Here is a 141,325-nt window from a genome sequence, read left to right on the forward strand (position 1 = left end):
CGCCGCGTCCTCCAACCTCCCTTTGAACAGCATCTGCCACCCTGAACCATTGCTGTCTGATGACTCAGTGCCCAGTGCAGAGGGTCTGTGGATGCGCCTGGTGTCACAGGTTACCTCTTCACGCCCCCCATCCTTGTCCTCAGTTTGATTCAACATTCGCTGAGCTCCTATGAGGGTGGGCTGGAGGTGGTGCTAGCTTCCAGTAATGAGGTTGGCGGGGGCTTTTCTTTCCTGTTGTCCCCTGCCCAGCACAGATGGACCAGATGACGGAGCTGCATCTCCAGAGCAGGGCTTGGCGAGGGTCCCACTGGTGGGATGAGGTCAGAAGCACCCACCCTTCCCCGGGGGATGGCGCACGTGGTTCTGGCTGGGAAACGTGGGCTCAGAGCCTGGATTGCATCTGAGGGAAGAACTGGACCATAAATGTATCCCAGGATGCGGGAGGTGGGGAAAGCAGGGAACTGCCCCAGTTAAATGCCTTGTAGGTGCTGGCACTTGTCTGAGTCAAGCCCATTCTCTCCTGTCCCTGCAGGAGGGTAGGACGGTTAAGAGTGTGGACTCTGGAGTTAAAGCAATCTGGTCCCAGCTCTGACTACCTGCGTGACCTCTAAGCCTCAGTTTCCATATCTGTAAAAGGGGGACTGGGAATTCCCTGGCAGTCCAGTGGTTAAGACTCAGTGCTTTCACTGCCACAGGCCCGGGTTTGATCCCTGGTCGGGGAACTAAGCTCCTGCAAGCCATGCGGAGCGGCCAAAAATATAAATAAAAAAGGCGGCGGCAGTACTCCACAGTTATAAGGATTAAATGATGATGCCTATAAAATACTGAACGGAGCGCCAGGCACGTGCTCAACCTGGAGATATGACTGTCGGATGAGGAAACGGAGGCTCAGAGAGGGGAGTTGTCCAACACGATCTGAAAAATCAGGGGATGCCGGGAGCAGACATGTGCCAGGGGCACCCAGGTCAGTGGCATCAGGCAGGCCGAGGCAGGAAAATATTATGACTTTATTTGCTACACTGACAGCGGCTCTGAGTGCGGGTAGTGGCCGCTGTCTCTACATGGGGCGTCCGAAGTGGGGGACAAGGATAGTTAGCATCTCCCCAGGCGGGGGCAGGGAAGGCTGGGCCGGGCAGACGTGGGACATGAGTGTGACAACCGCCAACCTCAGGGCTGCAGGAGCAATGGCAGTGGTGTCTCTGGAGACGGGTCCTGGGCGGTGGCTCAGAAGCAGGGAGATCCAGTGTTTAGGGTGCTGGCCGGTGGGCCTGCGCTACCTCCCGGGCGCAGCGGCTGGTGGCCAGGGCTGCTCGGCCAGCTCCCGCTCCAGTTGCTTGAAGCGCTTCTTGGAGGCCCGCTTGGGCCGGAGCCACCGCAGGCAGCCTGGGAGGCACTGGTCCAGCACGCTCTGCCGGGGACAGGGAGGGCGCAGGGGGGCAGCTGTGGCTGAGCCCCACCCCCAGAGCCCCCTCGCACCCCAACGCGGGGCAGGCCCCACCTCCAGCATGAAGGCCCCCACAAAGTTGAAGGCGACCAGACCCAGCAGCAGCAGCTTGAAGTAGGTGTTGGCGATGCTCCTCAGCGCCAGCAGCCCCTGCAGGAAGCCAGGGTCCAGGAGGAGGCCCACCAGGACGGAGCCCAAGAGCACCAGGGCCACCAGGAAGGGCACTGGGGGTGGGGGAGTCCGTCAGCCAGGGAGCCCCACACACTGACACCCATGCCCGACGGGACCCCACAGGCACCAGCCCCACAGCCCTTCCCTCCATCACATCCCCCCGCCCTCCATTGCATCCCCCCATCTCATCCCCCCTCCCTCCATCTCATCCCCCTCCCTCCACCTCATCCCCCCTCCCTCCACCTCATCCCCCCTCCCTCCATCGCATCCCCCATCTCATCCCCCCTCCCTCCACCTCATCCCCCCTCCACCTCATCCCCCCTCCACCTCATCCCCCCTCCCTCCACCTCATCCCCCTTCCCTCTATCGCATCCCCCCTCCCTCCACCTCATCCCCCTCCCTCCACCTCATCCCCCTTCCATCTCATCCCCCCTCCCTCCATCGCATCCCCCGTCCCTCCATCGCATCCCCCCTCCCTCCACCGCATCCCCCCTCCCTCCATCTCATCCCCCCTCCCTCCACCTCATCCCCCTCCCTCCATCTCATCCCCCCTCCCTCCATCACATCCCCCTCCCTCCATCACATCCCCCCTCCCTCCATCACATCCCCCTCCCTCCACCTCATCCCCCTCCCTCCATCTCATCCCCCTCCCTCCACCTCATCCCCTCCCTCCATCACATCCCCCCTCCATCTCATCCCCCCTCCCTCTCTCTCCTCCCTCCTCCCTCCATTTCATCCCCCTTCCCTCCACCTCATCCCCCGTCCCCTCACTCTCATCCCCCTTCCCTCCATCACAGCTCCCCTCCCTCCATCACATCCCCCCTCCCTCCATCACATCCCCCACTCCCTCCATTACCCCCACCCAGCACATCCCACCCCCAGCACAGCAGCACCATTGGTGTAGAGCGGCCGGCGGAAGGGCGCCCCCTTGGACACGGCCATGGCCAGGATGAGGTACTGGAAGCTGGACAGACAGAAGACCACGGTGTTCTCATAGTTGGGCAGGTTGTCTGGCGCGGGTACCGTCCTGTTCAGAGGCACGAACCTGGGGGCACAGGGACTGGGAGTCAGGGAGCGAGGGCGAGGAGGACGGGGCATGGGTGGGATCTGGGGCGAGCTCCCCGCTACTCACCAGGGCTGGGCCACGGTCAGGAAGTAGCCCCCCAGCTGCACGCTGGCCACCAGGGCCACCTGTAGCAGCAGGCTGCTGAGCACGGGCACGCTGAGCAGGGCCCCTGGTGGCCGCGCCTGACCCAGGGCCAGCGCTGGCCCCGTGCGGCTCATGAGCACCGCCACCGTGGTGGTGATGACCAGGTCGATGACCAGGAACTGCACATCGCCCAGGTTGGTGTTGACCTAGCGGCAGGGAGGGAGGCCGGAGGGGAGAATAGCTCCTAGTCTGATGGGGCAGGCACCAGCCCTGCCCTTAAGGAGTCTGATGGGGAAGGTGTTTTCTTGCCCTGCAACTTGATGGGCAGACAGCACCCTCCTGCCTCTGGGAACTCCCAATCTGATGAAGGAGACACGGCCCTGCCTTCAGGAAGCCCCTCTCCCCGTCTGAGGGAGAAGGCATCCCCGCTGACCTGGGGAGGCCTAAATCTGATGAGAACTACCAGCCTGAGAGGGAGGCTGAGGTCTGCCTTGTGGAGCCCCAAGGTTTCTGGAGGATACGCAGTTCCTGCCCTTAGGTTTAAGGTGGACACAGGGACAAAAGCTGGCACAAGGCCTGCAGTGCCCCATGGCGTCACGTGCTTCCAGTGGGGGCGAGCAACGCGTGCTCTGAGCAGAGGAGTGGGTGATACTCTTTGGACAGGAGGCCGGAGGCACAGTCGAGGTCTGAGTTAGGGCGAGCGGGGAGTGGGCGGATTCATGGGAAAAGGGCAGAGGCCTCGGGGGTCCCGCTCCTGCCTCTGCCTCCTTCACCCCTGCCCGGGCTCTGCCTCAGGCCCCCCTGCAGATGGGGAACTCCCAGAGGACAGGGGTGAAACGCTAGCACAGGACAGCTGCTCCCGTCTCTGAGGACCTACTGTGCACCAGGTGCTCAGTGCTCTCATCATCTCAGACAAGCCTCACTGCCGAGGCTCCAGAGCGCCTAAGCCACGCGGCTGGAGCAGGACTTGAGGCCACGCTGTCGACTCCAGAGCCTGCCGGGCTCCTTACCACGCTGCTGAGGTCCTCGCCCCGGGCCCGGCACGGGGCCTGCAGATACTCACCGTGTAGAGGATCAGGACAGAGATGAACTGGGTCAGGCTGTACAGGGCCATGTACTTGAAGACGCTGAACGACGTGTCCAGGGAACAACGACCTTCCCTGGGGAGTGGGTATGGGCATGAGGGGGCCCAGGCCGGCTGACAGGCCCTGCCGAGACCCCGCCCCCCACCAGGCCCCTGCCCGCCTCACCTGATGACCATGGGCACACACTCAATGCTGGCCACGCTTGAGGTGAAGGGCGAGACCACTGAGGCCTCGGCCTGGGACAGCGAGATGCCCACGTCAGCCGCCTTCAGGGCCCCGCAGTCGTTGGCGCCATCCCCACACATGCCCACACAGTACCTGTCGGAGAGGGGAGGGCAGGCGTGGCCTGGACTCACGTGCTGGCTCTGAGCCCAGGAGGGCCCTCCTCAGCTGCGAAATGGCCCACCCACCTCCTGGGCTGGCTGGCAGGACACGGGGACGGCTGCATCCCGACTGCCCGCTGGGTGCCTGGGAAATGCTCAGTAAGTGGTACGCAGTAAGTGCTCAGTAAATAGGTGCAATTACAGTAGCCACAGGGTCTGTATCCACAGGTTCCATATCTACGGGGTCTGTTTCCGTGGATACAGAGAGCCGACTGTATGACGTCATTTTACATAAGGGACTCGGGCACCTGTGGACGTTGGCATCTGCAGGGACTCTCAGAACGAGTCCCCTGCAGCTACTGAGGGCGGTGTCATGTCAGCATGACAGACCCGGGGGTGCCTGCTGGGCTCTCTGAGGCTGATGGCTCCTGAACGCCTGGGGTGGGAAGCAGGGACATAGGGGCCAGCCAGGCCCCCGCAGGCCCCCCCCACATAGGCACTCACTGAAGCTTCTGCAGTTCACACACCAGCTCTATCTTCTGCTCGGGAGCCATGCGGGCAAAGACGGTGCCCTGGACCAGGACCTGGGAGCACAGGGAGACAGGGGAGGGGCTGAGGCAGCCAAGAGGAGGGAGAAGAGCATGGCGAGGTGTGGGGCGACCAGGGAGGCCCGGGGGCAGCCCTACCTTGGGCAGCAGCTTGGGGAAGTGCTTCATAAGGACACCGAAGGTGGACCCGCTGAGGGCCAGGTGGCTGGATCGGGGGTCTGGCTCCATGGTGTAGCTTGCGGCCTGGTCAGGATCCTGGGGGCCCGGGAAGCTCCGCTGAGCTCCCCCTGCCCACCCTGAGAGCTGGGGCCCGGGACAGCTGACACAGGGGTGGGGTCCTGGGTGGGGTCTGTGGCGGAACTCAGGGTCAGCCTCACCTGAGCCCCGTTCACGGCTGCAGAGGACTCCACCGGCAGAAGCTCGAGGGAGGCAGGCTGGCCCCGCTCAGGGGGGTTGGCGTGGATGATGACCAGGCGCTCCTGGGGGCCCACCATGCCGCAGCCCTGGGCCACGGTGACCGCCGTCTGCAGGTTGTCCCCTGGGGGTATGGGACAAGGTCAGGGTCCAGCTGCTACTGAGTGGGGCCATCCTCACCCTGACACGTATAGATGGGAAAATTGAGGCCGGACAGAGTCTGTCTGCCATGACTGGCTGAGTGAGCTCAGGCAGGGTATCAGTGTCTCTGAACCTGGGTTTCCTTGTCTATAAAACTAGGGATCAAAGGTCTTAGGAGAAACTGGGAGTCTGGGTTTGAGTTCTACATATACCTCTTTTTTTTTTTTTTTGGCCATGCCATGTGGCGTGTGGGATCTTAGTCCCCTGACCAGGGATTGAACCCATGCCCCCTGCACTGGAAGTGAGGAGTCTTTACCACTGGACCACAGGAAAGTCCCCTGAATCTTTCTTTTCTTGCTCCATGAAATTGTCACAACCTTTGAGGCTGACCTAACTTCCCCCATTGGAAACTGCAACTTGGGGAGAGGTCACCAGCAGCTGAGCTGGAACCCAGGCTGTCCAACACCAGCCCCAGACTCTTTGGAAGTCACTCTACGCCTCTGAGCCTCACTTTCCTCATCTGTCAACTGGGGTGACAATTATCACTCAGGAGGGAGACTGTGAAGGTACCTGAAATGTCTGAAAAGGACCAGGCCTGAGGCAGGGGCCCAAAGAGATGCCCCGGGAAGGGATGCCAGGTACCCCTATCTCTGCCTGGGATGAGGTAGATTCTGCCCTCCTAACCCAGGCCCTGCTGGTACCTGTCACCATGACGGTGCGGATGCAGGTCCTCCGCAGAGCCTGGATGACAGGTGTCGTCTGTGGCTTTAGCAGATTCTGCATGACCAGCAGCCCCAGGAGGCTCAGCTTCCACTCCACTGTGTCCCTGGAGGGTGGGCAGAGCCGGCTCAGAGGTCATGCAGTGGCCACGACCCGTCCCCCAGCCACTGGGCAGGGGCATCGGCCCTGGGCTCTGCCCCCCTCTGCCCACATGAGGCCGGAGGCTCAGTGCCCAGGGTCCACCTCGTCAGTTGCTGAGCTGCTTCCGTGTTGGGTGCGATGGGCAGTGGCTTGCTGGCGAGGGCCACCACGCGGTAGCCAGCAGCTGTGTAGCTCTGCAGCATCTGGGTGAAGTCGGTGGGCACTGCCAGGGAGAGGCAGGTGTCACTGGGACGGGGAGGTGCAGGCAGCGACACGGGCTGGGCGCCCACCCAGTTCCGTGCCAGTGCCGACCTGCAGACTCTGGGGCCCTCCCCCTTCACCTGTCTTGGGGTCGCAGAGGCCTGCCACCAGCTCGGGGGAGCCCTTGACGCAGGCCTCGGGCCGAGCCGCCCCCGGCCACGCCACCACCACGCTCATGCGCTGCAGAGCCGATGAGAAGGGGAAGTGGCTGAGGATGCTGACCGGCACCAGGGGCTCCTCCTGTAGGGTTGGAGGGGCAGCTGAGGGGTTGGCCTGTGGAGCCCACCCCTCCCAGCCCACGGCCCACAGGCACCCCCCTCAGCTCACCACGCCCTGCAGGTGGAGCTCCTGAAGCGGGGGTTTCATCACTGCCAAGACCTGCGTCCCAAAGGTCGAGTCTGCAGCTGGTCCCTCCTCCAGGACCTGGGAGGCAGGCAGAGAACACTGGCATCAAGGGGCCGGGTGCAGGCTTGGCCTGGGCCAGCCAATCCTTGGCCCTTGGAGAGAGGCAGTGGGAGAGACTCAAGTTAAACTCATGGAGGACTTCCTTCATGGGAGACTGGATAGAACAGAAGTCAAGAACGTGCGCTTTGGAGTTGGGAGGACCCAAGTTCAAACTCTGGCTTTGCCATTTACAAGCCGCTGGGTGACCTTGGACAAGTTATTCCAAATCTCCCTCAGCCTCAGTTTCCTTCGTGAAGCAGGTTTTAAGCTACCTCCCTGGGGCTATGGGGAGCAGTACATGAGATGAGGCCCGTGCAGCAGAGCGCTGGCACAGGGTAGGTGCTCAGCACTAGGCCGTGGCCATTGTTATTCTCGGTGGTGGGCATGATAGAGACGCCCCCTGGAAGTCCTAGAATGAAGACTGGGTGGGCTTAGTTAGGGCTCGGCTGCCCAGAGGCAGGGGGCGGACCTGCTTGGCCTCCTCACCCAGCCAGTAGATTCCACCATCTTGAGGTCCATGGGGTCACCCATTGGGGTGTCCCGGATCCGGCTGAGGGTGTGGCAGGTGGCCAGTGCCCGGAGCAGGGGCCCCATGGGAAGGCGGCGGGGCTCTGGGACCAGCGGCAGGAACTCCTGCCCCTTCAGGGGCACCACACCCATCACGTCCAAGCCGTCCTCTGTGAGTGTGCCTGTCTGCAGGGGGCAAGCGGGCGGGCCAGTGATGAGTCCTGGGGTGAGCTGTGCCCCGCTGCGGTGGGCGCCCACACCCCTGGCCAGGCGGGGCCCATGGGAACCCCAGGAGCCAGAGCTGGACCTTTGCTCAAGCAGGTCCCTCTGCCAGGCTGTCCTCCCCAACCCGCAGTGTTTCTTGGTCTGGCATCATTTCCCCCAGGAAGTCTTCTTCTTTAACCCTACAGTTGGGTCAGGTAGCGCTGGCTCGGGGCTCCCACCCATGGCCTCTTTACTACTCCATCATTTGTTCACTGTGGTACCAGGAAGAAGGCCTGGCCATGTACAGCTCTCAGTGTAATGAATGAATGAATGAGTGAATGAATGAGTGAACGGATGCCTGCCTTTCCCATAACACATTCCAATGGCTCAGTTACACATCTGGCCCCTTCGCTAGCCTGGGAGCTCTTCGAAGATGGTCATGCTCCACCCTTTCAGTTTAAATAACTGAAGCGGTGAGTGATGGTGGTGGTTGGAATTTGTAGAGCAGCCCCAGGCGGGGTGAGGGCCTGGGCTGGGGTGGGTGGGGGAGATCAGAGGATCAGAGCTTTCTTTTTCTTAAGTGCAATAAATCTATCAGGGAGCTGGGGTGGGGAGCAGCCAGGGCTTGGAGACCCTGCTGTCCCGGCCACTCGAGGCGGCGCCCTGAGAGGCACTACAGCCCAGGGTGGGGGAGGCGCGGGTGTGGGGCGGGGGGCGGGGGGGGGGTAGGGCTGCTCCTATCGGTGCAGGTGTGCTCACACCTTTTCTAATAAACCAGAGCTGGGTTCCCCCCCAAAAAAACAAAACTCACGAGGGCCCGCCAGCCTCTGATGGATCAGGGCTCTGCCCGCTTCATCTTGCCCCCCACCCCTACTGTTCCCCGAGCCCCAGGCACACTGGTCTGTTCCTCCAAGGAGCCAGGAGCCACTCTACTTCTCCCCCTCCACCTTGCCAGCCCTGCTCTCCTCTCAGTGTGGTCCACCCCTCAGAGGTCACCAAGGACCTTCCCTGACTGCCCTCTAAGGGAGTGACCCCCCTGTACCACCCATCACGTACCCCATTTGTTTCCTCCCTAGAACCCATCACCATGTGCAGCTCTGTGGTCCCTGGTTCACTCATTATGGTGGTGGGGACATCTCTGTGTGGGTCACTGCTGGATCCCCAGTGTTGACAGCAGCCCTGGGTACCCAGTAGGCCCTCAATGGTTCTCAAACAAACAAATTAAATGATTTTAGACATTTCATGCTCCAGACTGTGAGCTTGATGCAGGTGGGAGCTGGGGGTAGAGGGTGCCTCTGAGTGTTTCCATCCCAGGACAGGACCTGGCGGTGGCCAGTGTTCACAGCAGGGGTGCACGGGCAGGCGGCGGGGCTCTGGGCTCAGCAAGCCCTCAGTCAACATTGCTGAATGAGGGATGTGGGTGTGGGGGGCCTGGCCGTGTCCCCCACCCCACGGCCCCCACCTTGTCGAAACACACCAGCCGGAGCTTGCCCCCCAGGTTGATGCGCATCGGGTGGATGCAGAAGACGCCCCGGCTCCGCAGCCGGTTCTGGGCGTAGAGCGTGCACACAGTCATGGCAGCAGGCAGGGCGGGCGGCACTGCCACCGTCACCAGGTCCAGAGCCCGGATCACGATCTCGTCCAGAGGCACCTGGCAGGGGGCACTGTGAATGCCAAGGGCCAGGCCGGGTGGGCCCTGGGCCCCCAGTGGCAGCCCCCGCCCGGCCCCCAAGGCTTACCTGGTTGCGGTGGAGGATGAAGATGCTGTAGATGGTGCCGAGGAGAGCTGAGGAGACAGCAAGGGGCTCAGCGGGACTGGGCACGGGGCTCCGGGGGCCACTGGCACAGTGGGGTGCAGGGGGCCACTCACCCAGGACAGAGAGGGCAGCCACAAACTTCACGCTGTGTTTATAGAACTTGAAGTTGATGGGCCGGGGATGCAGGATGGAGCTCACCAGGGCCCCTTTAGCCGTGCAGAACCCTGGGAGGAGATGGGGAGACCGAGGCAGGGGAAGCTGAGGGTCAGGATGACTCCACCCCTCCCCCACAGCATCCACACCTCTGGGGTTGCAAGGCATGATGCTCCTGGGGTCAGCAATCACCCAGTCTGGCGGTCACACGGGATGACCACAGGCCTTGCCCAGCCTTCATAAGCTTAGTAAATAAGGAATTAGTAGTACCATATACAAACTGGGTGGTTTCACTTAAAATCCAGATGTGTGGCTTTCGCTGAAAAATGTCAAATCTGGTGACACACTGGGTCCCTTTCACAAGTGGCAGGGGCCTGCTGGAGATGTACAGCACTGCTCTCTTCCTAAGGGGTGGGCTCCTTCCTTCTTACCACGTCCCTGCCCACTCCAGCCAATCCTAAGTAGGGGTGGGACGTGCCTGAGCCGCACAGCAGGGCAGTGGTAGAGATGGGTCCTGCCGGGCTATGTGTCACCTCTCCTCTAGGTGCTGGGCCCAGCATCCCTCCCCGCTTCCCAGACTCGTTACCTGTCTGGGTCACCACTGCCAGGACATGGGGTCCTACAAAGGCCCGGGCCTGCAAGATGAGGGTCCCACAGAAGAGCGTGTGCCGCGGGTGGGTCTCTGGGAAGTAGGGCACTGGTCCCTCCGGCAGGGCCGTCTTCAGCACTGGAACGCTCTCCCCTGGGAGGGATGTGGTATGAGGCCCATGCTGGTCCCTCCCACGAACAAGATCAAGCCTTATACCTAGAACTGTTAGGGAAGCCCCAGGTCTCATTTAACGCTTGTAACTATGTGTGAAGAAATCACTGCCCCCATTTTACAGAGAGGTACACTGAGGCTCAGAGAGGGCAAAAGACACAGACACAGTGAGACAATCCTGGGATGTGTGCAGCCAGTTCCCAGGAACCATCTCTCAGGGGAGCCAGAAAGAGTTGTGAGCGTACAGCATGGGCAGAGTCGGGGGCCAGGGTGGGGGGCCGGTGTTCTCCTTCTGTTGGAATTATTTTGTAACAAGCTGCGTTACTTTTATAGTTCAAATAAGATATTGACACGAGAGGGCTTAACCTTTGTAAAGCCCTGAGCTCACTGCCTGGCAAAGAGTAGCAGTGCCTCACCCAGCATCTGCAGGGGTAGGACCCACTGAGGCTGGGACTGTTACCTGAGCAAAGGGAAAAGAGAATTCCATCTAACAGTTCTGACACAAGGCAGAGAGGCTCGGTGGCCCGGCAGGGGGGATGGGAGGCTGCTGGCCAGGGGCAGGCACTGACCTGTCAGAGAGCTCTCATTGACCACGCACTCGCCAGCCACCAGGGCAGCATCGCAGGGCATCAGCCCACCCTCCTGGGGAAGCACCAGGCAGTCTCCCGGCACGAGCTCACTGGAGTCGACCCATTCCTCCTCTTCGGGCAAGCAGGGGCCTCAGTATAGCCTGGAGGGGACTCCCCCACTGCCTCCCCCAGCCTTCGTCTCTCCCCTAGCCTCTCTCCCTCCCCCAGCCTCTCTTCCTTCCCCAGCCTCCCTCCATCACCCAGCCTCTCACCTCCCCCACCCAGCCTCTCACCTCCCCCAGCCTCCCTTCCACCCCGTTTCTTACCTCCCCCAGCCTCCCTCCCTCCCCCAGCTCTCACCTCCCCCAGCCTCCCTCCCTCCCCCAGCCTCTCACCTCCCCCAGGCCGGCACACGCACACCCGTACAGACAGCTGGACCATGTCCCTCAGAGTCTGGCTTTGCTGTGGGCAGGGGGACAAGCAGGGAGTGGGTGGGTGGAGGTCCCCTCGGACACCGCCTGCCCTGTCCCATCCACCTCACACCGCACACCTTTCTGGTCTTGTATATCGACACGCAGATGGAGACGATGGAGATGAGGAAGATGCACAGGGCATACCAGTAGTAGTAGTCAGCCAGCCACAGCCCGATGCTGAAGGCCTGGAACCCATAGTAGGGGTTCAGTGCCTGGGGGAGGGGCGGGGAGGCAGCGTCAGGGCCCAGGTCCCCCAGGGCAGCCCAGCCACAGGCTGGGCCTCCTGTGCCCACGGAAGCAGAGGGCCTGGCAGTTGCCAAAGGACTAAAGCCAGGCCTGTCTCCTGGTCAGTCCTGTCCAGATGTCCCTTGAGCCACCAGCTTCTTTGCTCTAAAGAGGACACACGGGTGTTTACACGCCAGGCCCCTGCTAAGCACATCATCTAAATGTCATACGATGGTGAGGACAACTCCACAAGGCAGATGCTACCATCAGCTTCATTTTACAGCTGAGGAAACTGAGGCACAGAAGGGTTAAGTCACTTGCCTAAAACCACACAGCTCCCAAGTGGCTGACTAGAGTTTACATCATGCCAGACTCCAAGGCCTCCTCTCTGTCTCACAGGTGTCTGCCCCTGGCTCAGAGGGCTGGGATGTGAGCAGTGTACTCTCGGTGTGTCCAGGTCACTGGCTTCCCTGTCCCCATGTGACCCTGGCCATGCCACGTCCCCCGCCTGTAGCTCCGGTTCATGTGTGAACGGAATGTCCCTACCATGAGGCTGTTGGAGCGTGAAAGTGGGTAATACACGGAAAGGACCCAGACTCTGGAGCCTGGCGCTTGGCACACAGCAGGAGCCCAGGCTGTGTGGGTTTGTCTCTTGGCCTCTAATCCCCAGCCCCAGCCTGGACCAGAACTTCCAGTTCCTCTCCCTGAGATGACTGGGTCTGGTTCTGAGACAGCTCTCCACCACGGAGAAGAGGACAGCTGGTAGAATCTGCCTCTGTAAGGGTGGCCCAGAGAGGGCAAGCCCCTGGCCCAGGTCACACAGCCAGCTCAGGCCAGAGCTGGGGCGGGGCCCAGGGACAGCCCTACCTCGTCCACCAGCAGCTGGGGATAGGACTTGACTGGTACACTGATCACGTTGGGGCCATAGATGGTCTTCCTGTAAGAGGAAAAGCGGCAGGGCCATCAGATGGAGGGGCTGTGGCAGCTGGACGCTCTAGCGGTGACGGAGCTCCCTACTTTCCAGCTGGGGAAACTGAGGCCCAGAGAAGGCAGGTGACTGGAAGAAGGCCACACCCAGGGGGGCAAGAGAGGGGACCCCAGCTCTCAGGGCAGCACCCACCTCACGGTTTGGTCCTGGAGGCTGAGGCCGGTGCTGGAGCAGTGGAGGTCGTCACAGGTGCGGCCATGGTCCAACAGGCTGGGAGGACAGGGTGGGCACTCATGTGGGTGGTGGGGTCTGAGCTCCGCACCCCCCACCCCTCCTGGCCCACCTCTGCCACACCGAGCTCCCGGGAGAAAGCTGGTCCCTCACGAACTCTGGGCCTAACTTTTTCCTTCTGTTCCTCTGATCGGGCCCCAAACCATCTCACCCAGGAAAAACGATGAGAGATAATGATAATACTTAACAATGACAACAGCTGCTATTTTTTAGTGACATTTAGAGCTTTCTTTACAATGATGCCTTCTTAGGTAAGTCACTTAACCTCTCTGGGCCTCAGACTTCTCATCTGCAAGATGGAGACGCTGACAGCATCTCCCTCACAGGGCTACGGGTGGATTAAATGAGATGTTTTGCAAAGTGCTTGGATGGCTCCTGGCACTTACTAGGTGACAAAGGTCAGCGATTTTTTTTTTTTTTTGGCTGCGTTGGGTCTTCGATGCTGTGTGTGGGCTTTTCTATAGTTGCAGCGAGTGGGGGCTACTCTTCGTTGCAGTGCATGGGCTTCTCATTGCAGTGGCTTCTCTTGTTGCGGAGCACGGGCTCTAGGCATGCGGGGCTTCAGTAGTTGTGGCTCACGGGCTCTAGAGCGCAGGCTCAGTAGTTGTGGCGCACAGGCTTAGCTGCTCTGCAGCATGTGGGATCTTCCCGGACCAGGGATCGAACCTGTGTCCCCTCCATTGGCAGGCGGATTCTTAACCACTGTGCCACCAGGGAAGTCCCACGTCAGTGAGTTTTGCTATTCCTCTCATGTAGCAGAGGCTGTTGGTGCCCTCCCCACACCCCCTTGGAATTCACGTTTGCGCGGTGCAGCCTCTTACTGGAAACACCTGTCCTGGCTTGAGGGCTTCTCCTGGCTGCATAAGCATGGTCTGCCCGTGAGCTAGGAAGGCCGAAGTTGTGCAAGAGTTCATGTATTCCGCAACTGGTAACAGTAGGAAGGTGATGGGTACGTACCCCCTGGTTTCCTCACTCCTTGGGAGAGGGCACCCTGAGGTGCGTGCTCTACACTGGCTCAAAGGGATCCCCAAGGGACCGTGCTCCAGGTGCCCACGTCAAGCCCCCTCCACCGGCTGCCTTCTCTTCCCGGCCTCACTTCCCCTACGTCTCCTGGCATCACCTTGCAAACAGATTCCCTGCACTTGAATCCTCGTCTTGAGGTCTGCTTCTCGGGGCTCAAACTAAGACATAAACTGAGCTCGTATTTATCAAGCACTTAGTAGGTGGCAGAGCCGGTACAAGATGCCAAACGGAAGGTCCAAGTCCAGAGCTTACGGTCTGATTCACAGCCGTGTTGCCACCTCAGGCCAGGGGCCGTGCCAAGCCTTACATGACAGTAATATATTTTACCCTCGAAACAACCCTAGGAGGCCGGGATTCCCTTCATGAGCTATTTACAGACAGGCTCAGCAATTTGAGGGGGCCAAGGCACAGAGCTGAGAGGGGAGTCCAGGCTGGGCCACCTCATGCCACCTTCCCTGCCCAATGCAGCACCCACTGTGGGCGTGGTGTAGCGGCGCCGGCCCTGACCCCTACCTGACTCGGCAGAAGGCCTGCTGGGTCTCGATCCAGACATAGCGCTGGCCCCGGAAGAGGTAGTAACGCAGCGTCCGCTGCTGGGTGGGAGAGAGGAGAGGTGGGCTGGGGGCGGCTCCAGGAGGAGAGTGGGGGGGCGGCAGGGCGAGGGCACAGGGAAGAGGCGGGAGAGGCGTGGAGGGGTAAAAGGTGATCGGCCAGCATCCTGCACGATCGGGACAAGAGAACCAGAGGTGTCCGGAGGACAGCTGGAGTCCAGTCCCCATTGTACAGGGTGTGAAACTGAGGCCCAGAGACAGGCAAGGGCTTGTCCAGAACCCAGCTGTCCACTTACTGCCTCTTCGGTCCTGTGGAGCTGGGCGGTGTCCTTCCATGTCCCCTCTGGTAGTGTCCCCACAGCTGCCTGGCTCCGGCCGTCCTCCGCCTGGGTCTGTGGGGGCAGCTCCAGGCTGGGGACGGGGGTGGGGTTACCGTGGAGCCCTGGGAGCTGCCCCAGCACCTTCCCATCCCCACAGAGCCACCTTCCCTCTCTCGGATGGGAGGCCCCGGGATCAGAGCCTTCGTGGGGGGAGGGCAGGGGGAGCAGGGGCTCCTGGGAAGGGGCGATGGGGCTGCCTCACCTGTCTTTGCTGATGGCCTCAGTCTGCACCTGGACAGTATAGAGCTGCCACGAACTATCCTGGAACACGGAGGTGTGGACTCAGTCCTGGAAGAGACCCCTCCCCTCCCTGGCCCCACCCGACAGCCAGGTGGCCCCTGCTGGAGGAGGCAGGGATCAAGGACAGAGGTGACCTCCTCGGGAATCACCCACCCGGTCCCGTCTGCCCACTGCTCAGATGGGAAAGCTGAGGTCCAGGGAGGAGAAGCACCTGTGTAAGGTCCCACAGAATGTCAGCGGCCAGGTTGGGCTGAGAACCCGAGCATCCTCCACCCCGCAACCCTGAGCCACCGCCACCCCTCTCCAGCTCCAGGCTCGCCCCCTGCTCCCGTCTCTCACCTCTTTGTCTCTTATTTCGATAACGAGGGTTTCGGCGCGGGCCAGGCTGCACGGCTGGAGCCGCAGCCGCACCCGCCACACGGGCTTCCATCGGAAGAGCAGCAGAGGGATCCCCGCCATCATCCAGACCACGATGTGATAGCCGATGACCCTCCATGGACTGCCACAGTAGCCGCTGAGCCTCTGTGGACATAGGCGAGAGCAGGCCAAGGTAGTGGGGCGGGCGGGGGCTGGCGGAGGATGCCAGGGTATCTGGGTGGGCCTGGGTATCACCCCCACCTGGAGTTGCCCCTGTCCCTCCCCTGCCCACGTACCACGGATGAAACTGAGGAGCTGAGGGGATCTATAGATGTCTCTATCGTCAGGGTCCCATAACCGGCGGGCGTGTTGCCCATGAGCGGGCTGCTGTCTGTGGACAGAAGGGAGAAATGTCATTTGGGGGGGGGTTGGGGGGGCTCCTCCCTCTTTCTTTAACCACGACTTAAGCACAGTCATTTTATAAATCTGGTCTGATAAATCCAGTAACTCGAGTCTTCACGGGTCTGTTACCAGGCTGTCCTGTTGGTCCTCACCCGTAGTACCTTGTTTCCTTGCGCGTCTGGCGATTTCTGACTCCATGTGGGCCCAGAGTCGGGGGACGGGGCCTGTTGAACACTTTAAGCTTCAAGAGCACCCCCCCCACACATCCAGCTATTAGCTTCCTGGGAGCTCTGTGTCCCGCTTTCCATCTGGTCTCCACTCTGAGGGCAGGGACAGGGCTGCTCATCCTTTTTCCTTTTTTTAGACGTCATTTTTATTTATTTATTTATTTTTAATTTACTATATTTTTAAAAATTTATTTTTGGCTGCGTTGGGTCTTTGCTGCACGCGGGCTTTTTCTAGCTGCGGCAGGCGGGGGCTACTCTTCGTTGCGGTGCGCGGGCTTCTCATTGCGGTAGCTTCTCTTGTTGCAGAGCACAGGCTCTAGGCACGTGGGCTTCAGTAGTTGCAACATGCGGGCTCAGTAGTTGTGGCATGTGGTCCCTAGAGCATGTGGGCTTCAGTAGTTGTGGCATGTGGGCTCAGGAGTAGTGGCATGCGGGCTCTAGAGCGCAGGCTCAGTAGTTGTGGCATATGGGCTTAGTTGCTCCGTGGCATGTGGGATCTTCCCGGACCAGGCATTGAACCTGTGTCCCCGAATTGGCAGGCGGATTCTTAACCACTGTACCACCAGGGAAGTCCCTGCTCATCTTTTTTCAACCTTCATGCCCAGCACAGGCCTGGCAGTGAGGAGATGCTGAGAAGTCGAGTCTGGACTGATAAAATGTCAGGGCAGCCATGAAAGGGGCAGCTTCACTCTGAAGGTGAAATGGGGGGAGGAGGAAGGAAGAACCCAGTCACTGGGGGTGGGCTGGAGAGGAGGGGTGAGCTGAGCAAGCCCCCAAGGCTCAAGGAGAGAAGCTGCTATGTGCCAGGGCCCAGCTGAACAGCTGACAGGTTCCTTCTGTGAGGAAGGGCCCACTATCACCCCCATTTTACAGATGGGTAAACTGTGGCTCAGGGAAGACCAGTGGGCATCTCTACTGTAGAAACTCTTTTTTTTCTTCTGCCTCCCCTGCTGTAGTGCTGCAGTCCTAGCAGAGCAAGCAGACAGTGGGTGTTCTGGGGCCCGGGACGGGGTGGGGCTCATGGCCTCTGTCAGGGTTTCTCTAACCGTGCTCCCTGGACCTCTTGGGGAGCCTGTTAGACATGAAGATGCCTGGGCCCCTCCCAGACCTGCTGGCACAATGGCAGTGGTGCTGAGCATCTGCATGTTTCCCAGGAACCTCTGGAGAAGTTCACTAAGGGGGATGGGAAAGCAGGGAAGGTGGGGGGCCACCTGCTGGTTTTCTGGGCTCCCTACTCCTCCTCCCCAACCAGAGCCCTGCAGAGGCCTGATCTGAAAGTTCCATCCAATAAGCCCAGGGTGTCCCAAGCAGCTGCCCGTCACAACATCCCCAGCCCCTCAGCTGTTCTGTCCCCAGACACTTGGGTTTCTGCAGCTTCTCCAAGCCCCAAAGCAACCATGCTAGTCAACATTTCCCAAGGCCCCACTATGTGCGGGCTCTACTCCTGGTCCTTCTTACATGGCTAACGCAATGACCCTGCCACGTAAGCACAATAATTATCCCCTTTTTATAGAAGAAAATTAGGCTCAGAGAAAATTAGGCTCAGAGAGGTTAAGTAACTTGCCCAAGATCACACAGCCAAGTACATGGTAGTGTCAGGATGCAATCCTAGGCAGGCTGACTCCAGGGTGGGGTTTCTTCTTCTTCTTCTTTTTTTTTTTGGCTGCACTGGGTCTTCATTGCTGCGCACGGGCTTTCTCTAGTTGCGGCGAGCGGGGGCTACTCTTCGTTGTGGTACGTGGGCTTCTCATCGCGGCGGCTTCTCTTTGTTGTGGAGCACGGGCTCTAGGCGCACGGGCTTCAGTAGTTGTGGCACACGGGCTCAGTAGTTGTGGCTCGCTGGCTCTAGAGCGCAGGCTCAGTAGTTGTGGCGCGTGGGCTTAGTTGCTCCGCAGCACGTGGGATCTTCCTGGACCAGGGCTCAAACCCGTGTCCCCTGCATCGGCAGGCAGACTGTTAACCGCTGTGCCACAGGGGAAGTCCCAGGGTGGGTTTTAATTCCCATCAGACCACGCAGAGTCTGTTCTGTCCTATCGCAGCCCCCCATATCTCCACATAAGGACTGTGATAGTAATTACTATGGTAATTACCATAATAAGAACAGCCAATATCCATTAAGCACTTCCCAGGTGACAAGAGCTGCTCTAACCCTCCACGCGAATTAGCTCATTTAACCCTCTGGCAACACGATGAGGGGACTCTTATTTTTCCCATTTGTACAAATGAGGGAACCGAGGCTCAGAGTCACAAAGGCCCCTGGTAAATGGTGAAGCCAGGAAGTCAGAGCCCAGATCTTGTGTTTTGGGGGCCAATGTGGGCACTTCCAGAGAACAGGGCATATGCCCTCTGCCGCCTGAGGCCTCTTTCAAACAAGATGACTCAAAACCCAAATTAACCCAAGCCCCGCCCACGGTCAATCCCTCCCGTGTCCACTGGGTGACTCAGAAAATATATGGAGCTGCCACCAGCTCCAGAAAGGGCCTGGTCTCTGGGGAACTCACACACATACACCGCTCCCACACATACACCCGAAGCCTGTAGCTCTCAACCATCCGGGTGTCTGGCCAACGGTAAAGTCTCAAAGCCAGAGGGCAGGAGGCCTGGTCAGCCTTCTGCCCTGGGGCTCAGAGATCCCAGCCTGGGTCCCCTGGGGTGGTCCCTTTTGCTCTCTGGTCCCGGCCCAGTCCAGCTTGTGAGCGAGGCTTGTCAGGGCATGATTTCCTTCCCTTCCTGACAACAGCCCGCAGACAACAGCCGAGGCCCTTCTGCTCTCTGGTGTGTGTGTGCTGTGCAGGGGCCAGGGGAGGCTCGCCCTGGATCCTGTCTTGTGGGGCAGAACAACAGGCATTCAGGGCAACTGACCCGGTCTGGCAACCTGGGTTCTCAGGTCCTTGGCCACCGACAAGCCACAGCCCTTTTCTTGTCCCTCCTCCAAAGGCCACAGTCCCAGCTCTCCTTCTTGCCAAAGCCCCTCTCCAGCCCTGGAGACCTGCTCCTTGAGTGGGTCAGGGCGGGTAGTTTCACCCCCTTTAGGGCTCTTCTCGGGCGGTTTCTGGGGTGTAAGAAAAAGAGCACCTTAGGGGGGACTTCCCTGGTGGTCCAGTGGTTAGAACTTCGTGCTTCCACTGCAGGGAGCATGGGTTCGATCTCTGGTTGGGGAACTAAGATCCCCCACGAGCCCTCGGCGCGGCCAAACAACAACAACAACAAAAAGAGTACCTCAGGGCTATCAGGGGCTGACACAGGCCAGGCACTGTTCAAGGGCTTTACACACATCGATTCATTCATTCCTCACCACTGTGAAGTGGGGACTATTTTTATCCCTATTTTACAGATTAGGAAACTGAGGCCCAGAGAGGTGAAGTAAGCTGCCCAAAGGCCACACAGCCAGGACACGGTGGGACGTGGACCCAGGCAGTGCGGCTGTAGGGTCCACGCTCTCAACCACGGCACCGCCAGCGCCATCGCTGTCGTCCCCGTCAGTAACTGTGCTCCTGGCTCTCTCACAAATGACTCCGCCTCTCCAGGCTTCCGCTTCCCACCTCTAGGATCATAACCCCAAAGTAGCTGGCACATGGGGTGTTTGAAGTTCCTGAAGCAAGGCCTGTACAGGCGGGCACTGCTGGCTCCCCTGCCAAGGAGGTGTGGCTTCCGCTCGGACCCATTTCTCAGGCTCCCCTCTACACTCCCACTGCCCTGTCTGAAAACCCACAGCTGTGCCATTGCTCCCCTGTGTGCACTCAACAGATCTTCCCCAGGCCTTCAAACCGTCAGGCCAGCAGCTGTGCTGGGGATGTGACTGCAGCACACTGCACTGACCCAGCGTGGGCCACTTTGCTCCTGCCGATCTGCTTTCCTCCTGCAACAATCAAGCAACTTATCCCATTTTACAGATGAGAAAACCGAGCCTTGAGAGAGGCAGTGTGCCCACCAATTTGTCTCGCAGCTGGAAGGGGCCTTGCTCCAAAATCCTCTCTGCCCACCTCACCCCACCCACCGACACCAACACATCAGGCTTGCATAGGTGTCAACGCCCTCCTGCTCACAGTGCCCGGCATGTGGCTGGGACTCAGGAACCTTTTATTTTTATTTTTGTTTTTTATTTTTTGCGGTACGCGGGCCTCTCACTGTTGTGGCCTCTCCCGCTGCGGAGCACAGGCTCCGGACGCGCAGGCTCAGCGGCCATGGCTCACGGGCCCAGCCGCTCCGCGGCATGTGGCATCTTCCCGGACCGGGGCACGAACCCGTGTCCCCTGCATCGGCAGGCGGACTCTTAACCACTGCGCCACCAGGGAAGCCCAGGAACCATTTACTGAATGAATGAACCAGTGAATGAAGGTTGTACACCTCACTGACATAACAGAGCATGGAAGCAATGGTGCAGGAATCACTGTGTCCATCTCCTGCCTCCGGGTCGGCTGGGAGGCACAGAGGAACAAGCCTCTTCTTGAAGGGTCCTGCCAGAGACCATCTGGAGCTGCCCTCACTGGATCACTTCCCCCAGGACCTAAACAATGTTGCCTCTGGAAATTCTTCCTTGTGTCTCTCACACACCCATCATTTCACAAGGATGCTCTCCCCGTCAACCTGGGGAAGGGGGAAGGGAGCTTGAAGGAGGAAGTCACATCTGTGGAACACTCTAGTCTCCCAGCAACATCTTGCAGAACATCTGTCAAAACACTCAGAAGGGCTTGTTTATCTCTATTCGCATTGCAGTCTCCCCAGGGATGGCACAGGAAGGTCGGAGCAGTGTCTGATCTCTTCTGGTACCACCAGCTCAGGCCAGCTGCTTGGGATGAGAATACTTTCACAAATCACTGACTGCATTGCTCTTCTGAATAACAGCGACTGATCTTCACGTGTAACCCTCTGAGGGAGGGACTATTTTATAGTGGGGGAAACTGAGGAACACAGCTTCAAAATCCCTTGCCTGGGGTCACACAGCTTGCAAGGGGAGAAGCTGAAGATGAGTGGGTCTAAATGAACACATTCCTCTCAGTTCATCCTCACAGCCACCTCTCCAAAAGTATGGATTAGGATTCCCATTTAAAATGAGGCACAGAGGGGCTTCCCTGGTGGTGCAGTGGTTAAGAATCCGCCTGCCAATGCAGGGGACACGGGTTCAAGCCCCGGTCCGGGAAGTTCCCACATGCCGCGGAGCAACTAAGCCCGTGCGCCACAACTACTCAGCCTGTGCTCTAGAGCCTGCGAGCCACAACTACTGAGCCCACGTGCTGCAACTACTGAAGCCCGTGCGCCTAGAGCCCGTGCTCTGCAACAAGAGAAGCCACCACAATGAGAAGCCCATGCACTGCAACGAAGAGTAGCCCCCGCTCGCCACAACCAGAGAAAGCCCGTGCGCAGCAACAAAGACCCAACGCAGCCTAAATAAATAAATAAAAATAAAATAAAATAAAATAAAATAAAATAAAATGAGGCACAGAGGTTGACTAACATGTCCAAAGTCACACAGCTCTGAGTGGTCAAGATTAGACTTGAACCTAGTCTGACTCCCCGGCCCTGGGGCAATGCCACGAGCACTGCAGAGCGGAGGGGCTGGCGTCAAAGCCATTTGGGAACCTCTTGTTTCCTGCGGAAGCATCGGTTTCCTGCTGATGACCTGGCAGAGGCCCAGGGCAGCACTGCTGCCTTCTCCCTTGCTGTGCTTCTCCTGTGGCCAGAAGCTCCTCTCCTGGGCCAGGCTGAGTGTGAGGGATAATCTGCCAGGAGCTCCCTGATCTTTGGATCTGGAGTCCAGGGACCATATTTCCTCAGCCTTTCCCCTTCCTCACCCTGGGTGCACCCTAGAGTTGGGGGGTGGGGGAGTAAGGTGGGAGACCGGAGGGAGAGACCTGAATGAAGGGTCTGCAGCTGCAGAGAGGATGCTCAAGCGTTGGTGGCCCTTGGCTGAGGTCTAGGCTCTGAGTGACCCACGTGGAAATGAGACCCTTCTAAACATGAGAGGTCTACTGGCACCATTTGAAGCAGGTAGAATTAGACTCTGGAAAGGGTGGCCTCCAGGCACAGAGCCTGGGACAGGTAATATGGAGGGTGTGGTCCCTGGACCGGCGTGCTAACAGGCTTGCTCTGGGGGCCTGACTCAGGGGATCAGGAGTGCATTTGTGCCCCAGGGCACTCGGATCCAGGGACTCAGGAGCCTTGGCTTCTACAACCCCATTCATTCATTCAGCCAAGAGGAACAACCGCTCAGAGGCCCTGGATGCAGCAGCCTCCACGTCTCTTCCCCCACCTGGACATCCGTCACTGCACCGGGACACTTCCCCGCGCCCCGCCACCGCGGCCCCCGGATTATCCTTTTGCACGGCGGCGCCAGGCGCTTCGTCTCCCAGGGCTTTAGGAAGGAGCGGAGCGGACGGCTCTGCGCGGTGCCATCCCCGGTCTCCTGGCCTCTCTGGGAAGGGGGAGGGCACGGGCGCGGGGATGTCCCGGGGGCCGCTCCCTCGGCCCGCGCCCCCGGGGTGGGGGTGTCCCCCCACGACAGATGCGACGACGGGCGGTCCGGGGACCGCGCCCGGTTCCTGTCGGCTGGGGTTGCGCGCTCACCTGCGCTCATGGCGGCTCCTCGCGCTCATCGCCGGGCCCGGGCGTCGCGAGGCCCCGCGGTCGGGGCCGAGGCGGAAGGCCGGGGACGCGGGGCGCTGCGGGGCTGGGCGGCCCGGGACACCTGCAGGACCCGGCGGCTGGAGCGGCGGCGAAGATGCCGCAGTCAGGCTCTGCGCACCGCCAAGCCCCGCCCCGCCCTCTGCGGCCCCACGTCCGCCCGCGCGCCGCGGGGGCTGCCGGGACTTGTAGTCTGAGGCCGCTCCCAACGCGCACGCAGGGGCGGGGCGCCGAGAGACAACGCGACTGCCCTGGGACAGACCGACTCATAGAGAGGAGGACACTCAGGGAATCCGACAGGACAGCCCTCAGACACATGAACACATAGACACACACTCAGAGAAATAGCCCTTAGATGTACAAACACAAGTACACAACGCCCCTCCCACTCCTCACATTTGCATAAAGTGAGAGTTGTGACCCAGAGATACACAATTCTCAGACACGCACACAAAAGCAGGACACTCAGGGAAACAGGACAGCTTTGGTACACAAACACACAGGTACACAACAACCTCGGACACACACATAGATACACACACACAGAGTCTAGACTCCCAGGACACAGACACAACACACAGATTCACACACAGAGGTGATACTTAGAGACAATGCACACATACCCAGTAGTGTGACACTTAGAAACAGGTAAGACAAGCCCCCACCCACGCCGTTAAGTACAATGCATGGCTGGTTCAAGCTGGTCCGTCTCTTGTAGGCTCTGTGAACTTGGGCAAGCCACTTAACCTCTCTGGGCTTCATTTCTTAACCTATAGGAGGACGATGACATTAGCAATACCTGCTTGATAGATTGTTGTGAGTCCCACAAGAGAAAAAGCATGTAAAGCACTTGGGACAGTGCCTGGCTCTGCTGCATAAATGTCAAAGAAAGAAGACAACACCTGCCCAGAGACTCACAGGCTCAGATCCGTCTCACAGGGATATGTGTGGACACAGGGAGGCACTGCAGTGATGCACAGAAGGCCTCTAAAATGCCACAGAAACAGCCGAGGCATAACCCCCATCTCAGAAGCCTCACATGACCTCAGACAAGCCTGCACATGTGGGAACAAGGAAGCCCCTGAAGGGCCCCAAGACCTCGTGTTTGTATGCAGTGTTATCACATTACCTCATAGCGACAGGCACAGACAAGGTGTCCCCTGACCCTGGGGTTGATGGCTTCTGGACTAAGGATCTCCAAAGGATCAGAGACCCCAGGCTCTGGGGCAAACCAGGGAAGGATCACATTAGGGCCAAGGCTAGGACTGGGCTTGAGCCATCATCATGTATCCAGTATGAATTTCTGCAGTGCCGGGCACTGTTCTAGGAGCTAGGAATGGGAGGGTGAACAAACAGACATGGGGAGCAGCCAAAGGCCAGCAGAGGAAAACTCCAAAGTAACCTGTGGTGGAAAGGGCTGGAAGGAGACAGAGCTGCGATGGAGAGTAATGGTGGGGGAGAGACTCTAGAGTGGAAGCAGGGAAGGCCTTGACAGTATCTGGTCCATACCGAGAACTCAATACATACCCTTGATAAAGGGGTACATATCGGCAGGACTTACTGATGCATGGGAGGTGGAGGTATAGGAATGGAATCAAAGATGCCTCTCCTCCCTGGGTTTTGGTCTGGGCAGGTAGGGGGTGGTGGAGCTATTCGCTCAGCTGGGGCAGGCTGCTGGTGGAGCAGGTTGACCACCTGGGGGATGGGGCTGGCTTCACTCAGTTCAGATGAGAAGACCTGTTTCTTCTGCTGATGCCTCAGTGAGGGCAGCCTACTGAACTTCTCAGAGCCCCTGTTTCCTCCCCCAGGGCTTAGCTGGATGTCTGGCAGACCACTTAACCAGGGGAACCCTGATTTCCATGGCAGGCAGGATGGCTAGGTTTGCATAAATGACTTGCTCAGATGGCCTTGCCAAGAGGCAGTGTGGTACAGTGGCAAGTGGCTGGGCTCTGGCACCAGAGAGACCTGGGTTTGGATGTGCATCAGTTGCTGTCTAGCTGTGTGAGCTTTAAAAAGTCACTTTCCCTCTCTGAGCCTCTCTCCTCATCTGTGAAATGAAAGCTGCTGGAAAGATGAAATGGGGTGGCAGGAACTTGGCAGAAGCCAGTTGCTTTCTTGAGATCCTGGTGCTGGGCTAGAAGCTTCATAAAAGCAGGGGGCTTGGGGACTGCATCGCAAGATTGGTCCCTCATTCTTCATATTGCTACTTGGCATTTAAGAGACTCCATCCTCTGAGCCATCTGGGAAGGAGCTGCACCTGCCGCTTGGTCCATGGTCTTCATGAGGCAGGAGACCAGAGGAAGCTTCCTTCCAAACCACAGAGGATGTGGGAGGCCTCACCTCTGCCCAGGCCAGGGTTACCTTTGGGGAAGCGGCTCTCACTGTGGTCATCTGGGCGGTCTGTGGGCTGGGCTGCAGTCATCTGTGGGCTAGGACCCATGGAGAAGATTCCCTTCTGGGGCTGTTGCTCCCTTGGGGGCCCACAGGAAGGACATAATATGCCTGGTCCTGCAACCAGGTAGGGTAGGGAGAACCCGGAGAAAGAAAACCAGGCACGGCTTTCCTGACATAAGAGAAGCCGTCTTTTGTGATCTAAGCCTGGCCACAATGCTTGCCCTAGAAGAGGTCTCAGTAATGAATGATCTTAAGGGAACAAAAGGATAGACGACTGTTATCAGGCAAGAGAAGTAACAATAGCAAAGATATCAGTTGTAAAGACTCCCAGTTCTGTTTCAGTGGTGAAGATTAGCCTGAAATGCTCAACCACCAGATCAACCGGAACCTGAGGGATGATGATGACCTTTTCTGACCCTCATAACTTCAATCAACTAAAGCTTGGACTCTGTCGACAGCCCAAGCCCGTTCACGAATAGGTATGTACCCTTAGCTTAAAACTTCCCCAATTTTGCTGTTGGGGAGACACTGCTTTGGGAGAGATCCCGGTGTTCTCCTTACTTGCTGCAAAGAATAAATCCTTCCTTCTCCTGATCTTTGGCTTGGTTGTGTCTTTTGGCTCAACACCTACCAAGAGGTAAACCCAGTTTTCGGGTAACAGTTCGAGTGGCAAAAAGCTGGAGAATTCACTAATTTGTACTGGTTTATTCTAGAGCATTGCCAAACTTCTCAGTTTCTCTAGTTTCACTAGATTTTTGCAACAAAAGGGATTTTCTCACCTAGTGACAAACCCCATGACAAGATTATGGCTGTCTAGACACATAAGGTGCAGTTTCAGCAGTCTGTCTTGTATGTAGTTTCCTGGGCAAGGAGGAGGCTGGAAGAGAATTTGAGTGTTGGGAGTCAGCGGCACACCCTCTGGCACCCAGCAGTCAGTGTGATGTGGGAGACGAGAAATGAGCATTTTTAGTCTTGCACAGATAATCCATCCTCTGAAGAGGAGGTCTCTAACTCTAGCCAGCCGTGTTGGAAATACACCAATTTTCAAGTCCAGAGAGCTGTGAATTAATCACCTTTTTTTTTTTTCCCTGGCTGTGCTGTGTGGCTTGTGGGATCTTAGTTCCCTGACCAGGGATTGAACCCGGGCCCTCAGCAGTGAAAGCACGCAGTCTTAACCACTGGACCGCCAGCGAATTCCCAGGGAGTTTATCACCTTTGTAGTAGGATTCAGCCTTCCACACAGTAGGTATTTGAGACAAATCAGTTAAATTGAGTTTATGGAGCATTTGCTCAACTGCAAGCTAGATGTTTTTCACATTTATTATTTTTTAAACTCATATATGTTAAGAATTTATTTTTAAAGTTTTTTTTTTCAGCTTAAGTATAATTGACAACATCGTAAGATATTTAAAGGGTATGATGTGGACTTCCCTGGTGGCGAAGTGGTTAAGAATCCGCCTGCCAAAGCAGGGGACACAGGTACGAGCCCTGGTCCAGGAAGATCCCACATGCCGCGGAGCAACTAAGCCCATGTGCCACAACTACTAAGCCTGCGCTCTAGAGCTGGAGAGCCACAACTACTGAGGCCCGCATGCCTAGAGCCCGTGCTCCACAACAAGAGAAGCCACCGCAATGAGAAGCCCCCACTCACCACAACTAAAGAAAGCCCGCACACAGCAATGAAGACCCAACGCAGCCAAAAAAAAAAAAAAAAAGAAAAGTGTCTGATGTGATGATTTGATATATCTATATACATTGTGAAGGGATTTTTCCTCATCAATTAACACATCCACACCTCACATATTTACTTTTTTTTTTTCTTTTTGGCAAGAACTCACATTTATTCTTATGTAGACTTTACCCACAATTCTGAGAGGTAAATGCTCTTAATTCCCATTTTACAGATACGAAAATAGAGGCTCAGAGGTTCAACAACTTGCACAAAGGCCGGGTAAGAAGGGATGGCTGGCTTCAGCCCTAGAGAAAGTTGAATTATTCCACAGGATGATTTTTGTGAATGTAAGCACATTGTCTGGACATTATCAGAGAACAGAAGTAGCATGAAGGACAAAACAGTCTTTCTCTGCTCAAGCTTGCAGTTTTATTAGTAAAGTCTTTGTGTCTTGAAATAGAACATTTGCCTGCAATCCAATGAAAGATTAAATAAGCAGTAAGTTAAACTATCAGTTGATAACATATTCTAATTTAGCTCGGGTTTAAATGGGGTGAGTGACCTACAGTGGCACACTTGACGTCTGATGAAGCTGATTTGAAGTGGCAACTCCCCTGCCTCTCCTCAGAAGCTGCCTGGTGCAGAACTCATCTTTACAAGCCATTAAATTAGTCATGAGAAAAAAACCCATCTTTCTCCCTACAGGTCTAGTGATTAGAAGCAAAGTCAAATTACTCATGAATCCAAGGAATGCGACCTTCCTCGGGGCTGTCTGAAACCAATTAGGTGTGAACAGACCTGGAAGGCAGATTTCCCTACTGCCCTCCCAGCCCGGGTATGGAGGGCTCCCTGAGGGTTTTCCAGTTCTCACTTCCGAATCTGGAGCTTTAACATCTGAGGACTGTGTACTGTGTGGTCTTACTGAGGTGGCCAAGAATTTTGAGATGCTAACATAAGGGTAAAGACTGTGTTCTCTAAATTTCTTATAATTTAATGTTTGTTCCTTTTTTCTTGGTGAACTTGGCTCCTAGGTGGGAGGGGACAAATCTTGTTCATCTTTACCCCCAGCACCTCACCTCTCACAATGCCAGACACTAGTGCTTTTGAAACATCTTTTTTTTTTTGCGGTACGTGGGCCTCTCACTGCTGTGGGCTCTCCCGTCGCGGAGCACAGGCTCCGGACGTGCAGGCTCAGCGGCCATGGCTCACGGGCCCTGCCACTCCATGGCATGCAGGATCTTCCCGGACCGGGGCACGAACCCGTGTCCCCTGCATCGGCAGGCAGACTCCCAACCACTGTGCCACCAGGGAAGCCCGAACCATCCCCTTTTAAAGCCAGAAATGCTCATTAAGATTCATTCTTGGTGAGTCAGATGTTTTTCTTGGCCTCCTGATACAAGAAGCCTTTGCTTCCAGGATGCTACAACTTAAAAACAGCCTTGGAGTATTCCTAAGAGTGAAAATAGGGTCCACCCGAATGTGCGTTAGCAGGGGAAATGGGTAAATAAGTAATGGTGCATCTATGCCACCGAGCAAGAAACCAGTGGTTAAAAAAGCTAAGGTTGAAAATAAATTTCACATACACACAGGTAGATCTTTAGTAGCACCAGAGGCCCTTGTATATCGTGGGGTAAAAGTAGAAAGCTGCTGTTATTCACAAGAGCTAAAACATGGAAGCAACCGAAATGTCCATTAATGGATCAATGGATAAACAAAATATGACACATACATACAATGGAACATTATTCAGCCTTAAAAAGGAAGGGAATTCTCTGACACGTGCTGCAACAGGGATGAACCTTGAGAACTTTGCGCCAAGTGAAATATGTTACAAAAAAGACAAATACCATATAATTCCACTTATATGAGATAGAGTAGTCAAAGTCACAGAAATAGAAAGTGGAAGTATGGTGGCTAGAGGCTAGAGGAGGAGAAATGGGGAGTTAGTGTTTAATGGGCAGAGTTTGAGTTTCACAAGATGAAAAGAGCTCTGGAGATAGACTGGAGTGAGGGTTGTACCAAAACGTGAATGTACTTAATACCATCGAATTCTCCATTGAAAAATGGCTGAGGTGGTAAATTCTGTGTGTATTTAACCACAATGAAAAAAAAAAGACAAAATGGAAAGTTGCTAATATCAATATTTTGTACCTTATTTTTGAAGGGAAAAAAAACTTTACATATGCTGCGCATTGTAATGACATAAAGGTCTGGAGGAAATGTGTGAACTGTCAACAGGGGATGTGAAACTTGGGGAGTTTAAGGGGTTTCCATTTTTAACTTGACAAAACTTTTACACTGTGCTTTTTCAGTGTTACCGCTTTTGTAGTAAGCGTCAGAGCCAAGGCAGCAGTGGTGGGAATTCATGCTTTCCGTGCGAGGTCTCTGGAGGACACTTGTGGAACTAACTGGAGTTTATAGCTGTGCTGGAAGTATCTGTAACCTGGCCTCAACGAGACAGAAAAAGACTTACCAAGATTTGGTTTGAAGTAATTCTAATACTGAAAGCTGTAGAAACTGGGCTGCCATATAATGACGAGCCACTGTTTACTGAGCACCCAGAGTAAGTGCAGGCATCCTCACACCAGGTGGCTGAGGGTGGCACAGCTAGGAATTCCATTTTACAGATGGGCAAATGGAGTAGCAAAGAGAAGGGACTTGCCCAGTGTCATCAGCTGGTGAATGGCAAAGCTGGGAACAAGCCCAGGTCCTGCGTGACACCAATTCTATGCTTGTCCCCATCGTAGCCACCCCCAATGGTGGCTCAGTTCTGGAGGCCTGGCCCCCTCTTCAAGGACAAGGACTCCTCCTTCTGGCACCTTCACATCCCACTGCAGCAAGTACAAGGAACAGGCTTGCTTTTTTGTTAATAAAGTAGAATAACATTTATTTATTAAAATTTTTATTATACATGCTGTATTTGTGGGAAATCGAGACCTCTGAAGGAACTCAGATTAGATACAAATTACATTCAGCTGAGCTGGTTACAGTCATGTTTAGCACGGGAACACTTAAGCTGAAGCTTTCTTTTCCTTATAGGTTGCCATCATTTTCTTGATTTCAGCAATAGCTTTCCCTGGATTCAGCCCCTTGAAAAAAGAGAAGAGAATCAATACCAAATGGTAAGTGAAACTGAATGGAAAAACCCCATGACCTTGGGCGACCCAGGACCTCCTGACCTAGCTGGTCAAAGCACGGTGATTACAAACCAAGTCCTTTAATACCCAGGGGTTTGGGCTTAGTGCTCTCTTCTGTTTCCACTCTTAGACGTTTGAAAACAGCCAGCTCTCTCCGGCAGGAGCCCTGTCTCACTGAGTTCCTGCTGGTGAGGCTCACTGTGGCAGGTCAATGAGCCCAAGGAAGAGTCGTCTCTTCTATGACTACAGTGTCAAAATTAGCCAGTTATCTCTAAAGGTTTCCACATCATTACCATTATCATTCAGTCATCATCACCAGAAATCTGCATCTGCAAGCCCTCAAAGGTATGTGGGAGAAAGGAGCCTCTGTTAACCTTCCTAAGCACCACTGGTTAAGTGGCCCACAACACTGGATTAGCTGCAGTTGGCCTCACAGCTGTAACATCTGTCCTGCACGAGGTATAGCAATTAAACCCAGTGGGGCCAGTCTCGTAGAAGCAGGAAGTGAGATCACCAAATAGTTGGTAAAATTAGACAAGCACTCATCTGAGGCTAGTGAAGGGTCTCCTCGTTCAATTTAATTAAGTTATTTTATGTGGCTCTGCGCTGAGCAGCATGCGGAATCTTAGTTCCCGTGACACGTGGAAGCGTGTTGTCTTAACCACTGGACCACCAGGGAAGTCCTGGGTCCCCTCATTTTAGAAGGACAACTTTAACTCTGAAATTAAAGCGTGGAAAAAAAGAAAAAGAAAAAAGATCTTCAGAGAGACAGAAAGGGAAAGAGAAGACACTCTTTAAAAGACTGATATGGGGGGCTTCCCTGGTGGTGCAGTGGTTGAGAGTCCACCTGCCGATGCAGGGGACACGGGTTCGTGCCCCGGTCTGGGAGGATCCCACATGCCGCGTAGCGGCAGGGCCCGTGAGCCATGGCCGCTGAGCCTGCGCGTCCGGAGCCTGTGCTCCGCAACGGGAGAGGCCACAACAGTGAGAGGCCCGCATACCGCAAAAAAAAAAAAAAAAAAAAAAAGACTGATATGGAAGGATCCCTGAAATGTGTTAAGTGAGAAAGGTAGACACTGTGACAAAGGACACGTGGAACATTTGCGTGTAGCACAAACTATCCCTGGAAGGACACACAGGAAGCTGCTAACACCACCGGGGAGGGGGCTGGGGCTGGGGAAGGAGGAAGGCCCTCCACAGTATTTCCTTTTGAACGCTGAGCCGTGTACATACCTGCCCCATCAAAAGGAATTTAGAGTCAGTAAACAGACTGTACCCAGTCCCAGCGCAGGAAGGAGGCACTGGGAGGCAGGTGGCCTGCTTCTAGGCCTGCCCTGCCCCCAACCTGAGACTGACCTTGGCAAGATGCCCCCACCCCCAACTCCCGCTCATGGGCTCAGCTTCCCCACCTGTAAAAGGGGCTGCACTTGACGATTTTTGAGGTCCCTTCTAGTTCAAACAATCTGTGCCTATGTCTAGCCTCACAGCCCCAGTGTCCACCCCTCCTTTACTGAAGGGGAGGGCAGGACACAGAGAAGTCTGTCCTTGGTTGTCTGGTCTGTCTGCTGTCCTCTGCGATGCAAACATTCATGCCTAGGAGCGCACCGCAGGATCCTCTGCGGAGATTTTGAAGAAATACACAAGCCAGGCCCCAGCCTTGGAGAGGCTGTCTTCTGACTGACCGGCTCAAACAAACAGAAGGTCCCACTAAGTGCTTACTATGTGCCAGGCACTGTCCTAAGCACTTCAGTGGCATGACTTGCCTCAGAAGCCACAAGGCTCGCTGAGCAGAGCCTGGGTAGAGACGCAGGCAGCAGGATGTGGAGCCTGAGCTCTCCCGCACTGTTCGGGACCCCACCAGTCCCCGTGGCCCACCCCAATGCCGATGTCACATGAGAAGCACTCTGGCAGAGGAAGGGGGGGCCCTTGAAACACTGTGGAATTACCCAGTCTGGATTTCATGTTTGGTAAGATGTGCTGCCTTTTCTTTCTTTTTTAAGCTGCTAACTGGTCGTGCTAGCGTTTTCCATCTCGCTGCACCTTTAAAATGAAATTGCTCTGCCCACAGTCTCTGCTCGAAGGGCAGCCCTGGCTGCTCCCCGCCCACTGACGGACCAGGGCTGGCACCTGACAGTAGCTGGCCGGCCAGCTCTGACGTGGGCTGCGCCGTGTAAAGCTAAGCTGGGCCAAGGAGACTCCCTCTGAGGAATGTGAGCTGAGAAATGCTGAGAGAAGCCAGGCAGATGCTGAAGCCGCAGGCAGGGTGAGTATGAACAGGAAGCAGGAAGTATGAACAGGAAGAGGGAGTGAAAGCTAAGTAAGCAGGAGCTCCGAGACTGAGGAAAGACACGCAGAGGAGAAAGCACAGGCTGGCTGCCAGGGAGCCGAGCGGACCGGCAGCCATGTTGCCACACAGAGACCTTGGGGCCCGGAGAGGGAATGTAGCCCTCACAGCTGCCTGTGCTCAGACTGCTTTCCTCCCGTGGTTCCCACAAAGTCAGGGCAAACCCAGGTTCCTGTTCATGGGTCCTCGTGGCATCCTTGACTCCCACCAGGCCCGTGTGAACCCGACTTGAAAACCCTTCCCAAGGGGGCCTGAGTGAGCCTGTGCCCCGCAACTAAGCGCCAACAGCCCCAGGCTCACACGGAGGGGAGAGCGCTCTCTGCTCCCCGCCGGCTGCCTCCTCACGAGCGCACGTCAGTGCTGGGCCGCGCGGGGGGCCGCAGCCGCGTACCTTGGGACAGGAATTCGTGCAGTTCATGATGGTGTGGCAGCGGTACAGAGAGAACGGGTCCTGCAGCTTGGCCAGGCGCTCCTCTGTGAACTCGTCTCTGGAGTCGATCATCCAGCGATAGGCCTGGGGGAACCAGGGACTGGTGGGCTGAGCTGTCACCTTAACTGGCCAGAGCAGCCCTCTGGTTCACCTCAAAGCCCCAGGCGTGCAGAGGAACAGGAATTCTCAGCCTGGAAGCCATCTCCACACGTTACTTCTTGCCATCTTCCAAGGAAAGGCTCCCAACTCTTTTGTAACATCTCTTAGTCACCTTGACTAATGAGCCCCACCAACCTTTAAACCACATGCACCGGGTCGCTGGTGCTTAATTATATACCATCAGGCATCGTCTTCTACTGATTTCATGTTGCTCATTAGCTTCCTCCCTAGAACATGAATGAGTGAAGGCAGGGACGGTATCCTTGACTCTCTTTAACTGCCTTCAGAGCACCTACCCACTACCTTGGAGTGAACTGATAACTGAACAGACCTGCACAGAGAGAATATCTGTTCTACTTATTGATCCTTGCGATTAGCATATCCACCCCAGAAGCCTGAGATCAGCCAGCTGAGAACTGACTAAGCTCCTGATCACCGGGCCGGCTCCAGCAGTGTTGCCGACACCACTTTTAAGTTTCCCAACAACTCAGATCACTGGTACAAGCGCCAGCTACAAATGTACCTCATACTCAATCTTTAATTTGGCCAGGAATCAATCAGTACTGCTAACTGGTCACACAACCACAGAGCTTCTCTTTTTGTGGGAAAATGAGAAACAAGAAGTTGTTTTTTCTGAGTTGCTTCAGAGTCTATGGAGAGCACTGACCACAAATCTAAAAAGTATGAGCTTTCTGGGAACAAAGACAGTGACTCTGTCTGCAGTGAACTACACATATAGTGAAAGACAATGAAAACCAATACTACTTTCTTTCCAAGCAACCCCTAAGCCCAGTACTACAGGCTTTCACTAGCCTGGAAACAAGTTCCACCCTTGCAGCTGGGTAACTGCTCCTCAACGAAATTTCTCTCTCCCCTGCTTCCACGTTAAAAACCCCGTGAGAGGGAGATGGGGAGCCTTCTGACAGACGCAGTCCGGGGAAAGTGGGCAAGTGGGCAGGGAAGAGCCAGCTGCACAGGGAAACATCTGAAACATCTGCAAGGCATGGTGTGCCAACCCGCAGCCACCATCCCTTGGCGTGACCCTCACCACACTAAATGAAGGCATTCTGCAGATGAAGCCCCAGCTTTACTGAAAGCCAAGCGAAGGTGATGCAACCAATTACCGTTTGTAATGGATGCCAAAGAGGGAAGCCATCGCCCCTCAGAACATCGGTTTCCATTTCTCTTTCAGTAATGAAGGAGCGCCTTACCTGCATAAGAACCGCGGGTCCCAAGTACTTGTCCCCATTCCACCAGTAGCTCGGGCAGCTGGTGCTGCAGCAGGCGCAGAGAATGCACTCATAGAGCCCGTCCTGTGCGGGGAGAAAGGGCAATCAGGAGCCCACCATGGAAGAGATGGTCGTGTCCTGAGCTGATTAAATGTGAGGTCTGGGGTCAGTGCACGAGCAAAGTGCCTACTCGCACGTGAGTTTTCTTGGCAAAATCCTAGGAGTGGTTTGCAGAGATTTTTCAGATTCATAAAAAAGATCTTGGAATTGAAATTTAGACATTTGCTGGATTAGAGCCCAGAGTTCTTAAGTCTAAGTACAGTGTACTCATCCTTTAATAAATAACCCCTCACTTATCTTAAAAAAAAAAAACCAAAAACAAAAACATGAAAAGAACTTACCACCTCGAATGCAGTCTAGCAGAAATTAAAAAGGCCCTGAGTGCTGAGGCATCTAGAGTCTACACCAGCCTCTGCCCTGGCTCAGCAGACACCTCAAGTTTTCGATAGGAACATCAACATCACCCTAAACAGCCAACCAGCACTGAGCACCATGTGCCTTACTGACGACCTCATTTGATTGTCACAATAATCCTGGGGTGAGTGCTATTAGGTTCCCATTTTACAGGTAAGGAACTGAGGCCCCGAGAAGTTAGGTCACTTCCCGAGGGTGACACAGCTGCAAACAGGTGGCCCGACTCTGGCATCCCTCCTCTAACACTGCCACACTGACTCAGCATGCCCAACCAGTTCTAACTGGACTTTCTGATTTGGGGAACAACACAAACTGATTAAAAGTGGCAAAACAGGAGGGCACGCTGACATCTGAAGTGACAGCTGAAAACAGATGACACAGAGTTGATGGTCATGATTGTAACCACGAGTCTTCAACAGAAATTATGTTCTGTTCAGGCAGCTGGTGAGAGTGTAAACTGGCCCCACTGTCTAGAAAGCATAAGGTCACAGGATTAAGAGCCTTCACGACAGTCATATTCTTTACTTATAAAAGGGTAGCTGTCGACAGAGATTACCTTTGGGTGGTGGAATTATAGATTATTTGAAAATTAGTTCCCTTTTCCAATTACCTATAATGAGCATTATGGCTTTTAAAATCATGAAAAAAAGTTAGGTTCAGGGCCTCCCTGGTGGCGCAGTGGTTGAGAGTCCGCCTGCCGATGCAGGGGATACGGGTTCGTGCCCCGGTCTGGGAGGATCCCATATGCCGCGGAGCGGCTGGGCCCGTGAGCCATGGCCGCTGGGCCTGCGCATCCGGAGCCTGTGCTCCGCAACGGGAGAGGCCACAACAGTGAGAGGCCCACATACCGCAAAAAGAAAAAAAGAAAAAAAGAAAAAAAAAAAAAAAAGTTAGGTTCAGCAATATTAATTTGAAGAAGTGAAAAATGCTAAATAAGCAAATGTTTGGTATTTAAATGAGTGAATTTTGACTACCTAGAAAACATGTTCAGGGGAACCCTCTAATCCCTAAAAATAGTACATCAAGGAGATGTTTATAAGCTACAAGCTTTCCTACCTGAGGACTGTGAGATGACAAGCTGGGCCAGGGTGGCCAGTTCCAACCTGGACCCTGGGATGCGTCAGACTCCCTGGAGTTAGAAACTGGGGCAGAGCTATGTCCCGAGAACAAGAAACTCTTGCAAGAGAAGGCAGCTGCTCGCTCTGAATTACAACATCACCATGCTGACCCTCAACATCTCGATGACGACAGAGCTGGGCATTACCAGGACCTTCCTTTCTTAATATTTTATGGGGAAGAGGAGAGGGGCTAAATGTTCCCCCAGACCTAAAAGGCAGAATTCATTTATTCATTCACACAACTCATATTTGTTGATAAGATAGCACATGCCAGGATCCTGGGATCCAGAAAGGGGTATAAGACACAGCCCCTGCCCTTGAGGAGCACTCAGTCTGCTCACAGCCTGTCATGTGAACGAATGAAGTGGTGACCCTGAGACAGCATGAGCCCTTCCCTCGTGTAGGCATGACGTTGGGACCTACCTCCATCTGGCCCCCTTCCCACTTCTTCCTCTCCAAAGGACACCAAGTGTGCAGGGAGTGAGTGTGCGTGCCTCCTTCTTAGAGGAGGTAGAAGTGTACGCGAGAAAGAGACTACAAGCTTGCTAATAACCCCTTCACTTTCAGAGACTTCATAGCCTGTGCCCAGGGGTAGCAACTCCAAGAGTGAGTGGGCCTGTCACAAGCCCACACCGCGTCATTAGACGTGTGGTGTCAGGAAAGCACCAAGTTCTAGTTCCAGTTTCGCTGTTGGCTTCTCTCACTCCCATCTGCAAACAGGGTGGCGGCCGCAGGACCGCAAACAGCCGGCATGTGTTTCATTTGCCCACCGGCTTGAAGAGTAACCCCGATTTAGCTGTCAACGTTTCAAGACCTGGCGACCTACAGACTGGTTTCTTTTGAAAAAGACGAGTGGCTAGCAACACGGTAGCAGTGAGCCCCTCTAGGCCGAGCGCTCCAGGGCCTTGGTCCCCTCTGGGCCCTTCATAGGTTCTCACTACCCACCCGGCCCCGATAGGATGGGTGTCCAACCCTTGGACAGATGGTTCTGAAGTTCCTTTCCAGAAGACGCTGAATGTTCTGCATCACCTCATGCTGTGCCCCCCCATCCCCTCTGCCCCTAAGCCCCACTTCCTGGCAAACATCTTTGCAACAAAATTCCTCAAGTCAAGACAATGAACAGGGACTAATAATGACCAGTTTCTCACGATCTTCTATGGACTGCAGATACTGCTTCTTGCCTTCCTGGGATTCATCCTTCTTCTTTAAATAAGGCTCAATGGACTTGTACTGGGCATAGAAGTTGCTCAAATCCTGAGGTTAAGAGGAAGAAGAAGAAATGGGTCAGATTCCACCACCACTCCTTAGCTTTCCTGCTTATCCCATTTTTGGGACACTGCCCACTTTTCTGCCCCGTGACAGGCAATAGTCAGACTCTCTTCCTTTGGCATGGATACGTGCAAAGATCACGAAAGGAGAAATGGTCACATGTCAGCGTGGTTAGGGAATTTCTCCTTCACCCACCTGGGAAGCTTTCCAATCCCACAGTCCTTTTTCCCCAGATGCCCTTGAAAACACCCAGTCAGGGAAAGGGATGGTGGTCAAATACAGGGAGGTAGAAATTAAAACACATAAGAACGGCTGCATTCCCAACTGATATTTGCCACATGAATTCTTTGTTGTTATGGCCAAATTCTTCATTTCTGAAATTGTTCAAGTCTAAAATTCTGTGCCCTGTTATTCCCAAACAATCCTCACCAAATGAGCTGCTGGATGATCTTCTAGGCCATTTATCTTCTGCCATTCAAATTCCTTAACTAAACTCAAGACAGGAAAAAACCCTGCCCTGAAGAACTATAGCACAACACACATACCTCCTGCCCCCCTTAAAAAAAAAAAAAGCAGGTGGGAGGTGCTGGGGAGGTGGGGAGACACACACACACACACAGAGGCAGGAACTCACAGGAACAAGATCCTTTATCACATACATATGTGGAAGAGGGTAGATTTTTGAAACTTTGTTGAGGTTGATGTCAATCCTTCGGGTACAAGCGAGAGTGTTGCCTCCATTGATGTTCATGGCACAGGAGCCGCAGATGCCTGAGACACAGCACAGTTAACACTCCCCTACCCAGCTGCAGGCAGTCCAGCTGCAATTCTCCCTTCCGGACTGTCCTTACTCTACCAGCAGGAGCAGCACTGACATGGAATACACCTGTGCAGAGGTGCCCACTGCCTTTTCTCCTTCCCATTCTTCTTAGAATGTAGATCTAACGGCTGTAGTTCCAAAAACCATGTTGTGAAACCAGGAGGCAACCCTGAGGTTGGAAGCTATCTGCTCAGGATGGCACTGGAGCACAGACGAGCCTGGGTTGCTGCAGGCATCACGGAGGGCCCACGCCAGTCCTAGTTCCTTGCGTCATGTATTTTGAGAGAAAAACCAGCCTTTTTTTTTTTTTTTTTTAAAGTCACTGTTATTTGAACTCAAATTCTATTTTTCTTAAACTTTTTTTTTTTTTTTGGCCGCACCACAAGGCTAGTGGGATCTTAGTTCCCCGACCAGGGACTGAATCCAGGCCCGCGGCAGTGAAAGCGCAGAGTCCTAACCACTGACCGCCAGGGAATTCCCTGGACTCAAACTCTTAACAGATATAACATCCCAAAATAAATCAACACTGTCTTGGTCAACTTAAAGTTGAGGCCTGGATACAGATTATCCAGAGACAGACCTCATTCTATTGTCTCCACAAAGCTACACTGGGGACATGAAACCCACAAAAGCCGCCTTGGCACTGACTTTTCAAGGAGAATGAGGTAATGTGAAACCAAACCAAAGTAAGCAAAATAAGGTGCTGACCAAGGACACTGAAAGGAGAATTTTCTTAGCCTGGACTCGTTTCCTGTGTATGGAATTTCCGAGGTATTTCAGAATTACAGATGACTATGCACGCTAAGCCCCTGCTACCACTTCTTCAGAAGCTCTTTTTTGAAGGTAGTTAGGCCGGAGAAATGTGGTTACTTGTGAAACTTGGACTGGGTTATCACTTTCTCTCCCTCTCCCGTTAATCTTAATAAAAGTATAATAGGACACAAATATCCATCTTAAGCAAATACTCCTACAGTTCCCCAAGAGATCGAATATTATCAGCACATTTATGTGAGCCTGGCATCCAACAGAGCAGTATGCTTTTATAAGAAATGGTATACAATAATAATAAAAATCCAAGGAAACTTCTCTTAAAAAGCCTCCCCTGGAAATTCTCTTCACAAACTACAAGGGAAACAAAAGTAGCCACAATTAATATCATTCTGCCTCATTTTTTTTTTTGGCCAACATGGGCCACACCTTGTGTTCTTGGCTCTGAAAGAGTTTTATGGGGAAGCTTACTGAAAAGCGTCTATTTCCTGTGTTGTCAGGACTTATGTGGGAAGGCTGGTACTTAATTACAGCAGAATGTTCCCTAAACAGCAGGATTCAGACAAACTCTCATACCCGTTAGCATCTGCTACATTGAATCCAATCCTGTAAGATTAGCTGAATCAAAACAGATGTCTTGGGCTTCCCTGGTGGCGCAGTGGTTGAGAGTCCGCCTGCCGATGCAGGGGACACAGGTTCGTGCCCTGGTCTGGGAGGATCCCACATGCCGTGGAGAGGCTGGGCCCGTGAGCCATGGCCGCTGGACTTGCGCGTCCGGAGCCTGTGCTCCACAGTGGAAGAGGCCACAGCAGTGAGAGGCCCGCGTACCGCAAAAACCAAACCAAACCAAACCAAAAAACACCCCCCCCGCCAAAAACAGATGTCTTAGAAGTAGGCTTTTAAATGCTTGAGATGTACAGCAGAACACAGCTGCCCTGTTTTGGTTTTATCCCAGGTTTTCCAGGCCTGGCAAGTGATTGTATCTATCACCTGAGAGTGCAATTCTGGAATCTGACAACTTTGGCTGAGTCCTGGCTCCTGACTCACCATCTCTGTGTCCTTTCAGAAGTCCCTTAACCTCCCTGGGCCTCAGTTTCTTCACATGTACGCTGAGTGTAAATGGTAACAGCACCTGTCTATCTCACGTAAAGTGCACAGAATGGAGTCTGCACAGTCTGTGTTCCACAGCCATCAGGATCAGTTAGCTGTCATAGCACCCCGTGTGATTTTTCCCACACCTGAGAACCATCTGAATGATTACTTAGGAATTTACTTTAAATCAACTCATTTTACCTTAAATTTATATTTAAAAATCATTTCTATCACTGTTACACTGTCATTAGTAATTATATTTTTCTAGTACATAAAATCAATACATAGCTATTAAAGAATGTCGGTATGCACACTGCCTGGAATCAGCAGCACACTGTAGGAATCGCTGTTTCCATCCAGAACATTCCTACTGACCACCTGCTCTGTGCACGTGTAATGCTGGGAGCTGGAAGGGGACACATGTCCCTCTTGTTGGACAAGTGTTAAGTGTGCACAAGCACCAGCTAGAAATTCCCTACTACCCCCCTAAAGAAGAGCTCCGCGGTGACCAGCTAGCATATCTGGGCTGGTCCTTGAAGGGTGCAGCAGCTCACAGGGACCGCCAGAAGCAGTAACCATGCAAGTGAAAGCTCCTGAAGGGAAGCCAACTTAGAAACCAGAACTTATACCACAGTTCAAATTTCCAACACTTCTGCCTAAGAAAAGGAAGTGTGACTTGTGGCAAGGTCACCTGGCAGAGAGCTGCAGCCATCCTCCGGGTATCCCCTGGTATCAGTTCTGGCCAGCCCAGGCTTCTTTTGGGAAACAGAACAAAAGTGTCCAAGCCTAACAACAGGGAAGGAAATCCTTACCTTCTCTGCACGATCTTCGGAAGGTCAAGGTAGAATCAATTTCATTCTTAATCTTGATTAAAGCATCCAACACCATAGGACCACAGCTGCCAAAAAAAAAAAAAAAAAAAAAAAAACAACAAAAAAAAAACCTCACAAAAATAAAAGACCCAGTTGTACTTATGTGAAGTTCAATCTCCCTACACTTTATCATAATATGATTTGAGACAGCTACATATATTAGCTGCTCTTCTTATCCATGGCCTTCTTAGGTCACATTCAGAATTTTTTCCATAGTTTTATTTTTGCACATTCTTATACATTTTAAGTACAGCAGAATTCTGACACATTTTAAGTGCCACACTGCCTAAACATTTCTAGGAAATGGAAAGCTAAAGAAGAGGAGAAATATTTAGGTTAGGAGACAACTTCCATATACTGGCAGTTTTTATTTTTTCTTCTAAAGCTCCCTGAAAAGTTTTCTCAAATAATTTATTTCAAATTTTAGTTTTATTTTTTTGGACAAAAATAGTAAGTAGCTTTATATGGTTAGTTAACAGCTTCCCATCTACAAAGCAGAGAGAGCAACGCCCACATCTCACAGGACTGCTGCAGGTGAATTAACATACAGGAAAATGAAACACTCAGAGCAGTGTCTGCCACATACACTCGGTCTCACTATGATTATCATCATGCAGAGACTGTGACTCTATGGAAATGGCTTATTCTCTCTGAGCCTCAGTCTCTTTATCTGTAAAATGGAATTATTATTTGTATCACAGGATTATTATGAAGATTAAATAAAAACATGCAACAACAAGGTCCTACTGTATAGCACAGTAAACTATATTCAATATCCTGTGATAAACTATAACGAAAAAGAATATGAAAAAGAATATATGTATGTATAACAGAATATATGTATAACTGAGTCACTTTGCTGTATAGCAGAAATTAACACAACATTGTAAATCAACTATACTTCAATAAAATTAAAAAACAAAACAAAACATGCAATTGTCATAGCACCTGGCACAGAGAAGCGCTCAGCACATCTACTTCCTGGTTGCCACCCTTACCTGCGCTCCTCTAATTTTCTATGAATGGGATGTAAAAAAATATGCGTCCCCCCCAATTTCCTTTCTTTGTCTCTATTTCTTTTTTCCCCTCAGCTTTGAGATTATTAACAAATAATAGTGTGTAAATTTAAGGTGTATAACATGGTAATTTGATATATAGTGAAACGATTACCATAATAAGGTTGGTTAACATACCTGCATTATCTGTACGTATTTCTACCAACAATATGCTATACCCTTTTCACTGTACCTCTGCTAACATTGGGAATTGTAACCTTTAAAAACCTCTGCTATTCTGAGAATGGAGAAGTGTTATAACTGTCAGTGTTTTAATTTGAGATCTCTGAATACTACAGTGGTTGAATATTTGTCATAAATTCACTGAGCTTTCCTCACTTACCAGTTATTTACTGAAAGCCTGCTCTGTACCAGGTTCTGTTCTAGGTGCTAGAGATACACCAGAGGACAAAACAGATGCAAACTCCTGCCCGCACAGAGCGTTCATTCTAGTGGACTAATTCTATAGACTCAGTCTGTCCATGTTCTTTGCCTCTTTGTTTACTGAAGTCCGGGATTTTTTTTTTTTTTTTTCTTTTAAAGGTCTGAGCCTACCTTATTCTAAAACAAAAACTCTTCTGTTTTTCTGTACTACTAACTCCCAATACTTCACTTCTGGTCACCAAACGTCTGGGTGTCTTTCCCATGCCAAGCAATTCTGCAACACCAAGTGGGTGTCCCACAGTGTAACTCAATTCTGCCACTATCAATTGGAGTGGCTCACAGAATTAAAAAAAAAAAAGTTTACTGACTAGATTACTGGTTTATTATAAAAGGATCAACCCTGCAACAGCCAAATGGAAGAGACACACAGGGCAAGGTATATGGGAAGGGGAGGAGAGCTTCCATACCCTCTCCTGCAGTCCACTCTCCCAGCACCTCCTGGAGTTTACCAACCCAAGCTCTCTGAACCATGTACTTCAAGGATTTTTATGAAGGCTTAATTACGTAGGGATGATTGACTATACCATTGGTCTCTGGTAACTGATTCAACCTCTACCCCGTCTCCTCTCCCCTCCCGGGAGGTCAGGGGTTGGGGCTGAAAGTTCCAGCCCTCTAATCACATGGTTGGATTCCCTAGCAACCAGCCCCCATCCAGTGGTTATCTAGGGGCTTTTAAGAAATCATCGCATTAATGTAAACTCAGGTGTGGTTGAAAGGGGCTTGTTATGAATAACAAAAGATACCCATTTCACCTTTATTATTTTCTGAAGCTATTCAGGAACTGGGAACGAAAACAAAACATAACAAAAGATGACCCTATAGTTCTTATTCTTTAGGATTACAAGGGTTTTAGAAGACAGAAACCCAAGACCAAATATATATCACAGTATCACACATCTAATACATCTGTTGCTAATCTTGCTCCCACCCTCAACCAGCAATCGGCTATCTGACTCCTGATTTTGGTAATCAAAAATTTTTTTTCACTTTTATTTTTTTTTAAAGGCCGCTCCACGCAGCATGTGGGATCCTAGTTCCCCGACCAGGGATCAAACCCACGCTGCCTGCACTGGCAGCGCAGTCTTAACCACTGGCCCCCCAGGTAAACCCCCAGTAATCAAAATTTTCAAACACATAAAATTTAAATGTTTACACTGTTAAAAGCTGACCACTTTTCCCCTTATGATACTATCCTCTTTTAAGTCTAAAAGACCACACTCCTTCCTGAGGTTTGACGAATATTTTGAATTTTCTTCCATTATAAAATTATTTCCCCCAAGTTGCAAAAACTGCTAATCAACTGCCCCAAATCACTGACTGACTAAACCCTCTTTTGCTTCTGATTTGTGATACTCCCCCTCCAACCGCCCCATTCTATACTAGAATCTTATACATAATGTAGTCTATTTTGGAACTCTTTTTTTTGGCCACGCCGTGTGGCTTGTGGGATCTTAGTTCCCTGACCAGGGATTGAACATGGGCCCTGGGCAGTGAAATCATGGAGTCCTAACCACTGGACTGGCAGGGAATTCCCTAGAACTTCTTTTATTCTAATGATCTGTCTATTCTTGTCCTGGCATGTTTTAAATTATGTACATCAATTCTATTTATTCATTTTCTTTAAGTTACAAAAGCTAGTATTTGCATTTTATAAAAATTTCAAATATAAATAGCTAAAAAGCTAAAGCTCTTCCTTTAAACTGTCTCATGCTAAGTTTCGTAATAGGTAGGCAATATTAAGTTTGCTACAAATTTTCTCAGACTTAAAAAAATGCAATATATATATGATAGTATCTTACTTTTTTCATTCAAAACAACTCTGCCAAGGGACTGTAATTACATAACCATTTTCCTATGGAAGAACACTCAGGTTGCTTAAAATCCTTCCCTATTACACACAATGCTGCAAATAACATTTTGGTACACAGAAATCGATTGTTTTGGCTCCTCTTTGTCCCTTGCATTTCCATATGAATTTTAGGATCAGCTTGTCAATTTCTGCAAAAAAAAGGCTGCTGGGGTTTGAGAGTGATTACAATGAATCTGTATATAAACTTGGGGGTGCACTGCCACCTTAAAAATATTGTCTTCCAACCCAGAAACATGAAATATCTTTCCATTTATTTAGGTCTTTGTTAGTTTCTTTCAACAATGTTCTATAGTTTTCAGTCTTGCATTCCTTTTGCCAAGTTTGTTCCTAAGTATTTTATTCTTTTTGATGTTACTGTAAATGGAATCATTTTCTTATTGTAGAATTGTTCATTGCTGGTGTACAGAAATACAATTGATTTTTATATACTTATCTTGTATCCTACAACTTTGATGAACGAATTTATTGATTCTAATAATTTTTTGGTGTGAATTTGTTAGGATTTTCTATATACAAGGTCATGTGATCTGTGAAAAGAGAGAGTTTCCTTCTTACTTTCCAATTTCCTTTTCTTCCTTTTTGTTGCCTAATTTCCCTGGTTAAAACCTTAAAATTCTGAATGGTTGATGCTAGTATAAAAAAATTATTTTTGCATATTGACCTTGTATCCTGCAACCTTGCTAAATTTACTTAGTATGTTCTTGTAGTTTTGTAGATTCCTTGGATCCTTGGAATTTTATACGTAAACAATCAAGTTATTTGTGACTACAGACAATTCCCTCCTTTTCGATTTTCATGTCTTTTATTTCTTTCATTTGCCTTTAATGCACTAGCTAGAATGTACAGTAAAATGCTGAATAGAAGTGGAGAGTGGACATCTTTGTTTTGTTCCAGGTCTTATGGATAAAGCATTCAATATTTAACAATTAAGCATGTTGTTAGCTGTAGCTTTTTCCATAACATACTCTTTTTTTAAAAAAAAGATTTATTTTTATTTATTTATTTACCTGTCTATCTGTCTATCTTGGCTGTGCTGGGTCTTAGCTGCGACATGCATGCAGGATCTAGTTCCTTGACCAGGGATTGAACCTGGGCCCCCTGCATTGGGAGCGTGGAGTCTTACCCACTGGACCACCAGGTAAGTCCCTAGGTACTCTTTATCTGGTTGAGGAAGTTTCCTTCTTTTTCAAATTTGTAGAGTTATGGCTTTTCTCCTTTATCCTTTATATGATGAATTACAATGATTGATTTTTCAGTGTTAAGCCAACTTCATATTCCTGAGGTAAACTGAAACTTGGTCATTAAGGCATTATCCCTTTTTATAGATTGCTAGATTTGAACTGCTAAAATTTCTTGAGGATTTTTGTGTCTATGTTCATGAATGATACCAATTTGTAATTTTCATTTTTGTAATGTCTTTGTTAGATTTTGGTATCAGGTTATGATGGCCTCATAAAATGAACTAGGAAATGAATATTCCTTGTTTATTTTCTGAAAGAATATTTGTGTTAGGTTTTTCTTAAATGTGTGACATGATTCACCAGTGAAGCCACCTGGGCCTGGAGTTTTCCGTGTGAAAATGTTTTTGATAACACATTTAATTTCTGTAACATAGAACTATTCATATTTTCTATTTCATCTTATGTCAATCTGGTAAGTTGTATTTTTTCAAGGAATTTGTCCATTTCATCAATTATTGAATTTGTCATAAGTTATTCATAATACTCTCTTGGTATCATTTTAATATCCATAGGCTCTCTTTCCATCTTGATATTGGGATTTTGTTTTCTCTTATTTTTCTCCAGTCTGGCTAGGAGATGATCAAATTTGTTGTTTCCAAAAAAACCAACTTTTGATTTTATTTTTTTCTACCAGCTGTCTTACCCCCAGCCCCCATCCTATTTGCTCTTATTTTTATTATTTCATTTTTCTACTTGCTTTTGGTTTACCTTGCTCTTCTTTTTCTACCTTCTTAGGGTAGAATCTTAGATCACTGATTCTAAACCTTTTCTCTTTTAATGTATGCATTTGAAGTTATAAATTTCCCTCTAAGCACTGCTTTAGATGCATCTTGCATATTTTGAAATTATATTTTCATTATCATTTAGTTCAACATCTTCTCTAATTTCCCTTGTGATTTCTGCTTTGATACCTAAAATATCTTGCTGTTACTGCTTTAAATTTTAATTCCACTGTGGTCAGAGATTATACCCTGTAAGATTCCAACTTTTTGAAATTTATTGAAATTTGTTTTACGGCCCACTATCTTAGTGAATGTAGCATGTGCACTTAAAAAGAATGTGTATTTCATAATCACATTTATGATTGTTATGTCTTCCTGATAAAATGATCCCCTTATCATTATGAAATGTCCCCTCTTATTTCCAGTAGTGTTCTTTGCCTTGTAGTATACTTTATCTGATATTACCATAGCCACTCTTTTTTATGTTTAATGCAGATTGCATGTATATTGTTTTCCACTCTTTCACTTTCAACCTATCTGTGTCTTTATATTTATTTATTTATTTATTTTTAATTTTTAAAATTTTTTTATATATATTTTTTTGTGGTATGCGGGCCTCTCACTGTTGTGGCCTCTCCCGTTGTGGAGCACAGGCTCCGGACGCGCAGGCCCAGCGGCCATGGCTCACGGGCCCAGCCGCTCCACGGCATATGGGATCCTCCCAGACGGGGGCACGAACCCGTATCCCCTGCATCGGCAGGCGGACTCCCAACCACTGCGCCACCAGGGAGGCCCTGTGTCTTTATATTTAAAGTGCATTTTTGGGGACTTCCCTGGCAGTACAGTGGTTAATACTCCACACTTCCTGCTGGGGGTGAGGGTTCGCCCCCTGGTCGGGGAACTAAGATCCTGCATGCCCCACAGTGTGGCCAAGAATTTTTTAAAGTGCATTTTTTTGTAGATAGCATGTGGTTGGGCTTTGCTTCTTTACTTATTCTGACAATCTTTGCCGTTTAATTGGAGTGTTTAGTCTCTTTTCATTTGATGTACTTACTTATTCTGACAATCTCGGCCATTTAATTGGAGTGTTTAGTCTCTTTTCATTTGATGTACTTATTGATATGGTTGGATCTGGGTCTATCATTTTACTATCTGTCCCAACACTTTTGCCCTGTTTTCTCTTTTCTGCCTTCTTTTAAGTAGTATTTTTAGATTAAGTAAATGTTTTCAGAATTCCATTTTAGTATATATAATTTATATATTCCAATTCCAGTTTAGCTATATATCTCTCTGCATTAAAAAAATGGTTACTCTAGAATTATATGTCCTTAAATTTTCAGTCTATTTAGAGTTAATATTGTACCACTTCATGTAACAACATTCCAACCTCTATGTAAGTTATATTTTATGTAAGACAATGTTATAGTTTTGTTCTGTTTTTTAAAAATGTTATTATTTATTTATTTAGGCTGCGCTGGGTCTTTTAGTTGTGGCATGTGGACTTCTTACTTGTGGCAGGCAAACTCTTAGTTGCGGCATGCCACCTCTTAGTTGCAGCATGCATGCGGGACCTAGTTCCCCGACCAGGGATCAAACTCGGGCCCTCCAGACTGGGAGCATGGAGTCTTACCCAATGGACCATCAGGGAACTCCCTATGATTTTGTTTTAAACAGTCATATCTATTTTAATAAAGTTAAGACAAAAAATGGTTTTTATTTATCATATATGGTGCCTTTTATTACTTTTCTAAGAGTTGAGTTTCCACCTGGCATTATTTTTCTTCAGCCTGAAAAACTTCCTCTTTCACACAGTACAGGAAGCTATGACTCCTTTTACTTTTTGTTATCTGAAAATGTCTTAATTTCATCTTCATCTTGAAGGATCTTTTTGCTGAATAAAGAATTTCAGTTGACAGAGCTTTCCTTTTAGTAACTTAGAGAAGACATTCCACTGTCTTTTGGCTTCTGTAATTTCTGATGAGTAGTAAACAATCATTCATATCCCTGTATGTAATGTGTTTTTTTCTCATAGTTTTCAAGATTTTGTTTATTTTTATCTTCAGTAATTTGATTATGATGTGCTTGGGTGGTTTTCTGTGTATCTACCCTGCTTGGAGTTCACTAAGATTCTATTCTTTCTTTCTTTTCTTTTTCTTTCTTTGTTTTCTCTTTCTTTCTTTCTTTCTCTCTCTCTCTCTCTCTTTTCTTTCCTTCCTTCCTTCCTTTCTTCTTTCTTTCTCTCTCTCTCTCTTTTCTTTCCTTCCTTCCTTCCTTCCTTCCTTTCTTTCTTTATGTTGGGCTTTGAGTTCACCAAGATTTTAAAAAAATCTATCTATCTATCTATCTATTTACTTATTTATAGCTGCATTAGGTCTTCGTTGCTCTGTGAGGGCTTTCTCTAGTTGCAGCGAGTGGGGCAACTCTTCGTTGTGGTGCATGGGCTTCTCATTGTGGTGACTTCTCTTGTAGCAGAGCACAGGCTCTAGGCGTGCAGGCTTCGGTAGTTGTGGCACATGGGCTTAGTTGCTCTGCAGCACGTGGGATCTTCCTGGACCAGGGCTCGAACCCATGTCCCCTGCATTGGCAGGTGGATTCCTAACCACTGCACCACCAGGGAAGCCCTCACTAAGATTCTTGAATATGTAAATTATGTTTTTCACAAGCTTGAGAAATTCTTGGCCATTACCTTTTCAAATATATTTTTTGCCCATTCTCCCACTCCACTCCTTCTGGGACTCCCAATTACACGTGTGTTAGACCTTCTGATACTGTTTCATGGATCAATGAGGTTCTTTTTTAAAAATCTTTTTTTCCGGACTTCCCTGGTGGTGCAGTGGTTAAGAATCCGCCTGCCCTGATCCGGCAAGATCCCACATACCATGGAGCAACTAAGCCCGTGCACCACAACTACTGAGCCTGCACTCTAGAGCCCACATGCCACAGCTACTGAAGCCTGTGTGCCTAGAGCCCACGCTCCGCAACAAGAGAAGCCACCGCAATGAAAAGCCTGCACACCGCAACAAAGAGTAGCCCCCACTCACCGAAACTAGAGAAAGCCCACGCACAGCAACGAAGACCCAATGCAGCCAAAAAATAAAGTAATTTAAAAAAAAAGATTAAAAAAAAATAATAAAAAAGTTTTAAAAAAATCTTTTTTTCCTTTTTGTCTTAAGAATAGACACTTCCTAGTAATTTACTTTCAGGTTCACCAAATCTTCCTACTGTCATTTCCAATCTGCTGTTAAGCCTATCCAGTGAATTTTCTATTTCAGATATTGTATTTTTCAGTTCCAGATTTTCCATTGGTTCTTTTTAATTATCAATAGTTTCTAACTCTCTGCTGAGATTTCCTATCCCATCATGAGCGTATCTTCCTTTATCTATAAACACAATTATAATTGCTTAAAATCCTTTCTGCTAGTTCCCACAACTGGGTTGCTTCAAGGCTGGTCTCCAGATTGTCTTTTCACTTTTCACTGTTTCTTTGTATGATTAGTAATTTTGGGTTGTATGCCGGACCTTATGAATAACATGCTGTAGTAACCCTGGACTGTATCATGCTTCTCAGAAGAGTGATTTCTTTTTTTTTTTTTTACACCTTCAGAGAATGTTTCACTAGAGAATTTCAAAGCACTCCCCAGCGCCTCACTTTCTGTAACTGGACAAACACAACACAATTATGAAACGGGATGGCAACAAATCTCAAGTGGGCTGAACCAAAGGTGGAAACTCAGGATTATTAGTGCTTCTAAGACCCACAATTTATCCTCATTGGAAAACACGCCCTATGCAACGTGAAAAGTAAAAAGAAAGTTTCCTATAACACATGATTTTAAACCAGGCAGTCTCAGTGGTTAAAGATAAATTCATTAATATCTATCTTAGCATTTAATATACTCGAAAATGTGAATTATTTAATAAACAAGCTAAAACATGCTCACTGTTTTTGGATTTGAAAATGTGTTCGATCTGTATCAGGAGACAAACCATCCTGCCTTATCAGGCCTGCGTGTGGCAGAGTGAGCCCTGCCCCCTCACCACTCCACCCCGCCCCACAAAGAAGAGTCCAACCACAGCACAGCCAATATAATGATTAGACGTATCAAATGTAAACATTATTTTCCCTTTAAAGTATTCTCTAAATTTGGCCGAACTCAGTATTTAATACGAAAACCCGGCCTCACAGCAGTGATGCGTGTGGGACTATTTCTGGCATTCTCTTGCCTTATCAGATCACCCATAACAAAGACAGTCTAGAAAGAGGCCCGTTCCCTCTTTCAATTCAAAAGTTAGAACTGAAGTAAAGGCAGAGCAAAAGGAAACACACAAACACATCCTCAAACACACCCACACAAACTGGGGCAACTTTCACATCTGACATGACTGAATTTCATTCCAAGCAGGTTTTAATGATAGCTTTGCTATTTAAAAAATTCAAGTAAAATGCTCAAGTAAGGGTGTTTCAATGCAAGAGGAAAACAGCGGCTACTATCTTAAAATTTTACTCCAAAATGGAATCAAGACCGACTCTGGCTGGTGGAGACCAGGTGGCAGGGACAGGCAGGTCCCATCCTCCCAAACCTGCACTGCTGAGAACCACAAGCTCCAGGCACTGCTAAGGGTATTTGATCTCTACCATAAACTTAAGGTGTAATGATTTTCCCTTTTCCTCTGAGAGATCAGTTGGAGAGGACATGATGCAGGAGTAACAGTTTTACGTTCTGGGTGAGAAAGTGATATGCCGCACAGATTTGCTTAAAAATTTTGATTCTGGCAAGCTTCAGGTAAAAATCATTTTTAAAGGGTCAATTTTTCAGTTACATATAACCAATACATCTTATTTACATATACATGACCCAATTTTCATTCAGCTTTCTTCATATGAAGTCTACATTTTAACTGGTATGTAACCGTTATACACTGTCTTTATAGAAAGACTAAATATCCTCTTATTCACAAGCAGTTCTGATGATAACAGTTTGTCTCCACATTGAGAACCGAATATAGTTAAAACCTCAATGAATAACAAAGATGAAGACCTAGTCTTAAATCTGTGGAGGGCCGCATCAGCTCTTCAAGGAGTCAGCAGCTGCATCTAAACACAAAGCAAGGATAACTGAAGACATGGATGACTGCTTAACGCTGCTACAGACATGAAATTCTTAAACTGGATTCATATTTTCTTTTCAAAAAACACTGATCTTTCTAGTGATGTTTAAATTTAAAAAGTTATCTTAGTTCTTTAACCCTCAAAGAACTGCTATATTTAGGCTGCTAACCAAAAAAATAATCAAGAGCATGTACCTTTCTTTGTCCATAGTCTCCAAGGGTTAAAGTGCAGGAACTGTCTATAACCTGGTATATAACGCACCCTATTCCACTTTTTTCTTAAAAGAAGCCTTTCCTTTGGTTTCTTGCAGTTTTTCACTGAGCCTGTCCTTTGTCTCCTCCAGCTTCTCTGTGAGGAGCTCCTTTGTCTCCTCCATCCTGTCTTGCAGATACTCCTTCACAGGAGGTGGCGTCGACATGTAGCTGCGGCTGCGCAGATACTTCACAGTGAAGGAGGTCCCCCCCAGGGTCACAGTGTACCGCGTAGGCATTGCAATCTTCAACAGGGCATATGCTGTTAGTGCATTTCCACTCTGGGAATTTTTCAGAATGTTTACTGTGCTGTCTGGTAACCCAGTAAGTTCTAGAAAAGGAATGACATTCACTCCTTTTATGGCTGCATAATAAAACATTCCAAACCAAACACCGGAAGTTATTAGATGTACTGGAATCAAAACTTTCCCATATTATCTAAATGTTTTTTTTAAATAATAAATTTATTTATTTTTATTTATTTTATTTTTGGCTGTGTTGGGTCTTTGTTGCTGTGCACGGGCTTTCTCTAGTTGCAGCGAGAGGGAGCTACTCTTTGTTGCGGTGTGCGGGCTTCTCATTGTGGTGGCTTCTCTTTGTTGAGGAGCACGGGCTCTAGGCGCATAGGCTTCATTGTTGTGGCACGTGGGCTCAGTAGTTATGGCTCGCGGGCTCTAGAGCGCAGGCTCAGTAGTTGTGGCGCACAGGCTTAGTTGCTCCGCAGCATGTGGGATCTTCCCGAACCAGGGCTTGAACCTGTGTCCCCTGCGTTGGCAGGCGAATTCTTAACCACTGCGCCACCAGGGAAGCCCTAAATGTTTTCTTAAATCGTTGGTAAGGACTAACTGATCTGTCTTGTAAAGGATCAGGTTCTTCCTTTTTTTGGAGAGAGTTCTGGGGATGCAGCACTGGATGACAGAACCCTCTTGGATAAGATATCCTGCTCCCACTGTTTATGGTGAAGGACCCCTGGTTGGGGTGTATGAGCAATGAATGGCTTCCTTTCCTTTGCAGCACACTGGGCAGCGGGCCTGGTACCCAAACCACTCTGGATTCGGACGTATATAAAAGTAATGGTGCCTTTATGTTTTGACAGTGTCCCCAAAGACCAGCTTTATCTGGTTCCATGCATGTCCTACATGCCAGTCGGAATACAGTCTTTGGTACATTTCATTGCATTTTGAAGAACGGAGATTGATGGATTTCAGCTTCTATAGAGACTCAGGACCTGAGGCCGCCGCCGCTCCCCGCTGTGCGGCCGCTCCGAGCCCCGCCACCGTCCCTCCAGAGTGAGGGGCCGACCGTGGGTCAGGGTGCTGGAAGCCGCGGGCTCAGGCGACCCAGCTTCCGGCCCACCCACCCACCCGACACACCAGCCCCACCAGAAACCCGCTCGCACCTGCTCTTGCCGGTGCCCTCAGTACGGCCTGATTGCTTCTTAAAGCAACAATTAGTATGGCTGAACTCAAGATCTGGGCACAGTTCATAAACAGCATTTGGGGCTCCCCTTCTGTACTCCTTTCCAGGATTTCCCCCTCATTTTCTGGTGCTATGGTAGCTTCCAAATATATCACCTGGTTATTCAAGCTAGTGACCACACTAAGACTGGGGTTTTTTTGTTTTTGTTTTCAATAAATTTATTTATTTTAGTTTGCATTGGGTCTTCGTTGCTTCGCGTGGGCTTTCTGTAGTTGCGGTGAGCGGGGGCTACTCTTTTGTTGCGGTGCGCGGGTTACTCTTTGTTGCGGTGCGCAGGCTTCTCACTGCGGTGGCTTCTCTTGTTGTGGAGCATGGGCTCTAGGTGTGTGGGCTTCAGTAGGTGTGGCTCGCAGGCTCTAGAGCGCAGGCTCAGTAGTAGTGGCGCACAGGCTTCGTTGCTCTGCGGCATGTGGGATCTTCCCAGAACAGGGCTCGAACCCATGTCCCTTGCATTGGCAGGCGGATTCTTAACCACTGCACCACCAGGAAGTCCCTAGACTGTGATTTTTTTTTAAATCGAGTTTTAGCCCTTGCACTTCCACATCAACCGGGGCTTGCCCTCAGGTAAAAAAAACATGCAAAAACAGTTTATTTATCCAAGCAACACTCTATACTTCCAAGTGTCAACTCCCTTCCAGTGTCTGCCTGCTTTGGTCACTCTCCTGTGCCTTCAGGTCATTGCTTCTTATATTTATCTTATAAACCAGAGTGTACAGTTATTATTTGTTGAAAGGTTAGTATGAGGGAAACTATTCTGCCATTACTGGAAGTAAACGCAATCACTCTTTAAATTTTATCGTTAAGAGCAGAGTTATGAATTTAACTCGTCCAGTTTTAATCACATTCTGTAGTTTTAATTTGCAATGTTTTTATTTTCTAAGTATCTGATAATAATATTTTTATTATTCCTTAATCAAGTAGTTATTTAAAAGAGTGCTTTAAATTTCCAAGTAATTAAGTTTTTTTTGTTCTTAATATGAATTTTTAGTTTTATTGTATTATGGTCAGAAAATGTGGCCTGTACAATTTCCCTTTCTTTGAATTTTATTAATAATTTTTGGTTGCTGAATATTTGATAATTTTGTCTGAGAAGAAGATTATATATTAATTAACTCTATCTTATTAAAAGAGTTTGCGTGTGGGCTTCCCTGGTGGCGCAGTGGTTGAGAGTCCGCCTGCCGATGCAGGGGACACGGGTTTGTGCCCCGGTCTGGGAAGATCCCACATGCCGCGGAGCGGCTGGGCCCCTGAGCCATGGCCGCTGAGCCTGTGCGTCTGGAGCCTGTGCTCCGCAACGGGAGAGGCCACAACAGTGAGAGGCCCGCGTACACGAAAAAAAAAAAAAAAAAAAAGTTTGTGTGTTGATAAGAGTTTTAAAAAAGCATTTAAAGTACCTGTGGTTTTCAAAAATTTTTTTGGTGCCATGGAAGCTTTTGTTCAAAAGAAATACTTAATTCGTTTACAAATAAAACAGATCATAAAACAGAACAGCGCTGGTTCTACTTGGGAGGTGGAGGTGTGGAGTGGTGGGAAGCTAGAGCCCAGCCCACTAGATTCTTCTTTCCTTTTGGCTACCTGTGGAGATTCTTTAAAGATGGAAGAGGAGTGGGTCAGGAGTGGTAATGTGAAGGACTAAACGTGCTGCTGCTGGCTTTGAAGATGTGGACTATGAGCCAAGGAATGCAGTTTCTCTAAAAACTGGGAATGGCTCTCAGCTTTTAGCCAACAAGAAAACAGGGACCTCGGTCTTACAACCATAAGGAACTGAATTCTGCCAACAGCTCAAAGGAGCAGAAAACGGATTCTCTAGTCTCCAGAAAGGAACACAGCCTGCTGACACCTTGATTTTAGTCACGAAACCGTTACCAGACTTCTAACCTACAGAACTGTAAGATAATAAATCTATGTTGTTTTAAGCCACTAAGTTTGAGGCAATTATTACGACAGAAACAGAAAGCTAATACATAGGTAAGGATCATTTTTCATATTTAAACTACACCCCTATCTTGGCCTATCTCCATTCCAGCCAAGTTTACAGTGCTTATCATTATTATAGAATACATAGGTCCATATACATAAATTAACATAAAAACACTGAGTATTTTTAAATTGCTAATGTGTTAATGACTTCAGATACTATGCATAATGCCATCTCTGTCAGTATTCCTAGAAACTATTATACTTTGATTTGCAGGAAGGAAACGAATTTTGTAAAAGTTGTTCTTCTTGGTATTGTTTTTGAATCAGGTATCTACCTTGTTGTTTTAAAAATAGATGATAAATTCCAGAGCCATTGGATAATCTGTTTTTAAACCTTCCAAGGATAGGAAAACCATGTCCCTGAAATAGATCAAGAGCTCACCTTCATTTATCAAATACCTAGCTTTCACAGAGATACTCACTTATTCAAATCAATTTCGTAAGTTTGCATATGAGGTTTATCTCCAGTCTTGTCTGGGTCCCATCGATAGATGGCAAATTTCTTGATTCGGGGAGCTGTAGCTGCAGCTGTCTGGACCCCACGGCAGGCCTGAAATTTAAAAAGTTCATAAGAAGGAAAAAAAAAATCATTAAAAATGCAAGATAAATCCTTCTATTTAGTTGCCACTATAAATTGCAATACTGGATACAAACCCACACATTACTGACACAGTCTTCTTGGGATAGGCAGTCATCCAATATCCAACACACAATACTAAGTACCTGTAATATGCCAGACATGGTGCTGGGGGCTGGTGAAATGGTGCTTAACAAAACAGACATAGCCTTTGCCCTTATAGAATCTACTTTGTAATGAGCAAGAAGAGAAATGAAATATTCACAATAAAGAGAGGGAAGAATGCAGCAGACTTGCACTAGTCTAAGTGGGCGGGGAAGGCTCTATAAATGATATTTAAGCTGAGGCTTGATGTATAGGGATGAAGGGGAAGGAGAACAGGGTGTTATAAACCTAGGAACAACACATGTAGAGGCCCGGGTGGGGGAGAGCACAGGCACCTGTGAGGACCGAGAGAAGTCCACTGTAAAGCAGGGTGACTTGACAAGGGATGGAAGAGTGGCAGACTCAAGGAAGTTAAGAAAGACTTGTAAGTTTTGATTTTATCCTAAGAGCAATAGGAAGCTAATAAAAATTTATCAGGTGGGTGACACAATCATTTTTATTTTTGAGAAGAACATCACTGGCTTACAAAGGAAGAATTGTCACATGACATCTGGGGAAACCAGTTAGAAAGCCACTGCAGTTGTCAAAATGAGATGCTGGTGTTTTTAGATTAGGTGTCTTAGTCTGGGCCATTGTAAAAAAAAAATACCAAAGACTGGGTGGCTTAAACAACAATCATTTACTTCTCACAGTTCTGGAGGCTGGGAAGCCCAAGATCAAGGTGTCAGCAGATTTGATGTCTAGTGAGGACCTTCTTGGTTTGCAGAGAGCTACATTCCTGCCTATCTTCACATGTTGGAAAGAGATCTCATGTCTTTTCCTCTTTTTATAAAGGCATTAATCCCATCATACAGGTCCTACCCTCATGACCTAATTTAACCCTAATTCCCTCTCAAAGGCCCCATTTTCAAATACCACCACAGTGGGGATTAGGGCTTCCACATATGAATTTTGGAGGAACACAAACATTCCGTCCATAGCGTTATGGCAGGAAACAAGATAAAGAATATTGTATCTTAAAATAAATTTAGGGAACTAACAAACAGCTGAGACCTGCTCTCTCTGATGATTCTGTTCCATCTCCTGGGCACTTACAGTCTCTGCCAGTGGGTTTCACACAGCGAGCCAAGGAATCCCAGAGTGCCACCCAAGGGCTGCTGGGATAGGATAAGGTTAAGAGGGTGGTCACTCCTTCAACCAGAACAGCCTCCCCACAAAAACATATTTGCAAAAAGGGTGCTGTTGCTCAAAAAAAAGTTTTATATTTAAGTTTATACTCATTTAAAAAACCACTATTTATTATTGCCTGGCACCGAATTTAATGCTTTATATTAATTACTCCACTGAATCTTCATTTTAAAGACGAGAAAAATGAGGCTCAGAGATCAAGTGATGGGCCCATGATTACAGAGCTGGTGAGTGGAGCCAGGATTGGGACCCAGGTCTGTCTGTCTGTCTCCAGAACCCATGTTCCTAAACACTATACTATTCATTTGTGAATATTCTCAGGTCTCTTCTTGGTGCTGTTTTCTTCTCTTTACGTCTTAACTCCTTAAGGGCAGGTGTATTAGTTAGGGTTCTCCAGAGAAACAGAACCAATGGTGTGTACATATATATACACATATATGAAAAGAGATTTATTATAAGGAATTGGCTCACGTGATTACAGGGGATAACAAGTCTCAAGATCTGTAGTTGGCAAGCTGGAGAGCTAATGGTATAGTTCTAGTCCGAAGGCCAGCAGGCTCAAGACCCAGGAAGAGTCGTTATTTCAAGTCCAAAGGCAAGAAAAAAAATCAATGTCTTAGTTTGAAAGCAGTCAGGCAGGAGGAACTTCCTCTTATTCGAAGGAGGGTCGGCCTTTTGTTCTACTGAGGCCTTCAGTTGATTGGATAAGGCTCATCCATGTTAGGGAGGGTAACGTGCATTACTCAGTCTAACAATTTTTTAAATTTAATAAAAAAATTTTAATACAATTTTATTTTTTTTACTTTATTTTCTGGCTGCGCTGTGTGGCTTGTGGGATCTTAGTTCCCCGACTAGGGATTGAATGCCGGTCCTTGGCAGTGAAAGCGCGGAGTCCTAACCACTTACTGTATACAGTAAGTCCCCTACATAAGAACCTTCAAGTTGCGAACTTTCGAAGGTGCGAACGTGCATCTGGTTCCAGCAAGGAACCATCTCCCACTTCCTCTCCCTCCTCCCGTCAGTAATTCTTCTTGCCTGTTCACTCGATGCCAGCCCCTGTATGCCAGCTGTTATACTGTACTACTGTACTTTTAAGGTACTGTACTGTAAGATTAAAAATGTCTTCATCTTTTGTGTCTGTTTTTTATGTATTATTTGTGTGAAAAGTATTACAAACCTATTACAGTACAGTACTATATAGCCGATTGTGTTAGCTGGGTACCTAGGCTAACTTTGTTGGACTTACGAACAAACCGGACTTACGAACACACTCTCAGAACGGAACTTGTTTATATGTAGGGGACTTAACTGTAATGCTAAGCTGTCCCCATCCCATAGTCCTTGAAGCCCTTTTGCATTTAGGCAGATGAAACAAGGTCTCAACAAGTCCTGCTGAGCTTCTACTACGGTGATGCGGGATCCTGCCAGTCCAAAGAGCACTTATAAGTTGAAGATTGAAATATTCAGATGGTATTCCAGGCTAGCTAATTCTCTCTCTCTCTTTTTTTTTTTTGTGGTACGCAGGCCTCTCACTGTTGTGGCCTCTCCCGTCGCGGAGCACAGGGTCCGGACGCGCAGGCTCAGCGGCATGGCTCACGGGCCTAGCCGCTCCCCGGCATATGGGATCTTCCCGGACTGGGGCACGAACCCGTGTCCCCTGCATCGGCAGGCGGACTCTCAACCACTGCGCCACCAGGGAAGCCCCAGCTAATCCTCTTACACACTGTTAAAGAAAGTAAAAACTCTTAAGGTTAACTGAGTAATTACAAGAAATGCAATGGAGTTTATTACTTGCTGGCAAAAACTGCCCCAAATTAAATGAAGCTGAAAATATCAGCTCTCAGTATAAAAGAAAATGTATGAAGAAAATGAAAGTGAAGGTGAGGATGAAAGCTGTATTTTATCTTATCACCAAGCTGGCTAAGATCATTAATAAAAGGAGTCATTTCTACAAATGAACACTTCACTAGGGACTCCACTGTGAAATGACAGGAACATTTGGCTAATGCCACCTTGTGGTGTTTAAGAGGAAGTGGAGGAAGTGAAAAGATTCCTGAAGATACTATTATTATTATTTTCTGGTTGCGCCGCATGGCTTTCGGGATCTTAGTTGCCCAGAACCTGCAACCTCGGCAGTGAAAGCGCGGAGTCCTAACCACTGGACCACCAGGGAATTCCCTCTTGAAGATGTTAGCTCCAGCGGCCTTTTGCTTACTTAACACACCCTTTTTGGTTTTTGTTAGATTTAATGAGGTATATTCATTACAATAAAATACACTAATTTTAAGTGTATAATTTGATGAGTTTTGATAAAGTTGTATAACTTCTACCACAATTATGACAGAATATTTCCATTCAGAAAGTTCTCTAGTGTTCCTTTGCAGTCAGCACCCTCTCCCTACCCCTGGCAACTGATCGGCTTTCTATCACTACAAATTTGCCTCTTATAGAATTTCATATACATGCCATGAGATAATACAACTTGAGTCTAGCTTCTTTCGCTCAACATGATGCTCTGAGATTCATTCATGTTGTTGCATATATCCATAGATTGTTAGTTTTTTTTTCGGTATGCGGGCCTCTCACTGCTGTGGCCTCTCCCGTTGCGGAGCACAGGCTCTGGACGCGCAGGCTCAGCGGCCATGGCTCACGGGCCCAGCCGCTCCATGGCATGTGGGATCTTCCCGGACCGGGGCACGAACCCGTGTCCCCTCCATCGGCAGGCAGACTCCCAACCACTGCGCCACCAGGGAAGCCCCTAGATTGTTAGTTTTTTAAATTACACTTTTCATTTGGAAATAGCTATAGAATCACATGCATTTATAATAATACTGAGATCCCGTGTACTCTTCACTCAATTTCCCCCAGTGGTAACACTATACAAAACTACAGCACAGTATCATAACCAGAATATTACCACTGATATAGTCCAGGTACAGGACATTATTTCCACCCCCACAAAGATCCGCTCTTTTACAGCCACAGCCATGCCCCTCAGGCCTCCCATTCCTACTCCTTCACCCCTAGCAATCACTAATCTGTTACATTTCTGTAATTTTGTCATTTTAAGAATGTTATATAATGTAATCATCTCATATGTAATTTTGGGAGACTGGCTTTTTTTCCATTCAGCATAACTCTCTAGAGACTCAGCCAAGTTGTGTGCCTCAACAGTCATTTCTTTTTATTACCAAGTAGTGTTCCATGGTCTGATGCACCTCAGTTTGTTAAGCCATTCACCCACTGAAGGATATGCAGGTTGTTTCCAGGTTTGGGGCTATTATGAATAAAGTTTAATGAACGTTTGTGGACAAGTTTCTGTGTGAACATAAGTCTCCATTTCTCTAGGATAAATGTCCAGGAGTATAATTGCTGGGTTGTATGGTAGTTATATGTTTAACTTTTTAAGAAACTGCTAAACTGTTTCCCAGAGTGGGAGACTGCTATGCCTGAGACAGGTAGTAGGGAGAAAGGGATAAAATGACTTTAAAAAATATACAGGGGGGCTTCCCTGGTGGCGCAGTGATTGAGTCCGCCTGTCGATGCAGGGGACACGGGTTCGTGCCCCGGTCCAGGAGGATCCCACATGCCGCGGAGTGGCTGGGCCCGTGAGCCATGGCCGCTGAGCCTGCGCGTCCGGAGCCTGTGCTCCGCAACGGGAGAGGCCACAACAGTGAGAGGCCCTCGTAGTGCAATAAAAAATAAAAATAAAAAAATAAAAATAAAATAAAAAAATAATAATACAAGGACTTCCCTGGTGGCGCAGTGGTTAAGAATCTGCCTGCAGGGCCTCCCTGGTGGCGCAAGTGGTTGAGAGTCCGCCTGCCGATGCAGGGGATACGGGTTCGTGCCCCGGTCTGGGAGGATCCCATATGCCGCGGAGCGGCTGGGCCCGTGAGCCATGGCCGCTGGGCCTGCGCGTCCGGAGCCTGCGCGTCCGGAGCCTGTGCTCCGCAACGGGGGAGGCCACAACAGTGAGAGGCCCTCATACCGCAAAAAAAAAAAAAAAAAGAATCTGCCTGCCAATGCTGGGGACCCAGGTTCGAGCCCTGGTCTGGGACAATCCCACATGCCGCAGAACAACTAAGCCCGTGAGCCACAACTACTGAGCCCGTGCTCTAGAGCCTGCAAGCCACAACTACTGAGCCCACGAGCCACAACAAGCCCGTGCGCCTAGAGCCCGTGCTCTGCAACAAGAGAAGCCACCGCAATGAGAAGCCCTGAGAAGTCCGCACACCGCTACAAAGAGTAGCCCCCGCTTGCCACAACTAGAGGAAGCCTGCATTCAGCAACGAAGACCCAATGCAGCCAAAAAAAAAAAAAATTAAAACAAACAAAAAAACCACACAACAGAGTATCTGAAGGCGATAAAGCCCAACATAAGTTTTGGGGTACCCCAAAGTGTCACTAATTTTTTTCCAAAACAACTAATTTAAATTCATTTTGAGTTTTTTATACAACGTATTTTATACAACATTTGGTGGGGTAAGGGGGGGCTAACAGGAACGAAGAGAGAAGATACTGAAATCAAAATGGCCAGGGCAGGTTGTGGTTCTAAAAGTGATGGAACTTTGTTCATCTTGAGGGCTGAACTAAGAGTTAATCCACAGGATTATGGGAGCTGTGATTAAAAAAACATTCCCCAAACAAAGAAATCTAAAAATTTGTTCTGTAGGTTTATGTAGTAGAAGTAATAACGACAGCTTTCATCGCTCAGCCCTTACCACGTGCCAGATGTCGTACTAAATTATGTCTAATCTTTACAACATCTCTACGAGGAAAGTTTTTTATTCTTAATTAAAAAATGAGAATAAGGTCATATAACAAAAGAGCCAGGATTCAAACACAGGTCATCTGATTCCAAAGTCCAACCTTTTAGCTGCTATATAGTGGTGAAAATGCACATCCCAAACAGAACAGCACAAAAAGATAATTCCTCTCCCCCAAAAGATCCATAGAGCAAAAGTTTTTACTCTACTTATACAATCAGCAAGATTTTAGGCGGTAGTTGGTCCAGATATAGTCATTCACTTATTTGTTCAACTACTATGCTCCAGGGACTGTTCTGGGCTTTGGGGGAATCAAGGACCAAACAGACATACATCCCAGTCCTGTGCAGCTTACACAGTGATTGGAGGAGACGCACACAAATAAAACCTATAGTTTGGCAGGTGGTGATAAATGCCATGATGGGGGTGGAGGGAGGGATAGAAGGGGAATAGGGATCCTGGAGACAACTCTAAATGGGGTGGCCGGGGAAGACTTCACTGAAAAGCTGACACTTGAGCAAAGACCCGAAGGAGGTGAGTAAGCAAGCCACACATAAATCTAGGGGAAGAGCGCAGAAGGCAGAGGGAGCACGGAGCACAAAGATCTTCAGGTGGGAATGTGTTTGAGGAGAAACGAGGCGCCGGTGGTAGCTGAGAATGGCTTGAGTGAGAGGGACAGGAACAGGAGCGGAAATCAGGACGTTGATGGGAGAACCGGACCACGCAGGCCTTGGAAGGACTTTTGCTTCTACCCCGAGTAATGTGGGAAACTACTGGAAGGTTTTGAGCAGAGGAGTGACAAAGACAAGTTTTGAAAGGATCATGTTGCCTCCTGTTTTGAGAACCAACTGTAGAGGTGCAAAGATGAAAGCAAGAAAAGCAGGAAGTAACTGCGATAATCAGCTGAGATGATGATGGCTTGAACGAGGCTGGTGGCTGTGGAAATGGTGAAAAGCGGTTAGTTTTTAAATACACTTTAAGAAGGAACTGACAGATTTGCTTACAGATTGGGAGTGAGGCAAAGAACAAGGATGACTCCAAAGTGTTTGGCCCAAGCCACGTGAAGGATGAAGTTGCCATCAACTGCGATGGGAGGGAAAGTTGGTGTGTGTGGCAGGAGTTTGGTTTTAGGCAAGCAAAGTTTAGTAAATATCCATGAGGAGATTTTGAGAATATAGTTGGGTGGCCATCTGAATCTGAAGATTTGGGGTGAAGTCTGGGCTGGAGACATAAATTTAGGAGGTATCTAAAGCCCAAAGGAGTGTCTACAAAGATGAGGCCTAAGGACTGAGCCACAGCATTTAGAGTTTGGGGCAAAAAAGGAGAAATCAGCAAAGGGAGACAGAAAGAACTGCCAATGTGCAAGGGGGAAAACCTGAAGCCTGGGATGTCCTGGGAGTCAGGCCAAAAAAAGTGTTTTGAGGAGGGAGTGAACAATATGCTTCAGAGAGCAAAGTACCATGAGAACTGAGGACTGACGTTGGATTTAACAAAGCCAAGGTCACTGGTGACCCTGACCCAAGTACTTTCCGTGAAGTGCTAAGCGTGAAAAGTCTGACTGGAATAGGTTCATGGGAAGATGTGGGGAGATGAACTGTGGTCAGCGAGTTCAGACACGTCTTGAGACATTTTTCTATAAAGATGAGTGGAGAACTGGGGTGGTGGCTGGATCCGTTTTTTTTTTTTTTTTAAGACGGAAGAAATTACACCATGCTTGTGTGCTGCTGCTGCCGATCCAGCAGAGAAGGAAAACCTGATAAGGCAGGGGAAAGGGGAGACTTTCTGGAGAGCTATCTTTTTTTTTTTCCCATACGAATCTTGCGGGGTTTTAGTTCCCTAACCAGGGATTGAACCCATGACCCCTGCAATGGAAGCGTGGAGTCTTAACTGCTGGACTGCCAGGGAATTCTCATGGAGAGCTATCTTTTTTTTTTTTTTTTAAATAAATTTATTTATTTATTTATTTATTTATTTATTTTTTCATTTTTGGCTGTGTTGGGTCTTTGTTGCTGCGCGTGGGCTTTCTCCAGTTGCAGTGAGCTGGGGCTACTCTTCATTGCAGTGCACGGACTTCTCACTGTCGTGGCTTCTCTTGCTGCAGAGCATGGGCTCTAGGCGTGCAGGCTTTAGTAGTTGTGGCACGTGGGCTCAGTAGTTGTGGTGCACGGGCTTAGCTGCTCCACGGCATATGGGATCTTCCCGGGCCAGGGCTCGAACCCATGTCCCTTGCATTGGCAGGAGATTCTTAACCACTGAGCTGCCAGGGAAGCCCTGGAGAGCTATCTTTGAATAAGCAGTGGGACAGAGAGCACGAGGGAAGGGCAGCCCCTGGAGTGCTGCCGACTGTCCCACAGCAACAGGCAGAAAAGGAGGATATACAGGAGGAAGTGGGGAGGTGGGCAAAAATTTGAGGTTTTTTTTCTTTGTAGCCTGTCCAGAAATTTATACCACAAACCCATGACCAAGGTGGCGGTGTGGCGGGGGGGGGGGGTGTCCTTCAAAAGCATTTCTACCTCAATCTACAAAACTAGTGAGTATTCAAGGCTTAGCGCACCTTTGTAGGAAATCTTGGATAAGATGAAACCCAGAGTTTATAATTTATGGGAAGAAGCAAGATCATCAACAACTGGACTGAAACCGGACGGAGGATGAGAAGGGTGAATTCTGGATCATGCTGAAGGCAGCTTGTTATGTCCCTAGGAAAGCTTCCTTAAGGAGCAGGCTTGGAGCTAGATGTCTGAGTGGCATGGGTCCACATCCAAGCTCTACCACTTAGTAGCGAGATGTTCTCTGGCAAATTACTTAACCTTTGATTTTATTTCCTCTTTCGTAAGAAGGTTGGGAGTATTAAAATCTACCTCATAGGATTAACTAGAGGGCCAAGTTTCTAGCATGGCTCAGAAAGTAAGTTCTGCTTTTCAGTATTGGCAACCGTATCAGTTCTTGTATTATTCTGATTGGCAGATAGGTATCCTAAGCCCTGCCAGTGCTAGGAGCAATGATATACACAACTGAAAGTAGGTGGTAATTGCCTTCAAGGAATACAGAGTCTAGACGAAGAAATGAGGTAACAACACAAACAACAGTTCATACATTACAGTTAAATACTTACAGGCAGAACTGTGGTTCAGCGGTGCAAACTAAATAAAAGGAATTCAGAAGAAAATCCTGCTGTGTCCTAGACTCCTAGGAACCTGACTGTACCCAGAGCTAATACACCACGCTCATTACTTTTTAGGTGGCTTTTGTGGGTCTGAATGCATATTCCTACAAGGGGGTGCATGTGTGGGGGAATCTTCTATTTTCTCTGCCCTCAGGAGGCCCTACAATGGCCTCACTTGGAATTACAACACTGACCTATGAAACCAGCCTTTTCTACAATTCATGCTTGGAAGAGGGACCTGAGCTTTAGAACTCACTCTCATTGGTGCGGCTCTCACAACTAAATTGCTTGCTCAGCAGCTATAAAAGGAACTGGTAAAAATGTCATGATCAATCACCAATTTAATGTTCAGAGGGCACCAGCTTGAGGCTCTGGTAGGCAGTCCTCTTTCTCATCCCTCCTTCTCAGAAAGACTGTAAAATGACTTGTCTAAGTTCACGTATAGCATATTGGAAAGATTTAGCATTAGAAGATGGGCCATATGCACTGTGCTGTGCAGCCAGAGCAGTTACTTAAGATGAGACGTATTCTCATGGGAGTGCAAGAAGAGGAGAGGACCGAATATTTCTTGTACACCTACCACGTGCCCAGATCTGTGCTAGGAGTTTTTCACAAATTATGTTCAAAACACTGAGTTTAGGTTCTGGATCAACTGGTTCTTGGCTGTGATATTTTTGAGCAAGTAAAAAAAATCTTCTTTCTGGGCCTCAGTTTTCAAATCTCTAAAAAGGAGGTTAGAATTCCTGCTCACCCACCTTACAGGGTTTTTTCAGGAGCCCAGAGGAGGAAAAAAGATTTGAAAGGGATTTGTAATACCTCAGTCCCTGATATACACAGATTGCAATGGCAGTTTTCCTTCCCCTTCTACCTGTTCCCATTTAGAATGCAGATCAGAAGTGTGTAGTTTCCTGACAATACAAGGGGCGTGGAGGAAACGTATCAATGCACCCAGAATAATATAAATAAGAGCAGCGCCAAGCCCTGTACCTGTGATCCAAGCCCAAAATCTGGCGGTATTAACGATACGTCCTTTACAGTCAGGGATACTGAGAGAATAACGTTGCTTCAAGGAACCCAGATCCTCAGGGGGCTGAGTGGATTTTCCTCCGTTTCTCCCTTCCCCTCTTTACTGAGCCCTCAACCTTGCACCCCGGAGGAGTGCCTCGCCTCCCAGTCCCTCCTTCGCGGTTCTGTCTTTCTCAGAGGGGATGGTTTGGTGGCAGAAAAAGGGCTCGGCGTTCAAATGTTTGGACTCGAATTCTGCTTCCAAGTCAGTCGTCACTCGCTCGCCATGTGACCTTGGGCAATTCAAGTCCCCTCTCTGAACTTCTTTTTTATTCTTATGTCTAAAAAAATCCTCTCCGCCCAGACCAACTCACAGGCTGCAGGGAGGTGCAGAACGATAACCAGCAGGGATGCTCCCGTCCAAAATCAGAGCCCTGAGCAAGCGGGAGCTGGTATCCTCCTCCCTGAGGCCTGGCCCTGTGCTCCCCTCAATCTCCTCCGCCGCCCCCTCAACGGCAAGCCATCTCCGTGACTTTCATCCCTGCCCTTCCCACGCCAGAGCCGAAACTCACCTGCAGGCAGGCCCTGCCAAGGGTTGTGGCCGGGAACCGGCGCCTCAAGGAGACTGCGACGACCGCCGCCATCTTAGATCCTGACGTCGAGCCCCACCCCTTAACCCCGATGTCACTCTCCGCCGGCGTCCCGCCGAGCACCGCGGCACCGAGCCAGGATCCACCGCTAGCCGCGCAGGAGCCACCGAGTGGGAGGCGGCTTCCGGTTTTCCGAGGGGGAGGAGGGAAGGAGGAGAAAGCCAACAAGGGCGTGCGCGGTAGACTCAGCGCATGTCCACTTGGCTTCCCGCGTTGGAAGGTGACCTTCCTCAGGAAGGGGGCGGAGTCTGAGAGGGAGGGCAGTGGAAAGGGGTGGGACAAAGAGCATGATGAGGCGGAGCCATCTGATCCAAGTCTTACCCCGATTTTTTTTTTTTTTTTTTCCGGTACGCGGGCCTCTCACTGTTGTGGCCTCTCCCGTTGCGGAGCACAGGCTCCGGACGCGCAGGCTCAGTAGCCGTGGCTCACGGGCCCAGCCGCTCCGCGGCATGTGGGATCTTCCCAGACCGGGGCACGAACCCGCGTCCCCTGCATCGGCAGGCGGACTCTCAACCACTGCGCCACCAGGGAAGTCCCCAAAGAGCCTTTCTGCACATGTGTAGTTGAGGAGGTCTCCCTGATTCCAAGAATGAGGAATAGGTGGTCTTTCATCTCTTATCTGGTCAGGGCCCAACTCCTCCATCATCCTGTTTTTATGGAGTTTCTGCTATTATGGAGTTTCTGTCCACAGGGGAGAAACTGTTCAGCCTGGGGCCCATCTATCTCCTGCCTCAATTCATTGTTCGTTCCTTCGTTTGTTCAAAAATCTGCATGGAGCACCTATTATGTGCCCGGAGCTGGGGTGCTACAATGTGTAAACAAGCCAGGCATGGTTGCCGCCCTCACTGAATTTACTCTCAAATAGGCAAGCAACTGGACAATTGCAATACAGTAAGCTCTGTTCTGTAAAAGAGGGGTGAGAAGGGAACCAGTCCCTTCATGGCTTAGCCATTTAGTGTCAGAAACAATTTCTTGAACACCTGCTATGTACCAGACGTTATGATCCATCATCTTACATAATCCCCACAACAGTCCTATGAAAGTGTTGTGTGTGTGAGTGTGTGTTTTTTTAAATTACTTTTTATTGGAGTATAGTTGCTTTACAATGTTGTTAGTTTCTGCTGTGCAGCAAAGCGAATCAGTTATACGTATATATATATCCACTCCTTATTTAGATTTCCTTCCCATTTAGATCACCGCAGAGCATTGAGTAGAGTTCCCTGTGCTATACAGTAGGTTGTGTGACTGTGTTTTAAGGCTCCATTTCAGTCATCTCAGCTGCTTTTTCCAGACCCCTGCTTAGGTCATCTCAGACCTGGGACCTGAGACCCTTTTCTGCAGTGCTTGTACCTGGACAAATGGCTCCTGGAGCAAAAAAATATAAAGAAACTATAAGGGACTAAAAATAACTGCATTCATGTGCAATTTGGGCAAATGATGGACAACAAGATACAAAAAGACCAAAAACCCAACTGCCACTTCTGAAGAGCCGGGAGCAAAAGCAGGGTACCGCGCATGCCCCCTGCACACACCACCACCAAAGGGGAGGACAGACCCCCTAAACCATCCCTCCGGCCTGACCCCTGGACACACCCCTACCCAGCTCACCCTCCTCAGGGAGCCAGCAAGGGAACCTGTTACTTGTTCTCGCTCCCTCCTGCTGCAGCAGGAGCCACAATAAAGCCTTGCCTGAATTTCTTGTCTGGCCTTTTATCAATTTCTATTAAGGAGGCCAAGAACACTGATCGGTAACAACTCTGGGGGCTTGATTACCTTGGGCAGGTGTGGCCTCTGTCTTCCAAGTCACATGGTCTCCTCAATCACCTCCCACAGTTTATGAAGTTAGCTAACTTTGCAGGTACCTGTGTTTCCCAGGATGATGTTTTTCCTTCTCTGCCCACTTGTTTTTGACATATGAAAAGCAGGTTTTTATTTTTCTTTTATTTATTTATTTAATAAATTTATTTATTTATGTTTTATTTTTGGCTGCATTGGGTCTTCGTTGCTGCGTGAGGGCTTTCTCTAGTTGTGGCGAGCGGGGGCTACTCTTCGTTGTGGTGCGCGGGCTTCTTATTGCAGTGGCTTCTCTTGTTGCGGAGTATGAGCTCTAGGCACGCGGGCTTCAGGAGTTGTGGCTCGCAGGCTCTAGAGCGCAGGCTCAGTAGTTGTGGCATACGGGCTTAGTTGCTCCACGGCATGTGGGATCTTCCCAGACCAGCGCTCGAACCCGTGTCCCCTGCATTGGCAGGTGGAGTCTTAACCACTGCACCACCAGGGAAGTCCAAGAAAGGCACCTTTTAATTTTTTAATATATATTTTAAAAATATTTATTTTGATTTATTTGGCTCCGCTGGGTCTTAGTTGTGGCACATGGGATCTTCATTGCCGCATGCAGGATCTTCTTTGCCGCACGGGAGATCTTTAGTTGCGGCATGCAGGATCTAGTTCCCTGACCAGGGATCGAACCTGGGCCCCCTGCATTGGGAGCATGAAGTCTTAACCACTGGACTACCAGGGAAGTCCCTGAAAGGCACCTTTTTAAAACATTGAGGGAGTTCCCTGGTGGCCTAGTGGTTAGGATTCAGCACTTTCACTGCGGAGGCCAGGATTCAGTCCCTGATCAGGGAACTGAGATCCTTCAAGCTGCGTGGCATGGCCAAAAGAAAAAAAAACTTGAGGTTACAGTTTATGTATAATATTTTATAAGTTTCAGGTGTATGACGTGATTCACAAAATTTAAAGGTTATGCTCCATTTATAGTTATTATAAAATATTGGGTATATTCCCTGTATTGTACTATATATCCTTGTAGCTTGTTTATTTTTCTTAGTAGTTTGTAGTTCTTAATCCCCTACCCTTGTGAAAGGCACTTTTTTTTTTTTTTTTTTCTTTTTGCGGTATGCGAGCCTCTCACTGTTGTGGCCTCTCCCGTTGCGGAGCACAGGCTCCGGATGCGCAGGCCCAGCGGCCATGGCTCACGGGCCCAGCCGCTCCGCGGCATATGGGATCCTCCCAGACCGGGGCACGAACCCGTATCCCCTGCATCGGCAGGCGGACTCTCAACCACTGCGCCACCAGGGAGGCCCAAGGCACCTTTTTATATTCTTTGGCTTCCACACTCACATAATTTAGATGCTACTGGAGGAATTAAGGTGGCCAAATGAATTGGTGGATGAGGCTTAGTTTCTGGAGTCCTGGGCTAGAACTGCCATGTGGCCTCATTAGAGGAGGTGTGTAGTGAGGCCACAAGAAAGAGCCAGGACCCCTGGGTCTAACCTTGAATCTTCCCCTGGAGACTGTGTGACCTTGGACTAGTCCCTCCCCATCTCTGGCCTATAGTTCCCTTGCCTGTATCATCAGGGTGTTGTGCCAGCTGATTTAAGATTCTGTGATTCACATGGCTGCCTTGGGGGGCTGCCTTGGGCTGCTTCCCTAGGGGTAACTGGTGACAGGGCTGTGGTCACCTTGACTTTTCACTGGGGCTGACCCCGCACTGGAATAGGGCTCCTCCAAGTCTGCCTCAAGGGGCTACCCAAATTGGATGAATGCATGGGAAGATTATCACTCTCCCTTGAAATCCTCCTGGGTGCATTACCTTCTGAGATGAAGGAAGAGTGACCTCTCCTTCTGAGGGATGTGTTTCTAGAGAATTGGTCCTGTAGACATTTGCAGGGTTCTTTCTTCTCAAAGGCAGATGCCACTCTTAGGTTAGTGACTACCCTTCTACTTTGTCCAGTCACCTTGGAAAAAGCAGTCTGAGGCCAGCGGGAGTGAGACCTTGATTTATGGAGATGCTCTTGGTGTCAATGGGCCCACGCGCCCTGCAGTCACGTCATTCCTGGGCTTCATGGGGATTTGGGGAGCTCAAATTTATGGAGAAATAAATTTCTGGGCGGCTGTACCTCCGCCCTGAACTTTGGGATTCCAGAAAGGCACAGCTACAGGAGGACTTAGAGATTTTCATGGCCTGCTCCTGACATATCTTCCCAAGGTGTCTGTGATAAGACCCCACGTTATTTGGTTTGTTTCCACTTGTCTAGCTAGTGAAGTACTGCTTTTCGCCGGTTAGCTAGAGGCTTTATGTTTATTCTGAACTTCATCACTCACAAATGTGTTTACATAAGCAGTCTCCTTTAGTCCTCATAACAACTTTTTTTGTGGTTGGCATAACTAACTCCATTTTACAGACTTCAGTCTTTGGATAACGAGAAAGCTGAACAATTATGGGTGGGGATCTTGCTTCAGGACCTCCTTCTTCTCCAAGGGCTGGAAATTAAAAATTAAAACCAAAAAGCCTAGAATCAATTGGCATTTGTACACTCAACTATGTTTTGAGTGTCTTGTGAGTTAGGGCAACCAGACTGGATTCCCTCCAGGCATAGGGCTAAGGAAAGTTGAATTTAGGGGGGAAATACCTGATGATTTTATAACCTGGGAGAGTTTTGTCTCTGAGAAAAACTCACTCCACCCCAGTAGATCCCTGTGCTGGGACTCAGGGGCCTTCTCATCCAAAACTCAGAATTTTATTTGCCTTTGACTAATGGGCCATTGTCTTCCATCTCTCTGGCTGACCCTCTCTCGTTTCCAGCCGTCTTCTGAGCATTTCCACCTGGGGTCCCAGTGGCCTCCCAGCCTGGCCCCTCCTGTCTCGTCTCTCCCTGTGATAAAACCAGCTCTGTTCCCCTCCTTTTTCCTCACCTCCAAGCCTTTGCTCACTTCCATATTGGGATCTGGGGTGCCATTTCCTCCTTTTCCACATGGCCAATTCCTCACCATTTAAGATTCAGCTCCAACTTTCTCCTCCCTAGGAAATCACCTCTTGTCCACCTCCATCGAAACATCCTCTGCATCTGCCATCCATGTACATAACACCTGGTTTAACAATTACCCATTTATATGTCTGTCTCCCCAGACTGTGGGCATTTTGAGGGCATGGCCTATTCACTTTATTTTCCTTGTAGAACTTATTGCTATCTGCAAGTTTGTTTTTAATTCTTTACGAATATATTTATCATCTGAACTTCTCACACCAGAGGTCAAGAACTATGTCTATCTTGTTCACTGTTGTGTCCCCAGAGCCTGGCACAGTGACCGGGCACCCAGAAGGTGGCCAAAAAACATTTAATGAATGAACAAATTCGTCTTTGTCTCCAAAGTGCCTGGCTTGGGACCTAGCACATAGTAGGTACGTAGTCAATATTGGTTGAAGGAAGGAGTAAATAAAAACAAAGGGTGAGTGGTCCCTGTTCCTTGTAGGTGAAAAGAGAGATGGGGTTAAGGGTGGGTTGTCTGGGGAGAAGGGAGCCCAGTGGAGACCCAGGCAGCTTTAATCTCTGGGCCAGGACTAGCGCAAGGTGAGTGCATGGAATTTAAGATGGTCAAAAAACTCGGTTCATTAAGATAAGTAATATTTTAGTGCACTATTAAAAAATGCAAAAAAATTCATGACGAGCAAAACATCAACGTTTTAAGTAAAGGAAGTATTCTCCAAGAAAAACCAGAGAACTGAGTCAGTCAGGGGAACTGGGAGCAATCACCCTGGTTCCTTTTTGTCCTGGTGAAGACCAGAGACTACTCTTCCTTTACTTATTTTCAGTAACTTCTCCATCTTATCTTAGTCTTGCTAACCCCTGTTTGTTTCCCTGAAGTTAGCATTAGAGACCTTTTAGGATACGTCAAGAGGGTTGGGTGCTTTTGCAGGGATCAGAGTGAAGGAAGGAGTGAGCCTGGGTGGGCAGGAATGGTAGAGGAAACGGATGGTGGTGATCACAGCCCAGGCCTCCACCTGGTCCAGCCCTCTGATCTATGGGGGTTGGGGGGAGGTGGGGAGGTGGAGGGAGGGGGAAAGCAGGACACCCTTACAGAGATGCTGGGGGCTGAGTCACAGTAGGAGACAAAGTTAGACAGAAGGGACTCCTTCCTTCCCTTCAGCTGTGGAAAGAGTCCCTTCTGTGGATCAGTGTGAGCAGGTCCACCACCACTGTGAGATTTGCAAACATCTGGGCTCCTCCAAGTATATCTCAGCTCTCTGCCTGGGGTAGTTTGCTTCCAGGGAGCGGCGTATTTCGGCCCTGTGGGGCTCTAGGGAGAAGAGGAGGTGAAAACTGTCTCCCAGAATTGGAATAGACATAGTTGGTAAATCAAAATGCTTTCGGGCTGCCTGGCCCCGATTTCCTCCAGCCCCTGCCCCAGCCCTGCCTGTGCTTGTTCTCAGAGAAGCCCTTCTCCCTCTGCTAGATCACTCCATCGTCATCTTTACTGTTGTTCAAGATGCCAGTGACAGTGGTAATGGGGCTGTTGCTGCTACTGCCTTTGCTGGTAGGAGCTGCCACATTTGGAAGACTTACTGCGTACCAGCCCCTCTGCAGAGCAGTTTTGGTGCATTTTCTCTCTCTGATCATTACAGCAACTTCACGAGGTAGGGGTTTTTGTCCCTTACAGTTGAGGCAACTGAGCCTCAGAGAGGGTCAACAACTCACCCGAAGTCACACAGCAAGGAGGTGAGCATCTTCTGTTAGGGGGATGGCTGGGCTATGGACATACCCCCAAGGCCCATGGGAACACAGTGGTTGCAGCCCCTCTGGTTTACCTGCAGAGGGCACCCCTGCCTCGCAGAACTGCCCAGGGCTCCCTACCAGCCCTTTCCAACCTGCCCTTAGAAAGGGCTTATCTAAACCGTCTCTCTTCCACCCTCACTATATAATTAGACTTCTCAAAATATTCTGTCTGAGTGGGATGGGGACAATCATATGCTACAGACTTCTCCAATTTCAAGAGCAGTCTCTATGAACTCCTGGAGCAAAAAAGTCACAAGGCACCCCCATTCCAGATGGGGCTGCGTTTCACACAGCTGAAGTCAGCTCATCTGCTGGGACTTAGCAAGTGGCCTGAGGCCTTCTGGGGACTGTCACGTTGGTGGACCCTATAGCACCACACACACACACACACAAATCAGAGCTCACCCACACTGCTAACCTCTGTCTCGCTCTCATCTGCCTGCCACATCACCAGCATACTCTCAAATTAGCAGTTAATGTGGTCCTCTGGATGTGTGTGGGTGTGTGCTTTTTAAACACAGTATGTGATAAAACTCCCTTTCCAGCTGAATCTGAATTTTGAACACCCCTTTGTATCAGAGACAGAACCATGTAAATGAAATGCAAAAAGGGAATGGTGGTAAATTTCATTTGTAATGGCTAGATATTGGCTCAGTGAAAGCAAAAGAAGTCAGAGGGATGCAGAATATTAAAAGCAAGTTGACTTTCCAGAGAGGCAGGGAGATGGAATGGTTAAGTATGCAGTCCTTTGGGAAGTTCAGATCCTGTTGTATCAGTCATTTTTATTTATTTATTTATTTATTTATTTATTATGGAGATTTTTTTCTTTATTGAGAAACTTAAGACTTGGGTACATCAAATAAAACCAATTTCTGGGCAGAAAAAAAAAAACTCACAATAGAAAAAAAAAGTTAACACTCTCTGGGCCATATCAGAACACAGAGAATATGTTCTTTTAATTGAAAAATTCTAGGCACATCATAATTGACCTTTTGATACAAAATGACCTGTTAAATTTGCAATTTGTGGTTCTTGGCGTTGAGGTCCATAGGACAAGCTAGGACGTCTTCAAACCTTGAGCTGAATTCCATGAGGGTTCATTTGGCTTGTGAATCGCTCTGTCCTCGTCTAAGAGGTAGCAGCAGCGACAGCGCCCACCTTCTGGGCACCTTCTTTCTTGGCGTGATGCGCCTGCAGGACCGCCACAGCTTCATCCACATGGGAGCGGAGAGACTCGGGGACGCCAGCACGTGCAGCAGCTCCGAGTTGTCAATCTCCAGCAGCATCCCCGTAATCTTCCCGGCCAGGTTTGAGTGCATCGTCTGGATGAGCAGGAACAAACGTTCACTCAGCATCTGCTTCTGCTCCTGGGGGGGTGCTGCGGCCAGCATGGAGGTGGTCAGCGGCTCCTGCCCCTGCACATGGACCGCAGGCTGGGGTGCCTGCAGGGGCCGGATGGCAGGGTGAGGGCTGCGGACACTGGAGGCGTATTTGTAAGGTGCAATAGCCCGAGCAGCAATGGCAGCAACAGCAGCATGAGGCGCTAGGTTCTGCCCAGCTGTGGGAACACCTCCAGACTGGTAGCTGTCAGTCGGCCCTTGCTGGGCGGCACCAGCCCCACCAAAGTCCATAGCCAAGCGGTCCGGGCACTCAGATCCGACTCTCTGAGTGGTAGTAGGGAGGCCGCGAGAGGCCAGAACATTACCAGTTGGAGCCAGATGGCAAAGAGTTGGACAAGGCCCAGACTGGCATATAGCACTTGGCATTCCTTGGAAGCCTTGAGGTCTCCCACCTTGCTGCCAGCGTGGATTAGGCCTCATCTGTGCTAACTGGTTAGGTAATATGGAGGTCTTCCCTGGGTCTGTGGAACTGCTGGCACAAAGTAGCCCCCAGCTGCTGGAAATGATTTAAGATGGCATTGGCGGGGAGCGCTCTCATCCTGGCCACCCGCTGCATATACTGGTTGGTCAGCTGAGCCTTTCTCTCTTCCTTTCTCTGGGCCAGGGCGACATACAGTGGCTTGAAGCCCATGATGCGTCCGTTCATCTCCGTGACTGCTTTGGTTGCCTCTTCAGGGGATGAGAAGCAGACAAAGGCAAACCCTTTGCTTCTCCCATCCTCCAGCATTACCTTAGCACTGCTGATTGATCCAAAAGGTGAGAACTTTTTCCCTAACTTCTCATCATCAACGGTGTCATCCAAGTTCTTAATGTAGAGATTCACCCCCTGATAGTGACTAATTCTCTCCTGTTTCAGCTGTTCAAGTTTTTGCTTTAACTCGGCCTGCCGTTCCACTTTCTTCTGTGCATGGCCGACGAAAATGACTTTCCCACTGATTTCTTTTCCATTCATCTCTTCCACGGCCTTATTGGCATCCTCGTGTTTTTTTGTAACTCACAAAGCCAAACCCTTTGGATTTCCCACTGGGATCTCTCGTCACCTTGACACTTACCAAACTGGCTGAATAGCTCTTTCAGACTCTCATCATCCACCTCTTCCCCAAAGTTTTTGATATAAACATTGGTGAATTCCTTGGCTTTGGCTCCAAGCTCAGCTTCCCACTCTTTTTGATACTTGAATCTGCCCACAAACACTTTGTGGTCATTGAGGAGCATGCCGTTCATCCTCTCGATGACCTTGTTGGCAGCCTCCTGGGTCTGGACAAAGGCATAACTCTTAGAGCCGTTCTCATCACATACCACCTTGCAGGACAATGTTTCCAAAAGCAGAAAAAGTATCATACAGTGCCTTGTTATCTGTATGTCCAGGTTCTTGATGAAGGTATTTCCCACACCAAATTTTCTCAAAGAGGGATCCCTCTGAGCCCACATGATATGGATTGGCTTTCCCTTAATCACATCAAAGTTCATGGTATCCAAGGCCCCCTCCGCGAAAGCTGTCTGCTGGAAGTTGATGTAGGCATAACCCAGGGAGTGGCGGGTGAGCATATCGCGGCAGACCCAGATGGACAGCACAGGCCCCGCAGGACTGAACTTTTCGTTCAGCATGGCCTCGGTGACGTCCGAGTACAGGTCACCCACGTACAGGAGGGCCATGGGGTAGCTGCTGGCCGCAGCGTTCATCTCCCCACCACCCCGAGCCCCGCCAGGAGGACTCCTCAGAGGGACCACACAGGGCAAAGGGGGCTCCCCTCCGAGCCGTGGCCCGTGCCGCGGCTCACAGGTGGCAGTGAAGCTCAGAGAAGCTGGAGTCGGCTCCGAGGGGAGGGCCTGAGAGGAGTTCGGGGGACGGCACCGATGAGACTGCCAAACCGCAGACAGAAGGCTCTCAAAAACAATATGGCCCTCCCTGGGAGTTTGTAAGTTTCAGTTGTCCTGGTGTGGAAGCTCCCAATTTCAAAAAATGAAAAAAGTTAAAACGGGGACTGCCCTCCAAATTACAAAAATTCTTCCAGAGGCAACCCAGTAGTGCCCACAGCGGCCTCCGGAATGTGCGTTTCTCTATAAAATTTATTAGGCCTCGGGCTCCCGGCAGTTTAAGATTACGGCAGCCTGGGGAAGAGGGAAACCAAATACTTGTCGGTGCCCACTCGGCAAGCCCGGGGCGGCCGGAGCGCGCAGCCGCCTCCCACGCCGGGCGGGAGAAGGGCTGCGCGGACACGTGGAGCGCGGAGGCCGGCATGCCAGGGGTGAGGGCGGCAGGCGCGGGGCTGCCACGCTGCGCGGCGGGGCGGCGGGCGGAGGCGTGTGAACACGGGCGCGCGAGCGGCTCACCACTGCACCGACGGACGGGGACCGACGGACGCCTAGGTGCGGTGGCGGCGGGCAGGCCGGAAGCGTGCAAAAGTGACTGCCCCGCGGGTCCTCCGAGGAGGATTTGCTCTTTTTTTTCCTTTCTTTTCTTTTAAGGTTAAAAAATTTATTTATTAATTTAATTTATTTATTTTTGGCTGTGGTGGGTCTTCGTAGCTGCGCACGGGCTTCTCTAGTTGCGGCGCGTGGGCTTCGCATTGCAGTGGCTTCTCTTGTGGAGCACGGGCTCTAGGCGCACGGGCTTCAGTAGTTGTGGCTCGCAGGCTCAGTAGTTGTGGCACACGGGCTTAGTTGTTCCGCGGCATGTGGGATCCTCCTGGACCAGGGCTCGAACCTTGTCCCTTTCATTGGCAGGTGGATTCTTAACCACTGCGCCACCAGGGAAGTCCCTGGTGGATTTTAAAGCGTTTTGGGTTTTTTTTTTTTTTAATCCTTTTCTCTTTTTTTTTCTTCAGGCTGCTAGGCCCGAAAGCGGCGGAGGCTGCAGCGACCCGGGGCGGAGAGAGGACAGCCACTTATTACGTGACCTTCAGCAAGTTACTTAACCTCTCTGTGCCTTAGTTTCCTATTGTGTAAAATGGCGGGGGGGGGGGGGGAGTCATAGTCACCTCACAGGGAGGAGGAGAAAATGAACTAGTACCTGTAAGGAGCTATCAATTTTCAACTGGTGGTGGGAAGCCCAGCTGGGGGGAGAAAAAAGGTAAAAGAGAACTGTGAATTATTAGGAGGAAAAGATTATGCTAATCAGGATGGACAGACTTCAGCATAAATAAGATGCCAAGGGTTTCAGGCAGCTTAAAAAACTTATTCAAAAGTACATATGTAATTAAATTCTCACTGTGTAAAAATTTCAAGCAACCCAGATAAATTTTAAATCCCCTTGGTCACGCTTCTTTCCCCAGAGGTGATTACTATTGTCAGTTTCATAGGATTGCTCCCATACCTTTTTCTTTGCATATGTATACACATACATGTTTCTACAGAAATCCATGGCTTTGCTTGACTTTTTTTTTTTTTTTTTTAAATAAATTTATTTATTTATTTTTGGCTGTGTTGAGTCTTCGTTTCTGTGCGAGGGCTTTCTCCAGTTGCGGCGAGCGGGGGCCACTCCTCATCGCGGTGCGCGGGTCTCTCACTGTCACGGGCTCTCCTGTTGCGGAGCACAGGCTCCAGACGCACAGGCTCAGTAGTTGTGGCACATGGGCTTAGCTGCTCCGCGGCATGTGGGATCTTCCCAGACCAGGGCTCGAACCCGTGTCCCCTGCATTGGCAAGCAGACTCCGAACCACTGCGCCACCAGGGAAGCCCTTGACTTTTTTTTATACCAACATCAAGTGCTCTGTCTTGGAGCTCTTTCCATGTCAGTACACATAGATCTATTTCATCTTACATGCTACAAAATATATAAATGGGACGTATCATGGTTTGATCATTCCTCAGGTAGTTTCTTTTTTTAAATTTTATGTTATGTGTATTTTTAAAAAATATTTATTTACTTATTTAGTTGTGGCAGGCAGGCTCCTTAGTTGTGGCATGCGAACTCTTAGTTGCACATGCATGTGGGATCTAGTTCCCTGGCCAGGGATCAAACCTGGGCCCTCTGTATTGGGAGCACGGAGTGTAACCACTGTGCCACCAGGGAAGCCCCTTGCATTGTATTTCTATTGGAAGGTGCTTTTCTAGACGTCTCAGGGTGACTTTCAGCAATCCTGAGGTGAGTGAGTGGCCAAGATGTGAAAACACCAGCAGGATGGGTTTAACACACCAGCATCCCTTGGGGAGTCTCAGAAATAGGTGCATCAGGAAAACCCCATAGAAGATTGGCTTGGGCCACATTAGTTGGGTATAAAAGGGAAGAATGACCTCAGAGGGCTGGACCCACAGGCTAAGTCCAGGAATAAGAGAACTAGTGATTTTCATTTTTCAGTGGCCTTTGAAAATGGCTGCGTCAGAACATCTGTCCAGAAACCCAAGATGGGGCTGAGGGGTAAGAACCCCCCAGGCACATTCTAAAGTGCTTGGAAGTGGCTTCTAGGTGTAGCAACCAACTAGGTGGTTCTATTTTAGAGCCTCGGGGGTTTGTTCACAAAGACCCTGTTAGATCGTGGCTATGTTGTATGAATTTTATACCATGGGTCAAATCATAAATACCCACGTGCAACAATTCCATATTACGAGAACATGATATTACTCAGAGCGGTGGACACAGTCAGTGCTCTGACCAGATCCTTTTCTGGCCCATTCCCCAGCTCTTGTGACTCTACTGCTAAAAACTACAGCTGTGGAGAATTCCCTGGTGGTCCAGTGGTTAGGACTCTGCGCTATCACTAACGCCAAGGGCGCGGGTTCAATATTTGATCAGGGGACTAAGATTCTGCAAGCCATACGGTGTGGCAAAAACCAAACCAAAACAAAACTACAGCTGGATGATTGCCCATAGGCTACGGGTGCCCCCCTTGCCTGTTCAGAGATCCAAAGTCCCCATAGCTAATGACCGACTCGTGTAGGTACACGAAACTCGGCCTCCAGATGGAACAACTTAGCTGCCACTTATGCTCTAGAGCTCTCCTGTGACCAGGCTGAGGCTACATCTGAAATCACACTCTTGGCTTCTTCCCGTTCCTGGCCCTGCTCCCTCCACTCCCTTCCTGGTTTCTCCTGGAGGCTCTTCCTCAATAAGTCACTTGTTCCCAAATGCTCACCTCAGGGTCTGCTTTTGGGGAACCCCACCAGAAACACTGTCAGACTTTATAGTGGGTGTTGGTCTTGACCTTGGGTGGTGGCCATTTAATACACACCTACTGAATGCGTGTGGGATTCCAAACCCTTGAGAGACCCTTGCTGAGAGCCCTGACCCTGTGTGCAGAAGGGCAGGGGCTGGAGGACCAGGAGAGGGCCCGCGTATGGCCTGCCTCCTTCCAGGCCGCAGCCATGAAGCAACCATGAACATCACACCAACAGCCACAGGACTTCCCATCTGACCATTTATTTTCTTGCTGTTTACTCAAGTTCTTCCCCAAACATCTTTTGATCTCCAGCACAGCCTCTCGTCCAGAAAAGCTGAAACTGTGCCCCGCTTCTTACCATCTTCATGATACCCCCTGCTCTCTTATACAAAATGTTTCAAAATAAAGATTGAAACAGGAACTTAGCTGAGTTTTGCAACACAGAAGTGTATTCTAGGTCTACATTTATAGAAAGTGGTGGGTGGGGAAGAGTGATCAGTCCAGGGGGGACTGGGGGAGATGTCCGCGCCAAGGGTAGTCACACGAGTGGGCAAGCAAGATGCGAATGAGTGAGTCCTGGGGGCTCCAGAATCATCAGAAGTTACTGACTTACTGAAGGGGAGAGCCTTAGAAAAATCTAGAAACACACACTGTCTCCACCTGGGAAGCACTCACTTCCCTTTAAGGCAGACTAGAAAAAAAATGAAAGAAAGCCCCAAAACCCACATTAACCAAACACCCCCCCCCCCCCAAAGTCTTGTCTCCAGATAAACATCCACAAATAGGCACTTGGTGTCTTCAGCTCTGGGTTTGGAGAGATCTGGGGCTTTGGCCCCCAAAGGCAGGAGCCACTGTCCCCAAAGCGGGGGACAACAGCTTCTGAAGGCCCTGGGGTCTGATCTGTTAGGTGGTACTGGCCAAGCTGGATGGGAAGGAGGCCTGTTTAAAGAAGACCCAACCCCCTCATTTCACTGAGATAGTGACTTGCTGGAAGCTCTGTGTCCTGTGCATTTCCTGAATATAGCGAATTGGTATTTCTAAAGAGCACATCACTGAAAGGGCAAATGCTGGCCATTTAAGTGTGGGCATCTCAGGTTGGGAACTGACCGGCTCCATGAGGCAGGGGCCAGATGCAGTTTGCTACTAAGCACTGTGTCCTCGGGACCCACCACTGTGCCTGGCACTTAGGAGGCATACAATATATGTTTGTTGAATGAGTGAATAATCCAAGAAGAAAATCCCATTCTCCAAGAATACAAATTTACAACCTTTTCATTGGTTATATATCAGTTCCTCTCTAACCCTCAAAGTGGAATTATAATTCACTTATTCTCCTGAACCAGCTGGCCTTAAAGGAATTTGTTTTAGCTGAAACTGAGTCTTTTCAGTTGGAGCCAGAGAATGAATCTGATTAAGTCCAAATGAGAGGGTCTTCAGCAAATGCACTGAGAAACTTCAATGGGATAATTAATCCATCTCTAAGGCCAGCAGCTGGCCCAGAACTGGCTGTTCAGGCTGGAGGTTAGGACAGGGTCTTTATGTGTTGGATCTGAGGTCTGGAGAGGAGGGGCAGGTCTTTCTTTGTGTCCTGGGGGAAGGTCTGAGCCTGGCTGGTGGGGAAGAAGTCCTTGTCTAGCTGTCTGGAGAGACGGCATTGCAATAGGAAGTGGAGGCTGTGAGAGGAAGGAGGTCAGGAACTGGCCAGAGAATCAAGGACCCAGCAAGAGGAGATGGATATAGCTCACTCTGGGGCATCTTTATACAGTGAACTCTCAGGCCACAAGGATGCTGGTGTGGGGAGAAACCCCCAAGCATCTGGGAGAGCCTGGGTCCGTGAGAAAGAAGAAGCATAAGAATCTTGTAAACAGAGAAGGCTGCTCTGATAAAATCCACTTCCAGGGAAGGTTCTAAGCTCAATTACTGGACCCTCAGGGAGTCTGAGTCTAAGGAGGCTAGCCAATGGTGTCTACACTGCAGAGGGAAAGCCGAGAGGATTTAACAGAGGCTGTTAAGGAATGAATAATTGGGGGTGTCCAGGTGGCCAAGGGAGGTGAATTTCAAAAGATGAAGACAGTTCAAGGTACATCTGGGGTTCCAGAATCCCTTTCCATGCCATCTACCTTGACCCACAAGGCATGGCTACAGGGACAACTGGTCATCCCAGAACCTCCTTCCCTTCTCCCCTCATTCAATTTTGGACAAGAGACTAAAGACTCTTTGGGGAAGGGTTTGGGTAAAGTGGTTTTTGTTTTGTTCTGTTTTTCACGTCAGGGCTATACAGACACTGGCCAAATGTCCAGCTATTTCCAGGAAGGACAGCATGGAGGCTCAGGGGGTGACTTCGTGGACCCTGAGGCCCTTCTGAGGGAAGGCAAGGCACAGATAATCTCAAATCCCCTCCCACTGCCTGAAGGCCCCTCAATGGCGGCCTCCAGTCCACGTCAGGCAGGGGGATTCTCTGGGGGTGTGAAGGGTCTGGAGAACTCAAGGAAGGAGGGAGGTGCCCAGGCCCCTGTAGTGTGAACCCTTCTTCTAATACGAGTGCCTGACTCAGCTTTGATTGCTGAGCATCCACTTCAAACATGGCGATCTTGAGTAAACACGTTGCCAGCCACACAACTAGATGAAGAGCCAGGCCGCCTCCCCCCACTGAGACTCCTTTCTTCTAGAGATCTTGATTGCTTTTGATAACTGACCATTTGGGCCACCTGCCTTTTTCCTCTTTCCTCGCTTTAAATTCCCACTCTTATGCTTTAAATTCACCAATAAAGAGTGAGCCCTCGACATCCTAGGCCCTCACCCTCAACTCCCATAAAAGCAGAACCCCAGTTCCGTGGGTTCTCTCTCTCTCTCCCCATGACCTCACTGTGTGGCCCCAGATGTGCCAGGTAATTTCCAGGTCCTGTAAGTAAAAATAAAATGAAAAGTAATAAACGTTTCCCCCCAAGTTTCCTGATAGTTATTGCTGAAGGGCATTTTGCAATCATAATAAAAACCAGAAGGGTTGGTCCAGCCTCAACACTGGTTGTTGATGGGCTGTGACAGGCACACAACAGCCCCCTGCAGGTCAGGGTACCATGTGCCACCACTTGAAGGTGAAGGGCTTCCTGCGCACGTTGGTGCCGCAGTGCACCTCCCCCAGAAATTTGTGGTAGGCGGAGATGTCATCCACAAAGGTGCAGCAGAGGCCCAGGGGCTCCAGCAGGGAGCGCACATGTGTCTCCAGGCAGCACACCTCCTCAACCTGGGGCCCGAATGGCTTGGGGATGCCCAGGTCCTTGTTGAGCACAATCATGTTCACCTGCAACAGGGAGGCGGGGGGGGGCACAGCTCCGTTTAGTGAGCACCTACTACGCCCCGCCCTGTTCTAAGCTCACTGAACCCTCCCAACAACCCTATGAAGTAGGGATTGTGATTATCCCCATTTTACAATGATGAACTGAGGCTCAGGGGGGCTAAGCAACTCATACATGGCAGAGCTGAGTGGAAAACGAGGCAACCCACCCCTGTATTATGTGTATGTCCATGCATGTGCATGCGGCTATATATGTACGCATCAGCGTGTGCATTGCACGCATGCATGTGTGTACATGTGTGTATATATGTATCTATGTGTGTGTATGTGTGTTCTAACCTCCTTCTATCGCACAGAAGACTCTCCTCTATGATAACAAGAATCCCTCCTGTCTATAAAGGCCTTTTTAATTGACAAAACACTCTCCAATCTGTTAAAGGATCCCCCAGAACCCCAGGGGGCAGCCAGAATAAGGATATCACCCCAGAAGGGAATGAGGCCCAGAGAGGGCAAGTGCCTGGGGTAGGTGGGAGGCCACACAGCAACTCAGCCAGGACTGGGACCTGGGCCTCCTGATTGGACAGCCTCAGCCGAGGGGTCCCTCTGGATCTGGCTGCCCCTGACTGGCCTGGATGAGGTTTGGGGTCCAGAGCGCCTCACCATGTTTGGGAAGAAGGCTCTGGCCTGGCGGTTCTCGTCCATCTTGAAGAGGGCAGGCAGGTCGATGATGTCCTGCTCCGTCAGCCCCAGCTCCTTCTTGAGGATGTCGCGGTTCCAGTCCAGGCAGCGCTGGGCGACAGGGAAGAAGGGAGGGCAGGCGAGTGAAGGGACATCCCTGCCACTTTTGTCAACCTCACCCCTGCCTGCAGGGGACCCGGCACTCCAGGGAGAGTGTCAATCGCACCCCGGCACTCCAGCACGCGCCGACCTCTCTGGTGCCCCTCCCACCAGTAATGGTAGTAATAAAGAGAACGAGAGAGAAGATTACAGAAATAATACTAGAAAATCCCAGAAATAACACTAGTGAGGGCTCATTTACTGAGCACCACCTACTACAAGCCAGACCCTGTGCTAAGTGCTTGCTATGCAGTATCTCATTGAATCCTTAGGCTGTCCCGTGTGGTGAGAATAACAGTGACAATGATTTTGATTAATAATAATTAAAACTAATATGTACCAGAACCCTAAGTGTACTGTTCTAAGTGCTTTACATACATTACTTATTTAAGCCTCAACCTCATGAGGTAGACACTATTATTAGCCCCTTATTAGAGACTCTACCCAAAATGTAGAGTCCTTAGTGAGTTGCCCAAGGTTCAACTGCCAAAATGAGGGGCCATGATTTGACCTCAGATCTACCCGATGCCGAATAATGTCCACGGAGGGGAGTTACAATAAAGTCAACTTTCAAATAGCCAATGAGGCATTATGTGAACTTTGGGAAACTCTGCAGTTGCTTCTACAGCATCCACTCTACCCCTCCCCCTGAAATGTAGCAGCCAGTTATTGGGTTGGGTTGACTACACCCTCCCCTCTTGGTGACAGCTAATTAGTGGACCCTTGCCCCTGCCTCTTTGCTCCAGTGATTGGTTCAAGGATGGGCAATAAACCAGGATTAAGGGAATCAGTATATGGAATTCCCCTGGCTACAATAATTGGTTCAGGTTGGCACAATCAGAGTGAAATGCAAAGCTTTTGTTTGATTGTTGGGGGCACAGACCTCCCTCTTTGTGGGTGGTGTGCTACATGGATGTGAGACCTTGAACTGTTGCAGCTATACTCCTGTCACGAGGGCACCTGTAGAGCCCAAGAAGTGCAGAGAAATGGCGCTGGAGCCCTGATCAACCTGTGCCTGAAATCCATATCACTGCTGGACTTCCTACTCATATGAGTCAATTAAGCCATTTAAAAAAATCAGTTTGAGTTTTTAAATTTAAACTTGATACTCTAAATGTGCCCATGCAGGGCTTCCTCGATGGCACAGTGGTTGAGAATCTGCCTGCCAATGCAGGGGACATGGATTCGAGCCCTGGTCTGGGAAGATCCCCCATGCCACGGAGCAACTAAGCCCGTGCGCCACAACTACTGAGCCTAAGTGCCACAACTACTGAAGCCCGTGCACCTAGAGCCCATGCTCTGCAACAAGAGAAGCCACCGCAGTGAGAAGCCCACGCACCACAACGAAGAGTAGCCCCCGCTCGCCGCAACCAGAGAAAGCCCACATGCAGCAACAAAGACCCAAAGCAGCTAAATAAATAAATAAATATGCTCATGCAAATAAAGAGAGATCTAATTCAACTAAATATGACCCTTTTGACTGGTATCTACTTCTGGATACAATCTTTGAGATTTAGGGACTCAAAAGGTGGGATTCATCCATAGATAGAAAACTTCAGGGATCTCTGATCCCCTAAAACAAATAAAAATTCATGGCATGTGTTTACATATGAAATTTTCTGGAGAGCAGGTCTGTAGTTTTCATCATATTTTAATGAGTGTGGGTCTCCCCCAAATGCTGTGGGCTCTAGCCTTACAGAGTCTTCTTGGTTCTTTAGTACTGCCTGATACACCTTCCTTCCCAGGTCTCCTGTCTGCTTCTAGCCTCCACTGACCTGCTTTGTCACCCCATTCAGCCTCCAGTTTAGAGGCGTAAACCAGGAAGCCTAGACCGAATGCTTGTTGAGGCCCTTCCCTCTATCATGTGCCCTGAACCCTTGGCCATTCCCTACGGAAGCCCCGAGGCTGTAACAGGTGCCGTTGGTCATAGCCTTGTCCCTCCCACAGGCCCCTGCCCCGCCCTCACCTGGAAGTACTGGTTCTCCTGCACGAGGCTCTCATTGGACAGAATCTTGTTGATGGTGATTCGCTTGCTGCTCATCCCGCCCAAGCCTGTGGGGGTCAGAGGACAGGGGACAGTCTAGCTTTAGGTGTCCAGCCTGGGCGCTCCCCTTTGCCAAGGCCCCCAGCTTCTGGGCTAACTCTTAGGATGAGGGAGAGGGGCTGGGACAGGCTGGGGCACAGGAGGGCAACCCCAGGGGTAACTCCTTTCCCCAGGGTTGGCCATGTCACCTGGGCCAGGGAAGGGGTGGCAGCTGTCTTGCTCTCTCTCTGGCCAGAGGGTAGGGTGGCACAAGAAGCCTGCTTCTAAGGATGGGCAGCAGACCAGAGGGAGTGTGGCAGAAGCAGGATGCCAAGGGGTGTCACTCTTCCTGTTTTCCAGACCTGCCTCATGCTTGGCCCTTGTCCTGGTCTATGCCTGCATCTGCCTCCTATTCCATCATGATGGCCCACGTGGCTTCTGGCTTGATTAGTGATACCTAATGCTCATGGAGCGCCTGCTATGTGGCAGGTAGTCGTCTAGATATTTACATGGATTAACTCAATAATCCTCCCCACATTTCTATAAGGTAGCTTCCAGCATTAAGGATGAAGAAATAGAGGCACAGAGAAGTTACATGACTCGTCCAAGGTCTTACAGCTAGTGGCAGAGCCTGTAAGCAGACCAGGCAGTCTGATTCCAGATCCTAAGCTATTAACTCTTTTTTTCCCTGCCTGATGCTGGTCCACTGTGTTTCCTAGTCCTGTAGCTTGTTAGTGGCAAAGAGATTGGTGCTGTTGCACCCTGTACCTGAGCTGTCTCCACACCACCCCTTGGACCTATTTGTACAAAGATAATAGTTCCTATATCCTTATGGGTAGCTTTGAGGGCTTAATATAGAAAGAAGCCTCCAGAAAGTCAAGACTCATGCCTGCCAATATAAAACAAATTTCCTATCGGTGGGAATTAAAAAATGACAGTGGTCTTAAGTTGGTCTTGTCCATCCCAGGCACCAGTCACTATCAGGAACACTGCCTTTCGACATGGAGGGTGGTAATGTATGTAAGTATCGAGCAGCCTTAGGGGTGCAGACTTTTGGGAGCAGGTGGATTAGAGATGCCAACCTGAAAGGGGTCAAAAGGGAATGTAGGAAGAGCACATAAGGAATTGGCATGGCCTCTCTAACCTGGCTCACCGTCTGCGCCTGATCGGCTTTGTCTCTTTCCATGATTAATTTAAGAGCAAAGCTCATCCCAGTCTGTCTATCCCAGTTATGTGGATGTCTAAATTAAGCAGATGATTTCTCACTCCGGGACTGATGGTGATGATGTCTGACTGTACGTCAGGTCTGTCGACTTCCACTTTTCTTCCTACCCCTCAAGTGCATTATGTATATTCTTCTCTATCTCCCTTTCGAAAGCTCCTTGAACACAGATTGTGTGTCAATTTTGAGCTATTTAACTCTCCTTGGGGTCTGGTGCCATTTGAAGTATACACTAGGTCCCAAAGAAGCACTAGGCACTGTTGATGGTCATAAGGGGCAGCGGGCAGCTCGATGGTCCTGTTGGCCACAGCGAGGGTCACAGAGGCCAGGGCTGCCTCCCACCACGGGGACCTCACAGCCCCGGAGCGGGCCGGATGTCCAGGAAGTGGAGCTGGGTGTTCAGGGACAAGGCACTCATCTGCCCTGTCCTCCCAAGGGTCCCTCTGGGGGCTCAGCTCCCTGCTCCCTGCCAAGGCCCTGCGGGCACTCACCTTTGAACATGATGGCCTCCCCATGGCCCTCCTTCTGCTTCTCTCGGAAGAGCTTGTAGCAGGCCGAGGTGCTGGCCATGAGCATCCGGAATTTCTGTGAGAGACCATCCAGAGGGCCAGTGTCAGCAGAGAGGAGGTGGCCAAGAAACGTGAAGAAGCCCCCGCTCTCAGCACCCGGGGTCCCACCTGCATATTGTCTCAAGCCACTCTCTGCCAAGCAAAGGCCACCTGGCAGGGTTTTCTCTATTTTAGAGGAATATTTCTCACCCTTCCTGCTATAGAAATTCCTCCACCTTAGCAATGCCATCGAGTCAAAGCTCAGAGTCAAAGGTGACCTTGTACAGAGAGGAAGAGCTTCTCCAAGTGGCCAAGAGGCCAGGCCATTGGCACCTGATTTCCAGGATTTGAAGTTGCAGCTGTTTCTTTTCACTTCTTGGGAAATGAAAGAACCTCTTTCCAGAGCCCCAAGCCCATACCCCATTGCTCTCTAGAGCATTATGGCCAGTACAGTAGCCACCAGCCCTGTGGGATTATTGGACACTTGACTTGTGGCTGATCTGAGTTGAGATGTGCTAAGAGTAAAATACACACCAGATTCTGAACACTTAGTATAAAAAAAGAATGTAAAATCTCTCATGAATAATTTTTATAATGACTACATGCTAAGGTGCTAATATTTTGGATTTATTGGGTTAAACATTTACCTGCTACAGAAACAATGTACAAACCAGTTTTAGCCTACTTCCTTCTTCCTCTCTGTGGTAGGCTTCCTCTAGATACCCCTCTCTGTTGACAAGAGCTGGCAGTACAGGGGATCTGCACTATCCTATTCACTCCATCCTCAGGGGCCAGCTCACCTCTGTGCCTGGGATGGGGACGAATGTCATGAACTCATCTACATGGCCCACGGTCAGCCAGTCCGAGTAGAGCTCCACGGGTGCCTGCACCTGCTGGGCCTGCAGGAAGTCCCTCACCACCTTGGTCATCCTCCGACCACCAGACCTGGGGTGGGGTTGGGGAGGAGACAGTTCTTCAGAAGGTTGCCCACTGTGCCTGTCTCACCAGAGGGTCTGCAGGAGAAGTTCAGCCTCTAGAATCTAGCCTGGACCCAGAATAGCATTGGCGGAAAAGTCATGGGAAGGAGCCTGATTTGCAGGGACCCTAGCACAGGCAGAAAGGTGTTTGAGCCCAAGGGGAAAAAGGAGGAGTTAGCTGTAGCCATGGTCGGTGTGAAGAGCATAGAGCCCAGTCTTTGGCCGCTGATGGTGTCAGTAGGTGTAAGAAGCCAGCTTCTGTGCTCAGGGATCCCTCATGGACTGCTGGAGAGGGCTAGGACACAGGCATGATTCCAAAATCTTCCCTAGCCTATGTACCTCTTCGCTGTTAACTTCTCAACTTCAATCATTTCAAGTGACACCTCTTCCAGGAAGCCCTTCCTGACTTCCACACTCCCTGAGGTCTTCAATCTCCCCATTACCCTTAAAATATAACCCAAAAACCTCACAGTGGCCAACAAATGTCTCTGTGATCTGGCCCCTGCCTGTCCCTCCTACCTCATCTTCCTCCCTTCCTCCTTGTTCCGTTTGCTCTAGCCACACGCTAAACTTGTTACCAAGGTTTTGTCCTTTCTATTCCTTCTATCTGGGACGCTCCTTCCCTTTGATCTTCCCATGGCTGCTTCCTTCTCATCATCTGAGCCTCAATTCCAAAGTCACTTCCTCAAAACCACAAAAGCCAAAGTGCCCCTGCCCCATCACTCTTTATCATGTACCCTATTTTATCTTCTTCATTGCACCTATTAGCACTCAGAAGTATCTTATTTATTTGCTTGCTTCCATGTTTACTGTCTATACTGCCTCCACACCTAATGGAAAACTTCCCGAGAGCTGGGACTTTGTTTTGCTCACTGCTGTCTCCCCGCAGTCCAGAACAATAGCTGGCGCAGAGAAGACTCTCAATAGATATTTGTCTCTAAGAAGACTCCCTGTGAACTCCCCTAAGGGGGTTAGGGACCCCTCCTTGGGTTTCCCTGACCCTGTATCATTCTATCACTGTACACATCCTCTGTTTCATGTCTGTGATCTCCACCATCTCCTGGAAGGTGGGGCTGGGCTTCATGTTTGGAACTCCATGTCTGACATAGGGCTTAGTGCTTGGCTGGTGCCTGGGAAATACCTGCTGAATGGATGAATGACTGTTGAGTGGAGGGAGAAGGAGGGCAGGGTGAGCAAATGGTCACTATCTGTGTCAGTGGCCTCCCGCAGAAGGTAGAGGATCCCATGTGGCTTATAGGGACTTGGTGCCCAAATCCTGGCTGGTCCCACATGTGCAGGTTCCTGGCAGCCCTTTTGTGAAGTGAGGACCCACAGTACTCACTCTCTCCCCAGCAACCACTCTAAGGAAAAATCTGCCTTCTCATCGACTGGTGGGTGACCTGGGGAGGGAGTGAAGGTGTTGTTGATAGGCTAGGGAGCCAGGGACTCAGGCTTTGGGGCAGAGCCATGTCTTCTCATGTGTCTTTTGTGAATGGGCACCCCCGAGGATTTGTTGGTGTGCTCCCACTGATCCTCTTTCAGTACTCCTTCTCTGAACTCCTTCATCCCTTCCCCACTTTCTTTAAAATCTCATTATCTTCCCTCCCATTTGGGGAAGGGGGTTATTTATTTAGTTTTGTATTAGGTCCTAATTCATGCTAAGATGTAAAGGCTAACTTGGTTTTCTTTCCAGGAGTGTCTGTATCTTGTCAGAGAGTCATGGGAGAGGTTAATTCTCCCAGCCAATCACTCCGTGTATGAGCAACCCAGTCTGCTCCTAAAGGGAAACAATAACTCCCCTCACCACCCCCCTTCACCACCACTGCCCGCAGGCCCACCCTGGCTTCTCTTACAGAGGAAAGCTGCTCCCGATGAGGATCCGGCCCAGGGGGTATGTCTTGCCATTCACGGTCACTGGCGGACTGACCTCTAGGTTCCCAAAGGAATCAAGGCTGGTGACAGGCTCAAAGAGGGGCTCCCGGGTCACGTAGCCAAAATCTGGGCCCTGGGCAAGAGACACCCGTCATTAGTCTCTTGCAGCCAGGAGCCCTTAGCCCCAACCCAGCCACCCTCTGATGACCACTTTTCACTACCTTTGGTCTGGCTCTGTGGGCACTTAGCTTCTAGGGGGGTCACCCATGCTCTTCTTATTCCCACTGATGAGCAGGACCCTGGCATGGGGAGGCTGAGTTTGTGAGCATGTCAGTATGAGTGTGAGAATGAATGTGAATATACGAGTGTCTGTGTGTGTGTATACATCTGGGTCTCTGTGAGTGCCTCTATTTCTTAAACACGGAGACATATTGGTGATTTCTGGTTTGGTCCTCATTTTGTGCTATTGATATCCCCACTCATCTCTTAATGTGAGCAAGAAATGGACCTTTGCTGTTGTCAGCTATTGAGATATGGGGGCTGTTTGTTACTGCAGTCTTACCAAGTGAAAGCTGACCAATACATGCAGGAATGGCAGATATGTAACATATATACCATCCCAACCCATTCCCAACTAACCATATTTATTCACGGAGCCCAGATATAGCCTCAGAATCCTTCTTAGCACAGAGCTCCAAGAGACTGCAGTTACATGATATAACCCCAGTGACGCCCCCTGAATTTTTAGTTTCCATTCATGATTTTTTGGTAAAAAAGTAGGGATCTTGCTTGGGAGCTTGCACTGGGGCTGGAATTAAGCTTGTCTGACAAAAATCCTTGTTAATAAAAACCAAAGAATGAGAAGATGTGGCTTATCCTGGCCCAGCTTAGAGGCTCAAGGGACAGCTGTGCCCAGTAGGGTGAATGGCTGCAGCTTAGTGCTTTCTCGCCTATGAGGCCCAGATGGCAAGGTGAGACTCACCAGAGGCTGGGCAGCTGGGGCTTTACAGCCTCATATGGGCAGGCAGGCATGCAGCACAAAGCTGGGCTTGGCCCAGGCCTCCAGGAATAATTCAGTCCGGGGGCCTTGGTACTAGGCCAGCCTGGAACACTGAAGGCAGGTGGTGACCCGGGAAGAAGGAGTAAGAGAAGGATCTGAGAGGCCTTGGTTCTCCTGCCTGCTGGCTGGTTTGACTACCCCTCATGTTGGAGGAAGTGGACAGCCCTCACCGAGGACAGTGTCCAGGGCTGTGGAATGAGAACCAGAACAGCAGCTAATAATAGTCATTGTATCAGGAGCAGCACGGATGCCTTATATAATGCTTTCAATCTTCACAATAAGCCTGTGAGATGGATACTGTTTCTATCCCCATTTTACAGATGAGCAAACTGAGGCTTGAGGAGGCTAAGGTGCTTTCCCAAGGTCACATTGCTGCTAAGGGGTGGAACTGGGACTCAAGGCCAGATCTGTCTGGCATTCCAGAGCTTTGTGCTCACACCACTGGCTCTGCCATCTCCCTGTGATGAAGGGACTAGGTTAGTGAATGTTCTCAAGAAGCAGGTGTGGACCTGGCAAAGGGTTGCCTCTGAGCAGCCCTGATGTCTCACGGGAGGCTGCCCTGTGTGTGACCTTGGCAAAGCCACCTGATCTACCCAGTCTGTTTCGTGTTCTGTTCAAGCCTCCCCCTGCCTGTCCAGGGTGGAAGGTGAGGACAAAGACGACTGATTTTGGTTCTGTCCTCATTCAGTTGGTTGTTGAGGGCATAAAAGGAGAGTGGTAATGACCTCTAGAATCGAGGGTGGGGGTCAGATTGCTTTTTTAAAAACTCATGAACTGAAAAAAATCACAGATTTAATGAGCTTTGAAGTTGGAACCATGCTTTTCGACAATTGCTTAAGTATAATTTTCCTCTTTGAAATTTCAAAGGTGGGGCAGTGTCAGGAGTCAGGCCTATGTCTCCCATAGCTCTCATTTCCCATGAGAGAACTCTCCATGTTTTGGAAAAGCATCAGTTATCAGAGCAGGAAAGGATGTTAGAGATTACTATCCCAACGGACCCATTTTGCAGATGAGAAGATGGAGGCAACAGACTAATTTGCAGTAAACTGATTTGCCAGGGGTGCCCAAGGCCTCCCGACCACTCTGTCCTGTAAGAGTCCCAGGATTGTGCCCTCCCCCATCCCCCAAGGTGGTCCTCAGCATCTCACCAGGAGCTGCTTCACTGGGAAATCCTTCAGGTTTCCATCTCTGGGGGAGTCCAGAACCACAGGGAAGCCTTTGTGGGGGGCCTCGATGTAGCCAAACTCGATTTCATCCTGTGGGGACACCGGGAAGAACTATCAGATGAGCCCAGGGGGCCACCAGTGAATACTAGCCAGCCTCCCCAATCCTCCTCCCAAGCACATGATGGCAGTGGTTTCTTACATATCCCTCCTTAGATAGTCTCTGCACATCCCCAGCATGTTTGTACTCATACTGACACCATTTTAAAAGACATAACTGGTAACATCTGTATACATTTTCCTGCAAGTAATACCTTAACTGGAAGTGCATTCTTTATTTATAGATTGGCTTCTTTTTAGCTAATGTATAGTACTCCACAGAAAGGCTGTCCAATCATATGGTCACCCCCTTGCCCCGTGGATGAACATTTGGGTTGTTTTACAGTCTTCCGCTACCCTAAGAAGCTGCAGTGAATTACCTTGTACATTTCTGTCCCTGTGTACATGTGCAGGTGTGATCTGAGGGCAGAATTCGCATACGTGGAGCAGCTGGGCGCCAGGGCATTGACATTAAGCTGCCTCTTCTTGCCTGAGCCCTGGACCACATCCTTCCCGGCTTGGGGTTCCTTACCTGGATCCAGCGATCTCCCCGGTTCATGTACTGGAAGCAGACCTTCAGTTCACAGTTGGTTTTCTCAACCAGGTTCTTCACCTCTTTCAGGAACAGGTAATTGTCCTTCATGCTGAGAAGTGTGGGAAGAGGGGGAGGCCAAGAGGGAGGGTGAGGAGGGATGAGGGCCAGCCCACTGAGGTGGCAACAGCAGTTGGCATCTCTGGGCTGCGCTGGGCAGATGAGGCCACATCTGTGTTCAAAGGCACCTTTGCAAAGGCCACTGGAGTCAAGGGCCAAGCAAACTCATCCCCTCATGCAGTGTTTACCAAAGTCATGAACAAACAAAATGAGGAAGGGAATTCTCACCCTTACCTGCCCCAAAGCCTTACATCTCTGACTCCCCAGATTTCCAAGGAAGAGCTATGCCTAGCATGGAGGCAGGGGATGGGTCCAGGACAGCAGGGGTGTGTGGCCAGTATCACCTGCAGGCACTTCTTTCCCCTGCTTCTCATCTCACTGTAGCTGTCTAGCGCATAATAGATGCTCAGTTAAAGAATTGCTGGATGAATAAGATGAGTTGAATATCCATTGTAGAGAAAGGTTCCTGACTACATGGTATGGGCCAAGAAGATATGGGAAAGAAATGCTAGTTATTATTTTTTAGAGCACAAAAACTCTGTGCCAGGACCTTGGATGAATACTTCACCTGCTTCATCTCACTTAATCACCACAGTGACTCTGTGATGTGAGCGTCTCAGAGAAACAGAGGCACAGAGAGGCCAAGTGAGTTGTTCAAGGTCACACAGCTGGTAAGTAACAGAGCATGATCTGAACTCAGGTCTGTCTGCCCCTGAAGCCCCAGCTTTAGCCACTCTCTGTGCAGTGCCTACTGCTTACCAGCACACAAACACCGACAAGGGAGGCAGGATGTTGGGGGTCATGATCCACGGAGCAATCCGGAATGTCACGGTGTCCGTGAAGATGGGTGTCAGGGGGATCTCCTGGGCGTGGGAGAGGAGAGGAGGGGATCAAAAAGTCTTGTCAGGGTGCTTTTCACTCCTGCTTAACAAAGTGGGTGAAACCGACAACAGTAGTGCCTAAGGGAGCACTTAAGGTGCGCCAGGTCCTATTTTTACATGTGAGATTTCATTTCTGCCCTACAATAACCCCAGAGGGTAGATAGTATTATAATCCTTGTTTTAGAGATGGGGAAACCAAGTCACATAGCTGTCCAAGGTCACATGGTTAGTAAGTCGTAGAGCCTGTACATAAGCCCAGGCAGTCTGGCTGCCAAGCCCATACTCTCAACCACGGTCTGATCTCGCTGCATCAAAGTTCTCTTCCTGAAATCGGCTCACACGATGGCTGAGCCAGCCCCGGCCTTCCTCTGGTTTTGCTCTGGGCACCTTGCCCTTTTCTATGTGTGAGTGTTATCATGTTATTGGGGGAAATTTTGATATGTCCACATTGTTCTTTAAGGAAAGTTTCGGGAAGCTTGCCTGCAACTTGAAGGAAGATGAGATAGGATTCCTTTGCATGGCTGGCTTTGGAAAGCTACAGGAAACTGGCCCCTGTCCTTGGTGGGGAGGATGGAGGTGGCCTTTCCTGCATGGGTCTGCCTTTTTTTAAAATTTATTTATTTATTTATTTATTTATGGCCACACTGTATGGCAAGCGGGATCTCAGTTCCCTGACCAGGGATCGAACCTGTGCCCCCTGCAGTGGAAGCGCAGAGTCTTAACCACTGGACCTCCAGGGAAGTCCCCCGGGGTCTGCCTTTTGAGTGTCCGCTGGAGGGGGCCAATCTGAGAGACCCTGATGGCCAGGTTGCTCCAGGCACTGGGGGAGCAGGAGAAGCCCTCTCCCCATCCCCTCCTGTTAGCTCTGCTTTTCATGTCTTTCCCTTTTCCCAGCGACTTGAGGCTGCTTTGTGAATGAGATCTCACAAGCTTGTATGCTCACAGCCACCCTGGGAAGCAGCAGTATTTGTCATTTCTGTTTTCCAGGTGGGGCAACTAAGGCACAGGGAGTAAATTCACTTGCCCAATGTCTCATGGGCTCAAACCTGGGCCGCCTGACTCCAGAGCCTCTTCTCATAAATCTAAGCGAGACCTAGCTTCACCTTCGGCAGAGCCCACGGCCTCCTGCCTCAAAGCGGTCCGGGGATGAAACTGGGGAGCAAACCCTGTGTCTGAGAGGGCAGCCAGATCCCTCCCTATATCTGAACAAAGCTGGGTGGGCCTGAGGGGTAGGGGTCTGGGGCTGCAGTTTTTTTTTTTAATATTTATTTATTTGGTTGCGCCAGGTCCTAGTTGCGTCAGGCAGGCTCCTTAGTTGCAGCACGTGGGTTCCTTAGTTGTGGCTCACCTGCTCCTTAGCTGTGGCATGCAAACTCTTAGTTGTGGCATGCATGTGGGATCCAGTTCCCTGACCAGGGATCCAACCCGGGCCCCCTGCATTGGGAGCACGGAATCTTATCCACTGCGTCACCAGGGAAGTCCCTGGGGCTGCAGTTTTTGATGAGAGGTCCTTGTGGGCAGGACACATCCTAGGCTGGGGGGTGGGGGGCTTCTCCTCGGGAGGGGAAGGTGCTCTCCTTCTCGTCCAGTTTCCCAAAACCAAGAGCAAAGGTGGGTGACATGTCTGGCCACAGGGAGGGGACATGGCCTGCGACTGGGATTTGGGGTTCGGCCTGTGGTCAGAGTTGGTAGAACCCACAGCTAGGGTGTGGGACCAGGTAGGGAGGGAAGAACAGAGCACACGTGTGTGGCCTACTTTGCTTCTTGCGCTAACCATTGGCACTCTGTGCCTCAGAACTAGGCCCGCTCTCTGCAGGGAGGAGGACAGACCAGGGACAGGCATGAGGTAAGAAAAAATCACCTGGAGAGAATCCGGTGGAGTAGGTACAGTAAGGAGGACCCCCAGAGCATAGCTCAGAGGACGCTGGCAGACACATGTGGATGGTGGGGCATCCAGGCCTCCAAGCCTGGACCCTCTCCCCTTGGAGCTTTGAGGGTAGTAGAGCATACTGGGGACCCCCCTGGGAGTGGCCCTCTAGAAGGAGCCCCACCTGGTCCGCAGGGCAGCCCCTCCTGGTAGAGGCCCAGAGCCCTCACCTCGGCCATATACTCCAGCAGGCTGACGTGGATGGAGACCAGGCCCGAGAAGCCCTCGTCGGGAAAACGTAGGCCTTCCACGAAGAACAGCAGCTCAGCAGAGCCGCCCGTGTACTTGACCACGTGGTAGAGCTTCCGGCGGCCCAGGATGTGGATATAACGCTGGCCGAAAAACGGGTCTGGAGGGAGAAGGACCAAGGTCAGGCCCCACCCACAACCGTCCGTGGGGCGGGGTCACTGATGGGGGACGCGATGGCATAGTAACCTGTCCTCTAGACACAGAGAGAAAAGCACAAGCAGAAAACGCCACCAGAAGGGCCGTGACCTGGTCATCTTCCCAGCACTGTAGGGCCCTAGCCATGTGGCACTCAACCAGACACCCTTTCTGGCTTCTGGCTTCCGTGCCTATAAAGTGAGCTAACTCTCCCAGGAAGGGGACATGAAATGATAGCAGCTGAGGACCGGGCAGCCAGTGGTGTCAAGGAAGGGAATTATTGTGCCCATTTTACAGAGGAGGAAACAGTCCCAGAAATAAGAAATGGCTTGTCCGGAATCACATAGCCAGTAAGTGGCTGAGCTGGGACTCAAATCCCTGTCCAGTTCTGAACCCCGACCTCTCCTCTCCTTTATATAAATAAAACACCAAAGTGCCCATTTGTGCCCCCAATTCTCCTCCATATAATGCAAGCCACATTGGCGTGTGGGTCTCTGGCTGCACGTTTTTGTGGCTGGTTTCTCCCACGCTCCTGCCCCACTGAAACCACCCAGCTCTTCACAGCGCTGTTCCCTCTGCTTGGAAGAGTTATCTCCCTCCTTCTTTCAGGCCTTGATTTGTGTCACTTCTGGGAATCATAGCCAGATCCCCCAGAGACCAAGCCAGGGGCTCTGTCTGGAGTTTCCACAGCCCCCACCCTACCCCATCACAGCCTTTAAATGGACATGATCTCAGTGTTTAGTTGTTGGCTCTGAGAGACCGTCACCTGCATGGGGGCTGAGACAGGTCCGGTCCAGGGCAGGTTGTATTTAATAAACATCTACTGAATGAACCAATGGCTCCCACACCACTCCCCATGGGAGAATTTTCAGGCCTATTTAGAGGCACATGTATTGAATTACTACTCCATGACCACATGGACAAGGATCTCTGGGGGACACAGAGATGGGCAAGATGCAGCCCCTCTGTCTAGGAGCAGTGCTCAGCTGATGATAAGATGGCACAGATGTGGGAAGCATCATAGTAGAGCTACGGGGTGAGAGAGCCCGTGGGGTTACTGGGGTAAGGAGGGCAGGGGAAGGGAGGCGGGGTGGGAGGCGTTTGAGCAGAGAAAGGCAGCCTTTGAGATGCCCCTGGGGGCGGCAGAGGTGGGGTGCAGTGAGGAGAGGAGATACTTGCATTGCCCAAGGCATGGAGGTAGGACCCTATGCAGTTCCAGAAGGAGTTTCTTTATGCCCTGCAGAGCTGGAAGGGCAGAATCAGGCTCAGCTTAGTACTTTTGTCCACAACAATGGGTATGATTATTGACCAGTCACCTGAGGGCTAGAGCATGTAACTAGAACAGTCCTGGCATGAATAGGGTGGTTGATTAAAACTTGCAAAATGAACGGAGGAACCAGCAAAGCCCAGGCTCAGGATGGTTGCTCACTAGGACAATGTGCTCAACTAGACCCTGGTTATACATCTCATTAAGGGTGGGTTACCTTAGTGGTTATGACTTCCAGAGTCAGAGAGATGCGGGTTCAAGCACCTCTCTGGCTTACAAGCTGCAAAACCTCAGGGAATTCACTTAACCTCCCTGAGCCTCAGTTTCCTCATCTGTTAAATGGGGGATAATAACACTTATGCCACAGGGTCCTTGCAAGGTAAAATGACAGCATCAGGAATTGAGGTAAGCTCGGTAACCAACGGTAACCATCGGTAACACAGCTGGGACTTGCTGGTATTACTACTATGAGAGCCCATGCATGTGTCAGCACACCGCTTACTGCAAAATTCATGACCTTTTCATTGAACGGCTTAGGAACAGAAGGCAAAGAAAAATACCTCACCTCACCTTCCCTTAGGTGGGCCCAAGAAATGAGGCATATAGACTCAGACACTGGGTGTCCCAAGGAACAGCTCAAGACAGAAGGTGAAGTCCTTCTCACTCAGAAAAGACAACATATGCCTTGTGTCCCAATCACTAAGTAGATCCAGATGGCTCTGCATAATTAAAAACTTCTCCCCCAGGCACCCAGGCCCTCCAACGTCCGCCTGTGCCAGGCTGCACTTGAACTGGTCCTAGGAAAGAGATCCTCAGGCCTGGAAGCTGACTTGTCTTGGCAGAAAACTCCAAAACTTTCCCAGGGCTCTGGGCAGCTAGGTGGTGTGTGTGTGTGTGTGCGTGCCTGTGTGTGTGCGTGTGTGTGCGCGCGCGCGCGTGCGCACGCGCGCTCCACCTGGGCCTGGAGAGTGGGGGTCTGGCAGGGGAGCTGGGCCAGATGGAAGGATGCGTTCTTGCCCATCTGCATGCAGTTTTTTACCCCTCTATGGCCTGCAATTTACATGCGCCTCTCTTTCTAGTGTCTTGGGCCAGCTCTAGGTAGATTGATGACTTGGTGGGAACAATCCAGCCACTGTCCCAAGGAGCCTCCATCCCCCATCTCCCGTCCCAGCTGGGTGCAGTCCTGCCTGAGTGTGACCAGCTCTCCCTGCAGGAACCAACAATGACCCTCTATTGAGTAGCCCACGTGCCTCGGGCTGGGCCCTGCCAGCCACCCTGACTTCTCCTTAGCCCCCGGCATCAGCCCTGCAGGCTGGCACGTGGCATAACCCTTCTGGTCACTTTGGAGCCATCCCACCTCCCAAGGAGACTCTTTGATAGTGTGACCATCTGTCCTGGTTTGCCTGGGATTGAGGGGTTTCTTGGAATGAGGGATTTTTAGTGCTAAAACCAGGAAAATCCTGGGCAAACTGGGACAAGCTGGTCACTGCACCCTTGTAGGAAGAGGTCAGGTCCCAACTTTGGGATCCTGAGGCAGAATCTGAGGCTGGAGCACAGACACCTGGGTCTTCCTAACAGCACTGGAGACACCTGTCCACTGCAATCATTATACAGTAAGTCCCCTACATACGAACCTTCAAGTTGCGAAATTTCAAAGATGCGAACGTGCGTTCCATCAATATCAGGCGTAAGTGAAACTGCGGCTGGCCCTCGGATTGTGTTAGTTGGGTACCTAGGTTAACTTTGTTGGACTTATGAACAAATTGGACCTACGAACGCTCACTTGGAACGGAACTCGTCCGTATGTAGGGGACTTACTGTAATTAATAATCATCATAATAACCCCCCAAAAGCAACAAGTGCCATCTATAGAGAGTGTTCCACGGGCCGGCTACTGAGTGCTGACACATGTACCTTATCTAACTCTATGACCAGCGGGAACTGTCAGGCCTCTCCTTAGCCCCACCTCACATCACAGAAGAGGAATCCAAGGCCTGGGCTGGTAAGTAGACTTGCCCAGATCCAGGATTTGAACCTCCTGGGCTCTAGAGCTCCCTCTCAGGGTCCCTCAGCCTCCAGCCCAGCCCCCTGCCCTTGGGGGACACAGGTGACACATGACATTCATGTAACACAACATATTCTTGTCCACAGGTGTACATGGATTTTGACAAAACCCCAAAATGCCTGCATGGACGAAAAGGAAGAAGGGGAAACTGTACCACAGATGAATTATTTTTCATCCTGTTCTTTAGTGTGGCACTGAGTATTCACCCAGGATTCCAATTTTGTAGGAAACTGACGATTCTGGGATCATCGCTGCATCAGTAACACCGCCCCTCCCCCCACATTGCAAGATGGCAGCCCAGATAAGACAGACTGGGGAACAGCATCTCAAAGCACTCAGCAGTGGTTCCTCCTTTTCTTGTCTGCTCAGGACCCATCTCGATGGCAGTGAGGGAGAGGGATGTGATTAAGGGCCAGATCTCAATCCACTGCCATCAACAAAATGACGCTCTAGATAATGTCCAGGTGTCACTAGCAGCAACAGGTTGAGTGTCACAATATGACACCATGTGGTCGAGAAGCCGAGATCCTGCTTGTACCCTTCCTGTCCAGCCGGCAGCCCCATCCCCCGTGGCAACCCTGGCCTGGACAGGGTAAACATCAGCATCTCTGGCCCACTTAGGCTGTGGAGCCGGCCTGACTCTGGGGACATTCCAACCCGCGTGAGGTTGCTGCCCGAGCCCAGGGTGGATCAGGAGGTGGACTGGCTTCAGGTGGTAGCTGGGTCCACTGCTGTCCTGGCTAAATCCCTCCCTGAGGTGAGGGTCCAGGGCCACTGGGACCAAGTCCTCATGGTGACTGCTGTTAATGGGCCTGGTCAGAGGAGGGCCTCAGAGATGGGCTGGAGACTCTGGGCCCCCCAGAGAGCTGGGCATGCGGGGGAAGCCCCACCCTGCACCACAGCAAACGATTTTGCAGAGACAGCTTTTTAATACATAAATCAGACCTTGACAGTCACTTGCTTAAAACCTTCTAACGGCTTTCCAGTGCACTTGGAATAAAATGCAAGCCCTCTCTGCATGCGCTGGCCCCTGCCCAGTTCGCTGACCTTGACTCCAACACATACCCCTCCTCCGGTCTTCTGTCTATGCCTCCAATACTGGTTCCCTCCTCCGGGCTTTGTACGCGCTGTTCCCTCTGCTTACAGCACTCTTCCCTCAGCTCATGAACGGCTGGTTCTTTCTCATTGTTGCTTTGGTTCTCAACTCAAACGTCGCCTGCTCGGAGAGGCCTTGCTGGACCATCTAGGCTGGCGGTGCCTCGCCTCTGCCCCTGCCGTTCTCTACTGCTTGGTCTGTGTCATTTCCTCCAATTGTGCTTTCCATTATGTTTCCCTCATTAGACCGTCTCCTTCCCAAGGGCAGGGTGTGATGGCAGAGTTCACCCAGGGATCCCGGCGCTGAGACCAGCACCAGGCACTGAGGGGACTCAGCACCGAGTCACAGAAGGAACCAGACAGAGCAGGCGGCTGCGGGGATCAGCTCCACGGCGGAAGCACGTTCCTGGCTCACTGGGGACCCAGGAGGCCCTGTCCTTGGCAAGAGGAGCAAGGGGTCCGCTCCTTGAGGGTGCCCACAGCATCATCACGGGCTCTTTAAAAGTCAGGGGCAGTTCTCATGTTCAGAAAGTCTGAGATGAGCACAAAACACCTGGTGGGGGTGGGAGGGAGTGGGTACCTGCCTCCGGTCTCATGAAGGTGATGTGATTCTGGGAAAGATGGACCTCAAAAGCCCTTCCTCCCCTGGTTCACGTGGAACTCCTCTGGGTTGCACATAAATCTGTCACTGCCAACTCCTTTGAGGGAGGAGAGATCTATCCCACGGGTCCTCTTGACTTCACAGGACAACGGTGGTCCTGGTGACCATTACCAAGAAGCCAGTGCTGGACCTCTCCAGTCACCTGCACCTGTGCCTACTAAGGGGAGGGGTCTGGGGAGCCTTAGAGGGAGGAGCTGGGCCCCTGAGGGGTATCTCAGAGAGCACTGACTGGATGGGAAGTGCAGGAGGGCCAGGTTGGGGACACTCACTCTCCACGTAGAACACGCCCACTTTGTCCGAGTCCGACATGGAAATGTAGAGAACGATCTCGTATCCGGTGGGGAGGTGGTCGGGGCCTTTGGTCCGCAGGATCATCTGGGACATGTCCTTGAGGTCTGAGGGGTGGATGCATGAGGAGGTTAGAATTAAGAGAATTGCGTTGGGGCGGGGTGGGGGGGTGGGGGAACTGGATGAAGGTGGTCAAAAGGTACACACTTCCAGTTGTAAGATAAATAAGTTACCAGGGATGTAATGTACAACATGATTAATGTAATTAACATGGCTGTATGTTATATATGAAAGTTGTTGACAGTAAATCCTAAGAGTTCTTATCACAATTTTGTTTTTCTATTTCTTTAATTTTGTACCTATATGAGATGATGGATGTTTACTAAACTTATTGTAATACTCACTTCATGATATATGGAAATCAAGTCATTATGCTGTATACCTTAAACTTAGACAGTGTTGTATGTCAATTATATCTTAATTAAAAAAACAAAGGAGAATTGTGGCTGGAATGTTGGCCTGTTACTTTTATAATCAGGACAAAGCAAACCCCAAACCTGTGTATTATGAAAAAGCATAAGAAGTAGCTGTCATCCCCAACACTACAGATGACTTCCTATAACCTTTTGGGAACTTCCTTCTGCTCCTTTTTCTACGTATGTACAACTTCTTAAAAAACGTGGTTCCAGGGACTTCCCTGGTGGCGCAGTGGTTAAGAATCCGCCTGCCAATGCAGGGGACACGGGTTAGAGCCCTGGTCTGGGAAGGTACCACATACTGCAGAGCAACTAAGCCCGTGTGCCACAACTACTGAGCCTGCGCTCTAGAGCCTGTGAGCCACAGCTACTGAGCCCGCGTGCCACTACTACTGAAGCCCGCACTCCTAGAGCCCGTGCTCTACAACAAGAGAAGCCACTGCAATGAGAAGCCCGCGCACCTCAACAAAGAGTAGCCCCTGCTCACCACAACTAGAAAAAGTCCGTGCAGAGCAACAAAGACCCAATGCAGCCAAAAATAAATAAATAAAAGAATTTATAAAACAAAACAAAACAAACAAAAAAAACTTTAAAAGAAAAAAACATGGTTCCAATTGAACTATATCGATAGTTTTATTGTCTGTTTTTAGCAGGAGTGGATACCTGAGTCCACCATCCTCAGGAGACCCAAGGTCACACCTGCCTCACCCTTGGCCCAGCCCAAGACTTATCGTAAGTGCTTTCATTGCTCCTCCCTGCTCCCCACCCCAAGCTCAAGTGCAGATCCTGTGGTACCTTCCTTGCTGTAGACCTTCTCATCGCTGCAGTCCTCTTTGGGCAACCAGGGTGTGTCTCGGTCACAGTTCACCAGCAGGATGGCTCCCTGCCCCTCAGGGCCCCAGGTCCAGGATGCCTGCATTGGCGAGGAGAGAGGTCAGTGCTGTCTTCTCTATCTTCTGACAGATATTCTCAACCCCAGCGCAGACCCCATAGGACACTGGAGAGACAGCCTCAGGATAAGACTCTTGCAGCCACTACCCGGGAATGTAAATTGGTGCAGCCATTATGCAAAACAGTATGGAGACTCCTCAAAAAACTAAATATAGAGTTGCCATATGATCCAGCAATCCCACTCCTGGGCATATACCCAGACAAAACTATAATTCAAAAAGATACATGTACCTCTATGTTCACAGCAGCACAATAGCCAAGACATGGAAACAACCTAAATGTCCATTGACAGATGAATGGATAAGGAAGATGTGGTATAAATAAATAAATAAATAAACAAACATAATACATGCATGCACACACACATAAAATGGAATATTACGCAGCCATTAAAAAGAATGAAATAATGCCATTTGCAGCAACATGGATGGACCTAGAGATTAACATACTAAGAGAAGTCAGAAAGAGAAAGACAAATACAATACGATATCACTTATACGTGGAATCTAAAATATGACACAAATGAACCTATCTATGAACCAGAAACAGACTCACAGACACAGAGAACAGCCTTGTGGTTGCCAACGGGGAGGTAGGGTGGGGGAGGGAAGGACTGGGAGTTTGGGGTTAGCAGATGAGAACTATTATATATAGGATGGGTGACAATGAGGTCTTACTGTATAGCACAGGGAACTATATTCAATATCCTGAGATAAACCATAATGGAAAAAGACTATACATATATAATATATGTCAAACTGAGTCACTTTGCTATACAGCAGAAATTAAACACAACTTTGTAAATCAACTATACTTCAATAAAATAAAAAGGGAACCCTCTTACACTGTTGGTGGGAATGTAAACTGGTGCAGCCATTATGGAGACCAGTATGGAGGTTCCTCAAAAAACTAAGAATAGAGTTGCCATAAGATCCAGCAATCCCTCTCCTGGGCATATATTGGACAAAACCATAATTCAAAAAGGTACATGCTCCCCTATGTTCATAGCAGCACTAGTCACAATAGCCAAGACATGGAAATGACCTAAATGTCCGTCAACAGACGAACGGATAAAGAAGATGTGGTACATATACACAATGGAGTATTACTCAGCCATTAAAAAGAATGAAACAATGCCATTTGCAGTAACATGGATGGACCTAGAGATTATCATGCTAAGTAAGTCAGAAAGAGAAAGACAAATACCATATGATATCACTTATATGTGGAATCTAAAATATGATGCAAATGAAGATATTTATGAAACAAAAAACAGATTTACAAATATAGAGAATAGACTTGTGGTTGCCAAGGGGGAGGTGGGGTGGGGGAAGGAAGGAGTGGGAGTTTGGGGTTAGCAGATGTAAACTTGTAATAGGATGGATAAAAAACAAGGTCCTACTGTATAGCATAGGGTACTGTATTCAATATCCTGGGATAAACTATAATGGAAAGGAATATGAAAAAGAATATATACATGTATAACTGAGTTACTTTGCTGTACAGCAGAAATTAAACACAATATTGTAAATCAACTATACTTCAATAAAATTAAAAAAATATATTTATGGGATGAGTAAAGAACGTATGAAACTTCACTGGCCCAGATGGAGGAAGCCTGGGTAAGTTCAGGCCCACAGGGACTGGGTGACTCCCCAGCTCCTCAGCGGAGGTCGGATGCCTCAGAGGCCTCTGTGGTGCCTACTGGCACGCAGCTTGGCCATGGATACAGAGAACATATGTGTGTGGCTGCCTTGCCCTCAGGAAGGCAGCGCTGGTGCAGAGCCCCGTGAGAAGCCTGGGGGAAGGGGCTCCCCTATAGGCCTGAGGACATGCAGAGAGTCTCGAGCTGGCTGCTAGGCCCCAGGCTTCTCAATGGGCTGTATTTATTTAGCTTTTTAAAGTATCCATCTCCATACAATTTAAACCGGACTTTACGATGTTATTATAAAAGTAATGTATGGCCATGGCAAAAATTTAAATGCCATACAAGGGCAGAAAATGGAAAATAGAAGCCTGGACGTGCAAAGAGCAAAACCAGCAGAGCTTAAAAATGGGGTTGAGGAAAAAGTAGGAATCAGCGACTTGGAGAACACAATGCTATCTGTCTGCACAAGTTAAAAATACACACACGCAAACCACACCGCATGTTTCGCAAGAATCACAAGAACAGAAAGAGATGTGTTAAAACCATTGAAGTGCTCCTTTGTAGGGGAGCAGAATGGGAGGGGGGAATGCAGGATCAAAGAGAATAAATGAATGAATGAACAAATGAACAAAGGATGAATGAACGAATAAATGAAAAACTAAAAACAGGAGAGGGGTTGTGCATGCACCATTAAAGATGATATGCCTTGGGGCTTCCCTGGTGGCGCAGTGGTTGAGAGTCCGCCTGCTGATGCAGGGGACGCAGGCTCGTGACCTGGTCCGGGAAGATCCCACATGCCGCGGAGCGGCTGGGCCCGTGAGCCATGGCCGCTGAGGCTGCGCGTCCGGAGCCTGTGCTCCGCAACGGGAGAGGCCACAGCAGTGAGAGGGCCGCGTACCGAAAAAAAAAAACAAACAAAAAAGATGATATGCCTTGAATTGGGAATGATTGATGCAATCTTCTGCTCCTGATGGTCAAAATAAAAAAGGCAAAATAATAAGAGCAAATGCTTTCGCGGTACTTCCTCTGTGGCAGGACATTCATCCTTTCCACCAACTCTATGAACTGGGTGTCCCCATCCTGTGGATGGGGGCCACTGAAACTCGGGAACCTGCTCCATAGCTGTCCCTCTAAGGAGATTGCTCCTTGGTGGGCTCTGTCACTGGAGTGTGTGTCTGGGAACCTGTCTCCTCATCTGTAAAATGACAGTTGTTGAAGCTTGCTGGGAGGACCACGGCTGCCTGCAGGACCCAGCCTGGGGCTCTGGCCCCGGAAGCCCCCCGTTCAGTCTGCCCTGTTCAGTGAGGTACCTTTCTTGGGTTGTTCTTTTCCACCACGCCGTCCCGGTCTGCATCCACATCCAGGGAGATCTCTGGGGACAGACACATGGGTGAGTTGTTGAGCCTGCCAGACCGGGTGGGGCTGGGACAGGAGGAAGATTAGGGTGGGATTAGGGTGCAGCTCACCCATTTGCTTGGTTCCCAGAAGGAGAGTGCCTTGCCGAGGGCATCTTAGCCAACCCCCTACCTCAACACCCCACTGCGGGATGGAAACACGAGCAGATACCGTGCAGACTGCACAGCTCTTGGAGGGGCTGCCAGGTGGGTCAGGGATCTCTCACCCCTTTACTGTTCCTCAGTCAATTCTGGGTGGTGGATGGGATGAGCCTCACTGGACAGATTTGGGAACCTCAGTTCAGAGAGGCCAAGTCACATGCCCAGGGGCACACAGGTCGCGTTAGCAGAACTGAAGCACACACTGCGTCTGGTCTGAATCGAAGCTCATATTTTGAAAACTTTCATAGGATTCCCTACCTGCCTTTCCTAGTCTGCCTTAGGCGTGTGTGCACACGTGCACGTGTGTGCGTTTCTCTCCCAGAACTCCTGGTGGTCTAGGGCCCACCTCTAAGGACTGAGGGTTTTACTTTGGGTGGGAAACTGGGTCTTCAACCCCTCTTGATCTGAGGGTGCCTAAGAGTCCAGGCTGCCAGATAGAGGATCCTGCACCAGCCTCCCAGCTCATCAGCCCAATTTGCTGACAGGTGACGTCTCTGGGTGCCCTGCTGGGTGCCTGTTTATCCCCACCCAGCAGGTCCCTGTTTATCCTTTCTCTTGGGGGACGGACCTTCTCTATCCCTCGGCCTGCTGTGGGGACCGTGTGGGGTAGTGAAATGAGCCCAAGGCTTAGTACCAGATGGTGCTGGGTTTTAACCTTGGTTCTCTGCTTATAAGCTGTGTGGCTTTGGGCAGGTGAGACAGCTTCTCTGAGCCCCAGTTTCTTTAGCTGAAAAATGGGGCCCTTTCCAGTTAGATGAGTTGCCCTAATTGCAATGGGGGCACTACTGCCATTTTGAGCCGGATTTTTGTTGTCGTTGCTGTGGGAGCCGCCCTGCGTGCTGTAGGGTGTTAAGCGGCATCCCTGGCCTCTGCCCCCTGGATGCCAGTGACACCCGCCAGCTATGACAACCGAAATGTCTCCAGATATTGCCAAGTGTCCTTTGGAAGGCAATATGGCTCCCTGAGTTACAGACCGACAGGGCGGGGCAGGGGAGTTGTTGGGAAGGTGATGGGAGCGACACACAGAATGAGATAAGCTGGCTTCAGGCCCCCGAACTGCCCAGTGGGCTCGGTCTCATGCTAAGCATGACTTGGACCGAGGTAGGAGTTGGGTGGGAATGAATGGATTTCTGGGCAGTCCCCTTGGCAGGCGTGCTCTCTCCCTGAAGAGGCAGAAACATCTCCTCTCTCTCTCCTAAGTCGGGGGATTATATTCGGGGCCTCCCTTTGCCCACAGCCTGATTCCCTCTTAACCCTGATTGCGGCTCTCCTGGGTCTTGAAGGAGGTAGGAGCCGGCGGGCTTTAAGGGCGCCTGGTCCTTGGAGAGGCAGCACTCTGCAGCCCCACTCAGGCGCTATAGGAAATAGTGAAGTAAACTCTTCCCATGGATCCCATTCACGCAGCAAATCACTGTTGAGCATCTACTGTGTTCCAGGCACCACACAAGTCGTGGCGACCAGTGGTGGGCAATCAGGGCCCCGTGCCTGCTCCCAAGAAGCCCCCAGTCCTATGAGATAAATAGTTTTGTTCCCATTTTACAGGTGAGCAAACCCAGACTTGGAGACATCACCTGTCAGCAAATTGGGCTGATGAGCTGGGAGGCTGGTGCAGGGTAAGAATTCTAGGGAGAAAGCCAAGAAGGTGGCACCATCAGCTACTGTTAAAGAGGCTGAAGGCTCAGATGGAGGAACAATGTTGATTTTGGCTCCTAGACCTTCATGAACTTTCCAGCGGGACACTCCCTAGGGGACGCTGCCTTTCGGGGAGGCTGGCTTCCTGAAGCTCCTGCCTGGGGACCAGCTGCAGACCCAGCCTCCTCCAGGAATCACTCTGCTTTTCAAGATAACAATCTCTCCTGCGTGTATAGTTCTTTGTGGATGGTACAGCCCTTCCCGCGGGTGTTTTCCCTTCAATTGCCCCCCTCTCCACACAGCCACCCGTACCATACAGATGAGGAAACAGAGACACCCAGCAGGGCATTGACCATGAAGTCCCCAGAAAGTACAGAGCCAGGGGTCCCACTCGGGTCTCTGACTCCAGACTCCTGCCTTTGGCCGTTCCCTCCACCGTCTGAGGCTGACCTCTGCCCTGGGCTGTTTCCAAAACCCAAGCCTGCCTTTCAAAACCAGGACTTGCTCCCCTGAAGTTCAGGGAAGCTGGCCACCTCCCCACCCTGGCAGCCGTGTGGCTTTGGTCTCCAGGCTGCAAGATGGTTCCACATCACGGATCCTGTGGTCTGTGAAAGCAGTGGGGCACAGGAGAGAAATTATGAAGCACTTCATTGTGCTTTACTTCATTATTTACTTTTTTTTTTTGGCTGTGCAGTGCAGGTTGTGGCATCTTAGTTCCCTGACGAGGGATTAAATCCAGGCCATGCAGTGAAAGCGCCGAGCCCTAACCACTGGACTGCCAGGGAACGCCCCACTATGAATTTCTTAAACTAAAAATTTTAAATCAGTGTAATATTTGCACAGTGCAAAAAAAAAATCAAAGAGTACCAAATAGCTTCTAAAAAAAACCCAGGAGTTCCTTGTCTAGCCCGTCCCCTCACCTGCCTGAGGCAATCTCTATAATACCAAATAACATGCTTATTGCTCTTTCTTGGTTTATTAAATTCAGATAAGTTTCACTGACTTCCCTTTATGAAATTCAGGCATTGCGTAATGGGGCTCTCTTATCGCCCACCTCCCGACCTCCCATGGTGCTTGACACGTTCTCTCTTATGACCCGTGACCCAACTTCACAGTCAACTGGAATGGCTTCCTCTCCCCTCCACCCTCCCTCAGAAACCTCCTCAAGCTATAAGCCATCCCTCAAGGACTTCTCTCCTTCAAAGCTTCCCCCAGTGTCCAATTTAACTAGATTCCAAGGGATGGTCTTTGTGGGGACCGGAGCAGGGCTGGCATGGCCTGCGCAGGGCTCTGGCCTCCCGGGATGGCTCTGTCTTCCCCAGGGGAGGAGGGAGAGGACATCTGTTTCAGGGCCTCTGGTGTCCAGACGTTTCCCAGAGGCTCTGAATCCTACCTCAGCTCCCCAGAATAGCCCCAAGGTGTCAGGTGGCACCTGGGGTGTGGGGCAGATTAACTGGAAATATCACTGGGATTGGATTCAAGGCAGTCTGCCCTGAGAATCAGAACACTGCCTCGGCTTCGACACAGAGGCACAAGCGTTTTGGCGGGCTGCTGGCCCCCATGGACAGTGGCAGGGTGCCGGGCCTTCTTGCCTAAGAGGGCAGCTTGGGGAGGAAGGATTCTCTTCCCCAACAGCCAACTAAGGCAGTTATCCTCAGCTCTCCGGAGGGGATGCAAGAAATGAGGGCCTTAGGCTGATGCTAAAAATTCTCAAGGCTCCTGTACATGTACTGCTCTTATTGCCAGGACCACAGCAAGGAGGGTGAGATTATTCCTCCCTCCGAGATCCCTCCCCTCCCACTTTCCCCCTTAACCTGGAGGGCTTGGCAAATCAGCCCTAACTGGGGGCTCAGAGGCCCTCAGGGATCAATGAGCTCAAAACTCTCATTTTATAGCTGGGAAAAAGGAGGTCTAGGGAATTCCCTGGGGGTCCAGTGGTTAAGACTCTGCAGTTCCACTGCTGTGGGCCCGGGTTCAATCTCTCGTTAGGGCACTAAGATCCTGCAAGCTGTGTGGTGCAGCCAAAAAAATGAAAAATAAAAAGTGAGGTCTGGAGTGGGAGGGCATATAACAGGTTTTTGGCAGGACTGGGACCAAGACCCACAGTCTGATTTGGCCAAGGGCATTATAGTTTTGTTCTCGAATCCCAGGAGGAAGACTGAGGCACAGGAAGGTTCTTCAGCTTCACCCAGGCAGAGAGAAAATGGGCTGCCCCAAGAGGAAGGGAGAAAAGCAAAGAGCATCGACTGAGCACCTAGCCCACGCCAGGCCCTTGGGATGCACCATCCCACTGAACCCTTGTAAACAGTGTGCAAGAGTGCACCGTGAATCGCATTTTGCAGATGAGGAAACAGGCTCAGGGTGGTGGTCACAATGTGGTTGGACAAGGCAGAGCCAGAACACTGTCCACTCTGAAGTCAGGGATTTTTTTGGCTCAGCGTGGACTCAGCACACAACTAGGGTGAGACAGACTCAGATACATCCTTGGGGGGCAGCCCCACCATCCTGGGACATTCAGAGCGTTCCTGCCTCTGAGGTGTTGCCCCTGAATGATTACTCAGGGCATGGGGCTCAGGGGCTCCTGGGGTAGATGCCTGAGGGAATATGGGACCCGGAGGGGTCAGATAGACCAGTGGGTCTCAAAAGAAACCCAGTTTTCACTAGGATTGCTGGTGGAACAGGAAACGCAAGTTCAATGGGGTGAGCTTTTCATAAAGCTTTATTTCCGCAATGTAAACGGCTGTCTTTTGTTCTGAGATTATGCCCTGCCTACTCTTTAGGTGTTAAAATGTTAAAATGATGGTGATAATTGATGGTAAATTGTTTTATTCCTCTCTTTTCTTTCTGGCCAAGGGTCAAAATGGTCAGGTTTACTATTTTTTGGTGGGGGGGGGTGGGGAAGAGGGGACACTTCACTGACCCATGGAACCTAAATATCTGGAACTTGGGGCAGTTAAAGAAATAATTGTTCAGTGAGACCACAGCCTTGGAACCCCAGAAGGACGAGCCTGGTCATGCATCACGTGCGTATTTGGTACCTTCTGGACTCTCATGCCTGCAGCACCCTGAGAGGCTTGCTCCGAGCCCAAGCTTAGAGTCTTCTAGCAGAGCCTTGCCTCCTTACAGTGCACTGTTTTGCCGTCCATCCTGAGTCTGCCGTGCTTTAGGGTGGAAGTCTCGTTAGTGGTGTCGGCAGCCCCTGGGCATCTCCCTTCTCTGCCAGGCCTCTGGCCATTGCCCTTCCTGCTAATGTCCTCAGGTGTCCTTGTCTCTCTGGGGTTAGGTTTCCTCAGGGACGGTCACCTGAGACAATCTGGGGGCACTGTGTGCCCGTGAGGTGGACACACGTGCCAGCCCTCAGCTGCGACTCGGGAGGCTTGGGTTTCATCTCCTAAGGCCCTCCGAGGTTGTCCTGAGGAACCCCCCACCCCCAAGGCCAGGTACTCACTCCCTCGGTGCGGAAAGGAGGGCAGGTGGCCGGCAGTCAAGCCCATTTGGGAATAAGCTCAGAAGCAGGAGAGCACTGCTGTTGAGCCTATTTCAGTGGCTAAAGACACAGGGTTGGAGAAGGAGGGGCTGGCTTGGGAACTAGTTGTTTTGTGGGGGCAGTTCTGAGACCCCTGGAGGATGTGAGATAATTGAAATGGCGGGGTGTCCCACAAACCACTTTCAGGGTTTGTGGCCTCAGGTAAGTTTTTGTTTGTTTTATTTTTTTTAGGAGCCTTGATTTTTCTCATCTGTAAAATGGGGACAATACTAGTGTGTATTCTCAGAATAGATGTAAGAATAGATTGAGATCATGACAGTAAACCACTTAGTACTGGAGCCTGGCACACTGTAGGTGCTCAATAAATGCCACCTCTTCACCGAAGTCCCGGACACAGAGTAGGTGTTCAGAAAATAGACATTGTTATTTTTAAAGCACTCAGCACATAGTTGACTCTCAGTAACTGGTAGTTCCCTCCCCCTGACATGTGGCCACTCTATCAATGTGAAACTGAAGCTGGATGGACAAAATGACCCACTGAAATGTCGCCCTGGCTTAAACATTATCTGATTTAAAATTTAAAAAAGTAATACCTCCACTGCAGAGGAGTCAAGTGAATGAAGCTTCAGAAGACCACAACCCATGCGCCCTGGCATCCAGGGCAGGGGAGTGCATTGCAAATGGAAAGAACCCAGGAGGGGAATGATCCTGAGTTCTGGACCCAACCTGCCACTGAGTTGCTGTGTGACTTTGAACTAGTTCCCTAACTTCTCTGGGCCTCAGTGTCCTGGTGAATCAAATGAAGGGCTTGGACTAGGTGAGTTAAGGACCCAGGCTGCATCTCTGTATCCCTGGGCTGGGTCTGGGGAAGGCAAGTGTGTAGCTTGGATTGTTGAGGACAGCACAGGTTTTGTAGACAGGTCATTCCCCTCACTATGAGAGGCAAGCTCTTCTCCAGGCTGCAGGGGAGAGGCGGGAGAGGAACAGACTTTGCTCTTTCTCCTCCATGGCCCCCAGAGCCTGCGATGGGGACCCTGACATTGGGGTGAGTCGCTGGCAGACCAAGGCATGCCTCATCCTGCAGCATCCCCACCCCAGGACAGAAGGGCCTGGGCACGTGTGGCATCACTTTTCGGGCCTGCATTATTCAGAGGAAGCCCTGAGTGCCAGGTCGGCAGCACTGAAAACAGCCCAAGTGTCGCTGAGAAGAGCAGCAATGCCAGCCCCTGGGGAACGAAGGCACCCAGGCCATAGCCACGTCAACTCACCAATGGCCGTGAGGAAGAGCCCAGCCTGGTCCATGGGGGTGACCCCCTCCTCTTCATAGTAGTTGACGGTGACCTTGACAGGGAGGGGGCACATTGGGAGGGAGAGAAGAGCAGAGATCACAGATCACACGCAGGAAGATCTATAATGACCACCTCCCTCCCTCCCACCTCACAGCCTGTCAAGCTGATCCTCTCTAAACATCTGAACCCTCTCCTCCAGGAAGCACTCCTGGGTTGGTGGGCTGTTTCTCTCAGATTATCCAACTAGATAGGGGACTCCCCTTTCTCAGAGTGCATCCAGGGTGCCGACCTGCCCCCTGGTGCATTCTGCTGCTTGTGGGGGCCCCATATCTGCCTTGGTGTGTGTCTAGCTGCCGCCAAGCAATGAGGGGGTTTAGGTTGCTCTTACTGGATAATGCCCAGTGCCATCACTGACATGGGGCACACAGTGAAGTTCATAATTAGAGAACTTAGGGAAGAGAGAGTCTGGTCTCGGCTCCAGCACTTGGGCAAATCATTTTGCTGCGTGGGCGCTCAGCATCCCGTTTGACACACGATGAGACCAAGGATGTTTGTGGCTGTAACTTCCAATGATTCTAATAGTTCGTCATTCAGCAGCACATGATTTTAACCTGCCATGAAGTCATCATTCTATGATCTAACAACAGGCTGTCTAATACCATAGCCACTAGCTGCGGATGTTTATTGAGCACTTGAAATGTAGCAAGTCTGAACTGAGATGTACTACAGGTATGAAATGCACAACAGATTTAGACTTGATGTGAATGTAAGCTAGCTTGTTCATTTTTTACATTGATATCATGTTGAAATGATAATATTTTGATGATAGAGTTAAGGAAAAAATATCAAAATTAAGTCCCCCTGTTTCTTTTTGCTCTTTTAATGTGGTTGTTAGAGAACATAAAATGATGCGTGTGGCCCTCGTGCTGCTTCAATCAATAGCGCTGGTCAGCCTGTCTTGATGCCAGCACCATGGGTCCCCAGTTCCCATGGCCCTCACAGGGGCGCCTCCCCGGCCATGGTACCTTGTCGCTGCTGGCCTCGGCGCTCGCCTGGCTCATGGTGAGCCGCAGCGTGGTGCTGGGCGAGAGACGCCAGCGCTGCTTGCCGTCAGCGGCCACCTCCTCAGGCTGCCTGTTGCACACCACCTCCACCTGCACGCGCTCCGAGTGCTTCAGGCTGAAGGTCTGGGCCCCGGCTGGGGCCGCACTGTAGGGAGAGAGGAGGGCGGTCACGGGGATCCCTGGGCAGGTGGGACAAGGGGCTTCAGGAGAAGACTCCTGGAGGGACGAGGCTGCAAGGACACTCCCAGGCTGCCTGGTCTCCCTAGGGACCCAGCTGTACTGTAATTACCTGGTAGTGAAGAGGGCACTTGTTAAAAATACAGATTCCTTAAGTGGGGGAAGGGATAAATTAGGAATTTGGGATTAACCATTACACAGTACTATATGTAAAATAAATAAACAACAAGGACTTACTGTATAGCACAGGGAACTATATTCAATATCTTGCAATAAGCTACAATGGAAAAGAATCTGAAAAAGACTATATATACACATATATGTGTATATATAACTGATATAACTGAATCACTTTGCTGTACACCTGAAACATAGTAAATTGAGTATACTTTAATTTTTTAAAAATCACTGTATTCTAATTAAAACATCTTTTGGCCTAAAAAAAAAATTACCGATTCCTTGGGCCAATCTTGTACCCACTGAGTCAGAATATTCCAGGGTGGGGCCTGGGGATCTGAATTCTTAACACGCTTCCTCGTGTTTCTGACAGGCAACCAGCTTGGGAGCCACCTGGTACTGTATGGGTGAAGGTCTGAGGCTCAGACAGAGCAATGAGTTTGCTCCAAAGACAGTGCCAGGCCTAGAACCCTCTCTCCCAACCCCTGTCCAGCATCTGAGCTGAAGGCCAGGAGACCTCGGCTGATCGAGAGGAGGCAGGTGTCAAAGCACTGGGTTTGCACAGAGAAGAAGCCTGAAACTCAGGGGTCTTCAAGGGGCAAGCGTGGGCTGGCTCTTTCACAAAGACCCCTACTTTCTGTCACAGCTTTCACAGGTTGGAATTCTGAGAGTCATTCCTTGGGGTTCTGGAGTGGTTTTCTATTGAAAGGGAAATAACTTTGGAATTCTTGAAAAGCCATCAAGATTTCAGGGCAGAAAACTAACTGGTTTGAGCTGCTTGCTATGGACTGAATGTTTGAGTCTTCCCAAATTCAGATGTTGAAGCTCTAACTCCCAATCTGATTGTAGTTGAAGATAGGGCTTTAGAAGGTAATTAAGGTTAAATGAAGTCATGAGAGTAAGGTCCTAATCTGATAGGATTGGTCACCTTGTAAGAAGAGGCAGATGGAGGAGAGGGAGAGAGAGACAGCGGAAGAGACAGCAATCTCTGTGCACCGAGGAAGGGCCATGTGAGCCCACAGCCAGAAGGTGGCTGGCTGCAAGCCAGGAAGAGAGTCCTCACCAGCACCCAACCATGCTGGTACCCTGATCTCAGACTTCCAGCCTCCAGAACTCTGAGAAATAAATTTTTGTTTTTAAGCCACTGAGCCTGTGGCATTTTGTTTCGGCAACTCAAGCAGATTAAGACACTGGCTTAAGGGGAGATAACAGGAAGGACAGGGAGATAGAGGAGGAAGGTACCCAGGGCTGACAGTTTTGCTAAATCTCCAGCCCCCTGTCTGAAGGTTCCTAAAGGCTGAAAAGGGCTCAGAGGGATTTAGGTGGATTCTCATGGGATTTGGGACTAAGGTACAGGTACAAGTGTCTGCCTCAAAGGCACATCTGCTATTTTGAAGGTCTGGTGTTCCTGGGCTCCCGAAGAGTTCTCCACTGTGATTGGGCATCAGAATCATCAGGGGGTGTTGTTTAAATCTTCACTTTTTTGAAGGCTACAGATTTGTGGACCCCATTCCCAGAGAGTTTGGCTGGCATGGCTGAGGGGCAGCTGAAGCTGTAGACAGTGACCAGGGTTGAATGAGAGCTTTAGGCCAGTGGTTCTCAAAGTTCAGGAGCAGTAGCAGCGGCAGCAAAAGCATTACCTGGAGGGCTTGTGGAAACATGGATTGCCTGGCCCCTTCTCAGCATTTCGGAAATTCAGTAGGTCTGGAGTGGGGCCTGAGAGTCTGCATTTCTACCACGTGTCTAGGAACTGCTGGTGCCGCTGGTCCAGGGGCCACACTTTGAGAGCCACTGGTCTAGATGTGCAGCAACGCACTCTGGTGCTTAGAGCCCTGGGATGAGATGGCCAAGGCCCTGAGTGTGAGTTTGCAGAGGCCCCCAGGCAGGGTCTCTTCGATCCAGGCCATAGACTGTGGGAGTTACTGGCAAAGACCACTGGTCTCGGGCATTGGCAGGAGAGACCACTGGGCAATGGTCAGGCAGCCTGTGTCCAGGGCTGGGAAAGGAGCTTGTAAAAGAAGCTCCAGAACCACTCTGTTTCTTGTCTGTCCCCTTCTAAACTCCTCAGCCCATCATGGGGACACTTGGTGGCTGTGGTCTGCTGCCCTCCATTCACAACCAGCATTAGGAGAGGCACAGAGTCTGGGTAGAAACCCTGGATTGGGAGCACATGTGCAAAAGATATGGGTTCAAGCCCAATTTTGCCACTGACTTGCTGAGGGGGTCTTGAGTGTGTCCCTTGCACCTTCTGAGTGTCCACTTGCCGACCCATAAGATGCAGGACAACCGCCCATCCCTCCTGTCTCTCATTCTTTGGCGGGGACGGGGCGGGGGGGCAGTGCCTGCATTTTGCCTCACGGTATTACCACCGGGTGTCTGTCCTCCTCTGGATTGTAAGCCCCCAAGGGCAGGGTCTGGTCTCCTCCAGGGCCTAGCACAGGGCTGGCACATGACACATACTCAGCAAAGAGGGTGGAGCTGAGCAGGACAGAGGTGAACCTTTTAGAAGCTCCAGTCAGCAAATCCCAAAAGGAGGTGTGGGTACCCATGTGAGATGCTTTTAGGTGGCACATGGATGCACAATTTAAAAGAAGACTTATGTATTTATTAAATGTATTATCTTTTATGGCAATTGATAAAGGTTGGGCATTTATGGTAATCATATAAGATCTCCACTTAAAGTTATAACAAAAATAAGAGTTGGTTTAAAGAAAAATTTTAAGTTAATGGTACTAGAGGTAGAATACGCTTTTGGTAAAAATTACGGGAGTCTGGGCAGTTGTAGGCTCAGATCTAGGAAACATTCCCCTAGTGCAAGTCCTGGGTTTGACCACCAACCTGTTGGTGGCCTTGGGCAAGGCGTTTGTCCTCTCTCAATTTCATCAAGTGTAAAATGAGAGAATGGGACCAGGTCAGAGGTGACTGGAGTCTGGGGAGCACAGAGTGGGCAGGCCTGGACAAAGGGGTAGGGAGGAGGTGCTGAAAAGCTGGGGATCTCTCTGCCAGATCCCCACCCTCCCTTTAAGCAGAGCCACATTATTTCATCTTGTCTTATATAATGGGTTTCTGCATACAACTCTATTTAGAAAAAATTGCTTTATAAACTCACAGGGCAGGGTAATCTTTAGGGCCCCGATTCTGACAATAGTGAGATATAAGTGATGCTTCCTGCCACCCTCATTCCTCTGAGCCAGTTAGAAACTAGAGGAGGCCGCAGAGGCTTGGGGGTTAACGCCCCACCCACACAGGAGCTCTGGGGACTCACACCCTCCCACCCCAGCACCAGTCCTGCTCTGAGCTGAGCAAACAGCTATTCTTCCAGCGGCCCTGGCAGAAGCAACAAAGGCATCTATTGTCCCCCGTGGCTCCTGCTGGCTGCCTCCCTCCCTCCCCAGGAAGAACCTCTCAGAATCCCCTGCAGAAACCCAAGAGCCAGGGGCTGCGGCAACTTTGTCCCTGGAGGCTGCAGGGAGGGGCCTAGGAAGTTACGGAGGGAAGTAGGGCAGGGATGGTGGTGGCCACGACCTCCTGCTTATGGGAAAGAGGCTAAAGATATGTAGATGGAAGGACAGGCTAGGACCACATCTGCACTGCCCCCCATAGCCCAGTGTCCAGGATGTGACCATGCTCAATATATGTTTTGGGAATAAATGAATGAATGGACCCACGCTTCTTGGTTTCCCAAACTGTATTATCAGAGTGATTAAAAAAAAAAAAGAAATCAGGTTACTTGCCTGCTTGAAAATACTCAATGGCTCTTCAGTGTCTACCAAACAACAAATCCAAACCCTGTAGCCTGGTATTCACCCAGCGGCATTTAGCCACCGCATCTCAACTGGACTCCCCAGCCTCACTTCCTGCAACTCCTCCCACCCTCTCAACTCCCTGAATGGTTTCATCTCACCATGCATTTTGCATATGCTGTTCCTTCTACCTGTAGTAATTTCCCCTGACTTCTCTGCCTGGCAACTGCCCATCCCTCTCTGACAACTCAATTGATTTGTCTCCATCCATGTTTATTTCCCCTTGTGGCAGTTTATCTCCTTGAAGGTAGAGATTGGATTTTCTTTTTGTTTCAGCATCTGGCTTAGCACAGACACACGGTAAGTAAATGTTTGCTGCAGGAAGGGCTGGAAGAGGGGACTTGCTTATGTGGTCATTCATTCACTCAACATGTATTTATTGAGCACTTACTATGTGCCAGGTGTATACTAGGTCCTGGGGGGTAGAGCAAAAAAGATAATATGTTCCCGGGGCCCATGGAGCAAATGTTCCAGTGGAAGAGAAAGACTTTTGATGGATTACACAATTATGTGATTACAGCTGTGAAAATTGCTCTAAAGGAGAAGTATGGGGTTCCATGAAGCCCTGGCCTGGAGGTCGAGAAAGGATTCCTGGAGGAAGTGGCACGTTTAAGTTGAGGTTTAAATTTTACACTCTAAACGATAGTTAAGAATTAGTTAAATCAGTGGTTCTTAAATTCGAGTTGCATCGGCAACACCTGAAGAGCCTGTTAAAATACACGTTGTCGGGCTACCCCCTGAGTTTCTGATTTAGCAGATGGGGTGGGTGGGTGGGGCCTGAGAAACTGCATTTCTCTCCCCCGCCGCCCAACTTTACTGAGGAAAAACTGACAAATAGAATTGTATGTATTTAAAGTGTATGACAGGATGATTTGATACATATACAGTGCAAGGAAAGTGCATTGCTAACAAGCTCCCAGGTGCTGCTGCTGCTGCTGGTCCGGGGACCAGTGTGAGAACCGCTGAATTTGGACAAAGTGAAGAGAGGAAGAGGAGCAGGGACTTCCAAGCAGCAAGGACAGCTTGGGTGATGGCCTGAGGTGGAAGTTAGCCCAGCATGTACAACAAACTGGAAGGAGGTAAATGTGGCTGGAGTTTGGGAGCAAAGGGGAGGGAGAGGGGTGGGGGGAGAGGACCCAGATCATGGCAAGGAGCTGGCCATTCTCCTGCGGGCACCGAGGCTTCTGAGCAGGAGAGACATGATCATTTTTGCACTGCAGACAGATCCACCAGGGTGCAGGGTGGGCAATGGATTCAGGAGGCAACCAAAGGAACTTTGAGCAAGACTGGATAGTGTCAGAGGTATTGATAGAAGAGGGATGTTCACTGTGCCTGGCCCAAGAGAATTCTGGGTGTTGTGACCTAATATCTGCTCAGCCCCACAAATGCTGTGTGGCCTCTAGGGAGCCAGTCAGCCTCTCTGGTCTTCGCTCAGTCAGTGGGGAGGGTCACCAGCTTGGCCTCGCAGGGCTGGGATGCTCACTCAGCCTGGGACTCGAGGGCAGTACGTGCCTGCTGCTTGCTGGCACCTGGCTCTCCCAGCTTGTCCGCCTGCCCTGGGCCTTGTTAACACCAGCGGGGCTTACTCCACAGTGAGCCCAGCTCCTGGCAGACTGGGTGTAACACTCTGTCCTTGGGTCTTTGCAGGAATCTGAGGGGGTTTGTGGGTGCCAACCTGGCGTGCAACCCCGTGGCGAGCACCCTCCAGGAGCCTCCTGGTGTGGTGGTGGCCGGAGGCCTGGGGTGGGTAGCTGGTCTGGACAGGGATGGGTGAAGACGAAACATGACTTTTGTCTTCAGCCAGCCTTCTTCTGTGCCTGGTAAGCTAAGCAGTCTCTCTCACTAGGCACTGGTGCCTCCAGCTGCCCAAGGAAGAAACAATCTAATCTATGGTCACTCCCTCTGCAAACACCTTCAATGACTCCCTCCTGCCTGCAGAACAAAGTTGAACACCTGAGCCTGGCATTCAAAGCCCCAGTTTAAATGTATCTGCCCTCTAGTCTTACACTCCAGGCTACAGAAACTATGCTCTTTCTGCCCCCATGTGTCCCGACTTTCTTGCCAGGTACACTTGCTCCTGCATGGCCTGTCCTGGTCACACTGTGAACCCCTGTCCACCCTTCAGCTAGGTTGCCACCTCCTCCAGGAAGTCTTCCCTGATCCTATCAGCCAGGACTCATCTCTCCCTCCCTCTGCTGGTGCTTCAGACAACACTTAACACTGGTTCAACATGTCTCTCCCATGAACGTTGTAAACTTTCTGAGGCCATAGTTCATTATTATTTGTTTTAATAATATTATAATAAACCCAATACTAATTCCTGATAACCACTTACTGAGTATTATGTACCAGGCACTGTTTCAGGCCCTTGGCCCACGTGACCTAAGTCCATCCTTTCGATAACCCCACGATGCCTGTATTAATGTCATCCCACTTTACAGATGAGCATGTTGAAGCCCACAGAGGGCAAGCACTTGCTCTGAGTCTCAGGGACAGACTGAGATGGGCAGGGTATGGGGTAAACTCAAGTGCTCTCAGCTCCGGGCCTGGTTGCTCCCTTCCTGGGAGAGGATCCAGAGGTTACAGTCCTCCTTAAAGGTCCTTCAGGTAGGGACACCTGGCGGGGGAGGGGGACTGTCAGGCCTGGCTCAGGAGAGGATCAAATGAGAAGCCCCCTACTTATTTTGCACGTGGGGGTCAGAGGTCCAGAGAGGGCAGACCAAAGGCTGGCTTCCTGCCCTGGGCTCTTGGGTGAGTGACCAGGTTAAGCAGGCTTGGGCCAGTCAAAGCCCCAGGCACGGGGTCGGGCCCGGCTGGGCAGGACAGAGTTGTCTCCGAAAACTGGCTCCCCCGAAGTTGAACAGGTGTGCCTGTCCAGCCGGGAGTGGGCACTGGGGTGAGCCCCTGCTGCTGCGCTCAGGCCCTGTGGGTAGGGAGGCAAGGCTCTCAGGGACCCCAGCCGTGCAGGGGGCTGTGGGCTCGAACCGCAGGGTGCCAGCTGCCCCTTAGGACCCTGCGGCTCCCCGGGAGCCAGCCCGACGCCCAGGCCCTGGAGCAGCTCCTGGTGGGGCTTCCTTTGTAGAGTCGAGGGCTCTGGGTGTTGTTCTAATTTATGGGGCCACCTGACCTGGCCTGAATGCCACCTCCTGTCAATCTCTCAGGAGCAAGTGCTGCTCTGGCCAAACTCGGCCACATGCCCTTGACCTTCCACCGGCCCGTCCAATGGTATCCATCCCTTGAGGCTGGGGGTGGAAAGCCCAGTGACAGGCCAACGATAGGCCAGTCCACATGCATCCCTGGCCACAACCATCCATCCATTCACCCAGCCAAGGAGCCCTTCAGTGACTTGAGGGCAGGAAGTTCACAGGAACAAGGAACACAGTGAGCAGGGAGAGGACATGCCTAAAACAGGAGCCCTAGGGCTTCCCTGGTGGCGCAGTGGTTGAGAGTTTGCCTGCCGATGCAGGGGACACGGGTTTGTGCCCCGGTCCGGGAGGATCCCACATGCCGCGGAGTGGCCGGGCCCGTGAGCCATGGCCACTGAGCCTGCGCGTCCAGAGCCTGTGCTCTGCAGAGGGAGAGGCCACAACAGTGAGAGGCCCTCATACCGCAAAAAAAAAACAAACAACAAAAAAAACCCCACGAGCCCTAGCAGGCGGCCCGGCAGAGCAGTCAAGGGCCTGGTCTCCACACCATCGCCATTTACCAGCCGTGCCATCTTGGACAAACATCCCTTACCTCAGTTTCCCCCCAAAGAGTACCTAACTCATAAAGTTGTTGTGAGGTTTAAACACGTGTAAATTATTAAGTACATGTGAGATGCGTGTGCAAGGTGCCCAGAAGGCTGCCTGGTACAGAATAAGTGAGCTAGTAATATTAAGTAAATAATAAGATCTGCAAAGATAAAAACAATAGTCATGAGGTAGGGAGTGACTGGGGCTTTGGGTCGGGCACTACGAGAAATGGGGTGGAGTCAAGAAAGCTGCTTGGAGGAGGTCACGTGAGCTGAGACTTGCCAGGCTCGCAGAGGTCTGGGGGACAGTGCTCCAGGCAGCGGGAACAGCGCCTGCAGAGGCCCTGAGGTGGGGATGAGGGGGGTGCATTCAAGGGCCAAGAGCATCCACAAAACCAACGTGGCCGGAGTGGAATGCGCGCAGGGGAGTCAGCAGGAGATGTGGGGTCAGTGAGGCGGGGCCGGGCACCCTACGGGAAGGCACCAAGTCCTCGTCGCTTCAGACCGGACTGCTGACCCTCCCTGGCCTTTGCCTAAGGATACCTTCTAAAACACTCAGACCAACCAAGAGACAGAGAGAGGGGGTCTGAGTGAGTTGAGGGAGTGAGATGGGGATGAATTTAGATTCGGCAGGCTCTCCTCCAAGGCAGGATATGTAACTGCCCCATGCCCTGTTTTCCCAGCATTTTGCTATGCTGACGTCTAGGAGCTTCTGCCCTGGTACCCCCTTTCCCATCTTCTGCCAGAGAGTGATGATGGGTAAGACCCTGCCGGGAGAAATGGCTGGTTAGCCTCTGCCTTAGGGTATCTCAGAGAAAGGGGCACAGGATGACCCCTACTTCCTACCTCATGGGCTCATCATGAGATCAGATGTAACCAGGAGAAAGCCCTGGAGAGGCAAGAGAGAGTTGATACCATCATCTCTGCTCTGAAGCTCCTGCAGACCTCAGGGTATGGGTCCTGACCTCTCTCCACCAGGGAGAAGGGGACACCTGCCCAACTGAGAGCTCTCACGCCCCTGGACAGATGCATGAACCAGGGAGGGATAGGAGAAGCTGTCTGCACAGCCTAGTCTGTGGGAGAGTCGGGCAGAGCGCGATCACCCCATTAACTTACTCCGAGGCTGCCCCTCCTCCAGTCCCTCCAGGCTGGGGGGGGGGCGGGGGTGTCCGGCCGAGGTGAGCGGGGAGGGTGAAACCGACATGGGGGTGCCGCTCACTCAGTGTCCTCTCTCCAACTCCAAGCCAGAATCAGATGGGGATTCTCCAGCCCCAGTGGAGAAACGGCTGCCAGCTAAAGGGACCATCAGGGGAGATTGTGTGGACAAGGCGTACATGTGCCAGACCTAAGATAAGTACACTTCGGGGTGGGAGAAGGAAACAGCAAGTATCTTTAACAATGATCGCCAAGTAAATCTCTAGAAAAAAAAATCTTACTTCCTTTTTTCTGCGCAACTATTTATAGCTTGCCAGAACTCAGAATGTGGCTGGGTCAGGTCATCATCCGCAAAGGACCAGTTTTGCTGGGAGAGGGAGGGTGACCCTCAGGGCCTGCTGAGGGAGGGGCAGGTGAGGCCCCTGCTGTGTGTCTGGAGGGGAAGGAGGTCGTGTGTACATCTCAGGAAAGGCGGCCCAGAGCCCTTGGGAAAAGGGGTGGGTGTTGAGGTCTGTTCACTTGCCTCTGTGACTCAGGAGTGAGGGGTCAAGACACCACTGCCTCACTAACTGGGCCCAGGGTCCACCAGACCTTGTCCCTTGGTGTCTCCTTGGAGATTGGAGCCCCTGGGGGCATCACGTGGGGTCTTGGGTCAGGACCTGTGTCTGGGTGGGGAAGGGCTCAGTGGGAAGTGGAGGGTCAGCTGGAAGTGGGTGAAGTCTCCGGGGGCAGTGGGCTCATGGCCTGGGTGGAGGGTGGGAGGGACACATGCTGGGAGGTGCACCCAGTTCAACCTGCTAGTGTTAGGGTCACACAGGCTGGAGTGGAGATTCAGAGCCTGAGTTCTGACCCACACGGAACTAGACCTGAGTCCTGTGTGACATCAGGCAAATGGCTTCACTACTCTGAGCCTCACTTTCCTCATCTACAAAACGGGACGATCCTAGCACAGCCTCCAAGGTCTGTGGAGAGGAAGAGAGGAGATAATGCATTTGGTCTGTAAGTGCTCACTGATATCTCCTGCTATTAATACTGACAGCCGCTCTTACCACTACAGCTATCAGGAGTGACAATGACCCAGTCTCCTTAGTTTCAGAAGGGGCTTCTGTCCACTAGACCAGTGGTTCTCAACTGGAGGTGACTTGGCCTGCCAGGGACTGCTGGCATTGTCACAACTGGGGAGTTGCTACTGGCATCCAGAGGTTAGAAGCCAGGGATGCTGCTAAACATCCTACAATGCACAGGACAGCCCCTGGCAACAAAGAATTATCCAGCCCCAAATGAGGTAGTGCCGAGGTTAAGAAGCTCTGCTCTAGACCTGCGCTGTTCAGCACATACAGTGGCCACCAGCTACCTGTGGCTATCGAGCGCCTGAAATGCGGTTAGTCCGCATAGAGGTGGGCTGTAAATATAAAAACACACGTTGAATTTCAAACACTTAGCAAGAAAAAGAGGATGTAAACTAGCTCATTAATAAGCTTTATATTGATTACATATTGAAATGCTAATATTTGGGATATATTAGGTTAAGTAAAATATATATTATAACTAATTTTACCTGCTTATTTTAACCTTAAAAATGTGGCTACTAGAAAATTAACAATTACACATGTGGCTCTATTTGTGGCTTGCATTCTATTTCCGCTGGACAGCGCTGGTCTAGACTGTACTGCTTCTCTTGGGGGTGGCGGAGAGTCTTAGGTGAAGGGCGGGTGGGAGGTGAGGGTTGCTGGGGCTGCGGCTGGTTTCTTGAGAAAGGACAAAGGGGATCGTCACACGTCTGCCCCTGCCAGAGTCCACATCCCCTCTGCTCCCTGCCCCTATGCGGGCTGGGCCTCTCTCTGCCAGGACAGAGGGCGGGCAGAGGGCCTGAGCCTGAACCCCTTCTTTACTCCCCACTCCTCAATGGAGGCACCATGCCAGCCTTTCAGGCTGCACTAAAAATGCCCCAGTGAACAAACAGGCGGGTATGGTGACAGCTGAGGCTTAGAGACCTGAGTGTCCTGGCTCCTGTCCCACTGCCTGGCAGTGCCTAGTTAGGACTGGGGTGGGGGGGTGGAGAAGGGAGGGGAGTGCTCCCAGGCCACTGAGGCCTGGACCACACTCCACTTTTGTGTCATGACCTTCAGAAACCACCCCTGAGGTTTACATGTGGACAACTGAAGCCAGGGGCCAATGAGTGGAGAGGGTCCCTGGTCTGCACGGTGACCAGGCCCTTTGCTCTCAGGGAAGACCAGTGTCTGATGAGGAAGAGGCTAGAGACTGGCCAGCAGGGTCGCCAGGGCCACTGGAGGTGACAGAGACAATGGGCGGGAGGATGTGTGGGAAGACACAGGGATGGGGTTTGGTGGGGGGGCCTGAGAGAGGCAGGGGGCTCCAGATGACAGAATGATTTGGGAGCAGTAAGCCACTTTGGCACTTCCAGCTTAGCTCAAGGCACAGAGAGGTTCAGGGGACTTGCCCAAGGGTATCAGCATGGGGTCCCCACCCCTGGGTCCTGCATGCTCCCTCCTCTCAGCACTGACCCCTCCCACGCTAGCAGTGGGGGACATTTCAAATGCTTGGAACAGGGGGCTGCAGGATCCCCCCCCACCCCCGGACTCTCCACCCCTTCATTCACACCAGCCACGCCTTCGCAAGACCTGCCCCATGCATGGTGGGGAGACGGGTCATTGCACTTGGCTGCTTCCTGGGGGCTGTGGGTAGCAGGGGATCCCTGACTTCAATTCCCCCAGCCCAGGTCCCGCTGTCTCAGAAATCCTGCACCCCACCAGACTTCGTGGACAGGAGAACAGGGCCAGGGGGAACAGCATCCTGAACAGGAGAGCGCCTCTGACAAAGACTCCACCTCACACCCTCGGTCTGGGGGAACAAGGTCCCTCTCCGACCCCAGGGTGAAGTCAGGGGAAGGCATCTGGGGACAGGGAGCTCAAGGCCAGTGCCTGGCGACAGGCAACCACCAGCAGCCCCCACAGGGCGAAGCTGGAGCCTAGGCGACCCCTAGGGCCAGATTCCGCCCTTGGGCAGCTCCCCTCTGGCCCCGCCCCACCCCCTGGCAAATCCTGGGGGAAGCTCAGCTGATCTGGGAGTGGAGGGAGGGGTTGGGCTGAGGCGGGTGGTGAGCCAGGAGGGTCTGAGGGCGTAAGGGAGGTGCTGAGGGGAGAGCGGGGAAGGGAAAGAGGAGAGGATGCTGGGGAAGCTGAGTGGGTGCTGAGGTCGTCCTGGGAGAGGGGCTGAAGAGGTGTGAAGACTCTGGTGAAGGGTCTGGCGCCTGGAAAGGAGTAGTAAGGGTGCTGGGGCTGTGTCAGGGTGTCTAGGAGGGTCTCCGGATTCCGGGGAGGCTGACACAAAGTTTGGGGGTTGTCAGGTTTCTGGGCAAGGTTCTTAGGATTTCTGGGCGCGGGGGCATCGGATGAGGGACGACTCGGGCTGGAGGCAGGCTGTCCGTGTCCCCGAGTCTGGCGAGGGTCTCAGAATTTCTTGGGCCCAGATTTCGGGCCGAGCCCGGAGTCGGAGGGGGTCTTGGGCCGGCGCGGTGGCCCGGCTCACCTGTAGACATCGGTCCAGAGGTGCGTGCCCAGCACGTACACCGCCTCCACGCGGCTCCCGTACTGCAGCCGCACCGTCCGCTCGCGCAGCATCTTCCCCGTAGTGCCTGGCCCCGTGCCCGTCCTCTCTCGTCTGGATCCGCCTCGACAACCTGCCGCAGGTGACCCTCCAGCAGTCCGCAAGCGCCGCTGCCCCCGCGCTCCGCCTTTATCCTGCCGCCGGTGGGCGGAGCAGTCCGTCGGCCTCCTCTCGCAGTGGGCTGTGGGCCCGTCCGTCAAGCGTGGCCACGCCCCCCACAACTCTTCCCGCCGGTGCCCCACCCCCAGGCCCCCAGCCCTCCCCTCCCCCGCCACCAGGCCCACCCCAGCCCTCCCCCTCCCCCCGCCATGGTCTGAGTGATGTCAGCAGTTGCCAATTTCCTACTTTCACTGGTTGATTTGCTCATTCTTTCCTTCAACATACTTTCAGTGGGCCCCCAGCTGGCCGGCGCCAGGACACAGGGCCAGCCGCCCCTCCGGGCGCCCCCGTCGCCCCGGCCCTGCGGGGCAGATAATGCAAATGTAGAGCTGTCAAAGGGGCGGGGACAGGAGGCAGTGGCCCAGAGCGAGTAGATGCGCTAAACCAGCCCAGGGTCCCGGACCTAAGCCTTCTTAAAGGAGGGGTTTGCAAACTAAGGGGAAAGGAGGAGAGGGAGCTTCCTGAGCAAACGGGAAAGCCAAGATACAGCCTGCTCCCTCTCCCCCTTAGCCCCCCAACAATCAGATCAGTATTACAGAGGGAAAGTGGGGAGAGGGGTGGCAGTGGGGAACTCAACAGCCTGCAGGGCCAGAATGCCAAGCCAAGGGGTGGCGACGGGAGCCTTGGCATGGCTTCCTCAGAGAGGAATGGTTGCCGGTGGAAGTGAAGGAGGCCATCTGGCTGCCCTGGATGGAGGTGCCCCTGGGCAGGGTCCATGAAGACCCCTGCTGGGGCTGCTGAGAGTGCTGGAGAAAAGGGGATTGATCTGACCACTGTTGGTGGACTGAAATATTGATGTTGCAGTGGAGGGATAGTGAGGGGGCACCGTTCTGGCCTGGGCCACTGGGCAAAGGACGGTGCCCCTGCAGAGGTCAGTTCGTGTCTTGTGGAGGCTGAGCTTCAGAATGACGCCCAGTGGGAGCCTGAAGCACCCCCACCGAATCCCATACCCTTCCAGCTCTGAAGCCAAGCCAGGGCCTGTTCAGATAATTCACATAAGACTGAGTGGTCCTTGGTAGAAGGGGCAGGAGCTGAGGTGTTCCTGACAGGGCAGAGGTTCTAAGAAGGACGTGGCAGGCTGGAGGGGATGCGTGTTTGGGAAGGGGGTACGTCTGCTAGGGGGATGGGAACCCTGGGACGGGGTGCGTTTGAATAAGAGGGTCGGGGTTCACAAGGGCTCAAGGCTGAGACACACCCAGACTCCTGACCCCAGCGGCCTCCTCGAGGCAGCCCAAATTAGGAGATAGCCAAGACCCCAGCTGTTTCTGGGTAGCCGGCACCTAGGAGGAACGTGGGTGGGCAAGGAGGAAGGCCTGAATCGGGCTAAGGGGGCATCTGTCCTCAAGGTGCACAGACCCAGGGAGATGCTGGTAGCTTTTGATGGGCTCCCACGGCCGCTGAGTGCACCGTCCAATCAGGAGGCAGGGTGACCACCTGCCAAAAAGGTAAAAAACTTGTGCAGCTCATAGCTGACTTTGAGGCCTCCGAGGTGGGCTCTTGTCCCGGCATCCCTCTAGCAGAATTACTTTTGAGCCCCTACTATGTGGCAGCTACGGGGCGTATGCCAGGGTCCCCACCTTCCTGGACATCATAGAACACAGCACCCTCATTTCACCCACTGGGGCCCAGGGTGGGGGGAGAAGCACTGCACCCTGACCTGGGCCTGGGCAGGTCATCCCAGGAGCAGGGGAGTGATAACATCAGGCAGAGGTGGTGATTGCCAGGAGAGAGCGAATAACAGTGGGCCCTTAATGCATTCTTTCTGCATGCCAGGTGCTGTTCCAGCGGCACTTTTCATGCGTTGGAATTAGATCATTATACCCTCCCAATAACCCCACCACTTTACAGATGAAGAAAGCGAGCCGCAAAAAGGTTCAAGAATTCGCCCTTGGTCTGGTCTCATAGCCCCTAAGAGCGGCAGAGCCAGGATAGGAACTTGCAGGGGTGCGGTGGGAGGGTTGGGGGTGGACGGCAGGGGCAAAGCGGGTAAGAGCAGGGAAGGAATGTTGTCTCTTAACTGGCAGAAGAGGAATCCCAAGTTCTAATCCCAGCCCTGCCTTTGTGGAACCTTGGACATTTCACCCAGCCTGCCATTTGGAGCCTCATTTTCCTCATCTGTGAATGAAGTGATCTCTCCGCCCAGGTGTAAGGATGACATGACATGAGACAATGTATGGAAAACACTAGCACAGTCTCTGGCACAGGCGAGCGCTCAAGAAATGAAACTCCCTCTTCTTAAAAAAAAATCCCACCCAGGCCTGGCTGACACATGCTCAGGGCTCCTGTCCCTGGCTCGGGGCCTGTAGTGTTGGGTCACAGCGCCTGGTTGGTGGGATGGGAGCCTCCGGGTGCCCAAGGGTTTAAAATAGCTGAAGTGGTCACAGCTGTTGGTGGATTCAGGGCCGGAGGTCTCAGCCATCACGGTTGCTCCCCTGGGGCCCAGAAGAGCCACGAGGCATCTCATTGTGCCTTTTGGGGAAGGCTAGCAAAGAGCAGGCTTAGCTCGGGCCAGTTCTGGCACCAATCTGCACCTCACACCCCCAACTCAGTCTGGCTCCTGCCAAGCAAGTGGCCAGAGAAGCTGGGCTGGGAGAAGCTCATCAGAGCTGTCTCTCGCTGGGCCAGGCCTTGGGGGGACCGGGGAGATGACCCAGATAATTCACGGGCCTGCCTTGTCCTCAAGTACACTGATGGCATCATACATGCAAGAATTTAAAAAGGAAGAAATACACAAGGAATACCTATCATTTTCTTTTTTTTTTGGCCTCTCCGCTTGGCTTGTGAGATCTTAGTTTCCAGACCAAGGATCGAACCTGTGCCCCCGTAAGTGGAAGGGCGAAGTCTTAACCACTGGGCTGCCAGAGAATTCCCCTACCTGATCATTTTGGAAAACTAATTTTAAAAAAGGTCTCCCATGACCCCAAGGCTAGAGATGACCATGTGAACACTTCGGCATGTGATCTCACAGGGCCCACGCAGAGGCAGTCTGATGCTGCTGGGGGTGACTGCGCTTACTGAGCCCTAGGCTGGGCCAAGAGCTGCTCTAAGGGCTTCACACCTCTTAGCTCATTTAATCCTCCCAATAATCCTAAGAGCTGGGAGCTATTATTATCCCCAATTTGCACAGAGGCATCGACCAGCCTGGCGGTGAAGAGCATGCATGACCTTTGGACTTGGCAAACCTGAGGTCAAGTCCAGCTCAGCCCCTCAGTAGCTTGGGGACCTCTCTGGGCCTCGGTTTCTACTTCTGTATAGGAGATACTAGCAATACCCAGCCCACAGGGTTGTAAGGAATAACCAGTTGATACACAGCAAAATGCTTTGTGCATTAGGACTACAGACTCAAGTCCTAGTAAATGGTAATTATTTTCTATGCCTGTATATAGTTCAGTTTTTGTAAAAATAGGTTTCTGACTGTACATGCTATTTGATATCACACTTTAAAGGCCTCTGCAATGTGTCACAAGCATACATTCATACCCCTTCATGTTGTCCAGAACTTCAGAGTCTGCAAATCAAAGCAAGGTTTTAATTAGCCGAGGAGACTCAGAGAGGCACAGGGATGGTGCAAGGTCCTACAGCCAGATAGCCAATGAAGGAACCCAGGGCACAGAGTGGACATTATTCAGTGAACCACTGTGTGCCAGGCTGTACCGGGTACCAGGTGGTCTGAGATGTGAAAACAGGCAGCCATAGTACAGCTGTGGCCTCGAGGGAGTGGGAGGGCAGGAACAGGGGGCTGCCCTGTGATCACCTTGAGGCACCCCCAAAGCCACCCAAGCAGATGGCTGGTGTCTAAGATCCTCAAACACAGAAGTTCTGGAGGGGCTACTGAGCCAGGGCCCTGGGGGCCCAGAGGAGGGGAAGCAGGGCTGCCATGCAGAATAAGGGGAGGGAGCTGGGTGTCCAAGGTGAGACCAGGAGGGTGGGCTGGACATAGGGAGGGGAAGATGAAAGAGTGTTCCTGACAGAGGGAAGTACACATGCAAGGCCTGGTGAGTTCCATCTGGCCGGGGCCGGGGATGGGGAGAGTCTGGCCTGGCCACGGCCATGTCACACAATGCCTTATTGTATAAGTCATGAAGAGGACTTTTGGCTTTACCTTAAGGTCACAGGAAAGCCTAGGAAGGACCTTGAAACATGGCCATGACATGATGCATGCTTTAGGAAAATCACTCAGGCTGCCATGTGGAGCTGAATTCAACAGGAATTTTGACAGGAGGCCAGAGTGGTAAGGTGATGGGGCCTGGCTCATCATCCCCAAGGCAGCTACTCTGTGCCCAGGGACCTCCTCTCCCCCCAACTCTGCCCTCAAGAGCAGCTCCCCATACCCTGGGCCTTTCCTTGGTCCCTCACATCCCCTTTTCCCCAGCAAAGCCCAATCTCTCATCCCACTCCTTTGGAAGGGTTCCCTGGCCAGCCAGTGAAGAATGGGCTCTGGTATGGGGCATTAATTTTGCTCCTGTTCCTGCCCTTGGTCCTGTCTGATATTCCACTTAGGAGGAGGGCAGAGCTGGGGTGTTACATTGTTATATTTATGCAGTGGCGAGCCAGGCGGTTATTCAGCTGCTAATACCACAGGTATTCAGAATGAGGGACGTGTGTCCTGCTCTATACTCACCCTTCAAATCCTTCCGGGGCTACTGTCGCCTACAGAAATTTATTTTAAGGAACTGCTTCATGTCATTGTTCGGGTTGGCAATTCTGAAGTTTGCAGAGTAGGCCAGCAGGCTGGCTGGAATTTGGGAAGAGTTGATGCTGCAGTCTTGAGTCTGAAATTTGCAGGCCGGAAACTCAGGCAGGGTTTCTATGATGTATTCTTGAGGCAGAATTTCTTCTTCTTCTGGAAACCTCAGTCTTTGTTCTTGAGACCCACCCACACTAGGCGGGGGGTGGGGTGGGGTGGCGGGGAGGCGGTGACTTGCTTTACACAAAGTCTATTGATTTATTTTATTTTATTTTTTTGGCCATGCCAGGCAGCCTGTGGGATCTTAGTTCCCCAACCAGGGATTGAACCCAGGCCCTCAGCAGTGAAAGCTCTGTGTCCTAACCACTGGACCACCAGGGAATTCCCAAAGTCTATTAATTTAAATGTTAATAACATCTAAATAAAAAATACCTTCATAGCAACACCTAGTCTGGTGTCTGACTAAAACAACTGGGGAGCCAGAGCCAAGCCAAGTTGACAATTAAAGTAGCCTTCATGGTGCCAAAAACTGGGCTAATGCTCTGATGCATGAGGTCATTATTTATGGAGCACTGACTTCTTACCAGGCATTCTTTTTTTTCTTATTGAAGTATATTTGATTTACAGTGTTGTGCTAATTTCTGCTGTACAGCAAAGTGATTCAGTTATACATATATATATTCTTTTTAAAATATCCTTTTCCATTATGGTTTATCACAGGATACTGAATATAGTTCCCTGTGCTATACAGTAGAACCTTGTTGTTTACCCATTCCATATATAATTGTTTACATCTGCTAACCCCAACCTCCCACTCCATCCCTCCCCCTTGGCAACCACCGGTCTGTTCTCTATGTTTGTGAGTTTGTTTCTGTTTCATACATAGGCTCATTTGTGTCATATTTTAGATTCCACATACAAGTGATATCATATGGTATTTGTCTTTCTTTTTCTGACTTGCTTCACTTAGTATGATAATCTCTAGTTGCATCCACGTTGCCACAGATGGCATTATTTCATCCATTTTCAAGGCTGAGTAATATTCCATTGTATATAGGTACCACATCTTCTTTATCCACTCATCTGTCAGTGGACATTTAGGTTGTTTCCATGTCTTGGCTATTGTGAACAGTGCTGCTATGAACATAGGGGTGCATGTATCTTTTTGAATTATGGTTTTGTCTGAGTATATGCCCAGGAGTGTGATTGCTGGATCATATGGTAATTCTATTTTTAGTTTTCTGAGGACCCTCCATACTGTTTTCCACAGTGGCTTCACCAACTTACATTCCCACCAACAGTGTAGGAGGGTTCCCTTTTCTCCACACCCTCTCCAGCATTTGTTATTTGTAGACTTTTTTTTTTTTTTTTTTGCTGTACGCGGGCCTCTCACTGCTGTGGCCTCTCCCGTTGCGGAGCACAGGCTCCGGACACACAGGCCCCGCGGCCATGGCTCGCGGGCCCAGCCGCTCCGCGGCATGTGGGATCCTCCGGGATCGGGGCACGAACCCGTGTCCCCTGCATCGGCAGGCGGACTCTCAACCACTGCGCCACCAGGGAGGCCCTATTTGTAGACTTTTTAATGATGGCCGTTCTGACTGCAGTGAGGTGATACCTCATCGTAGCTTTGATTTGCATTTCTCTAATGATTAGTGATGTCGAGCATCTTCTTCATGTGCCTATGCTTGCCAGGCATTCTTGCTGCAACCCCAGAGGCACCCTCACTTTACATTCCAAAGGGTAGATTGACTTGCCCATCATCTTATCGTAGTCACTGAGATTCAAACCCAGCTCAGTCAGAGTACAGAACTTGGATTCTTAATCCCTCCACGCCCCTAAAGCAGAGCTACGAATGTGGACCTTGAAGAAGATGTGATGGGTCAAACCTCTCAAGAGCTGCCATGGGGCCAGATTAAGCTGACTGGTCTGTGTAGACCTGTGCTGTCCAACATGGTAGGTAGTTGTTGCCACCTGGGGCTACTGAGCGCTTGAAATGTGGCTAGTCCAAATTTAGATGCACTGGAGGTGTAAAAGACACAGATTTCAAAGACTTAGTGTGCAAAAAAATAAAAAAGGTAATTAAAAATATATTGACTACCTATTGAAATGATAGTATTCTGGATGTATTGGGCTACATAAAAATATTATTCAAATTAATTTCACCTATTTCTTTTAATTAAAAAAATGTGGCTACTAGAAAATTGAAAACTACATGTGAAATGTGCACTTGTGTCTTGTATTATATTTCTATTGGCAGTGCTGGTCCCGACTCTTCTAAACTGTTAGGCAGGAAATGTGGCCACCTTGTTTGTGATCATCCCTCCTGGGTTGAGCCTTGGTGCCTGGGCATAGTACATACATATTTGGTGGAGAGAGTGGAATTGCTCTGGAGTTCCCAGAGGGCATCAGTGAGGTCTGTGACAAGAAGATACAGAAAAGAAAATGTGGTGGAGGATGGAAGAGGTTAGTGACCACAAGGTGGCGCCAGATCCCCATTTTAGAAGCAGGGAGGAGGGAGGTTTTTCCTCACCTGAGAAAAGGTACCAGCCAGCGTGAATCTGAGAGATCAAGGATGCCTCCTGTCTCTGTCCAGCCTCATCAGCTCCTTCCTCTAGCTTTTGGGACCCTCTCCCCCACAGGCATTTGGGGTCAGCGTTCAGGGACTCTGTGTGAGGTCCAGTCCCTTAAAGTAGGGTCCCCTCCCTGGACAGAGGGGCAACAGAGAGGCCCAGAGAAGGGGGAGTGAGGCCTGAAGAGGGGCAGTGACCTGCCCAAGCCTATTGGTAGCAGAGTCAGGTCCTTTGAGCCTCATCCTTTATGGCTGTCCTGTTGCCTTAATGCCTTGGTCCCTTGAGCCTGGGTTGTTGATTCACTCTAACAAGCTTAATAAATAATCACTGAGTATGTGCCAGGCATTGGGCTGGGCAGGAGAAGGTATGTGATCTATAAGACATGTGTGTACACATACGCACACATACCCTTTTATAAGAATGCTTCTTAGGCATTTATAACTACCTGGACGTAGGTGCTATAATTATTCTTGTTACACCCCATGAGATGGTTAAATTCTCCATCTCTAGAAGAAGTCCTCTTAGATTTAAACCCCAGGTCTGACACTTGCTAGCTTTTGAGACCTTGGACAAGCCATTTTACTTGAGTCTTGATTTTCTCATCTGTGTAATGAGGTAACAATGACCCCTACTTCCCAGGTTGTCATAAGATTAAATGATATAGTACATATAAAGGGCCAGGCACGTAGAAAGTGCTTGATTCATCTTGCCTGTGGTTTTGTTTTTTTTTTTTTTTTTTTGTGGTACGCGGACCTCTCACTGCTGTGGCCTCTCCCGTTGTGGAGCACAGGCTCCAGACACGCAGGCTCAGCGGCCATGGCTCACAGGTCCAGCCGCTCCACGGCATGTGGGATCCTCCTGGACCAGGGCACGAACCCGTGTCCCCTGCATCGGCAGGCGGACTCTCAATCACTGCGCCACCAGGGAAGCCCTTGCCTGTGGTTTTAATAATCATCAGTCAAGGCCTCTGCTGACCAGTGCTACAGCAAAGGCATCAGCTAAGTACCATGGAGGGAATGCACTGACAGCTTAGTGAGCGTTCCCTGGGAAGAAGATCCTGTGGCAGGAATTCAGTGCAAGTTGTTTATTTCAGAGGCAGTGGCAGGAAACATCAGTAAGGGAGCGAGGAATTACGGCGGTAAAGGTTAGGGAATAAAGCGATTTACCTTGGTGGGCAACTGCTGCTGTGGAGCACTAACTCAGTTATCCCAGCGAGGGGCGAGGGAGCTGGGGTGTTCATCCTCCATCCTCCAACTGTACCATGGGTGGAGGGCTGCGCCTGGGTGGGGGCTGGGGTATTTCCCCAGCACTCCTGGTTTGTTGTCTGCTCAAAGAGAAAGCCTTCAGGCAGAGATACAGGTGCTGCTGGAAGTCTGGCTGGTATGCACAGCCTCTGCTTCAAGAAAGAAGGGAGACGTTAATTCAAGTTGAGGAAAGAAGGGAAGGCTTCATGGAAGAGGTGGCCTTTGAACGCACCTTTGAAGGTTGGGTAGGAGTTTGACAAGCAGAGATGGGGGAAGGGTATTCCTGGCAGGAGGCAGAGCACAGCCAAGGAAAGGAAATGTGGAGGGGCAGGGTAAATTGTGGGGGGATATTCTGGGGGCAAAGCCAGGAAAACAGTCCCGGGATAAGCCATGGAGGCCTCCATTGCCAGGCCAGAGAGCATTCTGGCTGGATTCTTTGGGCAGTAGGGAGCCATGGAAAGTAGGATCTCTCTCTGCTGCAGGTGAGGGTAGGTGGGAGGGACTTCTGAGAGCAGGTGGGAGGCTGTACTCCAAGTGACAAGTGATGAGGGCCCAGGTGGGACAGTGGAACTGACCTTAGGGACAAACTGGAGGTTGAAAAACTTTCCGGGGTGGGTCCTAGAAATCTTGGAACTTGGAGCCCTTTCTGTCCCTCTGCTGCGTAGAAACCTCAGGTGAGCTCCTCTCTGAGTGGCTGTCGATGGCTGTGCCAAATGACCAGCTTCCAGCAGGGGGCATCAATGACACAAGGAACCCTCAGCCTCAGCGCTCAAAGAAGGAAGAAAGAAGGGGCTCGTTCTGTTAGCTAATTAGACGGATTCCGTTCTTTAGGTGGAAGTCTGCGATGACACAGCCAGGAGAACCCTGGAGTTGGGCAACGTGGATTTGAATTCTAGTGCTGCTTTACCTTTCTGTGTCTTCACCTTTCCATGTTGCCACCTGTAAAATGCGGATGATTGAAAGTATCTTCTTCACATGACTGTTAAAACGATGAAATGAGATAAAGCACATAAAGCCCCTGGTACATAGTAGGTGCTGCTGTTACTGGTGGGCAGGGTCTGGATACAGCATTATCTATGAGGGCTGAAGCCAAGAGGCTGGTTGTCTGTAGAAGGTGACATGAGCAGTCCAGACACCCGGGGCCTCGCCAGAGAGTGCCCAGTCCATCTGGACAGTCTGGCGACTCCTGCGAGGACCTCACATCACTGGGAAAGTGGGAGCAGGTGACCTGATTTTTATTTCCACGGCTATTGTTACATGAGTGTCAACGTGAGTTTTTGGTGTCCTTGAGGGTGGCTTTTCTGAGTAGAAAAAAGTATTCGGACTCTCCTTTGGTTTTCAAAAATTGTTAATTTATGATGTTCAATTTATTATATTTATAAATTCAACAATCTCACTTTAGTCGTTTTTTTTTTTTTTTTTTTTTTGCGGTATATGGGCCTCTCACTGTTGTGGCCTCTCCTGTTGCGGAGCACAGGCTCCGGACGCGCAGGCTCAGCGGCCATGGCTCACGGGCCCAGCCGCTCTGCGGCATGTGGAATCTTCCCAGACCGGGGCACGAACCCGTGTCCCCTGCATCGGCAGGCGGACTCTCAACCACTGCGCCACCAGGGAAGCCCTCACTTTAGTCTTTGAGTTAGCTTAAAAATCTTCTTTTACGAATACAACAACTTTTAAAATAATTTTAAGGGGGCATTGGATGAATGTTTTTTTTATAATCTTGGTTAATTAAACAGGCTTAAACATCTTAAACTACACTTATAAATTTAATATATTCAGTTTCTTTTTAAAATACTTCACTTGCTTTAATGACAAAACTCTCTTAAGCACTTAAATAGATCTTAGAAATCTAATAATTACGTTTATAAATATGGTGAATTTAAATTCTTATAACTGTTTTAATACTGTTCACAAATTTAGTAAGATTTTGACTTCAAAATCACAAGTCTAAATCAATCAATGATTTGTTTATGCATTTTAAATTAGAAACTTAAGGCTGATCTGTTATTCCCATAGAGCACATTTTAAAAAATATTACAAATACTTAAAATTCCAAACATGCACCCATTATTTTTTTAACACAATCATGTAACTACTATATGTTTGATTCTGTTAAATTTTTTTTTTTACTCAATTCTTTTCATGCTTAAGAGAGGTGGGCTCACTAAGTCAAGGATTTTACCACCTCAAGCAAATTTTGGGGTCAACTTCCCAAGCCATTTTGGGGTAATCATCTCCTCTAAGATTCCCTAATGTCTACAGAAACCTCAGGCTTAGACTTAGGTTTTTGCCCATGACCTTGATGGGACATGAGTCCTACTTATCATCACTTGAACAGGATCTCCCATCATCTAAAAAGGGAGTGGTTATGTAGCTTGGCTCTTGTGAGTTCAATTTACATATTCCCCATTTCTCAAGTCAGATTTGAGGCTCAGTGTCTGGGTTTGGGTTTGGGTTCAACTGATGGATTTACTCCTTGATTCTATTCTGAACTCTGTTCAAAGACTTCCTTTTGGGGCCACCCTGTTACAGGTGTCTAAATGACACCCAACTGAATCTCTCTGCTTTTGCCTGGCTCCTCAGAACAATTCTAAGGTTTTTATAGTGATAAAATGAGTCTAATATTAGAAGCCAGGATGCAGCTGAAGAAATTGGAAGTGGGTGGGTCTTCCTCCTTATTCAGGTCCATCCTCCCCATAATCCTGGCTAAAGTAGACCCCGCCCCTATCACAAAAATCGCCCTAGCTTAATTTCCTCAGATTGTTTGTTACCAGCTGAAAATACCTTATGTAGGCAAAAAAACACAGGACACCCAGTTAAATCTGAATTTCAGATAAACAATGGATAATTATCCCAGGTTCCAAGTATTGCTTGGGACATGGAAATTTATTTGTTGTTTACCCGAAATTCAAATTTAACTGGGTGTCCTGTAGTTTATCCAACAGCCCTACTTATTTGTGTTGATAATTACCTGTCCTGCACCCTCTCCCTGTGAGCCTGGAGGGGTCATTCCCACTGTCTTGTTCACTGCTGTGCTCCTGGTCCCAGGACAGGATCCAACTCATGATAGGTGCTGAATGAATGAATGAATGAATGAGTGAATGAATGCAGGAGCTGACAGAGGCATCATAACTGAGCAGAACCCTGCCATGTCCCCTGCCCCTTTTTTGTAGAAAAGCTTTAGCCTCCTAGGCCTTCCCTGAGGTCCAAAGAGCAAATTTAATCAGAGAAATGCAAAAACGCAGAAGCAAAGGAAAACAGTCAAGCAAGGCAAAATAATAGTTTAACCATAAAGCAAAGCAAAGATCTTTAGTTCCTCCTTATGGGCTATAGATAATATTCTGAGCCACATCCTTTGAGCTGTTTTGCAGATACTGAAACCCCCACCAGGTGGAAGAGGTTAATTGTATGCTGACCACTTAGACCCCAGACTGGCTGGAACTAGAAGGTTGATGATGCTGACTCCGGATTATGTGACCACCAACCAATCAGAAGAATGTCCATGAGCTGATTGTGACCCTGCAACTCTCTCCCTCACCCTGTCTTTAAAACCCCTTCTCTGAAATCCACTGGGGAGTTCGGGTCTTTTGAGCATTAGCTGCCTGAACTCCTTGCTTGGCACCTGCAATAAACACTACCCTTTCCTTCACTGCAACCAGTGTCAGTAGATTGGCTTTACTGTGAATGGGCGAGGGAACCCAAGTTTGGTTTGGTAACAGTATCAGTTCAGGCTGGCCGGCTGGGGAGAGCCAGGACCAAGTGGGGGGCGAGTGCTGCAGGGGGGCAGGTTTGACTTTTCCCAACAGGAGTTCCACACCTCAGGGTGTGACTGAGGGGCCCTGACATTCCATCTGCTCCACCATCGTGAGTCTGGGAGATGGTACCTAGAGCAGGGCCGAGTGCATCCCGCACCCTGAGGAGGAGCTCAGTCACCCTCTAGTCCCACTCTGGGTGTGGCCTCTGTGTGCCCGAGAGAGAAGACAGGGGTCACACATGTGGCCTGCAGGAGTGTCCTCTCTCCTGGGGCTAGGTGGGTGACCCTCCTGCCCTCACAAGCCATGGGCTCTAAGGTGGGGCCCTGGGGTCCCCATGGGGCTGGGACGCATGACTCCGGGCCGGGGTGGTCAGGCCTGGATTAAGAGGGGCCTGTGAGGGGTCAAAGCCTTGGCCTCTGCCCCCATTAACCAGACTCCACGTGTACAGATGAGCTGATGCTCACCCAGGCCAGCCCAGACGCACACGTGTGTGCATACACACACACACACACACACACACACACGATTTCTCTTCACTCCCACACCGAGGTCTCACACATGAGCTGATCCTGCTTCAGTCCCATGAACCCTGTAAGTAATAGCTCCCAGAAGCCTCCTATGCCCCTCCCTGGGACCAACACCCCTCTTGGAGGGCATGTCTCATCCTGAGCAGCAAGGAGGGGTGGGGAGCCTGCCCCCTCCCTGGCAGTGAGCTCCTGGCATTCAGGGACCTCTAATTCCTCTCTGTCCCCAGTGCCTGGCACAGGGCTTGGAAACACTCAGGAACCAGTTAATGAGGGTGAGATCAGAGACCTTGTCCCCAGGTAGCAGCCAGGTTAATTACTGAGCACCCGCTTCACGCCAGGCACCACGTTAAGCTCTTTACAGGTATGAACTCACTGAATGTTCTCACTGCGGTGGGTGCTGCTCTTACCCTCACATCCCTGAGGAGGAAACTGAGGCACAGAGAGCTTAAGTGATGTCTGTGGTGAATTTACCTGAGCCCCGTGAGCCTGCCAAACAGTGAAGGTTCAGAAATGCCGCCACCCTTGTGTTTCAGGAAATAGTTTACTGTGCAGGGCCCCGCCTCGCCCATATGACTCAGTTAAGACTCACGGACGCTCCCCCGGCTTCCCCGTGAAAAGGCCAGACACAGACCCTCCAAACTCCTATTCTTTGCCTAATAAACAAACCACTCGTTCTCACTGATCAATCAGGACAAAATGCTTGTTAACCAAACTTAAGCTTCTTCCCTTCATCCAGGCCCCTGAACCGTAGCCCCCTGGAGGCAGCCGCCAGCCCCACTCCAACCCCCAGAACAGGGTAGAACGTTCTCTGATCTACCTTCCCATCACCCACACTTTCATCCCACTTTCCCACTCCTGATCCTTCTAGCTTTGTTTACTCCTCTCTGTAAAAGAAAACCTCTTTTGCCCAGTTCTTGAGATGCTTGCAGAATTTACCCTCAGAGCATTCTCCCGGGTGCCATAGCTCCCTGCCACCCCTATCGCAAGAGTGCCTTCCCTGGGATCATCCTCTTGAATAAATTCTCTCCTTGCTCAGTCTGGATTTCTTGGGTTTTATTGGACATAATTTATCCAAAGTCACACAGCTAGCAAGTGGCAGAGTCGGGGCTCAGATCCAGGCCTTTGGTTCCAGAAGCTCTGCCAACATGCCTGTTGCAGCCCTCTGCACCTTAAGCACCTCCACGACTGCACGCAAACACAGGTGCAACATGCGTAAGAAAGGTGCATCTCCAGAAACGCAGGCTCACACCTGTGCTCATGCCCCCACCACCAATGCCCCCATCCTCAAGGCGAGGCTCATCCTCACACAGGTGTGCACGTCCCACCTCTCCCCCACCACGTGCACATGCACACACCCTCACTCACTCTCCCAGCCTCCCAGGCACAGCAGGCTCATGTTCTTGGTGCCTGGAAAGGAAGCTGAGTCTGAAGAAAAGCTTGTGGCTGGCTCTGACCATGACCCCCTCTCCCTTCATCCCTCCTCTGCCTGCCGGGATCTCCTGATCCCCCACCCGCTGCTCTCCTAGGGTGTCAGACAGGCTGCAGTGGTAACTGGTCCTTCAGTGGGTTGCGATTCAGGCCCTTGGGGGGAGGGAGCCGGAGTGTGTGGTTAATGAGTGTGGGCTCCAGCCCCCAGGATCCAGCCGGCAGTGTGGAAAGAAGGTCTGGCTAGAGCCGCATAGACTCAGGCATTGCTCCCTATCCCACCCCCTCCAGAGAGGAGTAGGTTTGCATCTGGGTTTGAATGTTCACTCTGCTGCCTGCCAGCTGGGTGGCCTTGGACTAGTTATTTAACCTCTCTGAGCCTCAGTGTTTTCAACTGTTACATGAGGACAATTAAAAAGACAAGCTACTGTTTACTGAGCACCTACTATGTGCCAGACATTGGGCCAACGACGTTAAATGGATTAATTAATTTAATCCTCCCAGCAACCTGCCAGTGTAGATTTTATATTATTTTTTATTTAATTAATTAATTTATTTTTTTTGCGGTAAATGGGCGTCTCACTGCTGTGGCCTCTCCCGTTGCAGAGCACAGGCTCCAGACGCGCAGGCTCAGTGGCCATGGCTCACGGGCCCAGCCGCTCCATGGCATGTGGGATCTTCCCGGACCGGGGCACGAACCCGCATCCCCTGCATCGGCAGATGGACCCTCAACCACTGCGCCACCAGGGTAGCCCCTGCCAGTGTAAATTTTAGTTTGAATCACGTGAAATTGCCATTTTTATAGGTCAAAAATAGTCAAGTGCTGACAAATTATTTAGTTTAGCCTCTTATCATTATCCCTGTGTTACATATGAGGAAACAGACTCAGAGAGGCTGTGGCCTGCCCAATGTCA

General features: G+C 50.4%; 3 protein-coding genes, 1 non-coding gene and 2 pseudogenes across 5 annotated transcripts; all 6 read right to left on the reverse strand.

The window, feature by feature from the left end:
* Positions 1–1,179: 1,179 nt before the first annotated feature.
* ATP13A2 (ATPase cation transporting 13A2) lies at positions 1,180–22,629 on the reverse strand. 2 transcript variants are annotated; one of them, XM_060089040.1, is made up of 29 exons: positions 22,454–22,629; positions 15,557–15,651; positions 15,243–15,425; positions 14,866–14,924; positions 14,580–14,694; positions 14,246–14,322; positions 12,611–12,688; positions 12,358–12,427; positions 11,343–11,477; positions 11,188–11,254; positions 10,793–10,924; positions 10,050–10,205; positions 9,424–9,534; positions 9,293–9,339; positions 9,016–9,204; positions 7,329–7,535; positions 6,726–6,821; positions 6,479–6,638; positions 6,240–6,360; positions 5,978–6,102; positions 5,099–5,259; positions 4,860–4,976; positions 4,678–4,757; positions 4,016–4,168; positions 3,829–3,925; positions 2,748–2,971; positions 2,509–2,660; positions 1,499–1,668; positions 1,180–1,408 (listed from the first exon to the last, which is right to left on the reverse strand). In XM_060089040.1, exons 1-29 carry the CDS (start codon positions 22,461–22,463, stop codon positions 1,274–1,276), a joined length of 3,522 nt encoding a protein of 1,173 aa, XP_059945023.1. In that variant the 5' UTR covers positions 22,464–22,629; the 3' UTR covers positions 1,180–1,273. The 2 variants fall into 2 exon arrangements, with proteins under 2 accessions (XP_059945023.1, XP_059945022.1); XM_060089039.1 differs by having other exon boundaries at positions 14,246–14,325.
* A 6,806-nt stretch (positions 22,630–29,435) lies between these two features.
* SDHB (succinate dehydrogenase complex iron sulfur subunit B) lies at positions 29,436–66,071 on the reverse strand. Its single transcript, XM_060080195.1, has 8 exons — positions 65,820–66,071; positions 54,863–54,990; positions 40,229–40,314; positions 37,371–37,507; positions 36,605–36,721; positions 33,858–33,959; positions 32,449–32,571; positions 29,436–29,665 (listed from the first exon to the last, which is right to left on the reverse strand). Exons 1-8 carry the CDS (start codon positions 65,889–65,891, stop codon positions 29,588–29,590), a joined length of 843 nt encoding a protein of 280 aa, XP_059936178.1. The 5' UTR covers positions 65,892–66,071; the 3' UTR covers positions 29,436–29,587.
* LOC132477687 (protein FAM210A-like) lies at positions 50,993–52,160 on the reverse strand (annotated as a pseudogene).
* A 2,271-nt stretch (positions 66,072–68,342) lies between the features above and the next one.
* Positions 68,343–68,415, reverse strand: TRNAW-CCA (transfer RNA tryptophan (anticodon CCA)). The gene has a single exon. It is a non-coding gene; the product is annotated as a tRNA-Trp (tRNA).
* Positions 68,416–73,582: 5,167 nt separating this feature from the next.
* LOC132477704 (polyadenylate-binding protein 4-like) lies at positions 73,583–75,537 on the reverse strand (annotated as a pseudogene).
* Positions 75,538–82,020: 6,483 nt separating this feature from the next.
* Positions 82,021–126,058, reverse strand: LOC132477711 (protein-arginine deiminase type-2). Its single transcript, XM_060080211.1, has 16 exons — positions 125,967–126,058; positions 113,334–113,517; positions 112,288–112,360; positions 105,655–105,716; positions 102,541–102,658; positions 101,251–101,376; positions 95,680–95,858; positions 93,461–93,564; positions 92,582–92,693; positions 91,936–92,043; positions 89,709–89,860; positions 87,679–87,823; positions 86,822–86,915; positions 85,052–85,137; positions 82,909–83,037; positions 82,021–82,254 (listed from the first exon to the last, which is right to left on the reverse strand). Exons 1-16 carry the CDS (start codon positions 126,056–126,058, stop codon positions 82,021–82,023), a joined length of 1,998 nt encoding a protein of 665 aa, XP_059936194.1.
* Between the last annotated feature and the right edge of the window lie 15,267 nt (positions 126,059–141,325).

The sequence above is a fragment of the Mesoplodon densirostris genome, chromosome 2 (genome assembly GCF_025265405.1).
Source record: "Mesoplodon densirostris isolate mMesDen1 chromosome 2, mMesDen1 primary haplotype, whole genome shotgun sequence".
NCBI classification, from domain to species: Eukaryota; Metazoa; Chordata; class Mammalia; order Artiodactyla; family Ziphiidae; genus Mesoplodon; species Mesoplodon densirostris.

Coding starts and splice junctions, on each gene's coding strand:
- ATP13A2 (XM_060089039.1), bottom strand. Junction 9,535..10,049: donor GGCAGTGGTGACCCAGACAG/GTAACGAGTCTG, acceptor ATCTCCTCCCAG/GGTTCTGCACGGCTAAAGGG. Junction 1,669..2,508: donor CCGGCCGCTCTACACCAATG/GTGCTGCTGTGC, acceptor CCCCACCCCCAG/TGCCCTTCCTGGTGGCCCTG.
- LOC132477711 (XM_060080211.1), bottom strand. CDS start 126,058: ATGCTGCGCGAGCGGACGGTGCGGCTGCAGTACGGGAGCCGCGTGGAG. Junction 95,859..101,250: donor GGGCGTGTTCTACGTGGAGA/GTGAGTGTCCCC, acceptor TTCTCCCTCCAG/ACCCGTTTTTCGGCCAGCGT. Junction 92,044..92,581: donor GGGGAGATCGCTGGATCCAG/GTAAGGAACCCC, acceptor GTGTCCCCACAG/GATGAAATCGAGTTTGGCTA.
- SDHB (XM_060080195.1), bottom strand. CDS start 65,891: ATGGCGGCGGTCGTCGCAGTCTCCTTGAGGCGCCGGTTCCCGGCCACA. Junction 54,991..65,819: donor TTGGCAGGGCCTGCCTGCAG/GTGAGTTTCGGC, acceptor TTTAAATTTCAG/GCCTGCCGTGGGGTCCAGAC. Junction 37,508..40,228: donor CCGAAGATCGTGCAGAGAAG/GTAAGGATTTCC, acceptor GCTGTGTCTCAG/GCATCTGCGGCTCCTGTGCC.